Consider the following 108,383-nt stretch of genomic DNA (forward strand, 5'->3'; position numbering starts at 1 on the left):
TAATTACTGAAGTAATAAATTATTAGTGAGAAAAAGAGAGAGAGAAAGAGACGTAGGTAGAGGCTGAAGCAGTGGTAATGGAGAAGATCTTAACAGGTGATATAGAAATATTCTAGAAGCCTGTAACACATGACAGAAGCTACTATCAAGGAGAAGGCTCTTGCCTCAAGAGCAGGGAAACTTTGAATTAGGGCAGAGAGCACATTGTTGTTTGCAAGGCAGGAAGGACTGAGGTGTTTTTCACTGAGAGTGATTGTAGCCCCATGTATCAGGGGAAGAGTAACCTGTGGAGTGGGGAAATGAATTTCTTTCACTCCAGCTATTTTTTCCTTGCCAATAGCACATGACACATTGGTCAGAGGAAGACTTTTAGAACAGCAAGTAAAAAGCCACGGCCTGAACAATAAATGGAGTTTTAATGAGTCGGAGAGAAATAGGTAGTTAAGTGTTTGGGTCCAATAATGTTCAGCCTCAAGCCTTAAGGTGGGTTGTAGCTGAGCTTAGTTTAGAGAGAAAATTCTCTTAGACTTCAGGATCAAAGAGCTCTTTTTTTCCTTGGGTCTCTCTTTTTAGGTAAGGGTTCTAAGCCTGTCATATCAGCAAATACCCAGGAATATCTTTGGTGTCCATCTTAACCTGGTGTAGTGACATGGTGTCCAAAACACAGTTTGAGGGTTGATAATCGCCATACGTTAAAGGAGGCACAGGTGGTGTGTTTCTATAGTGTGCGTGTTTGGTGGGGGGGGGGCATGATACTGGAGAGAGGAGTAGAATTATATGTGTGGGGGAGGGAGGGGAGAGTCTGGAAGGGGGAGTAGGATTACGTGTGATGTTGGGTGTAAGGTTTCTAAAATTGTGGACCTGGCCATAAATCTAGGAAGATTTTTCAGTGTGGCAGGACAACATTCAGATTCCAGACAGATTCCTCTGAGATAGCTTAATTCTTCCTTTCACAGCCTGGCAACACCCATTCATGAATAAACATGTCGTTGGAGGAGCTTTCTGGCCCTTGGCAGCATTAGTGGGTTTTTGTATCTTGGTCTGGATTGGGCTTGTGTTTGTTCCTCTGTTTTATCCTGAAGGAGCATTCCTTTGTGCCTTCCTCCTGCTGAAAGAAACAAAATTAGGACTTGATTTGGCCCTAAATGCCAGAAGGTTTTAGCTGTTGAGACTGCTCTGGTGGTGATATCCTGTATCCTAGGGGTTTCTTTCAAGAAGACCTTCTGCAGCTAGCCATGTCCCTGGAAGGGTGAGGCTAACCATGCTATTTCCTGGTCCTTCCCCAAAGTTGAGCCTGTAGCTGCACCTCTTTCTTTCTTATGTCCAAGAAAAGTTACTTAGCCTCATTTTTCTGATCAGTAAATCCAGCAAATGATGAGTCTCCAGGTGGGAGTTTTACTTGCAGGGATCCTGCAACAATTGCTCACCATGGGAGCAGTAGAAAATTTGGTTAAAATCTACAAGGTCGTAAGGTCCTTATGGGTAAGTATTGGGTCTACCAATTCTATTGTAATTATTATAATAATTCAGGTATTTATTAATCATTTACTATGTGCCAAGCACTGTACTAAGCAAAATAACCAGTTTGGATGTAGTCCCTAGCACATGGAGCTCACGTTCTAAGTACGAGTGAGTAATATTCAATCCCCATTTTAGAGATGACGAAATTGAGGCAGAAAGAAGTTAAGGAACTTGCTTGTTATCACACAACAGGCCAGTGGCAGGGCTGGGAATAGAGCCCCGGTCCTCTGACACCCAGACACATTCTCTCTCCCAAGTGCTTAGCCCAGAGCTCTGCACACAGTAAGAGCTCAGTAAATACCATTGATTGATTAGTAGATTGATTGGGATGTGTGACTTTTCATGGTGTTTTTGGAAACTGGAAATTTCATTTTGAGGGTTTTTCCCATGAACCCTATCACCCCAGGGAAAATTCAATCATTCATTAATTCATTCAATCATGTTTATTGAGCGCTTACTGTGTGCAGAGCACTGTACTAAGCACTTGGGAGGTACAAGTTGGCAACATATAAAGACGGTCCCGACCCAACAACGGGGTCACAGTCTAGAAGGGGGAGACAGACAACAAAACAAAACATGTGGACAAGTGTCAAGTCATAAGAATAAATAGAAGTAAAGCTAGATGCACATCATTAACAAAATAAATAGAATAGTAAATATGTACAAGTAAAATAAATAGAGTAATAAATCTGTACAAACATATGCAGGTGCAGTGGGGAGGGGAAGGAGGTAGGGCGGGGGGATGGGGAGGAGGAGAGGGAAAAGGGGGCTCAGTCTGGGAAGGCCTCCTGTAGGAGGTGAGCTCTCGTAGGGCTTTGAAGGAAGGAAGAGCGCTAGCTTGGTGGATGTGGGGAGGGGGGCATTCCAGGCCAGGGGGAGGACATGGGCCGGGGGTCGACGGCGGGACAGGCGAGAACGAGGTACCGTGAGGAGGTTAGCGTTAGAGGAGCGGAGGGTGTGGGCTGGGCTGTAGAAGGAGAGAAGGGAGGTGAGGTAGGTGGGGGGCGAGGTGATGGAGAGCCTGAAGCCGAGAGTGAGGAGTTTTTGCTTGATCCCAAAGAAACAACTTTCCATTTACCAGTGCTAGTCCTTTTGCATGTTTAAGCCATCTTCTGAGTTTTGAGAAGTAAAAATGTTTTTAATCAGTTTAGAGTTATTTAAATTGCCAATGGCCTGTAAAGCAGCATGGCATAGTGGGCAGAGCACAGGCCTGAGAATCAGAAGGATTTGGGTTCTAATCCTGGCTCTGCCATTTGTCTGCTGTATGACCTTGGGCAAGTCACTTAACTTGTCTGTGCCTCAGATACCTCATTTGTCAAATGGGGATTAAGACTGTGAGCCGCATGTGGGATGTGGACTTTGCCTAACCTGATTTAATTGTATCCACTCCAGTGCTTAGTACAGTGCCTGACACATAGTAAGTGCTTAACAAATAACACACACTCCTTTCTGGAATTCATTAAATATGGTCTGTAAAACTTAGCTGGAAGTGAACCAACATCATTAGGGAACAGGAAACCAGAGACCTTTATTAAGACCTGGGTATTCTGTGGGGGAAGTCCAGTGGAAGAGTTGTCTTGCCTTCCCCTTGGAGCTATTGTTTACTGAGATGTTGGATAAAGAAGGATTATGGTCTTTTGGAGTTATGGGCAGGGAAAGTGTCTACCAACTCTGTTGTACTGTACTCTCCCAAGCACTTTTTTTTTATAATGGCATTTATTAAGTGCTTACTATGTGCAAAGCACTTCTAAGCACTGGGGAGGTTACAAGGTGATCAGGTTGTCCCACAGGGGGCTCACAGTCTTAATCCCCATTTTACAGATGTGGTAACTGAGGCACAGAGAATGAAGTGACTTGCCCAAATTCACACAACTGAAAATTGGTGGAGCTGGGATTTGAACCCACAACCTCTGCCTCCAAAGCCCGTGCTCGTTCCACTGAGCCACGCTGCTTCTCTAGTACACTTAGTACAGTGCTCTGGACATAGTACATACTTGATAAATATCACTGATTATTTCCCTGGATTCACCGTGGTTAGGCCTACCATATCATCGCGGTGTGGAAGAAAGAACATTTCCTTTTAACAGAAACAGAGTTCCCCCACCCCCACCCCAGCAGCTTCCGTCTCTGCTGGGGTCCAGCAGATAACACAACTTCCTCTTCATTTTTCCTCTCATGTCAAGAAAAACTCTTTCAAAGAGTTTAAAGAACAGACAAGGCATGAAGCTAATCCATGGTTTACATTTAAAAGACTATTGAAAACAAAAGGAGAAGTGTAATGGTTTTTTTTTTCCATTCCTGATCAGCATCTCAAACACTTGAGGATAGGACTGTGTATTTGATATGATCTCTCTGGGACCTGAGCCTGTCATGAGTGCAAAACCATTATTAATGGAAGGTGGTGATGCTTTCCCTTCATCCTAAGGGTTGGTTGCTACTTGCTATTGAAATCGTGACTCAGAAGAGTTGTTATTTAATATCAACAGTGGTAGGAACAAGAGGGAGATACAATGTATGGTATAAAACCGGTCTACTGGGCTCAAATCTAATTTAAATATACCAAACAGGGTGAAGAGAATGGAAGGACGGAACTGAGAATAAGAGTCTTGATGTTGGTGGTAAAATATCTGTCCAATTTCAGCACTCTATGAGAATGCCAAGGGAGTTTCAAAAGGCGTCCAAAAGTGTCTTGAAACAATAACACATTGATAATGCCAATTCCTCAGGGAAGTTGATGAGGGGAGGTAATAGATCCTTAATTTAAAGATGGAGAAACTTGCCCGGGGTCCCACATATTAAGGGTTTAGCTAGGAATAGTAGGACAATTTCTTGATTCCCAACCAGAACGCCTCAGTTGAGCCAAGCTTCTCCTTGCTTGTACACCATAGCAGCTGGCCAAAACTGAAATCACTGCCTTTCTACAAACCTTTGAATTTCTTCTTTAAAACCCAAGTCAAAACATCTGCAGCCTGTTTTCCTTAGCAACCCTGGGGAAATAGCCAATTGAGGGCAGCGTAGCAGTTTTCAGTACTCTGTAGTATGTTATAGAACTTCTATTGTCTGTCCAATCTGGTTTTGAAAAGTCACTGTGATGAGGGATCCGTGACTGTCAGAATAAATCTGGAAAGAGGCAACTATCAGAGATGGGTGGTGGGGAGGAACCATTTGCACATCCGTGCAGGGAACTTTCAGGCTTTGAATGGAGAGCCAATCACTTGTGCCCTCCATTTCCTCTGAGTTGACAGTGAAGTCCACTTTACCATTCTGGTGGGGGATATCGCATCTATCTCTCTGCCAACCTCTCGCTCATGTCCTGTCTCTGGCCTGGAACGTCCTGCCTCTTCTTATCTGACAGGCAATTACTGTCCCCAACTTCAAAGCCTTATTGAAGGCACATCTCCTCCAAGAGGCCTTCCCTAAGCCCTCATTTCCTCTTTTTCCACTCCCTTGTGCATTGTCCTGATTTGCCCCCTTTTTTCACCCCTCTCTCAGCTCTGCAGTACTTATGTACATATCCATAATTTATTTATATTACTGTGTCTCTCCCTCTAAACTGTGAGCTCACTGTGAGCAGGGAATGTGCCTACCAAGTCTATACTGTACTCTCCCAAGCACTTAGCATAGTGCTCTGCACACAGTAAGCACTCAATAAATATGATTAACTGATTGATTGGGAAGTTTCTGACATTGAACCAGGAAGTAGGTGGCATGACCTGGTGATATGGTCACTCCTACTCATGCCCTTTCCTTTCTTCCCTCCATGACCCCCATCCTCAACTGTTCACTCTCCACTTCTTCCCCATTTCCCCACTGCTTTCAAACATGCTCACTTCTCCCCATCCTAAAAAAAAAACCCAAAATAACCAAGCCTCCCTTGATCCCATGGCTTCCTCCAGTTATCACTAAATCTCCCTCCTACCATTCCTCTCCAACTCCTTGAGCCAGTTGTCTACACCCACTGCTTCCACTTTGTCTCCTCCAATTCTCTCCTTGACCTCTTCCAACCTGGTTTCTGCCCCTTTCACTCCACCAAAATTACCCTCTCTAAGGTCACCAATGATCTCCTTAATGCCAAATCCAATGGCCTTTACTTCATCCTTATCCTCCTCGACCTCTCAGCTACCTTAGACACTGTCGACTAACCTCGTCTCCTGGAAACGTTATCCAACTTTGGCGTCACTGACGCTGTCTTTTCCTCCTCTCTCTGGCCGTTCATTCTCAGTCTCTTTTGTGGGCTTCTCAAACTCTGCCTTCCTTCCCCTAACTGTGGGAGTCCCTCAAGGTTCAGTTCTGGGTCCCCTTCTATTCTTCACCTACACACACTCCTTTGGAGAACTCATTCACTCCCATGGCTTCAACTACCATCTCTGTGTGAATGATTCCTAAATTTACGTCTCCAGCCTTGAAATCTCTCCTCTGTGGTCTTATATTTCCTTCTGTCTTCAGGACAGCTCTACTTGGATGTCTTGCTGACACCTAAAATTTAGCATGCCCCAAACAGAACTCCTTATATTCCCACCAAAACCCTGTCTACCCCGACTTTCCCACCTGTCTACCCCGACTTTCCCATCCCTGTAGACAGCACCACCATCTTCTACAAGTCCATTACCTTGGTGTTGTCCTTGACTCACTGCAATGAACCCACATATGCAATCTGTAACCAAATCCTACTGTTTCAACCTTTATAACGTCACTATAATTTACTCTTTTCATCCAAACTGCCACCACATTAATCCAAACATTTATTTTCACTGATGTCTGTCTCCCACCATCTAGATTGTAAGCTTGTAGTGGACAGGGAATGTGACTGTTGTTATATTGTACTCTCCCAAGCCCTTAGTACAGTGCTCTGCACACTGTAAGCACTCAATAAATACAATTGAATGAATGAATGAATCCCAGCTTGATTACGGAATCGGCCTCCTTGCTGACCTCCCTGCCTCCTGTCTCTCCCTACTTCAGTCTATATTTCACTCTACTCCCTGGATCATTTTTCTACAAAACCACTGAGTCCATGTTTCCCCACTCATCAAGAGCCTCCAGTGGTTGCCCATCCACCTCCACATCAAACAGAAACTCCTTACCATAGGCTTTAAAGCATTCAATCACCTTGCTCCCTCCTACTTTACCTCCCTGATTTCCTACTGCAACCCAGCCTGCACACTTAATTCTCTAATGCCAAACTTACTTGCTGTACCTCAATTTATTTATACCTCTCTGCCAAACCTCATCTATATCCTGCCTCTGGCCTGTAACTCCCTCCCTTTTCATATCCAAAACACATTTACTCTCCCCAGCTTCAAAGCCTATTTAAAAGCTCATCTTCTCTAAGATGACTTCCCTGACTAAGCCCCCATTGCCTCTTCTCCCACTCCCTTCTTCATCACCCTTGCACTAGGATTCACACCCTTTATTTACCCCTTCTTTAGCCCCATAGCTCTTATGTACATATCCATGATTTAATTGATATTAATGTCTGTCTCCCCCACCCTGCTTCAAGCCACCCCAAGAACTCTAAGCTTATTGTGGGTAGGGATTGTGTCTACCGACTCTGTTATATTATATCCTTTCTAGTGCTAAGTCCAGTGCTCTGTGCACAGTAAATGTTCAATAAATGCTATTGCTTGATTACTCTGAGGTTTGCTGAAGCTTCCACAAAGGAATATCTACTCTAGCCCCAGTGCTGTGCTCAGATGTCTTCCACAGGTTAATCAATTCTCCCTCCTCGCTGCAGTCAGGGTTAATTTCGGGAGTTGGACTTTGTTTAATGAGCCCTAGAGGATCCAGCTCCCCGGCTGCTTTTTCACCCTCTGGATCTATATTTTCTGAAAGAAGTTGGAGCCTCAAAAATAAGCCTGCTCCCCTGATATTGATTCAGTTCTTATCTGTACCAGTCAGGGGACAGACTAGCTGCAAATCAGATTGTCAGATTGACCACATATACCTGAAGCAAAGGTTGGATAAGTGGACTGCATGGGAAGGAGACAGGAGTGGCTGGGTTATCTGCAAGAGGCAGGTGCATGGGGCTACTCTACCTACTTCCCATGTAGTTCCCTAGCACAGTAAAGGCAGCCTTAAAGAGTAAGACAGGACATACTTTGACCTGGAATCATCGAGCAGGTTTCTTAAGAACTCATCACATGACCCTCCCCTATCAGCTTTTCTTTCAGAGTTATTCTCAAAAATATTTTGTCACTGTCATGCTTTTCTCAACCTCACGTGCTTTTGTATCATCTCAAGGAGAATCTTGTGAAAGGATTCGGAACGTATCTGTTGGTTTGTTGGGATTCAGCTACCATATCTATTTGTGGAATGGTGGCAAATGGGAAGGAGAGGTCAAAGGTCAATGAACCTACACTTATTTCTTGCAGCAATTGTTTGCACAAATCATGCAATCATCCCATTTTTCAGATATCCGTATGCAAGTAGTATTTAAAGGCCCAAGCTGCAGGATCTCCAAAGCTGTGAACAAGGCTATAGTGCATTTGCCAACTATATATTGCTGAACTGTCCCTGAAACCACATTGAAAGCATAACAAGAAATTATTTTTAATACTCAGAGCTTCATAGTTGTTTTGAACAGATGAGATGCCAACCAACGATTGGGTTGTTCGTGTATGTGTGGCAGCTGTGGTCAATGGGAATAAAGCATGCATTTTACATAGAGGAACAAAGTGTTTGTCTTGTCTGTTTCTCTTCCTCTTCCCCTCTTTTTTCTTTCCTCTGTCTCCTACTCTGTCTCCCTCCTTCTCCTTCCTTCCTTCTCCTTGCATCCTTTTATCTTCCTCCCATTCTTTTTCTACTTCTCCCTCTCTCTGCCTCCCTCCCTCCCCCTCTTCCCCATATTTTCTCTTCCTCCCTTTTCCCCACTCTTTCTCTGCCACACCCTCCTCTGCTTTTTCTCTCCCTCTCCTCTTTCCCTTCCTCCCTCCTTTTATGATTCTAAATGCAGTGCTTATGGAAAGATGCTTCCTAGGCATTAAAACCTTTGCCATTTTAATACAGAAGAGAGATTAAATGCAGGATGCAATCAAAAGGGCCCTCCAATAGCACCACTCATGGGTTTCCTTAAATCTTGTTGAGACTATGCCAACTGAGCAGAGGCAGTATTCCTCTCTGTCTTTCAAAGCCCCAAGCTGAATGCTGGAGCTCAGTTATTTAAAATGTCTATTTCCATCTACAAAGCAAGGGAGCCTGCCTTTAGCAGTTCCTGTCATGCAAATTAGCTTTGGCCCATCATCCTAATGCCTAAAAGAAATTAAACCCAGCATAAAAGAAAATCATGTTACGGTTGACTGAAAATTTTAATAAAAATCAAAAGCATTTCACAGCACTAATACTAGAACTGTTTTTGTTTAGGCTACTGTTGCTCACATAAGCTATCCAGTGTCATACAAATGGGAGAGACTGGTGAAAGTTGTGTGGCACTAGCCTGAAAAATATTTGACAGTACAGTCATCTCTCAGTTATTCAAAATGACAGTCACCCTTTGAGAATGACAGATGAGTTTCTGCCCAGAGATTTCAGGTCTGAAAACCTGAGTAGGTTATTATGGTGATGATAATAATAATAATAATAATAGCATTTATTAAGTGCTTACTATGTGCAAAGCACTGTTCTAAGCGCTGGGGAGGTTACAAGGTGATCAGGTTGTCCCACGGGGGGCTCCCAGTCTTAATCCCCATTTTACAGATGAGGGAACTGAGGCCCAGAGAAGTTAAGTGACTTGCCCAAAGTCCCACAGCTGACAATTGGCGGAGCCAGGATATGAAGCCATGAACTCTGACTCTAAAGCCTATGCTCTTTCCATTGAACCATGCTGCTTCTCTAGTAGTGCTAGTAACTTGTGCTAGTAACTTGTGCAGTGACACTCACACTCTTTTATCTCAGCCCGCTGTTGGGTAGGGACTGTCTCTATATGGTGCCAACTTGTACTTCCCAAGCGCTTAGTACAGTGCTCTGCACACAGTAAGCGCTCAATAAATACAATTGAATGAATGAATGAATTCCTGCCTGGTTCCCTCTGGGCTATGGGGTGCAGTGAGTGAATAGATGAGCACAAGTGCAGCTCATTGCAAAGAACATGTGCAGTCACCACTCTCATTAGCTAGCTACAGGCAGATGGGGAAGCAGAGTGGTTTAGTGGAAAGAGCATGGGCTTGGGAGTCAGAGGACATGGGTTCTACTCCTGGCCCTGCCACTTGTCTGCTGTGTGACCTTGGGCAACCTGCTTAACTTTTCTGTGCCTTAGTTACCTCATCTGTAAAACGGGGCTTATGACTGTGAGCCCCACGTGGGACAACCTGATCACCTTGTATCTACCCCACTGCTTAGAACAGTGTTTGGCACATAGTAAGTGCTTAACAAATACCATCATTATTATTATTATTAGGGCAATGACTCATAATAGGATAATAGCTAAAGCAAGGATAAATGAAATTCACAAATATTATGTAAGTATCATGTTAGTGAATTGATTCAACCTCTTTTCCATCCTAGTTTTTATTTTTATTTTTTTAAACCAGATCTTCTACAAATAATCAGATCGATTCCCTGAAGTCCGAGTTCAGTAACAGGAAGTGAGGGAGTGCCTGCTGGGGCTATGCCCTCAGTGGTGAAGATTTGAGGTCATTTACAAGTTTGGACAGGCTTAGGGGGAATTCAGATAACACCAGGCGAAAGAGAGGGGCAATGGACAAAGTCAGAGCAGCTTTCCGTTTCAGAACACTGTAGCAGAGTAGCACTCTGCTGCAGTCACTTTGGCCGTAACTGGGGTCTGCATGTAAAACTCTGGTGTGCCCTATTGCTTGTTGCCCTCCACGCCCCAACAGAAACACGGCTGGTAGGGATGAGAGAGTGTGAATGGTGATGCACAAGCCATCTCACTATAATCAATTCCTCCTGTAGGTTTTCAATCCCGAAATCTTCTCCGGACTGAGGCTCATCGATTTTTGCTGGGAGACTCCATGATTGTGTCCACCATAGTCATTATCATGATGTCACAAGGACAGGTTTGGTTTCCACCTTTTCTCCACTCCCATTGTCTAAATGGGGAGGGTCTAAAGAGCAGTGAACTGGTCAAAAGATAGGTATCAGGAGGGAGGTGGGTGGGAGAATAGAGAATGCATTATTTATTTAGAGCATTTGCATACTTATACTTGCACTTGCATACTTGCACTCTGCTAAGGAAATTGGACAGGTAGAAAAAATCATTTGGCGTTTTAGGCAATCCATGGCAAGGAAGCAGCATGGCCCTGTGGAAGGAGCACAGGCTTGGGAGTCAAGGGACCTGGGTTTTAATCCTGGGCAATTGCTTGCTCTGTAACACTGGACAAGTCACATAACTTCTCTGTGCCTCAGTTCTCCTGTTCTCCCTCCTACTTACACCGGGAGCCCCATGCAGGACTGAGACTGTGTCCAACCTGATTAACCTATATCTACCCCAGTGCTTAGAACAGTGTTTGGTACCTAGTGGGCACTTAACAAATACCATAAAAAAGGAAGCATACAGTGGCAAATTAAGGATGTTGGAGAGAAAATATAGGGCTGTTAGCTCAGGAAGAGCTAAATAGATGCATACCAGGTGGGTTCATGATGGGTTATTAGAGAGTTAAGGGATGTTAGAGTGTAGATCCATAATCCTGATAATAGTAATAATAATAGTGATATTTAAGTGCTTACTGTGTGCCAAGCACTGTGCTAAGTGTTCAGGTAGATATAATACAATCAGGTCAAACACAGACCCTAGCCCACATAGAGCTAATAGCACAAAGGGGGGGAAACGAATATTTTAACTCCATTTTGCACATGAAGAAATTTAGGCACAGAGTAGTCAAATTCATTGTCATATTTATTGAGCGCTTACTGTGTGCAGAGCACTGTACTAAGCACTTGGAAAGTACAATTCAGCAACAGAGACAATCACTACCTGACAATGGGCTCACAGTCTAGAAATAACTTTTCCAAGGTCACCCAGCAGGCAATTGGCAGAGGCAAGATCAAGACCCAGGTCCTCTAACTCCCAGGCCAATGCTATTTCCATAAGGCCCCACGGCTTCTCCATCATTATGGAGGACAGCATTCCTAAACTGCTCCATCAAGCATCCTGGATGGCCTCTGTCTGAGACAGAATACTGGGCTGGGTGAACCAGCTTTTTGTGGGCAGGGAATGTGTCTGTTTATTGTTATATTGTACTCTCCCAAGCACTTAGTACAGTGCTCTGCATGCAGTAATTGCTCCATAGATACAACTGACTGAAATACGATTGCCTGAACCATTGGATTTGATCCAGCGTGGCATTTCCTTTATGTTCTTAAGCCAAGGACCTAGATATCCCCAAGCTGGATGAGAATGCACAGAATAATTTCTGAGGTGAAAATAAGCCTGCTGGTGGTTCTCACCATCGAGGCAAAACCGATTCAAAGAACCCATCTTGGTTCTCTACTTCCACCTGGAAGCTCTTAAACTTGTCTTGACCACCAGCTGAAATCTCAAATGCTCTTGACGCCGCCGCCTGTCCCAGGGAGAGCTGGCCCACCCCTCCATCAAGAATGCAGAGGAACAATCGACTAATTGGAAGCCCAGGAACCCAAGTCAGCCAGGAAATCTAAAGTGGACAATAATTAAGTCATAAAAACTCTGTGGCCTGTATGTAACTTCCTGGACCTTGTGGATGGTTCTATTTTCACATGTAGATGTGAAAACTGACACATTATTAAGTGTAATGAGCTTCAGTTTTCTCTTATATTCAAGGTGAAGATTCACACATAGCCTTCATTCCACATCCTCCAGCCAGCCTCAGGGCATGAGTTTCATTGGTCCTCTTTCTTTTGCCAGAAAGATGTGAATTTTCCTCGAGTGCTTTGTATACACATGGAAGTTCTATAGAGTACTTTTTGTTACACAGTCCATCAGACAATGGTATTTATTGAACACTTAATGTGTGCAAAGCACTGTACTGACAATAATAATGATGGTATTTGTTAAGTGCTTATGTGCAAAGCACTGTTCTAAGCACTGGGGGGATACAAGGTGATCAGGTTGTCCCTCGTGGGGCTCACAGTCTTAATCCCCATTTTACAGATGAGGTAACTGAGGCACAGAGAAGTGAAGTGACTTGCCCAAAGTCACACAGCTGACAAGTGGCGGAGCTGGGATTAGAACCCATGACCTCTGCCTCCCAAGCCCGGGCTCTTTTCACTGAGCCATTGCTGTACTAAGCGCTTGGGAGAGTAAAATACAACAGAATTATCAGACATCGTTTCCTGCCCATAGCAAGCTTACAGTTCCTAGGGGGAATGAATTGTAATCTAGTCAGCATTCCTAATTATGCACTGTTATTGAACTTCTTGGGAAGAACTAATTGAATTTCTCATAAAATACCCTGTTTTGCAACATCCCCCAAAATCAATTAATGGATGACCATTCTGCTGCCCATTCCATAGAGTAAATTCAAGTAAATGAACTGCCTAAATTCATATGTATTAAAATCAGGAGCTTGACCAATGACTGATAATGGCCGGAAACAGACCAGATCCTTTCTCTCTAAGAGCTTATGACTGTGGTATGTATTTTTAGGACTTTACAATCAATCAGTAGCATTTACTGAGCACCTACAATGATCCAAACATTGTTCTAAGCACTTGGAGAATAAAATAGAAATTAACATAAAATTTTACTCACTTTGTCATGATTTCCAAACTGTGAAATATTTTCTACAAGTAAGATTAAACCTGAAAAACCAAAAATATTTAATTAAGGTAAACTTAAAATTATTTTTTAGCAACTTCACTGCCAAACCAGAGATGTTAATTTACAAATCCGTCCCAATTTGCTTCAGTTGACTTAAGCTGATTGATCACCTTTCTGTGATAAACTGTCAGCATCCCCACTGTTATTAATAGACTTGACACTTTTTCAATGTGTAATCACCGGAATATTGGATTATTTTAAAATCTGTTGTTAATACTTTTCTCTGGGGGATTTCTATTTTTGTCCCACTGAAAAAAGCCTGGCATTACCCTGGGTAACAGACATCAGTGATCAGTTTTACTTATCTCTTATTAATTTATTCATTCAATCGTATTTATTAAGCACTTACTCTGTGCAGAGCACTGTACTAAGTGCCTGGGAAAGTATAGTACAACAATAAACAGTGCCATTCCCTACTCACAATATTCATCAGCACTTATTTGAATGACATCATTCACCTTGCCCAAATTTAGGGATCTCAAAATCAGACTTTGGATATTACTAACTTTTGGGTAGCCGATGCAATCTCATTTTTTAAAATAAATGAGATTGCTCTACGCTTTTCTTTGTTCCCCTCATAGATGTACAGTTTGTATCTGCCTGTCTCCCCCATTAACCCCATTAAATCATAAGATCTTTGAGGCAGGAGACCACATCATCTACTTTCAGTATTTGCTTCAAAGAACCTAGTTCAACGCCCTGCACACGAGTGCACTTTGTGAAGATGCAACCTCAGGCCTCGTGGCCTTGCAGGATCTGAGAAAACTTACCTGCTTTTAGACTGTGAGCCCACTGTTGGGTAGGGACTGTCTCTATATGTTGCCAATTTGTACTTCCCAAGCGCTTAGTACAGTGCTCTGCACATAGTGAGCGCTCAATAAATATGATTGATGATGATGATGATGATGATGTCAAAACTAGCTATTATGTTGAACTTTCATTTAGCCATTTGTGGCATTCACAAAAGCCAGAGAATATTACTACCAAAGAAACATGTCAATCAACTACAGTTGTATGTGTATCATAAAAATGAAACATGACATTTAAACCTGGTGTACCTGAATTTTATGTTTTCTAAATACGAAAAATCCATGCCCCATGTAAGGTGTGAAGCCAAGAGTACTGATGAAGACAAACAGCTGTACAAACAAACTGTACTACAGGAGTGATGTTGTTGCTGGTGTTTTGTTACACAAGTGTTGACACTTGGTGTTTTGTGGTGTTGCACCATTCACTCCCTTGTATCATGTAGCCCAGAACCACTTTAAGAGGGGTGGCAGGAAGAGTTAACCCTTTGTGCACTAAGATCTCTCTGGGCACTTGTTTCACTAAAGGAATGTGACTAGATAATGCTGTGGGAGTGGCAATCCTGGTCCAGTTGCCCAGAATGGCTCACCCTTGCCATGGCCACTCACCACCCCAGCTTTCCTCTCTCCGCTCCCTATCTCACAGGCTCTCCCCTGAAGAGGGTTTAGAGCAGCTTTATCCTCCTGAAGACCCAGGAGGAAGAGGCTGTGCGATGGGCCGGAGGAGGAAGTGTGAGTAGCCTGGCAGCATCCCAGAGATAGAGGGAGAGAGTGGATGGTTGGTGAAATTAGGGGGTCCACTGCTTTGTTGTCTGGGGCACATATCCGCCCTTGCCTCTCCATCCAAACTGCTACCCTGCTGGTTCAATCTCTCATCCTATCCCTACTGGATTACTGCATCAGCCTCCTCTCTGATCTCCCATCCTCCTGTCTCTCCCCACTTCAATCTATACTTCACGCTGCTGCCCAGATCATCTTTGTGCAGAAACGCTCTGGGCATGCTACTCCCCTCCTCAAAAATCTCCAGTGGCTACCAATCAACTTATGCATCAGGCAGAAACTCCTCACTCTCGGCTTCAAGGCTCTCCATCACCTTGCCCCCCCACCTCACCTCCCTTCTTTCCTTCTACAGCCCAACCTCCGCTCCTCTGCAGCTAACCTCCTCACTGTGCCTCGTTCTCGCCTGTCCCGCCGTCGACACCCGGTCCACGTCCTCCCCTTCGTCTGGAATGCTCTCCCTCTGCACATCCGCCAAGCTAGCTCTTTTCCTCCCTTCAAAGCCCTACTGAGAGCTCACCTCCTCCAGGAGGCCTTCCCAGACTGAGCTCTCTCCTTCCTCTCCCCCTCCTCCCCCTCCCCATGCCCCCCGCCTTACCTCCTTCCCCTCCCCACAGCGCCTGTATATATGTTTGTACATATTTATTACTCTATTTTATTTGTATATATTTACTATTCTATTTTATTTTGTTAATATGTTTTGTTTTGTTGTCTGTCTCCCCCTTCTAGACTGTGAGCCTGCTGTTGGGTAGGGACCGTCTCTATATGTTGCCAACTTGTACTTCCCAAACACTTAGTACAGTGCTCTGCACACAGTAAGCGCTCAATAAATACGATTGAATGAATGAATGAATATCTTTCTGGTCAAGGCCCTGGCTTGGCTCCAGCTCACTAGTAGGGAGTCAGTCAGTATTGTATTTATTGTGCGCTTACTATGCGAAGAGCACTGTACTAAGTGCTTGGGAGAATACAATATAACAATAAACAGACACATCCCCTACCCACAATAAGCCAACAGTCTAGAGGGGGAGATAGACATTAATATAAATAAATAAATTTCAGATATATACATAAGTGTTGTGGAGCTGGGGGCGGGGATGAATAAAGGGAGCAAGTCAGAGTGATGCAGAAGGGAGAGGAGAGCTTAGTCAGGGAGACCACAAGGATCAGAGACTTCTGAGCCTGAGAGGGGAAAGTCTGAGGAAAGCTTTGTTCAGACAAGTCACTTTTGCCTTGTCATTCCAAACTCCTCAAATCCCACATTCAGTGGGAAGCCTCCCCAGGATAGGTGGTTTGAATAAGAATTCCCACCTCCCCAAAAGATCTCTATCCACCTTTCCTCAAATTGTCCACAATAATTCTACCCTACCCACCTGTGAGATTTGCTGAGTGTTTACTGTGTGCAGAGCATTGTGCTTGGAAAATAGAGTTGGTAGACACAGTTCCTGCCCACAGGGAGCTTACAGTCTACAGGGGGAGACATATAAGATAGACTAAGGATGGGGGAAGTGAGTCCATGGAAAATATAAGATATCAAAGATTTGAAAGTGGGGGAGGGGCAGGGGGAAGAAAACCCATGGAATACTTTAGGTTTGTGTATTTGAGGCTTGCCATTTCAAAATTGAGAGTTTTAGAGGCCCCGGACTTTATGTGAATTTACACACTGCTTGGCCACTATCCACCCTCAGAATATTAAAAACAGGAACTTGGAAAGGCCCCAGAAGAGGAGAACCCCTCAAGAGAAGATAAGGTGGTGGTGTGCACAAAGTAAGTGCTCAATAAATATGATTGAATGATTATTTTTTATAAAATACTGAAATATTTAAAGGATTGAAAATATTGGGGGGGGGGGCGCTAATGAGGACAGGCTAACATCAGCAAGCCTTTATTCAGCGGCCATTAGATAGCCAATAGTGGACTGTTCAGGAAAAATAATTATGGTTATTTAACCTGGAGGAGGGAAGGTTAGGAATACCAAATTCCATATATAAGAGATTTTATAGGGAGAATGGTGGCCAGGCATTTTCTCTTCAAAGTGAAGTCAGTATCAGCGGAAATAAGGTACCCTAATTTCTCAAACCCTTAAATGACTTCATAAGCAGTTTTCCTTTAATGCGGTAGTCCCCTCTTGGGAAACCGGGGAGCCTGTAGCACACTACGCCAAGGACCAGAGAGAAAGTTTTAAACAGGTCAAAAAAAAGGCCACCTGAGCAGACACAGGTTTTTCTTAAATCTCTTCCAGAACTCTCTCCCACGCAACAAATTTCATCGTCCCCAATACTGTACCCCATCATACCAGGTAGTTAAGGATCAGGGAGCATGGCTACCTTCTTCAATTAGCAACGTCTCCATTGAGAATCCAATGAGAACACTACAGAACTGATTTAAATGTTGAAGGTGTTTTTTCAAAAGGTCTGTTTTCACGCAGTGCCTAGTGTTATATTTATTACATAATTATGGCTTGTTTATAACTAGGGCAGAGTTATCATGGGTGACAGCACTAGGTTTTATGACTAAGACTTAAAAGTCTTGAGAAAGAGTGTGGTCTAAACAGTGCCCCAAACTTGGAGACACTGTTCATATCTGTCTCACACTGCCTCAGGAAGGAGGCCTGAGGCAAGCCTCATCAGTTCTTTTGGGTTCGGATTTCTCCATCTGGAGGATGGAGATATAGTAGTGTGAATTGCCACCTTCCCTCAAAAGGCTGCCATGATGAGATAGGTTTTTCAAGTGCCTTTGACTTGGGCTGGGAGAGACTCCAAATTACAACTTATCAAAATAGATTGTAATTCATTGGCTCTCTATCTCTGAGGGCAGGATTCATTCATTCATTCAATCATATTTATTGAGCACTTAGTGTAGGGCTTGGGAGAGTACAATATAACAATAAACAGACACACTCCCCACCCACAGCGAGCTTACATTCCAGAGGATGAGCCAGGCCAGGAGCAATTCTGAATGAGGTCTTGAGCTCCAACTCTTTGGGTGATTATTCAGAAAGCAATATGTAGAGGGAGCACAGCTGTAAAACTTTCCTTGGGGGCAACGGATAACAGTTATTCTGCTGCTGAAGACAAAACTCCCCAGTCCTTAGGCCAAATCAATCAACCGATTTCTTCTATTTACCATCACCAAAATGGTGTTATTATATTAAAAACACTTCAATCCGGGCAGTTCCCATCAGGGCTTCAGCTGCTGCAGATGTGTTAGGACATAGTTATACATTCTGGTTCAGACTAATGTAATTGATGCCTCATGGGTTCTTAAAATGCTAATGTTTACTCATAATGGTACTGTTTGGAAAGTTACAGAGACTGAAAACAACAGTAAATAACCACCAACATTGGCAGTAAAAAAAAAGGCATTCTGCCTTTTTACAAATGTCACTGTGGTTTGTCATTATTTTTTTGGACTCGATCAAAGTGTGAGGGTGCAGTCTAAGCAGCAGTAGCATTTTTGAAGTGTTTCCTGCAAAATACAGGCTGAACAGAATATTGATACAAAGCTCACCAGTGACTTCTGCAGAAAAGAAACTAGTTCCAGTGACCCTTGGGGTTGGTCCGTGTTTTTCCCACAGTCTGCCGTTTCCCAGTTGAACAGTAAAGGTGAGTTGGAGTCGGCCTGGAAACCTGGAGGAGAAACTTCCCTCGATTTCATTCTTGCACTAACAATTTTTTTTCCTATTCAAGTGGTAGAGCCCTCCCCCTCCTCCCGCATTCCGTAAAGGACACGAGCTGGCTTTTCTTATCTTCCAGATAGCCTGATGAAATGTTTATTTTATAACCCACAGGCTGTTAGGTGAAATGAGTATAGGGCTTTTCTGTTAGCCCAACTGCAGGGAGGAGGAGGAGGAGAGACCCAGCCAGAGTGTCACCCCTGACTCCGAGACCTTTAGGGTGTCATTCATTCAATCGTATTTATTGAGCATTTACTGTGTGCGGAGCACTGTACTAAGCGCTGGGGAAGTACAATTCGGCAACAGAGACCATCCCTGCCCACAACGGGCTCACATTGTTGGGTGCATCCCGGGGCTCCCCCCCGCCCCCGGGCATCCCCCCCCCCCAACCCACTCCTGATTCTCCCCTCCGTGATCCCGGCTTTCGTCATCTCCCTTTTAAGATGGGGCTGCTCCTTGGTTTGGTGGGGGGCGGTCTTCATTTCATTTATTCATTCAATGGTATTTATTGAGCGCTTACTGTATGCAGAGCACTGTACTAAGCGCTTGGGAAGCACAAGTCGGCAACATATAGAGACGGTCCCTACCCAATAACGGGCTCACATTCTAAAAGAAGGAGACAGGCAACAAAACAAAACATGTAGACGGGTGTCAAAATCGTTAGAACAAATAGAATTAAAGCTCTATGCACATAATTAACAAAATGAATAGTAAATATGTACAAGTAAATAAATAGAGTAATAAATCTGTACAAATATATATACGGAGAAGAAGTGTGTCTCAGTGGAAAGAGCATGGCCTTTGGAGTCAGAGGTCATGGGTTCAAATCCCTGCTCCGCCAATTCAAGCGCTTAGTACAGTGCTCTGCACACAGTAAGTGCTCAATAAATACGATTGAATGAATGAATGAATTGTCAGTGGCTGTGTGACTTTGGGCAAGTCACTTCACTTCTCTGTGCCTCAATTCCCTCATCTGGAAAATGGGGATTAAGACTGTGAGCCCGCTGTGGGACAACCTGATCACCTTGTAACCCCCCCCCCCCCCCAACGCTTAGAACTGTGCTTTGCACATAGTAAGAGCTTAACAAATACCATCATTATTATTATTATTTTATACAAGTGCTGTGGGGAGGGGAAGGAGGTAGTGGGAGAATGGAGCCGCAGCATCCTCTGCGGCTTTGCGTGTCGGAGACCTTCAACTTCCTGAAATTGTCGAGTTGGATTTGAGTGCGTGACTGTGTATATGTGTGTGTGTGTGTGTTTTCCTCCCCTTAGGGGGGTTGAGGGTGAGAGGAGAGAGGCTGCGGGGAGAGGTCCTGCCGCGTTGCACACACAGCAGCAGCAGCAGGAGGAGGAGGAGGCAGCGAGGCTACAGAAGGGAAAACTGATCGGCAGCCGCGAGCCCCCGGGAACTTTTGCTTCCCAAGAGGAGGAGGAGGAGGAAGAGAAGCCTGGACGGCAGCCCTGCCCCGGGGTGGGGGGCGAGCTCGGAGCCGAGCGGAGGCGCACCCTCCTCTCTCTCTCTCTCTTTCTGTCTTCCCTCTTTCTCTCCCTCCCGGGAGGAGAAGCACCAAGCAGCTCGGGAACCCTGGCAACGGTGAGTGAGCCCCCGAAGGGGCAGCGACCCCACACCTGGGGGCTGCTTTGTGCGGGACGGAGGGAAGGAGCACGTGCGGGGGAGCCCGCGCCCGCCTGTTGATTCCCCGCAGAGATGTCTCCGGCACGGGGGACGGGGGCGGATTTGGGGACGGTTTCCATCGGGAAGACCCCCTCCTTGGGGAGAGGAGAGGGGGCAGATCGCGGACTGGGGGTGGGGGGCGTGTGGGTCTGTCTGTGTCCGTGGGTGGGAGGGAGGGTCGGGGTGGAGGTCCACCGGGGGGGCTGGGACCCACAGGTCCAAAGGGGCGCGCCTCTTTCTTCGTCTAAGGGATAAATACGAGCCCCCCCCCACCTCCTTCGGGAGGGGACAGGGGCTGTTCCAGGGGAGAGGCAGCGCCCCACGGCGTCCATCCCTCTGCCTGTTCACACAGAAGGGATGGGTGTGTGTGTGTGTGTGTGTGTGTGTGTGTGTGTGTGTCTTGGGGGGGGGCTGCCCATTGTCTTCCCCCCGCCCGCTCGCAGTCCTCCTCCAGTTTTCTCTCGACCCCCGGCCCACGTCCTCCCCCGGGCCTGGAATGCCCTCCCTCTGTCCATCCACCAAGCTAGCTCCCTTCCTCCCTTCAAGGCCCTACTGAGAGCTCACCTCCTCCAGGAGCCCTTCCCAGACTGAGCACATTCCTTCCTCTCCCCCCGTCCCCCTCTCCATCCCCCCATCTTACCTCCTTCCCTTCCCCACAGCACCTGTATATATGTTTGTACATATTTATTGCTCTATTTATTTATTTTACTTGTACCTATCTATTCATTTTATTTTGTTAGTATGTTTGGTTTTGTTCTCCGTCTCCCCCTTTTAGACTGTAGAGCCCACTGTTGGGTAGGGACTGTATATGTTGCCAACTTGTACTTCCCAAGCGCTCAATAAGTACGATTGATTGATTGTGCATATTTATTACTCTATATATTTATTTATTTTACTTGCACCTATCTATTCTATTTATTTTATTTTGTTAGTATGTTTGGTTTTGTTCTCTGTCTCCCCCTTCTAGACTGTGAGCCCACTGTTGGGTAGGGACTGTCTCTATAGGTTGCCAGCTTGTACTTCCCAAGCGCTTAGTACAGTGCTCTGCACACAGTAAGCGCTCAATAAATACGATTGATTGATTTTTGCGCAAAGCTGGTGTCCCTGGCGGGGGCTGCTGAGCAAAACCCGGACCCCCAACGTCCCCCGAGACCCCCTATGAGAGGGGCGAGGGAAAACCCCCAACCAAGCGCTTAGTGCAGTGCTCCGAACACCGTAAGCGCTCAATAAATATGATTGAATGAATGAACTAACGGATGGCCCCTCCCTGGCCTTCGCTCCCACTCAGCCCCATCCCGCCCCCCCCCCCCAGTCCAACCGTCCCTGCCCCCCATCCCCGCCCCAGGCCCCCGGAGTCTCCCGACGCTCCCGAGTGTCTCTACACTCCCCCAAGACCCTCCCACCAAGAGCTTTTCGAGTCCCCAGCCTCCCCCAGTCCAGATCTCGCCGGAAAAGAAAACATCATCTCTGCAGCAAACTGGACTTGGGGCGGGAGTTTGGACGATCCGTGTTTCGTCTAGGCGAGTTCCGTGCAGGAACGTTATAAAACCGGGATAACGATGGGATGGCTCCCCCACCTCCCTCCTCCCAGCTCCCAATCATATGACCCCCTCCGTTAGTGGCTCTGCCCTTAGTCTCCTTTTTGTTTGTCAGCATAAATCCCGAGCTTATTTATAGACTACGTTGCAATTCTGCGGTGTGGAAGGTTTCAATTACATTGAGTGCCCCCCCCCCCCACCCATCCCCACCATATGACTAAACACACAGTATCTGTCTTGCTAAATGCCTTGTGTGCTGCAGGGTGAGATTCCCATGGAAAGTCCTGCATTAACAGAGCAGGATCTGGAATTCATCCCGGGCTGCGTAATAGCCCATGGGTCAAAGTTATGGAGCCTGGATGTTGCCCATTCCGAGCCTCACACTGGGGTCAGGGGTCAGGGAGAGCCCTACCTGACTTCCTGGAGTAAGAGTGTTAAGTAGGGTAGTGAGTAATGGTATTTGCATAAGTGCTATAGTGTCCTTTCATGCAAGGAGCATGGGCTGGGAGTCAGGAGACTTGGGTTCCAGTGCCAACTTTGCCACTGGTTTAATATGTGAATTGGGCGAATCATTAAACCTCCCTTGGTCTTAGTTTCTTTGTCCGTGAAATGGGGATAAGATTGGCACAGCGCACCCTCCGCTCCTCTGCCGCTAATCACCTCACCGTGCCTCGTTCTCGCCTGTCCCGCCGTCGACCCCTGGCCCACATCATCCCCCTGGACTGGAATGCCCTCCCTCCGCACATCCACCAAGCTAGATCTCTTCCTCCCTTCAAGGCCCTACTGAGAGCTCACCTCCTCCAGGAGGCCGTCCTAGACTGAGCCCCCCCTTTCCTCTTCCCCTCCTCCCCCTCCTCCCCCTCCCCACCTTACCTCCTTCCCCTCCCCACAGCACCTGTATATATGTATATATGTTTGTACGTATTTATTACTTTATTTATTTATTTTATTTGTACATATTTATTCTATTTATTTTTTTTGTTAATATGTTTTGTTTTGTTCTCTGTCTCCCCCTTCTAGACTGTGAGCCCATTGTTGGGTAGGGACCGTTTCTATGTCTTGGCAACTTGTATTTCCCAAGCACTTAGTACAGTGCTCTGCATGTGGTAAGCGCTCAATAAATACAATTGAATGAATGAATGAATGAAGGGACTGTTTGATCTGCTTATCTCGTATCCACCCCAGTGCTTGGCACAGAGCTGCAATGATAATGGTGGTACTTGAGCACTTACTATGTGCTCAGCACTGCGGTAAATATAATGCAGTCCTTGTCCCACACTGGTTGGCGTAAGGTGTAAGAGGAAGGGAGAACAGGTATTGAATCCCCATTTTACAGATGAGGAAACTGAGGTACAGAGAAGTCAAGTGACTTGTCCAAAGATACACAGCAGTCAGGTGGGAAAGCCAGAAGTAGAACTCAGGTCTCCTGACTTCCAGGCCTATGGTCTTTCCACTTCATAAATGCTATTTTATCATCAGTTACACATGTATAGTGTCTCTTGTGGGCTACCGGGATAGAGTACGGGCTTTGGAATCAGAGGTCATGGGTTCGATTCCCAGCTCTGCCAGGTGACTGCTGTGTGACCTTGGGTAGGTCACTTAACGTCTCTGAGCCTCAGTTACCTCATCTGTAAAATGGGGATTAAGACTGTGAGCCCCACATGGGACAACTTGATCACCTTGTACCCCCCCCCCCAGCGCTTAGAACAGTGCCCTGCACAGAGTAAGCACTTAACAAATGCTATCATCATCATCATCATCATTGTAGCCCCAGAAAGGGGGGAATATGGATCTAAGAGCTTGAACTGAGAGTTACAGTCACCATGCATGCTGGGCCTGCAGTTCCTCACTCCCCAGCCTGAGGATGCCCAAAATGGTACGAAGATGGATGCTGTGGGTCTTTATATTTCAGCGTGATCCTTCGCGGCCTGTCAGAGGCTAAGTTGTGGCAAGGCCAAAGGCAGATTGAAAAGCCATTAGTGAATAGGAATGGGGGAGAAGGAAGGAGGCTACTTATGGGTCTACCAACTGCACTCGTCCTCCGTTTTTGTTTTTCCTCTTTTGATGCCCAACTGCACACCTCTTTCCTTGCCAGTATTCCACATAGTTAATGGGAACAGGGCCAGCTTTTGAGGAATGGATAGAGGATTAACCAGGTCAAGAGGGTCACTTGAGGTAGTAAGACCACCGACAGACCATCACTCTCCCAATCTTCAAAGCCTGACTGTAATCCTATCTCTACAGGAAGCCTGCCCTGACTAATCTCTTATCTCTCCATCCTAGTCTCACTCCTTCTGGGTCATCTGTGCATTTAAATCCATACCCCCGAAGATCTTTGATACCCCCCCCCCCCCCAAGCTTCCCCCTACATACTATTTTAATGTCTGGGGCAGAGTCATCTATTCCTTTATACCATCCCAAATGCTTAATGCAATGCTTCACACATGGTAAGTGCTGAATAAATACTAAGTGGCTAAAACCAACTAATAGCCATTCTGGTCAGGGAGAATCAAAGCCTGTGTACTTAGAGCTGGACTTTCACTTAAAAAGATCCTCAAATTACTTGAGCAACAGTTTTTTTTTCCTTTTTCTATTCTTGGTTTATGGCTGGGTCTCTGCAAGGAAAGGAAAGAATTGAGGCAATTATCTCCATAATCCAGGCCAAGAGCAAATACCTAGAATAGGTTAGTGCATGAATTCTATCTTTGAGCTCTTGTAAAAGAAAAGTGTGTGCTTAAGTAAGTATTCCTTGACCTCCTTTACTTTTCGGTAGTGACAGGAACTGCTCTTCTTTAGACTACTCATCTTTTTTTTTTTAATGGTGTTTAAGTGCTACATGCCAAGCACTGTACTAAGCACTGAGGTAGATATATGATAATTTGGTTGAACACAGTCCTTGTCCCAATGGAGCCTCACAGTATCAATCCCCATTTTCCAGATGAGGTAACTGAGGCATAGAGAAATTAACTGACTTGCCCAAGGTCGCACAGCAGAAAAGTGGCAGAGCTGGGATTAGAACCCAGGTCCTTCCGACTCCCAGGTCCGTGCTCTGTCCACTAGGTTATGCTACTTCCATACTTATATCTCTTTAGGCATAAAAGCATTTCCCGCCAAGGATCTTCCAGAAACTGCAGAAATACATTCGGCCACTCTGGTAAGTTAGGTTCACTAACTAAAATGCAACCCACTCTAGGTGAAGAGCCATCAGTTTTTAGCAGCACAAAGCAACAGGAAAGAGCAAGACCTTAGAAACAACATGAGGACTGTAATTATTTTATTATAAGTGGGCTAAGGGAAACTGCCTATCACCAATTTTGTGAACGTCCCTTACTGTGGCTTTTCAAAGACTTTCTTTCCCTGACCTCATCTAGCGTCCCTGAATTTATTTTTCTCATTTCACCTTTGTTACCTTTTAACCTTCATTTAGGTTGGTGTTGGGTATCCTTTAAGGATGATATTTCTGGTGAGTGGACTTTTCCAGTAGTAATAATAATAATAACAATGGTATTTTTAAATGCTTACTATGTGCCAAGCACTGTGTTTAAGTTAAGTACATACTTAGGCAGATCTGAAAGGCCAGTAAAGTGATAGACAGCCTTATAAGTAATAATAATGATAATAATAATAGCAATAAATGCAATAAATACACCAATAAAAACAATAAGACCTTTAATTTCTAGGTAACTTATTGTTCCAGTATGCTTTCCCATTAGCTCATGTCATTTTCACAATGATCCTATGAGGTGAAAAAGGGCAGATATTATTATCCCCATTTTTCAGATCAGAAAATGGGTCCAAGAGAGATTAAATGAATTGCCCATGGACCCAAGGAAGACAAGTGGCAGAGCTGGGCCTGGAACCTGGGACCCCCAGACCCTACTCTTTGGCCTGTGCCTTTTTCATTGTTACACTCCCTCCTCAAACCAACTCTAACCACAAAGGTTTCACCTGCTCTTTCACACTTACCAGCATCAAAGACATGAGGGCAAAACCTGTCTCGAGCCTAAAGTACAGTAAGGCTTATTTTATATTTTCAGTATTTTTTGCAGTGGTTCAAAATTGAATGATTCCCATTTTTATTCCAGTTTTTACTTGTTCAGTGAAAAAATAACGACAAAAACCCCCCATCCTAGATTCATTTCTAGGGGTCTGTGCTGCTTTGGTGGCTCAGAATACCAAAAGAAACAAGATGGGGGAGACAGGTGGGTTTTTCAAGGTGGGTTCTTTCTGTCTCAATCAATTGATAATACTATTTATTAGGATCCTCTAATGTGAAAATCCATGAACTGAGTGCTGGGGAGAGCCCAGGGACATTAATTAAGTCATCTTCCATGGCCAATAAGAGCCTCACAGCCTAATGGGAGGTTGTAGGCATATGGAACAAAAACAACAGGTCATATCAAATCAGAAACAACAACCGTCAAAAGTTCATTATGGCCTGGAGTAAATGAGCATTGTCGTGCAGATACTTTATCACTTCAGTTAGGCCAGCCTACCACAGGTTTGCAGCATTCAAAATGTTGAGACTGCCAAATTTGGTTCCGCCTCCCACAAAATGATCATGTGGGACATAGATTTGAAATAATGGATTTTTTTTTCTCATCAAAGCCACCAATTTCAGAGTCTTTCATAATCATCTCCTTTTGGGGGCTTGGGAAAAGCCCATTTCTTGTTACTCGGTGCAAGTGGATGTGGAACGAATGCATGAGTATGTTTAAGACAAGTCTTAAAATACTCTCTTACTACATCTGTAAACCTAACTCTAATGAGCTAGGGGTGTAAACACCTTAATATTTTGATTCTTCCTCTCTTCCCAATTGAGTATTCCATTCCTTTTAATACCAAGGGGAGTTATGCAAACTTTTTGGTAGACAATTTAGTTAAAGGTTTGTGGGAGTCTTTAATAACTTATCCCAGCTATGCAACTTGACTTTTTAAGGTATGTGAGTTTCTCTTTGCTCTTGTTCAGTTTACCTTCTTTATGTGGGTAATATTTGTTTTGTGAAGAGGACAGAAAGAATTCACACTGATTTTTCCCAGTGCTGTGTCCTTTTCATAATGCAGACCTCCAGTTCACGAACATCCAGTTTGCAGTCCTTGTGGATAGAAGTCCGTTCTTCCAAATTCTTAGATGTGGGAAAGTGGCAAAATACTTTGAAGAAATGTTTCCCACAGTGTGGTCCTGGGCCCCTCCATGGTTCCCCTAGGGTTTGTAAAGCTGCTGGAGAACGGGAGAAATCAAGGACTGTGTTGGAGGGACAAGCAGAGACTGGAGATGTTCCTCTGGAGAGTTCTGACAATTGGTCCTTAGGGGAAAGGAAGGAGAGTGGGTCACGAAGTGATGTGGGCTGGCAGGGGAAGAAACAACAGTGTCAAACTCCTGAATTTTTTGAAACGAAAGAATTTCAAAGTGCCTAAACAATATCAGTTTAGTGAATGGGATCCTTCTCCTTTATTCATTCATTTACTGGGATAGTAAGCAACAGTAGGTTGGGAATGTATGGCTCTAGCTTCGGTGTGCTTAAATTCATATAAATGAACAGCTGGCATAATCTTTTTCATTTTAATTGGACATGGTCTATTGAGATAACAAGGCACCTAATCTGTATTTTTATCTCCTTTCCACATACTCTGTCAGTATATGGTCCATGGAGCTCAATCCTTGAATTTCTAAGGTTCATTTAAGAAAAAAAATTCAAAGGTTAGTGATGATCTAAATTGGATTAAGTCCTGCCTAACAGTGTTTAAAGAAATCTTGCTTGCTCTCTAATTGCCATCAACTTGGATTTAAATGGTCCATTAAATTTAAGTTGACTCTTTTCCCCCATTGATGCAAGTGGTATGTGTATATTAATCAAATGAGGGCCCCCTCCCCCCGCCCCGCCACTTCAAATCCTGACTTTGCGTAGTCGGATAATGAATGGTATCATTATAAACTTGTCTCATTTAAAAAATAACTTCACCTAATTTGCCTGTCCCTGCCTGTTCTAGGAAACTAAATCTCAATGTAATTCTATCTGACAAACTCAAAGGCAACTTTGAATTTGGAGCGGATGGTGCGTATTTCCGTGATAGGGTTCATGATTCACTGTGTCTCAAAAGGGGGAGCACTTAAGGTGAGTGGTTACCTTTGCTGGTTTTTGAGGTCTGAGACTGGATCTTGTTGTTCTCAATGATAGGCAATGCCTTTCTCCTTTGAAATAAATCAGAGAGGATAGCATATACAGGCCTGACACAGGCCTCTTTTTTTGTTTAAGGAATAGCAGCAGTGAAGCCCACCTAGGAAGCCTGGTCTAGAGGTCAACTTTTCAACCAAGGATCTGATTGAATTTAATTGTTACCTTTAATTTGTTTGCTCTATTATTATCCTTCATATCCTACCACCAAAACTGTTGCAAGCTTCCTCTCCCGTAGCCCTCTCTTTCATTCACATTAATGGCACTCAGATATTGGGAAGCAGCATGGCCTAAGAAACAATATAGGCTTTTTAAAAATGGCATTAATTAAGTGTTTACTATGTGCCAGGCACTGTATTAAGTACTGGGATAGATACAAGTTAAATCAGGTTGGATACAGTCCATGTCCCACATGGGGCTCACAATCTTAATCCCCATTTTACAGATGAGGTAATTGAGGAACAGAGAAGGCAAGTGGTTTGCCTGAGGTCACACAGAAGACAAGGGCAGGGCCAGGATTAGAACCTAGGTCCTTCTGACTCCCGGGCCCAAGCTCCATCCTTTAGGCCAGGCTGCTTCTTCTTGTGGGCAGGGAACGGTTCTACCAACTCTGTTATATTATACTCTCCCAAGTACTTAGTACAGTGCTCTGCACACAGTAAATTCATGGTATGTAGTATTGATTCTAATTCTGGGCTTGCCACTTGCCGGCCAAATGACTTGAGTAAATTACTTAACTCCTCTGTGCCTCAGGTACCTCATCTGTAATATGAGGATTAAATATCTGTTAATCCATCAATTAGTGGTATTTGTATGGTGTGTGAGTTTACACAGCTAAGACCCCAAAATCCGAAGGGTGGGTAGGGAAGAGAGCAATTATACTTCAACTTTGAAGATCACTTTGAGAAGCAGCATGGCCTAGTGGATAGAACATGGGGTTGGGAGTCAGAAGGGAAACTGAGCCCCACTTGAGATAGGGACTGTGTCCATTTTGATTTGCTTCTATACACCCCAGTGCTTAGTACATTGCCTGGCACCTAGTAAGCACTTAACAAGAACCATAATTATTATTATTATTATCACACCGTACACACTAGGTGTAACTATTTCCAGCAACCCAATGGAAGCAAAAGAGAAACAACTTAGTCTAGTGGATAGAGTCTGGGCTTGGGAGTCAGAAGATGTGGGTTCTAATTCTGCCTCCAGCCCTTATTTGCTGTGTAACTTTGGGCAAGTCACTTAACTTCTCTGTGCCTCAGTTACCTCATCTGTAAAATGGGAATGAAGACTGTGAACCCCACGTGGGACAACATGATCACCTTGTATCCCCCCAGTGCTTAGAACAGTGCTTCGCACATAGTAAGTGCTTAACAAATGCCATTATTATTATTACTTATAAGTGCTGTGGGGCTGAGGGTGGGGTGCTTAAAGCTACACATCCAAGTGAATAGGTGACAAAAGGGAGAGGGAGTAGGAGAAAAAAGGGTTTAGTCAGGGAAGGCCTCTCGGAGGAAATATAATTTTGATAGGCTTTGAAGGTGGTGAGAGTGGAGTTCCAGGCCAGAGGCAGAATGTGGGCAAGGGGTTGACGGCGAAATACATGTTATCGAGGTACACTGAGTAGGTTGGTGTTGGAGTGAAGTGTGTGGGCAGGGTTGTAGTGAGAAGTCAGAGAGCTAAGCTAGGAGGAGACAAGCTGATTCAGTGCTTTAAAGCCAATGGTGAGAAGTTTCTGTTCGATGTTGAGGTAGGTAGGTAACTATTGGAGGTTTTTGAGGAGAAGGGAGATCAATCAATCAGTCAGTGGTATTTACTGAGCACTTACTATGTGCAGAGCACTAGACTTAAGTTCTTGAGAGAGTCTGATATAACAGAGTTGGTAGAAATGTTCCCTGTCCACAGGGAGCTTACAGTGTAGAGATGTGAACTGAGTTTTTTGGGGTTTTTTTGTTTTTTGGGTTTTTTTTAGAAAAATGATCTGGACAGCAGAGTGAAATATGGACTAGAGTGGAGAGAGACAGGAGGCAGGGAGGTCAGCGAGGAGTCTGATAGAATAGTCAAAGTGGAATAGACAAATGCTTGGATCAATGTAGTAGAAGTTTGTGGGGAGAGGAAAGGGTGGATTTTAGTGCTGTTGTGAAGGTAGAATCATCAGGATTTTGTGACAGATTGACTTTGTGGAAGTCGAGGTCAATGCCAAGGTTATTGACTTGTGAGACACAGAAGATAGTGGTGTTGTTTACAGTGAAGGGAAAGACAGGGAGACATGGTTTGGGTGGGAAGATAAAGTGTTCTGATTTGGACACGTTTAGTTTGAGGTGTCGGCGGAACATCTAATTAGAGATGTCCTGAAGGCAGGAGGAAATGTGAGAGTTAAGAGAAGGGGAGAGGTTAGCACTGGAGATGTAGATTTGGAAATCATCCACGTAGAAATGGTAGTTGAAGATATGGGAGCAAATGAGTTCTCTGAGGGAGTGGTTGTAGGTGAAGAACAGATGGGGACCCAGAATGAGCCTTAAGGGACTCCCACCATTAGAGGCTGGGGGTAACAGAGGAGGCCACGAAAGAGACTGAGAAGGAGCAGTCAGAAAGACAAGAGGAGAACCAGGGGAGGACGGTGTCAGTAAAGCCAAAGTTAGGTAATGTTTCCAGGATAAGGGGGTGACCCACAGGGTCAAAGACAGCTGAGTGGTGGATTGGATGGAGTAGAGGCTGTTGGATTTGGCAAGCAGAGGTCATTGGTGACCTTAGGGCAGTTTCCATGAAGTGAAGCCAGATTGGAGGTGGTCGAGAGAATTGGAGGAGAGGAAGTAGAGGCATCAGGTGCAGACAACTTGCTCAAGGAATTTGGAGAGGAATGGTAGAAAGGAGATGGAACAGTAACTGGAGGGAGCTATGGCGTCAAGAGGTTTTTTGTTGGGTTTTTTTTCGGTTAAGATCTATATGAGCGTGTTTGAAAGCAGTGAGAAAGAAGCCATTAGAAAGTGAACTGTTGATGATTGTAGTTGGGGAGAGGAAGAGGGAGGAAACCAGTGTTTTGATGAGGTGCGAAGGGTTGGGATCAGAGGCACAGTGGAGGGGGTAGATTTTGAGAGGAAATGTCCGTCTCCCCTGTAGACTGTAAGCTCATTATGGGCTGGGCATGTGGCTGCTAATTCTGTTGTATTATACTCTCCCAAGTCTGGCTCAGTGGAAAAGAGCACGGACTTTGGAGTCAGAGGTCATGGGTTAAAATCCCGGCTCCGCCAATTATCAGCTGTGTGACTTTGGGCAAGTCACTTGACTTCTCTGTGCCTCAGTTCCCTCATCTGTAAAATGGGGATTAAAACTGTGAGCCCCCCATGGGACAACCTGATCACCTTGCAACCTCCACAGCACTTAGAACAGTGCTTGGCACATAGTAAGTGCTTAATAAATGCCATCATTATTATTATAGTAAGTGCTTAATAAATATGATTGATATGTTCTCTTGAGATATAATAATAATCGTGGTACTTGTTAAGCTCTTACCAAGCACTGTTCTAAGTACTGTGGTAGGTATGAGTTAATCAGGTTGGACGCAGTCCCTGTCCCACATGGGGCTCACGATTATAATCGCCCATACAGATGTGGTAACCGAGGCCTAGAAAAGTGAAGTGATTTGCCCAAGGTCACACAACAGACAAGTGGCAGAGCTGGGATTAGAACCCAGGTCCTTCTGACTCCAAGGCCTGTACTCTGTCCAGTAAGCCACATTGCATCTCTGTGCTGGGGAAGATGGGAAAGTTGAAGAAGTGTCAGGAGGAAGGAGGGGCTAGAGAGTGAGCTCCAAGTGGGACAGAGACTGTGTTCAATTTAGGTATCTTGTATCTACCCCAACATTTAGTACAATGCTTGCCACATCATAGAGCTTAGCAAATAATGGTAGTAATAATTATGGAATTTGTTACGGCGATTACTATGCGCCAAGCACCGTTCTAAACACTGGGGTAGATATAAGGTAATCAGGTTGTCCCATGGGGGGGAGGGGGGCTCACATTTTAATCCCCATTTTACAGATGAGGCAGCTGAGGCACAGAGAAGTTAAGTGGCTTGCCCAAGGTCACACCGCAGACAAGTGGCAGAGCCAGGATTAGAACCCATATCTTCTGACTCCCAAGCCCTTTCCACTAAGCCATGCTGCTTTCCCATGCAGCTCCATAAATACCACCATTATGATCATTATTATGATTATTATTATTGTATCTTTCCATCATCATCAATAAATATGAGTGTCCATTTTATACTTGGGCCTGTGATGATGGTTTTGGACATTCCCCAATGAGACCAACTAATGAGCCTGAGTCTTCTGACCCAAGAACCTACATGGAGGAATTGAGTGTAGTGCTGGTGGCTTGCTCAGTGTGACTCAAACTCTCTTGTTCCTGCCAATCGTATTCTCACAGAGGTGTGGAGTGCAATGAATAAGAAGGTGGGCAGGGTTGCAGCTCATGGCCAAAATGGTCATAGCAGAGGGCTGATGCAGTGCCGTAGTTCCGTAACCTATCAGGCACTTGAGTGGGTGGCTGCTGCTGGAAACTACTGGTGATTTTCCAGTCAGAAAACATCACCACTGGTGAGATAAGCCCCTGCAACTATTCTTCTATTTAAAAGCTAGGACAAAAGCTTGATTCCTAAAGATGCCATTTCTCCACCAGATCTCGACCAGGGCTTTTAGAGCCTGTTCAAGGTGAACAATGACCAAGTTCCTAATTCACACTGCTCTGCACACAGTCTGTGTTCAGTAAGTACCACTGATTGATCAATAACTCGTTTTGGGCAGGGAACATGCATGCAGCTAGAGTTCTGCAGTCTAAGAGTTGTGATTTGGCAATTCCATCGAGCCCCTAATCACCCTGTTTCTCTGTAACCAGTCCTCCCTCTCCCAACCCATTCCCTCCAACTAACAAAGGATTTCCAGTAGTCCACGTGCTGCAATTGGAATAATCACTAGGATCACTGGGGATTCCTAAACTAGGAATGTGATGGCCAACATATTTTGACCAACCCCACCATATATTTACCATGTATCTTTGTGCAATATATTTTGCCCCTTCCCTCCTTAATTACCATCTTCAACCGCTCACTCTCCAATGGCTTCTTCCTCACTGCCTTCAAACATGCCCACATCTCCCCCATCCTAAAAAAACCCTCTCTTAACCCCCCAGCCCCCTCCAGTTATCACCCCATCTCCCTCCTATCTTTTCTCTCCAAACTCCTTAAGGGAGTTGTCTACACTCGCTGCCTCAAATTCCTCTCCTCCACTCTCTCCTGGATCCCCTCCAATCTGGCTTCTGTCCCCTTCACTCCACTGAAACCTCCCTCTCAAAGGTCACCAATGATCTCCTTCTTGACAAATCCAGCTGCTCTTACTCCATCCTAATCCTCCTTGACCTCTCAGCTGCCTTTGGCACTGTGGACCATCCCCATCTGGTTACGTTTTCCAACCTTGGCTTCACTGACTCTGTCCTCTCCTGGTTTTCCTCTTATCTCTCTGTCCATTCTCTCTGTCTTCTTCATGGGTTCCTCCTCCCATCCCTTAACTGTAGGGGTTCCTCAAGGTTCAGTTCTTGGTCCCCATCTATTCTCTGTTGACACTCACTCCCTTGGAGAACCCATTCACTTCCACAGCTTCAACTACCATCTCTATGTGGATGACACCCAAATCTACATCTCCTCCCCTGTTCTCTCTCCATCTCTCCAGGCTCGCATCTCCTTCTGCCTCCAGGACATCTCTACTTGGATGTTCTTTCCTCCTAAACCCTGTCCTCTCCTGAACTTTCCAGTCACTATAAATGGCACAACCATCCTACCCATATCACAAGCCTGTAACCTTGGTATCATCCTTGACTCCACTCTCTCATTCAACCCACATATCCAATCCGTCACCAGACCCTGTCGGTCTCACCTTCGCAGCATTGCCAAGGTCTGCACTTTCCTCTCCTTCCAAACCCCTACCATGTTAGTACAATCAGTCATCCTATCCCACCTAGATTACTGCATCAACCTCTCTTTTCTGACCTTCCAACCTCCTGCTTCTCCTCACTTCAGTCCATACTTCACTCTGCTGCCCAGATTATCTTTCTTCAGAAATGTTCAGGTTATGTCTCCCCCGTGCTCAAAAATCTCCAGTGGTTGCCTATCCACCTCCATATCAAGGAAAAACTCCTCACTATTGGCCTTAAAGCTATCACCTTGCCCCCTCTGACCTCATCTCCCTTCTCTCCTTCTACATCCCAGCCCAAACACTCCGCTGCTCTGGTGCTAACCTTCTCACTGTGCCTCAATCTCACCTGTCTCGCCGCCGACCCCTGGACCATGTCCTTCCTCTGGTCTGGAATGCCCTCCCTCCTCAAATCTGCCAGACAATCACTCTCCCCCCTCCTTCAAGGCCCTACTGAAGGTGCACCTCCTCCAGGAGGCCTTCCCAGACTAAGCCCCACTTTTCCTCAGCTTCTGTGTCACCCTGACTCGCTCCCTTTGCTCTCCCCCCCGCCCCACAGATTTATGTATATATGCATATCTGTAATTATTTATATTAATGCCTGTTTACTTGTATTAATGTCTGTCTCCCCCTGTCTAGACTGTGAGCCTGTTATGGGCAGGGATTGTCTCTTTATTTGCTGTATTGTACTTTCCAAGCGCTTAATACAATGCTCTGCACACAGTAAGCACTCAATAAAACTGATTGAATGAATAAATGAATATTTCATCTCTGTCTTAGCCTTCCTGTCTGCATAGATGGGACTAATGGAATCCTTCAATTCCTCTCCTGTCAGTTCTGTATATACCCTGCCCTGGTAGAGATTTCATTGTCCTTCATCTCCTTTTTATCTCTTGCCTCCCAGCTCTAAATGAAAAAAAAATCTGCTTGTTTTTGGAGTGGGTGAGGGTGACTCATTTTTAATATAAATATTCATCATATATTTTTCCACATTAATTGGTGACTTTTCAGAAAAAATTACCTTCGGTTTTTCTCCTACACAGATCGGAAATGCTGTAATTTGTCATGTAAAACTTTCTTATACTTGACTGCCATATGCTTCCCTGTTGCTCAGTTTCCTCATTTGTAAAATGGGGATTAATACCTTTTCTCCCTCCCCCTTAGACTATGAAAGTCAGGAACTTTGCCTGATATGATTGTATTGTATTTACCCCATTGCTTAGCGCACAGTATTCCTTATCTTTAAATTGTATATTATACATTATTTATTTATACGAATGTCTTTCTCCCCCTCTAGACTGTAAACTCGTGGGTAGGGAATGTGCCTGCCAACTCTTTTATATTGTACTCTCCCGGCTGCACATAGTAAACGTTCAATAAATAATAATAATTATGGTACTTGTTAAGGGCTTATTATGTGTTACATACTGTCCTAAGTGCTAGGGAAGATACAGTTATTCAGGTTGGACACAGTTCCTGTTCCATTTGGGGCTCAGGCTCTTAATCTCCATTTTACAGATGAGGGAACTGAGGCCCAGAGAAGTTGTGACTTGCCCAGGATCACATAGCGGGCAAGTGGCAGAGCTGGGATTAGAACCCAGGTCCTTCTGATTCCCAGGCCCATGCTATAGCCACTAAACCATGCTGCTTCTCTTGAATGCCGCTGATTGATTGATTGGTGTGCTTAACAATAACCAAGATTATTATTATTATCTAGTCTTTAGGTTTTCTGCCTGTTTGGCAGGACAGCATTACTGGGCATTGTATTTTCCTCCAGACAGACTAACCTCTGATTTTCACCTAAACACCCATTGTTTGAACTGTGTTCAAAAGTAAAACTTAAAGCATATTTTCTCATAAGAAACAAATGACTCCAAAGAAATGGGATGCTGTATTAATGCTGTATTAAGAATGCATAACTTTGCTTAGGCACTTTGATACCGGGGAAGGAGGAAGGGGATAATCTTAATCCCAAGCTTCGGTTTGTGTGCTTTTTTTTCTTTAATAAAAAAAAAAGCAAAATAAAGGACTCCCCCATTCCACTAGAAACAAATATCTGGGAAGAGTGATTCGGGCTGGGAGTCAGATATCAAGGACTCCATTTATTTGGAATTTACTGTTTACTCGCCTTAGTTCCCCTTCCAGTGAAGAAGTGTAAAGTGAAGCCTACCTTCTGGTGTGGCTTACAAGAATTCTGAGCTGCATGAGGAACTGTGCTGAGCAAATCTGATTGGGATGGTTTAAGTGAAGTCCTGCCTGGAGGAAGGGGGATACACTAGGTGACCTCTCCCTCTGCTAGTCAATCATATTTATTGAGCACTTTCTGTGTGCAGAACACTGTACTAAGCACTTGGGAGAATATAATATAAAAACATAACAGTCACATTACCTGCCCAGAATGAGCTCACAGTCTAGTAGGGGAGGCTGTTTTTTTGATTCCGTGCTGTAGTATTATTTGGAAGGCCTTTATGCATATATATAAATGGGGTCCCTTGTGTTGCCAATTCTACAGCAAAGGAATTTGGACTTCAATCAATTAGTGGTATTTATTGAGCACTTATTGTATGTCAAGTCGAGCACTGTACTAAGTGCTTGGGAGAGAACAATACAGAAGAAGTGCCCTGCCCATAAGAAGCTTACTGTCTCGAGAGACTTCAGGTCTGAGTTCTTTTCCTTCTTCCTCCTATTTGCTGCTTTGTTAGTAGTTGGAAGAGCTGTATCTCTCTTGCCTATGAGCTCTTGGCTTCCCACAATTGGAACCTACCCCTATAGTTTTCTTGCTCATTGACAAAGGCTCCTGTTATCCACCACTACACATTGGATCAATCAACCAATCATTCAATTGAATTTATTGAGCACTTACAGTGTGAAAAGCAGTGGACCAAGTGATTGGGAGAGTAGAGAAACAGTGTGGCTCAGTGGAAAGAACATGGGCTTTGGAGTCAGAGGTCATGGGTTTGAATTCAAGCTCCACCAATTATCAGCTGTGTGACTTCAGGCAAGTCACTTAACTTCTCTGTGCCTCAGTTTCCCATCTGTAAAGTGGAGATTAAGACTGTGAGCCCCCCGTGGGACAACCTGATCACCTTGTAACCTCCCCAGCACTTAGAACAGTGCCTTGCACATAGTAAGTGCTTAATAAATGCCATCATAATTATTATTATTACAATATAACTGAGTGGGTAAGCACTTTCCCTGCCCACAAAGAGCTTACGCTCTAGAGGATGTTTCCTTAATGTGTGCAACAGAGTACGTGCAGCTGTCTCCTTTGAAATTCCTTATTCTGATACTTCTCTCCCTGGTGGAGAGAGAGCGGAGCTGGGGGCTGTTCCTTAGGCTCAGAGTGGGTATCTGAGGTTTTACTTTTGCAGACATAGCTCAGATGGGGCTACCCCTGTATCAGCTGATCAGTGGTATTTGTCGAGTGCTTATTGTGTGCGGGTCACTTGGGAGAGTACAGTACATTAGAGTTAGTAGACATGATCCCTGCCCATGAGGAACTTACCATGTGGATGAGTATTATTTTAATATTGGGTTCTGGGGCCTACTGTCTTAAAAGTCAGTGTTCATGTCAGCTAAATGTGAGTCTTAGTTAAGCACTTAATAAAAAAGCTATATATGGTTAAAGCTCTCTGGAAACAGCCATAGTAGAAAAGTGACTTAAAAACGAAGTAAACCAGGGTCTTCCAAAGGACTGTCTGCTAAACCTTCTCCCTCCCTGCCCTCTAGACCTGTGGTTTACTTAGTTTCCTTCCAGTAAGAACTAGCAATGTAATATTTCCAACACTTTGGGTAATCACATTCAGATTTACTTATGATGGCTGGGGGGTTTATGTGTTATTTAGCTTCGACATTGTAATGTGATCTGATTTGTTTGTGCTTTTCTCCGAAGACGATGAGAGGGTGTAATACTAATTCACAACTGTGATATTTGCTAAGTGCTTATTATGTGCCAAGCACAGTGCTAACTATTGGGGAAGACACAAGATAATAAGATCGGACACAGTCCCTATCCCACATGAGGCTCACAGTCTAGAGCTTGAGGGAGAACAGGTATTTAATCTCTGTTTGCAGATGAGGAAACTGTTGCACAGAGAAATTCATTCATTCTTTCATTCAATCGTATTTATTGAGCGCTTACTGTGTGCAGAGCACTGTACTAAGCGCTTGGGAAGCACAAGTTAGCAACAAATAGAGACAGACGGTCTCTACCCAACAGTGGGCTCACAAAATGACTTGCCCACAGCAGATATATGTAGAAATAACAGTGCTAAGATAACTACAAATAATTAAGCAGCAAGTTGTTAGGAGGTGTAGCACAAGAGAGCTGGTTTTCTAGGTATATTTGAAAGATGAAGGTGGATTAAACTGTTGGAGGTGGCAGAATTTTGTGGAGGTCCAGTGAAGGTTGTATGTGCACCTGAAAGAAGGGATTCAACTTCTTTCACTGTCTTTTTTTTAAATGGTATTTGTTAAGTGCTTCCTATGTGCCAGGCACTGTTATAAGCACTGAGGAAGATACAAGGTAATCAGGTTGCACACAGTCCATGACCCATATGGGGCTCATAGTCTTAATCCCCATTTAACAGAGATAACTGAGGCACCGAGAAGTTAAGTGACTTGCTCAAGTTGACACAGAAGACCAGTGGCGGAGCTGGAAGTAGAATTCAGGTCCTTCTAACTCCCAGGCCCATGCTCTATCCACTAGACCACACTGCTTCTCACTGACAGTTTTGCCTGTCACTGTACAATTCTGGAGAAAATGTGCAGAGGTGCCTAATTGTCCTGATTCTGAGACGCATTGGCTCTTCCTCTCTTTATGACCTGCTGATTCTCAGTAATAATGATAATAATAATAATAATAATGATATTTGTTAAGCCTTACTATATGCCAGACACTATTCTAAGCATTGGGGTAGATACAACATAATCGGGTTGGACACAGTCCCGGTCCCACATAGGGTTCACAATTTTAATCCCCATTTTGTAGATGAGGTAACTGAGGTATAATGAAATTAAGTGACTTGCCTAAGGTCACACAGTAGGCAAGTGGCAGAGTCGGGGTTAGAACCCAGCTCTTTCTAACTCCCAGGCTCATGCTGTCTCCACTAGGCCACACCACTTCTCAGTAGTGCCTGAGTATTTGTCCAATGTCTATTCCTGCCTTTTTGCTTCCAGTCCCCACTCTGGCAGTCTCCTACAGTCGTTAGAATGAAGAGCCTTCTTTGTTAGAGGAATCAGGACCAGGTGACACAGTTGGTGAAATAGTTTTTGCAAACCATTGTCAAGAGCCTAATTCAGTGCTCTGCATTAACAGCACATCATTCACTGAATGTTGGTGATTGGCAAATCGAGCAACTTGAAACTTTGTTGCAAGCACCAGATTGTTCACAAGTCCAGTAACACCAATCTAGGCTACACCAGAAGTCCTTCTGACCAAAGCACTGAGTGGCAAAGAGAGAAGCAGCGTGGCTCAGTGGAAAAGAGCACAGGCTTTGGAGTCAGAGGTCATGGGTTCAAATACCACTCTGCCAATTGTCAGCTGTGTGACTTTGGGCAAGTCACTTAACTTCTCTATGCCTCAGTTTCCTCATCTGTAAAATGGGGATTAAGACTGTGAGCCCCTTGTGGGACAACTTGATCACCTTGTAACCTCCCCAGCGCTTAGAACAGTGCTTTGCACATAGTAAGCGCTTAATAAATGCCATTATTATTATTATTATTAAGTCATCGTTCTGAGAGAATGATGTAATCTGTAGCTCATGGGCCATCGGGTTGATTTCACAGTACCCTTATGGAGAAGCCTTTCCTCACCAGAGACCAGTGGCTATTTTGAGGGTGATTTCTCCGTCAGTCAGGAAAGGTCCTTTCAAATCTGCCCAGAGGCATAGGTGATTCTTTTAAATGCTTACTGTGTGTCAAGAACTGTTCTAAGCTCTGGGGTAGATCCAAGTCAGTGAGGTTGGACACAGTCCTTGTCCTGCCTGGGGCTTCAGAGTCTAAGTAGAAGGGAGAACATGTATTTAATCCCAGTTTTACAGTTTAGGAAACCGAGGCATAGAGAAATTAAATGACTTGCCCAAGGTCACATAGAAGTAATTGGCAGAGCTGGGCTTAGAACCCAGGTCCTTTGACTCCCAGGCTCCACTCTCTTTTCACTAGGCAATACTGCTTCTCATTGCTTGGTGATGCAGCACTACCCTGTGAAACAATAGCCTATTCCTGCCATTTTCTGGCTTTGGCCTAGTTGAGAGAAGGGCAACTTAATACATTTTGGTGGTGGTTAGTTCCTTGTTTTGTTTTTCATTTCTTGCTTCGCAAAAAAAAAAAAATACTTCCTTGATCCTTACTAAGCCATTCTGAGTAGCATGCTCAGATAACTTATGAAGTGTGCAAGGGCACAGTCGTGTCTGTTTCTGTTGAGGTCTCAGAGATGATCTGTTTGTGGCTACAGACTGCACTCTTCCTCCCTTCCAGCTGTCTTGCAATGTACCAAGTGGAGCTAGATGATTCTAAGATTCAGAAATAGGTTTCTAGTTGATCCCTAATAACTGTCCTGCCTTTAAGGGCCAAATCTCACTGAAGCTAAGTTAAATCAACCAGTTTTTTTTTATGGTATTTAAGTGCTTACCATGTGCCAGACACTGTACTGAGCACTGGAGTAGATACAAGATAGACTCCCTGGCCCATGCAGTATCCATTAGGCTATGCTGTTTTTCCTTTTCTCTGTCTATCCATCTGTAAAGTGGGCATAAAGCACCTATCCTTCACAGGGAATAAAACAGCGGCAGTGTGATCTGGTAGAAAAGTGTTTGTATCTGGGATTCAGGAGACCGGGGTTCTAACCCCAGCTCTGCCACAAGGCCACCATGCAATCTTGGGCATGTTCCTTAATTTCTTGGGTCTTCAGTTCTCTGTGCTACAAAAATGAGAATAACAATACCTTCCATTACTTACCTTTCAAGGATATTGTGAGGGCAAAATAAAGTTATTTATAGGAAAACTCTGGGAAATAAAAGGTACTATATCTCTTTAAAGTATTATAAATAAAAACATTCTTCTGTAATTAGATTAGGCGTTTTTATAATGATTTCCGAAACAAGAGGTCTGTAAATGGATAATAATGGGTCAAATTTAGGACAAGTTGGAAATGAAATAGTGACTTTATGCCATACTCAAATGTGCTGGCGTTATTAAAAAATGCAGAAGTGGTAGGCAGAGGGGTGTTGAGATAGGATGTCAACAAAACAGAAACCAACAGCTAAGCTGAAGATAGCACATAAAGGCAGAGGCAAAGAGCAATTTTCTTTTGCTGTCGAGTTGTCTCAGACCCATAGTAACACCATGGGCACATCTCTCCCAGAACACCCCAACTCCATCTGCAATCATTCTGGTAGTGTATCCATAGAGTTTTCTTGGTAAACTCCAGAAGTGGTTTACCATGCAGAAATGGTTTACCTACAGACGTGGTATACCATTGCTTCCTTCCATGCAGAATATTTTAGTATCCACCCTTGACTCTCCCATGCCGCTCCTGCCCAGCACAGGTGGGTTTTGACTTGTAGCAGATTGCTTTCCACTCACTAGCCACTGCCCAAGCTAGAAATGGAAATAAGTAGGCCTCTGCTTGACTCTCCCTCCCACAGTTGAGACTGATAGAGTACTATCAGTAGGAAGCTCTCAAGGTTCAACCCTGAGAGGGGTAAAGAGCAATTTCTAGTTGTAATTTTATTTGATGGACTAAGCCGGCACTGAGCACAGAGTGTAGTATGTGTGTGTATGTGTGTAGATGTATATGTACATATGTATACTATAAGCATACATGTACTCTTTAATAAATTTAAAAGTACATATTTGTGTGTATGTATGTATATGGTATGTATATGCATTTAAAATACATTTAAAAATACATATAAATATATTAAAAAGGCAATATTAGGATTCTGATCTGTGTTTTTTTCCCCAGCATTTAGTACAGTCCTTTGCACACAGTAGGAACTTGTTAAATTATTCTACTACCACTCATTCATTCATTCATTCATTCAATCATATTTGTTGAGCACTTACTGTGTGCAGAGCACTGTACTAGTGCTTGGGAGAGTACAGTACAACAATAAACAGACACATTCCCTGCCCAAACGAGCTTACAGTCTAGGGGCAGGGAAGAAAGGCATCAATACAAATGAATAAATACAATACAAATGAATAAAACTGCAGATTTATACTTGGGAGGAGGGAAGAGCAAAGGGAACAAATCAGGACGATACAGAAGGGAGTGGGAATTGAGGAAAGGTGAGGTTTAGTCTGGGAAGGGTTTTTGGAGAAGATGTGCCTTCAGTAAGTCTTTGAAAATTGGGGAGAGTAATTGTCGGATTTGAGGAAGGAGGGCATTCTAGGCCAGAGGCAGGATGTGGGCTGGGGTCAGCGGCAAGATAGGCAAGATCCGTGCACAGTGAGAAGGTTAGCATTAGAGAAGTGAAATGTGCAGGTTGGGAAGTAGAAGGAGAGAAGCAAGGTGAGGTAGGATGGGGAAAGATGTTGGAGTGCTTTAAAGCCAATGGTGAGGAGTTTTTGTTTGATGCAGTGGTGAATGGGCAACCACTGGAGTTTTATTGAGGAGTGGGGTGACATGTCCTAAATGTTTTTGTAGAAAAGTGATCTGGGCAACAGAGTGAAGTATGGACTGGAGTGGGGAGAGACAGGAGGCTGGGAGGTCAGCAAGGTGGCTGATGCAGTAATCCAGGCAGGATAGGATGAGTGATTGTATTAATGTGGTAGCAGTTTGGATGGAGAGGAAAGGACAGATTTTAGCTACGATGTGAAGGTGGGACCTACAGGATTTAGTGATGGATTGAATATGTGGGTTGAATGAGAGAGAATAGTCAAGGGTAGCACCAAAGTTATGGGCTTGTGAGACAGGAAGGATGGTGGTATTGTCTACAATGATGGGAAAGTCAGGGGGAGGACAAGGTTCGGATGGGAAGATAAGGAGGTCTGTTTTGGACATGTTACGTTTGAGGTGACAGGAGGACATCCAAGTAGAGATGTCTTGAAGGCAGGAGGAGATGTGAGACTGGAGAGAGAGACATCAGGGCTGTAGTTGTAGATTTGGATATCATTCTCATAGAGGTGGTAGTTGAAGCCAGCTACTGCTTCTAGTAACCAATTACAACTACTACTATTATTTGTAAAAAAGCACAGGAAAAATCTATATTAAAAATCTGTGAAGAGAAAATTTAGTAAACGGCAAAGCCCTTGTTCATAGGAAGAAAAATGCAATAGAAACTCAATATAGTATTTTTATTTTAATCATCTCTCCTCTCGAAAAAATGTGGCAAGTCTGAATTAAAGTGTATCCATTCAATATAAAGATCCCATCAATTAGTGGAATTTATTGAGCACTTACTGTGTGCAGAGCACTGAACTAAATGTTTGGAGGAGTCCAAAACAACAGAGTCGGTAGACATGTTCGCTGCTCACAGTGAACTTACAGTCTTTACTCAGAGAAAAATGTTCACTTGACTGATAAATTATGCAGGTTGCTGAATTGTTGTGTTAAATGAAATTTTCCTGTATCTCACTTTCAGTGTTCTTCCCTTTACTGGCATGAGTCCGTCTCTACTTATTAGAACTCGATTTCTCCAGAACCTCTGCGTAAAGTGTTCAGTTCCCTTTGGCTCTTTTCTTGTGTGGGTTATAGTTTACACTTACTAGCTTTTTTTATTCCGGGAAGCCCAGACCAATTACAGAAGTGGGTTGCTTCTAAATCTCTCTTTTGAACTTCTTCTTCTGCTTTCAGAGCTAAAAGTTGTGGATTTAGTGGGATTCATTCACAGTGTACTACTTCGAGCATTAATATCCACCTGACTCATTTACAACTAGTGCCTGCATAGATAACCTTTGTGTGGATGTATGGCAAGCAGGATGGCATAATGAATAGATCACGGGCCTAGGAGTCAAGAGGTCATAGGTTCTAATCCCAACTCTGCCACTTGGCAGCTGTGTGGCCATGGTTAAGTCACTTAACTTCTCTGTGCCTCATTTACCTCATCTGTAAAATGGGGTTTAAGACTGTGAACCCTATGCAGGACAGGGACTGTATCCAACCTGATTTGCTTGTATCTAAGCCAGCGCTTAATACAGTGCCTGGAACATTGTAAGTGCTTAACAAATACCACAATTATTATTATCATTATTATTTGTAAATTTACCAATCAAGGGTCCCAGGATCTGAAAGGTGGGGAGGGAAGGAAACAACACTATTCACTATTACCAGCAAGGCCAGTGGAAAGAAACTAAAGGTATCTCCTTGGGCCTGATATGTATCAGTCAATGGTATTTATTGAGTGCTTACTGTGTTCAGAGAACTGTACTAAGCACTAAGCTTAAAATCTAGAGGAGGAGACGGAGGAGACAGAAATGAAAATAAATTGTGGATATGTATGTAAGTGCTGTGGAGCTGAGGCTGGTGTGAATATCAAGTGCTAGTAAAAGTACAGGTCTAAGTTCATATTTGACACAGAAAGGAGTAGGAGGAATGAGGGCTTAGTCAGAGAAGGCCTCTTGGAGGAAATGTGATTTTAATAAGGTTTTGAAGGTGGGGAGAGTGGTGACCTGCCATATGTAAAAGGGGTGGGAATTCCAGGCTAGAGGAAGGAAGTGGGTAAGGGGTTGATGATGAGATAGACCTGTGAATAGGCTGGTGCTCGAGGAGCAAAGGTTATAGTAGAAAATCAGCAAGATAAGATATGAGGGGGTGAGCTGATTGAGTGACTTAAAGCCAATGGTAAGGGGGTTCCTCTCTGTGGAGGTGGATGGACAACTATTGGAGGTTTTTTTGAGGAGTGGGGAGATGTGGACTGAATGATTTTTTAATAAAATGATCTGGCCAACAGAGTGAAGAATGGACTGAGTGGGGAAAAACAGGAGACAGAGAGGTCAGTAAGGAGGCTGATGCAGTAGTTAAGTGGGACACCAGAAGGGGTGGAGAGTGCTGGATGCTGTGGATTAATTATGTTGCTGGTTTGTTTAGCTGATGGGATATTTCCTGCGTGCTGTCAATTCCACTTGCCTCTCCTCTGGGTAACTCTGAGTGCTGGATTTCTTCCAAGACTGTACTGTCAACCTCAGCACAGCAGTTGGAGAAGTGATCCTTCCCATGTTGGGAGGCCCAGCCTTTCTCCCTTCAGTTGACCACTTTAGGCCTCCTGAAAAGGCAGAGAGTTTCTACCTGGTTCATTATGATAATTTGTCCCAAGAGGAAAGAGAAGCAGAGGGAAGTAAAATACAAAGGAAGCTTGCAGCCTCCAAATTTGACAGTGTCACTAGTTGTTTTGGTGCCAGATGGGATTGACAAGTAAATCCTAATTCTTTGTTCTATTAGGCAGGATTCCAGGATTGCTTGGGTCAGTTCTATTGCTGAAGGTTTTGCTGTTCTTGAAAGAGGTTACATTCCAGTTAGCCTGCCAACACTTTTCTTCATTTATCTGGACTGACTTGAGTGGAAAACCTGGATCTTAAGTGAGACACTTACAGAGAAAGCACCAAGATATCTAAAATAAGAGTGTTTAACAAGTTCCGTGGAAGGAGATTTTAGATTTTTCTGAAACATCCCTGAAACTGTGGATTCCTGGGCTTTCTCTCAGAATGAAATATATGAACTTTCTTGACACATGTCACTCTCATAACCCCTCAAGTTTAAGATCCTAGTAAAAATTATTCATATCCTGTAATTATATGTATAAATTGTACTTATGGTACATTTGGAAAAGGGAAATTAAAAGTACCTCAAGTGACTGGAGCCTTAGTTAGAAATAAGACTTGATTTTTATCTCTCCATGCTGTCAGGATTCACAAATGGTTACCATAAGGTGTGAGTTAAGAAATACCAGATTCCACTTTTTCTTAGGCTAAAGGCATGATTCTTTTCTTTGGTAGGTGGAATTGTATTAATTATGGGCTTTTTCAGGCAAACTTTGCTCCCAGTTCAACTAGTTTAATATTAATTGTGGTATATGTTAAACACTTACTGTGTGCCGAACACTGTATGTATCAAGTGCTGGGGAAGGTACAAGATAATCTGGCTGGACATAGTCCCTGTTCTACATGGGGTTCACTGCCCAAGGGGGACGGAGAAGAGGTATTGAATTCCCATTTTATAGATGAGGAAACTGAGACACAGAGAAGTTAAGTGACATGCCTAAGGTCACACTGCAGGCAAGTGGCAAAGCTGGGATTGGAACCTAGATCTTTTAACTCCAGGGACCATGACCTTTTCATTCTGCTTCTGTTTACAGTCTTTGAGGGGGTTCAGGTTAGGTGTATTTCAACAAACCCATGAAATACCAGTGATGCTGTCAAGAACGGCCTGACTTTTCTCAGTCCCTTTACTTGTTCTAGGCCCCTACTAAATATCATTCATTCAATCAAATGTATTTATTGAGCACTTACTGTGTGCAGAGCACTGTACTAAGCACTTGAGAGAGTACCACACAACAATAAACAGACATATTCCTTGCCCACAATTCATTCATTCATTCATTCATTCAATCGTATTTATTGAGCGCTTACTGTGTGCAGAGCACTGTACTAAGTGCTTGGGAAGTACAAGTTGGCAACACATAGAGATGGTCCCTACCCAACAGTGGGCTCACAGTCTAGAAGGGGGAGACAGAGAACAAAACAAAACATATTAACAAAATAAAATAAATAGAATAAATATGTACAAATAAAATAGAGTAATAAATACATACAAACATATATACATATATGCAGGTGCTGTGGGGAGGGGAAGGAGGTAAGGTGGGGGGATGGGGAGGGGGAGAGGGGGCTCAGTCTGGGAAGGCCTCCTGGAGGAGGTGAGCTCTCAGTAGGGCCTTGAAGGGAGGAAGAGAGCTAGCTTGGCAGATGTGCGGAGGGAGGGCATTCCAGGCCACAGGGATGATGTGGGCCGGGGATCAATGGCGGGACCAGCAAGAATGAGGCACAGTGAGGAGATTAGCAGCAGAGGAGCGGAGGGTGTGGGCTGGGCTGTAGAAGGAGCTACAATGAGCTTATAGTCTAGAGTGTCAGTCTCAGTGGCCCCTGTGAAGCATCTGGGAGAAAAACTCAAAGGAAATATGAACTGAGGTTTTATTTTCCTTATGTAGAAATAAACCTCTGTTCACGTCACTGTTCCTAATGCTGCTACCCATCCTGGGTGAGTTGAAAGAAACACCCCATTCCTCCTGGAATGCTTGCAGTGCTGAAACCACAGCTTTTAACTACTTTGCTCTTCTTCAGAGTGGATAGATGTGTTTTAGTTGGGTAAGGAATGCAAGCCTGTCCTTTTCAAAATGCTGCAATTGGGTTCTCTAGCCTCTTGTCCCCTCTAATAAACTGTTGGAATAACTGGCATCTGACATTAATACAAACTTTGCACTCAGAGTCCATTTTGGGAGATGGAGTTACGGGAAAGGTGTGGGGCACCTGGCAAATAGAGCAGGAGGAAATACTGTAAATTCATAGTGTGTGTGTGTGTTTGTGTGTGTAGTATTTTTTTTTATGGTTTTTGTTAAGTGCTTACTATGTGCCAGGCACTGTACTACGTGCTGGGGTAGCTATAAGCTAACCAGGTTGGACACAGTCCATGATCCATTTGGGGCTCATACTCTTTATCCCCACTTTGCAGGTGAGGTAAGTAGGGCCTAGAGAAGTTAAGTGACTTACTCAAGGTCAGACAGCAGACATGTGGCGGAGCTGGAATTAGAACCCAAACCCTCTGATTCCCAGGCCCATGCTCATTCCACAAGACCACTCTTGTTCTCTTAGGGTCTTCAGGAACCCCAGGTAGTGATCCGTTGCTGCATGATGGATATTTAGAGGTGAGAGGGCAATTTGAGGCTGCTGATTCCCACCAGATTAGCCTCTTTCTGTCCTCCACCCATCCCACTGTTAATACTTTGGGTTGCTATCTGTTTGAAAATGAAAGCCAAACAGTTTCTGCTTAAGGAGAAGCCCAGGTTATATGTGTGCACCTCATTCTGTCTCTGGGAGGGTGACTGTGCCTTGGATAGGTGGCCTGGGAAATCAACATAAGTCTCTGTAAGAGGTACTGCTATATTATAAATACAAACTACCTTTTACTTTTCAGGTCTTGATCAAACCTGTGGCTGTGAAGGAGAGTGGACCAGGGAGACGTGGTTCTGGCTTGCAGAAAGGTCAGCCACTTGGGAGACCAGCCTTCGAGCAGAGAAGAGGCCCTTCCTCACTACCTGAACCTATGACCAGAGGCTCCATTCCAGCCCTGAACTTTCCCACTGAATTTCACAAAATGGGCTCATTCCGTAAGCCCAGACCCCGTTTTATGAGTTCTCCTGTCCTGAGCGATCTTCCTCGATTCCAGGCTGCCAGACAGGCTCTTCAGCTGAGCTCCAACTCGGCCTGGAACAGGTGAGGGAGGTGGGACTGTGGGGAGAGAGGGAGTCGGGAGGAGAGATTGCATATGATCTTGGGAGTGCTTTCTAGCACTTGACATTCTCTGAGGAACCCAGTGGCTGCAAGAAGATTAATACTAGTATTCACATACAGCATGACTAAAACACATGATATTTGCACAGAGACCTAAGTTTTTTTCATTAGTTCTCCTTCTGAACAATTCCGGGAAAGTGTTGGTGGCATTCCCCATTCCTGGGTGCCAGAACTTGAGTTTCAGGGAGGTCCAACAGTGTGTCTGAAGGTTGTCAGCATGTCAGAGGCCCATTTCAAACACTTTTACTGGCAACTTATTCCCCTAATGACAAGCAGAAGCTCCTTATCATTGCCTTCAATCGTGCATATTGATTCTCTTCACTATCTCATACACTCTTCCTTCCAAGTAGACCTGCCAATTGTATTTGGCTTATGACTCTTCCACCTCCGACTTGCTCATGTCATTCTCTTTGTCTGGAATTCCCTTCCCCTTCAAGACAGGCAGACCCCAGTTCCACATCTTCAGAGTCCTCCTGAAAACCCAACTCCTCCTGGAAGCCTTCTGCGATTGATTTACATTACCCCAAGGAACATGAAGCCAGCCACCCCTTTAGAATTTATGTAATTACAATCATTCTTAGTGCTTGTATAAATACCAATATTTAGGTTAGTGATATACACATAAGGATCTATGTAAACTCTTCATTTATCCACATATTTATTTTTCTGTATCGTCCCACTATGGTCATGCTATTGCCAGTGGTATCCTTATTCATCCTTCTGTGTCCACTATTTGTAAATCCTTCTTTTACAAATTTCTACCCTTTTAGATTCCTTGAGGCAGAAAACTTTTTTGCCTCTATTGTACTCTCCCAACTGTTTAGATCAGTGCTCTGAGATAGTAATGGCTCAATAAAATGATTGATGATGATGATGTGAAGAGGCAGATTTGGATAAATCTCAAGTTTGCCATTTAGTGAGTTGAAAGAATCCAGTGATGGAATGCCAGTCTTCACTTGTCACAGACTAACTCAGTGCAGGGGGAGGTGACAATTTCTTTGGGCCTCAATTTCCCCATCTGTTAAAAGGGGGAATAATATTACTTATCCCTACCCATATGACACAAATTTAGGAAGGAAAAGAAAATGGGTGATAAATATGAGAAAACTATGAGCACTATGGGAGAAAGGCACTATAGAAATACAGGGTAGTATTAATTTTTATCTTGACTTGATCTAAATTTCCTGAAGGTCCATTAGTATGTCTTCCTCTTCCTCTTCTCATATTTTCTGTTTGAAGCAGTCCTCAAGCTCATCGTAGACAGGAAATGTATCTACCTACTCTCTTTTATTGGACTCTTCCAAGGACTTAATACAGTGCTCTGCACACAGTAAGCATTCAGTACCCATCATATTTATTGAGCATTCTCTCTGTGCAGAATACTGTAGTGCTGGCAGAATACAATTGATTGTAGACTACAAGTGTTCTACACTTGGTAGAATACAATTGATTGATTGATCGATTACCCTAGCTTAATCTCGGTCGGTGTTCTGGGAGAAATGGGCACTGTTGCCCATACTACTTCTTCCCAGGGCAACTAATTGCTTTATTAGTTAATCACTGACAGTGTTATTTTTGAGCTTTACTGGTTAAAGGGTACTGTGCTAAGTGCTTGAGCAAGTACAGCAGAGGTTGAAAGTAATCAAACAAAGGATTTATTGACCAGTTAATGTATATGTGTAGAGAACTGAGCTTAAACCCTTGGGAAAACACAATAAAGCATAATCCCTGTGCTCAAAGAATTTACAATCTAGAGGGGGTAAACAAACATAAAATAAATTACAGATAGGAGGAAGAAGAGATTAGAGAGATTGATATTCATTCATTCATTCAACTGTATTGAGTGCTTACTGTGTGCAGAGCACTGTACTAAGCGCTTGGGAAGTACAAGTTGGCGACATGTAAAAACGGTCCCTACCCAACAATGGGCTCACAGTCTAGAAATGTGAATGAACAATAGCTTCTTTAAATCACTATGCATCCTGGGGTCCAGGAGGAGGGGGTGTGTATTTATTTGACCACTCTTTTGTTTTTCCAGTCAGTAGTATTTGAGTGCTGAGCAGAGGTATACCTAAGCACTTGAAGGCATGATCCTTGCCCTCAAGGATCCTACAATGTTACACCATTATTATTGTTATTAATTAGTATTATTCCCTGATCCACAGTTCAAACTGGAACAACAAAATCCTGAAGGAAACTCAGGCCCTAAGCTGTGTCTGGGTGACATGTATGAGCTTTGGAATTTCTCCAGGTCTGTTACTGAAAGGCAAGATGTCTTCTTACAGCATGTAACTCTACTTGCCTATTAATCATTCCTACCACACTATTATTGGCTCTGGCAGTGAAAAATATTTGCTCAGCTCTGAGATTGAAGGCTGCTCTAGAGTTTATTCTGCTCTTGTCTTCCTTCCTCCCAAGGACTCTGGGAAGGAAGGGTGATGAATTCCAGGGCAGGAAAATTGGAAGTGCTTGTGTCACTAAAGTGCTCCTTACCCACCCACTCAGAGCTTTGAGTTACTAACACGACGACTCCATGCTTTGGATCATTGAGATTGGGTTATTTATGATGGACTCTCCATTTTCTCTTTTCTGACAGTGTCCAAACTGCAGTGATAAATGTGTTCAAAGGAGGAGGCTTACAAAACAACGAACTGTTCGTGCTGAATGAAAACATCAGGTATGTTGCAAACCATGACGGGGATTTCCTCATGGAACGAGTTTATGGGTGGAGATTTTCCCATCAGGACAGTGTGCCTGGTGCATTTTCAGACTTATGTCCCAAGGAGAGGATCAAGGAATATGACCAAAGTTGAATGGACAATTGAAACTATTGAGCGTAGAAACCCATCTAGACTATTGATTTCACAAAATGAGGGGATTGCAGGAGAGCTGGGTGAGGGCTAAGAGGCTGAAAGATCAGTTCTTCCCAAATTTTGGTTTTAGAGTATATTTTGGGTGTCACATACATTAGCATATATTATAGCTACATATATGATATATATACACTTATTTGTATGTAAAATATATGCTAGGAAAGGCTACCATTTCCTTCTGTCTTTTCAGCCACATTTATCTCCATTTTTTTTGTCATCTTTAAAGACAAGAGACTGCATATCTGTTCATCAGGGTTCACTAAAGTACAGTAATTATCCAAGAGAATGTATCATTTTTACCCTTTTATTCCACAGCAAAAGGGAAAACTTTGGGCTAAGGGAAGAGTGCCATGTATTTGTGTTCACCAGCTTGAGTGCACATTTTATGCTTATCCCCTTTGGGAAAGATTTGGGACTGGGTAGGTGGGGTGTATATCAAAGGAGCAGTAGGGAGGGATTAGACTATAATGCTAAATCACCCTTGTCTGTTTCTTAGTTCTAGGTCCGAGTTAGGAGGAGGATATCCAAACTGCTACCAAATTAATCCAATAAATTATCCTATCCCACCTTGAGTGTAGTGGATAGAGCAAGGGCCTGGGAGTCAGAAGGTCATGGATTCTAATCCCCGCTCTGCTATTTGTCTGCTGTGTGGCCTTGGGCAAGTCACTTCACCTCTCTATGCCTCAGTTACCTCATCTGTAAAATGGGGATGAAGACTGTGAGCCCTATGTGGGTCAGGGACTGTGTCCAACCTGATTTGCTTGTATCCACCCCAGCACTTAGTAAAGTGCCTGGCACATAGTAAGTGCTTAACAAATACCATATTTATTATTATCATTATATTACTGTATCAGCCTCCTTAAAGACCTCCCTGCCTCCTGTCTCTCCCCACTCCAGTTCATACTTCACTGTGCTGCCCTGATCATTTTTCTACAAAAATATTCAGGCCATGTTACCCCACCCTTCAAGAAACTGCAGTGGTCACCCTTCCACCTTCACATCAAACTAAAACTCCTCACCATTGGCTTCAGAGCACTTAATCACCTTACTCCCTCCTCCCTCACCTCGCTACTCTCCTACTCCAGCTGTGCCCACATACGTCAGTCTTCTGATGCCAACCTTCTCACTGTACTTCAGTCTTGTCTATCTTACCACCTGGCCACTCGCCTCTGTCCTGCATCTGGCATAGAACACCCTCCCTCCTCATATCTGACCTACAATTACTTTCCCCCCTTCAAAGCCTTATTGAAGGCACATCTCTTCCAAGAGGCCTTTTCTGACTAATTGCTCATTTCCTCTTCCCCCATTCCCTTCTTGCATCGCACTGACTTGCTCCCTTTATTCATCCCCCCCACCAGCCCCACAACATTTATGGACAGATCTGTAATTTATTTATTCCATTAATGTCTGTCTCCCCCTATAGACTGTAAGCTCCTATGGGTAGGGAATGTGTCTGTTTATTGTTATATTGTACTCTCCCAAACACTTAATACAGCACCAATTTGTACTTCCCAAGTGCTTAGTACAGTGCTCTGCACACAGTAAGCACTCAATAAATACGATTGAATGAATGAGTGAATGAATGAATGCTCTGCACACAGTGAACTCTCATGATTGACTGACTGAGTGAAAGGGAAATAGCCTGAGGCGCTAAGCATTCTTTCAGTGGTGTTTGTGCTCGGAAAATAAATGTTTTTCAAAGAAATTGAAACTTTTACTGCACTTGCTCCCTTATGATGCAAGCCACATCTGAAAGAGGTGAAGACTTTAGTTACTGAAATGACCAATTCTTAAGAGTTTGAAACTAGGCTCATGCACATTTGCAGAGAGGTTACCTCCAAGCTAAATAAAGTGTGCTGGCTTGCTGCACGTGTGCCCATGTCTGGAAGGGCCTACCCTGAAATAAACACAGCTGCCTTCATTCTGGAGTTGAAAACAAGGGAACAAGCACCCTACCATCTAAATTATATTTGTAGGCACAATTAGTCATGTTTTGCTTTTGCTTTTTGAAGACCAATTTTACCCAGTAGGATGGTCAATAAATACGATTGATTGATTGATTGATTGACTGATGGTCAAGTAAGTACCAGTGAACACCAGCAAGTGAGGGAGAATATGAGATCAAAGGAGAGATGTGATCAAGCCAAAAAACAATGAGGTGGAAAGGGCTGGAAGGATTGCTGGCTCTTGGTTGCCTGGGAAGCAGGGATGATTCTCCACCTTCTTCTTGTGGGGTAAGAACCAATCTATTCTGAGAATAAGTCCATCACCCAGTGGACTTGGTGAGGATGTTTGTGTTCATTTCAAACCTTGCCGTTCATGGGTTTTTCCCCCCTGAATTCCTGTCTCACTTCTGTTTCTTTACATCTGTCTTATTGTAGGGCATCCATAGGTCTTCTGAAAGACCCTTGTCTTTCTTCTGAGGTGGCTATATTTTGGTACTGGAGAAGGAAGTGGGTCCTGCCTTTCCAGGAGTATGGGGGCATCAGTGCACATTTGTGGAATGCTTAGGGTTCTTCCAGGAAGGAAAGGAAAGCCGCAGTCAGAAGAGGGTTGTTATTCTTAATGACTTTTGCAGAGGGTTGTTCTTTTTTAAAACCTGTTTTTTCAGCTTTCTGTTTGACTGCTTTTATGTGACCAAGGAAAGTAGAAGGGAAATGAGAAATGCTTGGCTTGTGTTTGTAAAAAAAAAAAAAAAAAAAAAGAAAAAAATAAGTGCAGACGCGCGCACACACTCTCTCTTTCTCTCTCCCTCTCTCTCTCTCTTTCCCTCTCTCTCTCTCTCTCTCTCTCTCTCTCTCTCTCTCTCTCTCTCTCTCTCTCTCGCGCTCAGCAGGGTGGAGGCAGATGCTGTCAGTACTTACCTCAGAACTTAGCTTGGCCTTTCTTCCACATTCCAACCCTGAAGACTGGTAGTCCTTTTACTGCCAGAATGTTGGAGATGAAGGTTCAGGAAACCAGAGATGAGTTATTTACAGCCAGGCCGAGGGAGGAAACAGACAATTTCCCTCTTACTCCAGAGTCCTTCCGTAACTCACCATTCCTCCTTCTGTAGGGGTGAAAGAGGGAAATCCCAGATGAGTTTTCCAAGAAAGAGAAAATTCTAAGAACTGGGCTCTGTTCTTCAAACTAAGAACTGAAATTCACACTCTTTCTGAGGTAGCCAACGGAATAAAACCATAGGGGAACCCACCTAATATTTTCCATCTCATTAGTGAAGAATCTTGACAAGAGCAGGAATGACAGACTGGAAAGTACTGGAGTAGGAGAGATTAGTGGAGTGACTCTTCTGGCTGCAGGGGATATTCAGTTGGCCAATTTCCAAACATTTCTGCCGAAAAGAAGGTTGCTGGGAAAGCTGATTCTGCAGTCTGTAGTGTAGGGGGCTATATGTGAATTTACACTGGGAAAAGAATCAGGTGTCATAGAGAGTGTGGTACTCTCTGGTTGTTAAATAATTTTCATTTATGGGAGCTAGAATTTTGCTCCTTTATTGGGGAGAATGTGGCCAAGAGGCAGTTAAACTCTTTCTCTTTCCTCTGTTTTCCTGTTCCCCCTCCCCTCCCACCTCCAACCGGGCTTTGCTGTTTTTCACCTCTCCATCTATTTCTTATTCTCAAGACAGAGTGGGATCTTGACATTTAGTATTACCTCATACTCTGTGCTCTCTGAGCCAGGAGTGAGTGAGCTATATTATTTATTAAGCCTTATGTGCCAGCATAGCCTTGTGGAAAGGGCATGCAGTTGGGAGTCAGGAGACCCAGATTCTAGTCTCGACTCTGCCACTTGCCTGCTGTGTGACCTTGGACAAGTCACTTAACCTCACTGGGCCTCAGTTTCTTCATCTGTAAAATAAGGACCTTATCTCCCTACCTCTTAGATTTTGAGCCTTGTTCAGGGTGGGGTCTGTGACTGATCTGATGATCTTGTATCCGTTCCAACACTTATCATATTGCTTCACACAAAGGAAGTGCTTAATAAATATTGTTACCATGCTAACCATTGGGGATAACATATTCCCATTCTACAGATGAGGAAACTGAGATGCAGAGAAGTTGTGACTCGCCCAGTGGCAGAGCCAGAAATAGAATGGTAGAGTTGGCTCTCTGGACTTCCAGCCCATACTCTCCATGGGGCCATGAGTGGCGAGAGACAAATTTGAAAAAGCTCAGGGGGGTGAGAGAGCTGGTTTGTGACACAACAGGAAATCCGTTCCTGGGTGGCCTTCTGCTTTCTTTGGGTGGGGGGGTGCCTTAACAGGGCAACATGGGACTCGTGAAGATGGTCAGTGAGATAGTTAATCTAGATCATTGCCCTAGTTATTTCCATTATGGTCCTTCCTGGAATTTGACTGAGGCTGTGCCACTCTCTTGCCACTTCTCTCTTCGTGACAGCAACTTGTCCTGGCATCAGCTGACTCTACACAAGTTCCAAATGGTTCTCTGAACCAGTCTGAAAAACACTGTTTGGATGCTCGTTAGGAGAGAATGGTGATCACTGTTCCAGAAGAACACTGGCCATTCTCTCTGCCTTGAGCAATTTATAATATTTTCCCCCAGAGGGAGAAGGAGGGGGCTAGAGGAAAGGCCAATCAGACTGAAGCTCAGAGTTTAGTGAGAATATATGTCATAGGTACTGGGTGCCTGAGTCTTCAACTCTTATGTGTCCTGGGAGCTGCCTTTTTCTCATTTCTCTCTCTCTCTCTCTCTCTCTCTCTCTCTCTCTCTCTCTCTCTCTCCCCCCTCCCTCTCTCTCTCTCTCTCTCTCTCTCTCCCCCTCCCCCTCTCCCTCTCCCTCTCCCTCTCCCTCTCCCTCTCCCTCCCCCTCTCCCTCTCCCTCTCCCTCTCCCTCTCCCTCTCTCTCTCCCTCTCCCTCTCTCTCTCCCTCTCTCTCTCTCTCTCTCTCTCTCTCTCCCTCTCTCTCTCTCTCTCTCTCTCTCTTTAAAGTTTTCATAATTGTAATCTGAGAGGGGAGAACTGGGCAGGCAAAGATAATCTTGTTGGTTCTTCCTTCCTACAGCTAAAATCCACCCTTTCCTCTCCCTCCAAACTGCAACCTCGCTGATCCAAGCATTTATCGTATCCAACTTTACTACTGCATCTGCCTCCTTGCTGACCTCCCTGCCTCCTATCTGACCTCACTCCAGCCCATACTTCACTCTGCTGTATGGATCATTTTTCTACAAAACCATTCAGTCCATGTCTCCCCACTTCCCAAAACTTCCAATAGCTGCCCATCCACCTCCACATCAAAAAAGAAACTCCTTACCGTTGGCTTTAAAGCACTCAGTCAGCTCACCCCCTTCTACCTTATGTCACTTATCTCCTTTTACAGTCTAACCTACACGCTTCACTCATCTTGCACCAGCTTGTTCACTGTGTCCTGATCTCATTTGTCACACCGCCGACTCCTTTTCCACATCCGCCCTCTGGCCTGGATCTCCCTCTCTCTCCATTTGTCAGACCACAGCTCTCTTCACCTTCAAAGCCTTGTTAAGATCACAACTCCTCCAAGAGGTCTTCTCCTTCTTCTCCCCTCTCCCTTCTCGTCTATGCACTTGACTCTGCAACATTTGGGCATTTGATATTTGCCTCACCTCAACCTCACAGCACTTACGTACAGATCTATAAATTACATATTATGAATTATTTATTTATATTAATATTGACTGTAAGCTCGTTGTGCGCAGGGAACATATCTACCAACTCTGTTGTATTGAACTCTCCCAAGTGCTTAGTACAGTGCTTTGCACACAGTAAGTGCTCAGCAAATGCCATTGATGATAATGATAAAACTTAGCAAGGAAGGCTGATGCTGGACTTACTATCCTCCCCTAAACTTGGCTTTAGAAATTCTGCGGTGCCTCAGTGCCTTGTCATCTTAATTTTTAAATCTGAGTCCTCAGGGCCCAACGGCATGAAAAATGGTGGGTGTATTTCTAAATGTTGATATCTAGAGAAGATATCCAGATGGTTGCAGCCATCTGAGGTCGTTGTGTTGAAATTTGTAATGAAAGTTAGTCTCCACTTTTCACTCCTCTGTTGCTGTCTTTCTCATGGACTGTTTCCTGGTTATTCCTTGTAATAGGTTTGAAAAATATTTTCAGGTACAATATCCCTATAGAAAGCATTCTCTAGAGAGACAGACAAAGACTAAGGAGAGTTAGCTCCTTATCTCTTACTGGGGTGGGCCATGGGATCTCCCAGGATCTTCCAGGTATTACTGCCCCTCCCCAAGGATCTTATAGGATTTCAGAACCTAATAATATTTGTATCTGTTAAGCAATTGCAATGTGTCAATGTGCCTGTACTAGGCACTGTGATAATCAGGTCGGACACAGTTACTAGTCTTAAATTGGAGAGAGAACATGTATCGAAATAACATTTTACACAGCAGTAAAGTGACCAAGTGGGTATTATTCATTCATTCAATCGTATTTATTGAGCACTTACTGTGTGCAGAGCACTGTACTAAGCACTTGGGAAGTACAAGTTGGCAACATATAGAGACAGTCCCTACGCAACAGTGGGCTCACAGTCTAGAAGGTATTAGAACCCAGGTCATCTGATTCATAGGCCCATGCTTTTTATACTAGGCCATGCTACTTCTCTTCCTCTTAGGATCTATTCTTCTTCTTAGACCCAACATATTTGGATGCAAGGAAGGAATATTTTGTTTACATCATTGAAAATCTCTCCAACTCAGCATCTGGCTGACTGATGTGGGCAGGATGGTTGCATTCTACCTACTAGGTAGAGATTGAGATGGAAATTATTACAGAGGGATGGTGACCAGAGGGATGGTGACCAGGGGAATGAAGCAGAATTAGCTCAGACAGGATTGTATTTCTCCTCATTGCACACCTGGCTTCGATGGGGCTGTATTTCTCCCTATTCACTGGTCTCTATTTTCCAATACTGATAGTATTTATTCATTCATTCATTGCTGTATTTGTTGAGCTCTTACTTTGTGCAGAGCACTGTACTAAGTACAATTTATTAAATGCTTTCTGTGTGCAGACACTAAACCAAGCACTGGGAGAGAATACATAGGTCGGAATTAGGCACAGTCTCTGTCCCCCATGGGGCTCACAATCTAAGACTTTAAGTGGGGAGAAGAAATTGGAGATAAACACATCAGAAATGATGAAACATTAAAACCCATGACATACAAATGCAGAGTAGAAACAAAATCAGTAGGGTGCTATGGCTACAGAGCAGAATTTCTGGCTCCTCATGGCTCAGTTCAAGGCATACCATTAGCCACAGTAACTGCTACAGCAGCCACAAGTCTTCCTGGGGTTTAGTGGAGGCCTCATGCCATGGATGTTTTGCTCATTCCCTCTGGGATGGTTGAAGACAGGATGTAGTGGAGTCTCCTAGATGGCACACAGGAGGGCTGGTGCCTGTTCCCAGGGAGGCAGCCTGGCTGGCTGTTTGTTAGGGAGGGTGTTAAGAGTGTACGGCAGCAGCTTTTATCCCTGATGTGGCGAGCTTGGAGCATTCTGGGAGCAGGGACCCTCGGTGGCAGGAGGAAAGACGGCAGTTACCATGGATGCTGTTCTTGTCGGTTATGGAGGGATCTGGCCTGGCAGGGAAGGAGCAAACTGGGAGGAAGGACCTTTGGTAGTGGGAGGGAAAATGGTAGTTACCACAGATGCTTTTCTCAGACTTTTTCTCCTGTATAACCATTAAAAAAAAACCAGGCTCAGTCTTCTTCTGTGGTTGTCCCAAACTCTGCCAAAGCTAAAATTGGGCCAAAATGCTAGCCCAGTAACCTCAAAAAAACTTCTGCCATTATTATTAATAGTAATAATAATAATCATAATATTTAAGTGCTCACTACATATTAAGCTTTGTTCTAAGCATTGGGGCATATACAAATTAATCAGCTTGAATATAGTCCCTGTGCCACATGGGACTCATAGTCTAAGTAGGTGGGAGAACAGGAATCGAATCCTCATTTTGCACATGAGGAAACTGAGGCCAGAGAAGTTCAGTGACTTTCCTAAGGTCACTCAACAGACACATGGTGGAGTCAGGATTAGAACCTAGTTCCTCTGACTCCCAGGCTCGTGCTTAGTCCACTAGGTCATGATGCTGCCTACCATTCTTTCCTTTATGTAACCCTAAGAATGAAAGAAGAAAGAGATCTCTTTTTACCTTAGATCTGCCCCCATCTTAGTGTAGCTAGGTGAAACCATGATTTGGCAAGAGTTTTCATTTTGAGTTCAACCCAGTGGTTGCTAGCAATCAATCAATCACATTTGTTGAGCACTTACTGTGTGCAGAGCACTGTACTAAAAACTTAGGAGAACAGAATATAACAGGCACATTTCCTGTCCACAAAGAGCTGAGAGTCTCAGTTTGGAATTTTGATCAGACATATTCTGTACCAGTCTAAATGGACTGATCTACTATGAGGTAGTTTGACCTATGAACAATAACTATGTTTTTTCTCTTTGTAGGCGGCTGTTAAAGAGTGAACTTGGATCTTTCATCACAGACTATTTCCAGGTAAAATAAATGTGTGTGTGTGTGTGTGTGTGTGTGTGTGTGTGTGTGTGAGTGAGTGAAAATATGTTTCTATACATGTATATGCAGTATATATATATTTCAGTTAGGGATAAGACATTAATCATGTTATTCATAGGATTAGAGAGCTTGAAGGGGCCTCAAGAACTTAATTCGTTTTCCACTCAGGATTCCAGGTGATCTCACATCCAAGTATTAATCTGGTCAAGCCAAAATCATGTGAGATTGAATTTATTCAAGCCAGTGTTAGATCTTCTTTACAAAACAACTTAAAAGGCAGTTTGAATTTCCATGTTTGCTTCCTGGACATGCTAGAAAAAAATAGTCACTTCCAGTTCTGGAAAGAAAAACCACAGCCCCACAGAAGCCAAGAATTCAATCAGTCACACATCTTGGTGGTATGAAATAAAGCTTCCGTCCACAGAGAAACAAACATAAAGATTGGGGAAGAGATAATGAGTCACAAATGTGAATCATTTTAACTACAGGGCCTTTTCTTTCTCCTCTCTCCTCTCTCCTCTTTCTTTCCTCACTCACCTCTCTTCTCCTTTCCTCCTTTCTCCCCACCTCCTGCTTTCCCTTCTAGTCTGTGGTCCCGAATAAAACTGCAAAGAGGTGGTTTGTCAGTCCATTCAGGAGAAGGTGGAAGGTCTGCTAGGCTGCCCTCCTGACCAGCATTTTAAGTGAAACGGGCTTGCCATGTGCATCAGGTATTTGAATGTCACTTTTCTCTGATGGCAGGGAAGATTCCTTCAGATATGAAACTGAAAGCTTCCCTGAATTGAAGCAGCCAGCAGTTTTAAAAATAACTAAATGGTGTTATTTCCTATTGTTATCATAATACCTGATAAAGTAATACTCATACTTCTTGAGTGAAAATTACACTCTTATTCTGAGGGCAGCTGGTTTTCACATCATCTTGGATAAATTATTCTGTGAGTCTTACTCCACTGTTTCCCCTATCTTTAATTTATTTTAATGTCTGTTTTCTCCTATAGACTGCAAAGAATTTTTGGCTGGGAATCACATCTACCAACTCTATTATGTTTTACTTTTCCAAATGCTTAGTACAATGCCCTGCACACAATAAGCATTCAATAAATACCACTGATTGATAGGGATGAGAAGAGGGTTCTATTAGAGTAATATACCAAATCAATTATTTAAATTTGAGGAGTTGGGTCTGAAGAAAAACCAGGATTTTTTTTTTTTATTTAAAAGTAGGAATCAATTTCACCCAGAAGGACTGTCTTTCTGGATAATACTCTAGCAGGAAAAAGCATCTGATGAAGGAGCTAAAATCACAAAAAATAGCTGGGATGAAACCCATTAAAATGGTCAGGGAAAGTGAACCAGCATGGGAGGTGTAAACCAGTTATTATGGACCTTGAGCTCATCTATAGTGAGATGCTGTGACAGACCAACAGTGGACTTCTACCTCCCCTTGAGATTCAAATAGAAGAGGTCTGGCTCCCCTCACACAGAGCCTACAGTGGAATGCTCCTTTAGATCCAGACCACCCTTGGTCCTTTCTCCCTATCCTGATCCAGACCACTTTTGGTCCTATCTCCCCTTCTGGGTCCAGGCCACCTTCAGACTCATCTCCCCATTCTGGTATATAGGGGGAGGTAGAGGGGCTGTGTGCAGTGCTTTACACACAGTAAGCGTGGCTCAGTGGAAAGAGCATGGGCTTTGGAGTCAGAGGTCATGGGTTCAAATTCCGGCTCCACCAATTGCCAACTGCGTGACTTTGGGCAAGTCATTTCACTTCTCTGTGCCTCAGTTACCTCATCTGTAAAATGGGGATTAAGACTGTGAGCGCCCTGTGGGACCTCCTGATCACCTTGTAACCTCCCCAGCGCTTAGAACAGTGCTTTGCACATAGTAAGTGCTTAATAAATGCTATTAGTAGTAGTAGTAGTAGTAGTAGTAGTAGTAGTAGTAGTAGTAAGCGCTTAATATGTACAATTGAATGAATGGTATAGACCACCTTCATTCATTCAGTCATATTTATTGAGCACTTACTGTGTGCAGAGCATTGTACTAAGCGCTTGGGAAGTACAAATTGTCAACATATAGAGATGGTCCATACCCAACAACGGGCTCACAGTCTAGAAGGGGGAGACAGACAACAGAACAAAACAAGTAGACAGGCGATGGGTCCTAATTGCCCCTTCTGGTCTAGACCCCTTCAGTCCTATCTTCCCGTCCTGATCTATACCACTTTCAGCCCTATTTTTCCTTCCTGGTCCAAACCATCCTCAGTCCTGTCTCCCCTTCCTGGTCCAAACTACCTTCAGTCCTATCTCCTCTCACCTGGTCCAGACCAACTTCAGTCCTGTCTCCTCCTCCTGTCCAAACCACCCGTGGACCTATCCCCCCCTCCTGGCCCAGTCCACCATCAGTACTGTTTCTCCCTCCTGGTCCAGACCACCTTCAGTTCTATCTTTCCCTCGTGGTCTAGACCACCTGTGATCCTATCTCCTCAGCCTGGTAAACACCACCAGTGGCCTTATCTCCCCATCTTGGTCCAGACCACCTGCGGTCCTATTTCCCTCTCCTTGTCCAGATGACCCTTGGTCCTATCTCCCCTTCCCAGTCCAAATCACTCTTGTCCTATCTTCCCAATCCCAGTCCAAACCACCCTCGGCCCTATCTCCCCCATCCTGGTCCAGACCACCCTTGGTCCTCTCTCCCAGCTATATGATTGGCTTTTTCTGAATGCTGTGAAGTTTAAATATGCAGAAAAGGAGATAAGCCAGGACAATGCCAATCACTAGCAAATTAGGAAGATGGGCAACAGAAGAAGGGGGAAGGCAAGAGTTTAAACAAGACTCATTAGATTCATTGGGCCTGCTAGACCATAAGCTTCTTGAGGGCAGGGATCATGTCTACTTTATTGCACTCCCTCAAATGCATCATACAGTACTCTGAACACATTAGCAGTATAACATTCATTCATTCATTCAATTGCATTTATTGAGCGCTTACTATGTGCAGAGCACTGTACTAAGCGCTTGACTGATTTACACTCATATCCTAAGCTCAGAGAGTAGAAGTTGTTAATATCTATTTATGCAAAAGGGGATCCCTGCAAATGAGTCTCCCAGCTAATGATGACCAGACACTGTGCCTTTTGGGTGGCAGTGAACTCTGGTGGTGGTTGCGTTGGGAGTGCAGGAGAGACTACATTCTCCACCCTTCTGTTATCAGTCCAAATTGCTTTTCTGGGCTTTCCCCATGTAACCGCTGCCTCCAAGGGAAATGCATGAAGAAAATCCTTGAGGGCAGACAAAGTGGAAGGCTGGGATGCTCATTCAATGGTGTTTATTGAGTGCTGACTGTGTACAGTGCACAGTAATTGTGATATTTGTTTAGCGTTTACTGTTTACCAAGCTTGTACTAAGCACTGGGGTAGATACAAGATAATCATGTTGGGCCCCTTCCCTTTCCCATTTGGGGCTCTCTCTAATTTGCTCTCCAAAATGCCAGGGCCCAGAGGCAAGTTCAGATAATTGCTCTCTAGGCAAAAAATTGTCTGTGCTCCCAACGAAGGAAGGCAATTTCAAAGTGTGGGTGTGTTCTGTAACAGGCAACTATCCCTCCATTTTATATAGGGAGAAAACTAACGTTTCTTATGTCTCTGTTTTAAATTCAGCCTCAAAGGGGAGTTGAGTTTTTCCAAGGTTCTTGTGTGCTGGAGAGTAACTCAATATCCCAGCCACAGCTACAAGAAGTAATTGGTTCCTTATATCCCTTGAAACTGATAATGTGAAATGCTCAACGTTTTCCATCTCCTAACTAATGGGTGGCTTGGGGGTGTAGGACAAGGTTTTTTCAAATCGCTCTTCTATTGTATTGGGTATGCTGATTGCTTAATTTTTTATTAAAAGAAGTTTTCTCCGACTGCAGGATGTTGAAATGCGTTTCCATGGAACACAATTTTGAAAAGAACAAAAGGAGTGAGTGGCTCAAGGGAAGTCCTAGCTCTCTAGCCGGTCCTTCTCCTGGTGGGAGATGATGGATTCAGGAGTAACTGGTAGCTTCCCCTTCCTGTTTACATTTTGAAAGGGTCACAGGGAGCCAGCTACACTTCTCTTTCACCTGAGAGGGAACTTGGACTTGTCACTACCTTCTGAGGACCTTGGAGAACTGATCTTTTTGGGAGTCCCCCTGAGGGTGAGTGAGGACTAATCTGTGAAGCAGTGAGGGAAAGAAGAGCCACCCTTGTCCTCGAAGCATTAAAGGTGCCTGGTTTCCCAAATGGCATGGTAGCCTCCATCCATTAAACACATGTGCACTAGCCAGGCAGCTCCTTCCACTACATCCACACCTATGGAGTGTTAACTGGAGAGTTCAAATGCTTGAGGCATTGGACCAACTCTGAGAGGAGGCTTATAATGTATTCTGAGGGAGAGAGGGGGAAGCAGCTTGGCCTAGTGGAAAGAGCAGGGTCCTGGCAGTCAGTGGACCTGGGCTCTAAACCCGGCTCTGCCATTTGCCTGTTATGTGACCTGGAGCGTGTCATTTAACTTCCCTATGCCTTGGTTTCCTCATCTGTAAAGTGGGGATTTCTATTCTCCCTCCTATTTAGACTGTGGGACAGGTACTGTACTGAATTAATTTAACTATTTTCTACTCCAGTGTTTGACATCATAGCACTTAACAAATACCACAATTACTATCATTGTGTACAGGGAATGTGTCTGTCACCTTAGTTGTATTGTACTCTCCCAAGTGCTTAGTACAGTGCTCTGCAATCAATCAATCAATTGTATTGAGTGTTTACTATGTACAGAGCACTGTACTAAGCACTTGGGAGAGTACAGTACAATAGAATTAGCAGACATGTTCCCTGCCCAGTGAGTTTACAGTCTAGAGGACTGCACTCTGTAAGTGCTCAATAAATACCACTGATTGATTATTACTAATGATTCTGCCTTGAAGCTTCATCTGGGACGAAGTCTAAGCAATTTCATCTCCAAAAGCCTAAATTCCTCTCTCTGTCCGTTACCCCTCAGTTGCTCCCTTTTAGATTCCGTGTATTTCTCCATCACGTACCTCATCTCAGAAGATTGAGTTCCTCTATCTTTTGCTTGCAAATCCTTGATCCCAGTATTACTTTTGGTTATTTTTATAGCATTTCTCTCTGAACTCTTCCAGTCTGTCTTGCTCTATCAGGAATGGAGGCACCCCTGACTGATATTCTAGTAGTATTACAGGGAGGGCAAGAGAAGAGGAGCTACTTTCGCCCTTCTAAGACTTGCTGGTGGTATTGTCTTGCACATACTTCAAATGGCTCTCTTGGCTATCTGCTCTCCCCAAACTCCCCTGTGGATCAATTTCAGTGTTTTTGAGTAGATTTTAGGTTTCTCCTGCCCAATGAATGATTAATGCCTGTGTGTTTTGGGTTATATTTCCCTAGACAAATTACAGCAGTTTGCATTTTTCCTAGCTGAGTCTCATTTCTCTGTTTGCAGTTCATATTTCCAATTACTTTTGTAGCTCTGTATTTATTTTTATATAATCTCTATCCTGCAATATGTCCCAGTCCACTCTTTGCAAATTTCATTACAGTGCTGTTTATTTCTGCTTTCAATTCATTACTAAGAGCATTAAATAAGAATGGGCCTAACTCCAGATTCTAAAGCCTTTATTTCCGTAACAGACGAGGCTGCTGTTTACTGATACTATTTGGTTTTTAGTCTTGCTACCCTAGAGACAGGGATGCCTTGTGAACAGAGCAGTCTACTGAGGAAAGAAGTGTCCCTTCTGCTCACCCCCCCCCCCCCACCCCATCTTTTCCCCTCTTTGCCCAGCTATTAACCAAGACTAATTCCGCCTTTGTTTTGGGATGATTGTGAGGATTTCACTGCTTAATTGTCCTTTACCGTCTTGGAAGACTAGTGCTGAATAAAAACAGTGTAACAGATTAAGATCAAATTTTCTCCCTCTAGATATCAATATGATTCTCAAAGGAAATGTTTTCTCCATTTCTCTGAAGTACAGAAATTACCTTTGCTACTAGATTGGCTTCATAACAATACTAAGGCCTAGAAGTAAAATTATCTAAGCTATCTACTGGCAGTGCCACTAGTGCACTCCTGAAACTTGTCTCTAGAAATTTATGGAGACCAATTTTTAGCAAATGAGGAATGTGTGATAAATACTAGGAAGTTTTTGTTGGTAGCCGGGAAAAGAGGATCTTTTTTTCACTCTCCTCTCTTGAAAGAAAAAGATATTTTCCCTTAACATTTCAGCTTTTCAAATTTTTATGGAGCAAATGGGAATTTCTTCAGCATGTCCCATCAGATTATAGCCATTAGAAACCTGTCCCTTCATTGGCCACAAATTCCAGGGTATGTATTGGCAGCGTGTTTCCTATAGTTGCATCAGAGGGCCAGCAGGCAATTTGGGAATTGTCAGAGTATTTAGGAGTTTCTCTCTGGACCCACAAGCTTTCCCACAAAGCTCAGGAAATCCAAGTGCCTTCCCAGGCCACACCCAAAGCCTTAACATGTGGAAACCTCTAAGGGCTCAGTTTTCACCATCAACTGCATCATTCCATAGACTTAAAAGACATCGCCTTCGTCCTCAAGGGGCTTACAGTGAAATAAGGGGAAAGAGTGGGCAGTGATCGCCAAATATACAAAAGGTAAAAGAGAAAGAGCATAGAGTAACAAAGGATAAAAACAAGTTAAGTGTTGAAAGAGAGAACCAACGAGCAGATCTCCATGGGTCTGTGAAGGGGTGCCCTGACCAGGGAGGTGAAGGTTAGTCAGGGGTGTAGCTCCTAAAGGAAGAGCCGGGCTGTGTGACTTTGGACAAGTCACTTAACATATTCTTCAGTTAACTCATCTATACAATGGAGATGCCCAACCTTTTTTTTTCCCCTACGGTATTTGTTAAATGCCTACTATGTGCCAGGCACTGTACTAAACGCTAGGGTAGATATAAGATACTCAAGTTGCACACAGTCCATGTCCCACATGGGGATCACAATCTAAATCTCTAATTTACAGATGAGAGAACTGAGGCACAGAGAAGTTAAGTGACTTGCCCAAAGACACACAGCAGACCAAGTGGTGGATCTGGGATTAGAACCCAGATTCTTCTGACTTCCAGGCCCATGCTCTATCCACTAAACCATGCTGCTTCTCAACCTGATTAGCTCTTATCTACACCAGTGCTCAATACAGTGCCTGGAACATAATAAACACCATAAATACCATAAAAAAGGGCAGGACATGGTTTGGGTTTGGTGAAATTGAGTGAAGAAGGAGCTACTCTAAAGCATCAGTGCCTGGAGGTAGCTGTGCCACCGACTCTCCATGCTGCACCTGCTGTTCTAGGGTTGTATTTCTCAAAATGTGGTTCTCATATCACTGGAGTCCTTGGGAAAACCTGAGGGCAATATTTCCCCCCAGCTGCCGACTGCAGGTGGTTTCCCTACCCTCCAAATGGATTTCCCCTCACAGATTCTCATCATGCTAACCCCTGGCCCTCTTCCTGACTGCACATGTATCCACATGCAGCTGCAGTTGTGCCCACCATCTAAATTTGGCGTGCTTAGGGAAGCAACTGGGACCAGCATGATGGGAGCCGAAGAGAGTTTCCTCTTGTCTGTTTCCTCCTCCAAGATGGACTGTGGGGTCTTTTACTTGCCACCAGAAGTATTTGAGTGAAGCAAAAGATATTGAGACTGCGGAAAGGGGCATGGAAAGAGTGCAATACAGGTTTTACTCTTCCTTTTGAAAGGCTTACAGTTTTTGTGGCAAGGCAGCTTATCTCCCTCTTGGCCACTTAAATTTGTATCTCTGAGCAGAACCCCAGGTTGAGTAGGTGCCCTGGGCCTGTTCTCTCATTTAGTGGTTGATGTAATGGCTACTCACTCACAGTTGCCCAGTTTATAAACCCCTGGCAGTGCTGCAAGGTCCAGACAAGTCTCTCTCACCCTAGAAACCTTCCCATCTAGATGGGAAAATGTCTTATCTAGAAATAGACCTGTGCTTGAGAAGAGACCATTGTCTGTTGCTTAGCATGGAGGACTCATCATTAGAAGTCCTAGGTTCTAATTTCATCTTTGAACTATTTCGTCTTGCCACCCTATGGTTCCACTCTCATTTCTCAAAAATAGGTAGAGGTCTTTGAGGTTCTCTGAACTCTAATGTGGGTATTTTGAAAAATCCAGGAGCCAAGGTCTAGAGAATGAGTGGTTTTGGAATTTCCTTTGTATGATGGGTACCACGTTAGGAAGGACTCAGCAATCTGAGGTCTTGAACTGTTCCCATTCTCCCCTTGATAAATTGACTGTAGAAGGCAGACAACTTGTATGACTGGGTTTGTGTTAGAACACAAAACTCTGGGATGGCTCTCTATCTGACTCTTCTACTGTCACCTGCATTGCAAACTGAAAGCTCTTTGCATTGATGTATTTCGGAAACAAGCAATCCTTGTTGTTGTGGTGGTGGTTAGTACTTTGAAATGCATTTTTTTTCCCTCTTTTGGCAGAACCAGCTTCTTGCAAAAGGGTTGCTGTTTATAGAAGAGAAGGTTAAACTGTGCGAAGGCAAGTACACGGCGACCGTTCGGACCAGGTTCAGATAGGCCCCCGTGAGTCAGCCTTTGATGTTTGGACAGCTGAAATGTATCTGTTGAAAATGTCCACCTCTCAGTGATTCATCCCATGGAAATTGAATTGAGCTCTCTGCTCCAGCAAGGACTCTGACTCAGGCCTGTTGCCACTCCCAGCGAAAGCCCAATAGAATGACTGAAAGTTTTAAAAAGGAAAAGAAATTTGGTCTCTGGTCATTTCTCCAAAATCCGTTGCACTATATTCCATGAGATGCCCAGGGGTTCTGCTTGGGGTATAGACCCAGGTGGAGGTATGACTCTAACTGCAAAAGTCTCCTACTTTTTTCAGTTCTAAACCAAGTTGCTTATCTGCCAGCCCTTGATCTTAATCACCAGCAAGGTTGACAGGGCTGAAGTAGGCAGTGTGTCCTGTCTATTTGGAGTCCAAAGTTTTGATCATTCAGTTTTTCCTGATCCTTTTTTTGTGTGTCTGTTGATGACTGAGCTAAAGAGAAAAAGAAAGTCACAGATGATTCACAAATCTTGTTTTAGCTGAGAGTTTATTATCATTATTACTTATTAAGCTCCAAATTTGTTAAGTACTTACTGTGTGCCAGGCACGGTACTAAGTTGGGGTGGATGAAAGCAAATTGGTCTGGACACAGTCCCTGACCCACGTGGGGCTCACAGTCTTAATCCCCATTTTACAAATAAGATAATTGAGGCACTGAGAAGTTATTTGCCCAAGGTCACACAGGATCTAAGTGGTAGAGCCGAGATTATAACCCAGGTTCTCTGAATGAATCAGTCAGTGAATGGTATTTATTGAGTGCTTACTATGTGTGGAGCATACTTGGGAGAGTACAATACAAAAGAATTAATAGACACATTCACTGTCCATGACCCAGGCTGGTTTTCCACTAGGCCACGCTGCTTCTCACAGAGATTCTTAAAGATTTTCAGAAGAAGAGATCTGACCAGCTCTCTTTGTAACTTGTCCAGATGCTTTCTCAGTGCTAGTCCTTCCTGCTATACTTTAATTTTATCCATTCTTGAAGAATGAAATGAATTCTCACCTTGACTTGTTAAATTGAAAACTGTTAAGTTGTTGAAATCCTCCCTTCAGTGTTTCTTAATAGATTTTATTTAGGAATCTCCATCTTTTCTGAACTCTCTCCCAAATTTTCTATGGCCCCTTAAATTGCAAAACATCAAACTAGACTCAGTGATCTGAAGCAGCATGAAATAGTGGATAGAGCATGGGCCCAGAAGTCAGAAGTTCATGGTTTCTAATCCCTGCTCTGCCACTTGTCTGCTATTTGACCTTGGGCCAGTCATTTCCCCTCTCTGTGCCTCAGTTACTTCATATGTAAAATGGGATTGAGACTGTGAGCCCCACATGGGATACGGATGACATAGGGACTGTGTCCAATCTGGTTTGCTTGTATCCATCCCAGCGATCAGTACAGTGCCTGGCATATAATAAGTGCTTAACAAATACCCACAATGATTATTATTATCTACAAAGGCATGGTTGGGAGCAGGTACTGGTAAACAATTGCTGCTCCAAACAACAGGTTGTCATCCTTTTCCCAGGAAAACCCTGGAGGCTGCTTCTAGTGAACCACTGAATGCCTGTGCCTGAAATCCTTGTTCCTGCCCTGCTACTCATTGCTCCTGTTAGAAGTCTTGGGATAATGTCGTAGACAATGGAGTGACCCCCTCCTTGTCTAAGAGGCCAAAGCCTATTATTTAGGGCCAGGCTTGTTTCTTCAATGACTTGGTACACCTCTCACAGGCCCATTGACCTTCCTGTGGGTTTTTTCATGTCAGCATATGAAAGCCTTTTAAAGTCAGGTAATTAGTTGGTTTCTCCTGGGCTACACTGCAGGTTCCTCTGGCCCTCACCTGCGGGCCCAACCCTCTCTCTCCCAGCTAGAACCCACTTATATCTACATTTCTTGTAAGTTCACCTTAATTTACTATATTTATTTTCCTGCTCTTTGGAGATTCTTCTGGCGCTTGCATTGTAAGGACTCCAGTTTTCTTCCCTATCTCCCTCAGCTTTTAATTCCAGTTGAAGTAACACCATTCACTGAAAGACACTAAGTGAATCTTTAAAGATTTTTTTTCCATTAGATCCGTTGCTTTTGCCAGACACACATCTTTTGGAGCCTAATCTAAACTGACCTAGTTTCATGGCCTCTGATGAGCTAATGCAGCTCCCAATCAACCCTATTATCTAGGTCATTAAATAGCAATAGCTCTACACAGTCTTCCCTCCTGCTAATGCCAGACTTCACTGCATTTGTGCTCAGCAAGTGTCCAAGCCCACAAGCAATGCAAGCTTTACAAGCAATGCGTGGGCCTCTGCTGAGATACAGTGTCAGGTTTTAAGAGGCCACCGATTCCAAGGAGCGAGAAGCTTTGGGGATTTTGCAGTTGCCGCTGCTGGGAGAGAACTGCCTGCCCTTTTGCTGATAAAACTGGAGTAGTGGTGGCGACTTTCTGAGAACAGGTCTTCCTTTTTACTCAGCCATAAACCAGTGGCTTAAAATAACAACCAAGAGACATTTTGGATGGTGATAAAAATGAAAACTAGTCTTACAAAGTGTTACCGGTTGTGGTTGGGTGTGGTATGACATCTGAGTTATTTCAGCCAAACATCTGATTTGTGGAGGCTAAAAGGGAAGTAAAAATTGGAGTGGCAATGATGGCCAGGGCGGGGGGGTTGGGGGGGGTGTCTTCATACATCTTTCCGCCTCTCTGATCAGGCAATTCTTATCCTCTAGCTCTTTCTGTAACCCTTCCTGCCTTCTTAGAGCTTTTCAGTCATTTAGTAATACACTTTGGAAATCAGTGAGTTATGAAAGATAACAATCCTATTATAAAACTTCATAGATTGTGAGCATTCCAATTGTAGAAGCTTTCAGGCTGTGGGACAGGAATTGAGTCTGCTGTAATTATCCTCTCTCTACTACAGCTCTTAGCACAGAACTTAGTCTGTAGAAAGCACTCAAGTAATTTAAGTACCATAACTATCTAAAACAATGGGAACATTGGGTCCAATGGTCTAAGCTCTTTCCTGTATCAAGACAGCCTTATTCTAAACCATTCCAGAGAGTTGAGATGATACCTACTTCTTAAAAAGCACAGTAAAGAGAATCCCAGAAATCTGGGCTGTATCAAGCCCCACATGACGCCCGGGCTACTCAATTTTATGGGGCCCCTGATATGTGCATGAAATCATCATATCACTCAGCATTGGACAACACTGGACAGCAGCAGAAAGGAAGAGACAAAAAGAAAGCCCTCCCCCACCTCCCCTAATCTCCTATCTTCACTGCCCAACAGGGACCTGGGGTGGGGAGACATAGCTGATGACCCAGCGAGATCCAGGCACCTCTAGTCCCCACCCCCACCCCGTGCCCCAGAATCCCCAGCAACATTCTCCTCTGCCTCCATGGTCAAGTGGCTGAGTCCTGTGGAAGATGGGTATGCTGGCTGGTGGGTCAAGTGAGCATTTGCCCAGGAGCCTCTTAGTAGGGCAGACTACATCTGTCCAGCTGAGGAGCTCAAAGGGAGGGTGGCCACATGCTTGTCCATCCAGCAGGTGAAGGTGGAGAATCACTAAGGCACCTCTTGGCCTCTGTGAGACTCAGCTTTTTCCCTGGATGAGGAAGTTGGAGGTGCTAGGGAGTGGCCACTTGGGTAGAGGGCGTGAAAATGAGTGCAGAAGCAGGAAGACCCATGCACCTGACCCAGGCTGGGCGTGACGGCAGGATCCAGGTCACACAGATGGGTGTACCGGTCACCCTGGGCTGGACAGCAGCAGCTGACCCATAGACTCTGTTGTTGGCTTCCCCAAAATGTGCCCTCTCCTTCTCTTCCCACTGTCCTCACCTGCCTGCTTCCTGTGCTCTCACCTCCTAATTGCCCCACCCACCCTTCCCAGCCCCATCTCCTCCCCCCTGAGCACAGGCCATTCCATCTGCCAGTTACATGCTGAGACTGGCCCCAGCAACTATCACCAGGGAGGGAAAGGAGTTGTGCCACAGAGAGAGAAGTTATTCCAGGGGGGGAACTGTGCTTCCTCTGACTTCATGAACTGGTGGCTTTTGATGACAGCAGGAATTACAGTGGCTGCGGCAGCTCGTGACCCTGCTTCAGCCCATGAGCCCCTGCTTTACTCTGACCCTGCTGGGAACCCATTCTGGGGCCTTATTCTAGGAATTTCTTCTTTCAGAGCTGACTGATTGGGAAGGAGGCTGAAACAGAGAGAATTAGTCACTCAGTAGAAATGGAGTTGAAACTTTTAAGTTCCTCACCCTGAGACTTGTACTGATGCATAAAGCTTAAGAAAGCCCCTGAAGAATGAATAGAATTCACCTCTGAGCATACCCTGTGGTATCACACAAACATTACACCTGGGGGTTTGGTACAGGTACTTTTTTGTATCAATTTAGTCAAGTTGGACTGGCACACACACAGCCCAGTGATGATAGTGCATGCAAGTGTCTAAGTGGCCCAGCAGTAGACCTGATTGACAGCTGTTACCCAGGAGTTCTAGCTGCTCTGTATCCCCTCCCTGCCTCCTAGTTGCTGCTCTCAGGTTCATCCCCATACCCAGGCAATACTTTGATGTGGCAGGGGGCAAGGGTGGAAGGAGAGACAAAGTTGGTGAATGGAAACTATTAAACTGTGAACCCTATGTGGGTCAGGAACTATGTCCAACCCTGTTAACTTGTATCTACTCCAGCAGTTAGTTCAATGCCTGATAAGTGCTTAACAAGTACCATAATTATTAATGGAAAGTTCATAATGCAGTGTGTATGGTAGGTCTGCTGATACCGACAGGCTAGAGGTAGGGCTAGTGGTATCTGGCTCCAAAATGGTTCTCTCTACACTTCCCACAATAGATTGGCAACTGCTCTTGGGTTTACTCCAAGCAGAATCAGCAAAAGCTGGGATTTTCTAGAGGAAAATTTCTTTCACAAAATATCCCTGCACCATGCAGACATGGTCAGTGAATTTTGTGGTTCAGCAGGATAGAAACCACAGTGACATAGGTAGGAATGGAAAGTATGAATTTAGGAAAATGAGGAGTAACTTAAATACTCTTTAAATGGACAGAAGGATTTGAATTAAATATTAGGAAGAATTTTCTCATTTTAAGTCTGGTTAAATACTCCTTCCTTAGTGTTCTTTACAAAGAAGATAAATTTTTGATTTTCTGTGATGATTTAAGGATTTGGACTAGATAAATTCTTAAGGACTCTTCCAGCCCTGAGCCTATCAGTTTTCTACATTCATCTTTGGTTACTAATTGTATTTAGTCCTAGAAGAGAGAGTTTGGCTTGAACTCAAGAAAGAGAACCGGGAATCAAAACCCTTCTAAGCTGTTCACTTTGAGAGGATTAAACAAATTCATGCCTAATGTGGTTTTTATAGTGGTATTTATTAAACATAGTGGTACTTATTAAACACGACCTGTGTGCCAGAGCAGTGTGTAGTAAGCTGTGGAATAGATATGGAGTAATCAGATGAGACACAGTTTCTATCTCACATGGATCTTACAATCTAAGCGGTGGGGTTTTGAGGGCTGGAATGTGTCCCCCTTGCCCTCAGCTTTCAGAAATTCTTTATAATATCTCCATGCGAGTGCCCCATCTGAGTTCCAGATGGGGGTTTTAAGCGGTCTCTCTAATTTTACATTTCACAACCAGTCTCACACTCACTGCAATACCTGCACTGCGGTCCGAGAGGTAGAAAGGGGCAAGGCAATAAATACTTGCCATGATAATGTCAAAATATGCATCAACTATTGATCTTGTGTGAGTGTTGATTAGTTTTAGATATACAAATATTTGTGAGATTTTGGAATCAAACATTGCAGTTTTGAGGGGGTTTTTATGCCTTAACTTTTCATTTTAAATGAAATCAATTTTTTCCCCGACACAAATAATAGTAAAAGGTCTTTTGTTTGTTCCTCATCTCCATCTAACCACTGTATTAGGTGAAAATCGCATTGATCTACTGTCTGAAGTCTGGGATCACTTCTTCACTGAGACTCTTCCCACCCTTCAGGCGATATTTTACCCTGTTCAGGTTAGTCTAATTTATCTAAAGAGTTCTGGGAGGTGGGGAAGTGTGTTGCGGGGGTGGAAATACAATCATGTCATGTCATGGAGCACACAGTTCTCCCCCCGCCTGCTCTCTGCCCCCATTAAAAACCTTCCAATGCGTATCTGTTTCTCCTCCACATCGAACAAAACCTCCATGGCGTCAAAACTCTCCACCAAGATTCTCCATCTGACATATCTGCTCTTTTCATATGCTACTCCCCAGTTTCCTTTCAATCTCAACCTTTCATTTCCTTCACCCTCTCCTTAGCCTCCTTTAATCCCTTGCTCATGCCCTTCCCCATGCGTGGAATTTTTTCTTCTTCAGACCTGTCAGACCTTAATTCCCCCCAGGTTCAAACCCCTCCTGCAGTCTCACCTTCAGTAGGAAGCACTAGTGTCCTCCACCCTAAGCCCTGACATCCCAACAGCCTCTTCAATACTCATGGATTTAGACGGTCCAATAGCACTTATGTATACATTGATTACTACTTTCGCTATAACCAGTTGAGTGGTCTATTTGTAACTTGTGTCTGTCTATCATCCCCAGTAGATTAAAAATTACTTTAGGCCAAGGATCGTATCTTTTAATCTTCATTTTACTGTCCCATGTTCTTTGTGCAGGGGTGTGAACACATTAGGCAGTCAATAAATATTGTTGATTGAAAGTAACCAAGGATTCTCCAGGATAGTCACTTTTCTCTGATCTTTCAGTGGCAGAGTTGTTTGCTGAATCAAAAGAAAACCAGGTGGTCATGACTTCTAATCCCAGTTAATGGTAGTAGTAATAATAATGACACTTCTTAAGCGCTTAATGTATGGCAAGCACTAAACTAAGCACTGAGTTAGATACAAGATAATCAGGCTGGTTTCAGTCCCAGTCCCACATGGGACTCACAATCTGCTAAAGTCCTGCCAGTTCTGCTAAAGACTCCAGCCAGACCTTGTAAACTGCCTTAATTCTGTTGAAACTCTAAAGTACCATGAAGGTGCAGTTTCAGTGGACGTGCATTATGACTTGGACCGTACTGTCTATGGTGTCATTTTGAAAGTACAGGTTTCTGGGTGTGAGTTTGCATACATGTTTACATCCACACTAAATTGTACCCTGGAGATTTGGTAGAATCACTGCTGTTTTCAAGCAGAGTGAAATTCCCGACAGAGAATAAAGTACATATTTTTAGATGTTTTTGGAGTCTGGCTCTTCTTGGCACATGCATCTGGAGTTGTTTCCACGTAACTACTGAATTTCCTTGTTTCATCAGCATGGCTCAATGGAAAGAGCATGGGCTTTTGGAGTCAGAGGTCATGGGTTCAAATCCTGCCTCCACCAACTGTCAGCTATGTGACTTTGGGCAAGTCACTTAACTTCTCTGTGCCTCAGTTCCCTCATCTGTAAAATGAGGATTAAGACTGTGAGCCCCACATGGGACAACCTGATCACCTTGTATCCCCCCAGGGCTTAGAACAGTGCTTTGCACATAGTAAGCACTTAACAAATACCATTATTATTATTATTATTATAATTATTATTACTCTTACTCCTTTCTCCACTGCACTGGTGAAGGCAGTAGTTTTGTTGCATCTTCAAGATCCTATACTTGCTCTGTCCTTCCAGTATTTTTATTGGTCTTGCCTTCTTCATGTGCAAATAATAATGTGTACATATATATTTATGCAACTGAGTCCTCTTTGCTTTTTATCTTTCCTTACGCATAACCTGGAGGTACCCAACTGTCCTTGGTCATAAGGGTAAGATGGCAGAATCTATTCTTAATCAGGAAGGAGGCTTTTAATTACTTTTTGGGGGAGGAAGTACCTGGGTGCTGTGGGATCTCCTTGGCTGAAGACGAGGACTGAACACTTGATGCTGGATCACGGTGGAATTTTCCACTGGGGGCTTGGATGTCGTACTGTTATGAGTTTTTTTAAAGGTTTATTTCAAATTCTTTTCATATAGTGGAACTTTCATAAATAGCACCAATAATTCTGCAGCAAAGAAATGATTAACTCTGCAAGCCAAGTTGGCAGGTTCTGGGCTTTGCCCATATCACCCGCCTTGCTGTAAAACAATTCCATGATTGGAATGGAGAACTAGAATTTGCTTGTGAATTCGGTCAAAGTTAAAACCTTATTGCCTTCGTGGGGAACACAGGGGGCATTTGCAGTAAAATGACTTGCTCCAGCAGTTTAATGATGCAGTAGATTGCAGAGTAAATTTGATGTATGTGATTGCACCATAGAGATAAGTGGTGTACCAAGCCTGGGACCTAGTTCAACTTCTATTTTAAAACTATTTCGACAGCCATCTCTGGTCATTTATAAACCCTAATCTTTTTCACACATGCAGAATATTTCATGTTAAGCCTGCAAACCCTGTAAGCAAAAATCATTATCTTTTTCTGTACTAGTCCTAGAACCACATATCTTGACTTCCAAGTAGATAGTATTGAGTAAGATGACCCTTGTTGTCTTGTGGCATGATAGCAGCCCAATCACTGGTATCCCCCTGCGAATGTCTGGCTGGGTCAAACAAGCCGTGATCAGTGGATCACTCTGAGAGCACTGCCTGTTCCGTAAATTCCATGGGAAACTCGTGACTCACCTGTTAAGCTTTGGAATGATTTGCCAAGGGGTTTGAATTGATCAATCAATCAATTGGAAGTCCCTAGTAGCCTGTTGTCTTGTCTTCCCTTCACTACAGTCCTCTCCAGACTGTACGCTCAATGTAGGCAAGAAATGTGCCTACATCCCAGGTGCTTAATACAGTACTCTGCACCCAGTGAGGCTCAATAAATACCATTTATTGGTTGATAGAGTAGATCACCATTTCCACCTCCAATCTTGGCTCCTTAGAAGAGTTTGACATTGTTGTCTGCTCAGACAGTCCCCTTCCTCTCTGCTCCCTTTGCCGCTTTCCCTCCATTTCTTCTTGGTTTAAATCAAACCACTCTCTGTGAATCCAGCCACATGGGAAAAGGAGTAAAACTGGAAATGTGAAATCCACTTCTAAACCTCTTGAGATTGCTTCATTTGCTGGAGTGTCCTCATGTCAGCAGCAAACTGAGCCCCAAGGGCCAGAATCATGTGGTTTGGAGAATTAAGGTTGCCCTATGATATCACCTAGATGTGGGAGTGGTTCACAGAGAAGCTACTTGCAGCTTCTTTTTCCAGAACCAGGATAAAAAGGGCAGAAGAACATCACCTGACTAAAGCCTTCAATAACCCAGAAATTTAGCCTTGGATAGATCTACCCTAAGGGTAGCGGGTTAATTGGTCCAAAAGAACAGAAGCTAGAGCTCTTCTCTGGCAATGATTTCACCAGAGCGCTGTGTTGGAAAGAGTTGACTGAGGTCAAATCCTTTGCCCCATTATAACGACATGGAGTGGGCATAGTTGTGTATTTGTGTATCGGTTTCTGGACCCTATAGGAGAAGGGAGCCACCAAACCTGGCAGTGTTTCAGGAACAGATACAGGAAATATATTGATGGCAGGGATCATGTGTGCTGATCCTGTTGTACTCTCCCACGCATTTAGTACAGTGCTCCGCACATAGTAAACATTCAGTACATGCTATTGACTGATTGGTTAAAATTCCCAACAACAGGAGGATGCGACTCTTCTTGACTTCTGGGGATCATCAGTGATCAGGTAATTGTGGTATTTGTTCAGTGCTTACTGTGTGTCAAGCACTGTGCTAAGCGTTGGAGAAGATACAATTCATTTAAATCAGACAATCCCTGACCCATGTGGGTTTCACAGTCTAAGAGGGAGGGACAGCAGGCATTTAATTCTTGTTGTACAGATGAGGAAAATGAGGCACAGAGGCATTAAATGATGTGCCCAAGGTTGCACAGCCAGGAAGTGGAATTGCTGGGTTGAGAATCCCCCAGTAAGAGAAGATTAGAGAAGGCTATGGACTAGAGACGCAGCCGGGCCTAGTGGAAAGAGCATGGGCCCGGGAATCAGAAAACCTAAGTTCTGTTCTCAGCTCAACCACTTGTCCTCTGTGTCACCCTATTGGGCAAATCATTTAAGTTCTTTGTGCCTCAGTAACCTCATCTATAAAATGAAGATTAGACCCTGAGCCCTATATGGGACACAAACTGTGTCCAACCTAATTAACTTACATCTACCTCAGCGCTTAGTGCAGTGCTTGGCACACAGTAAGTGCTTACCTAATATCATTTTTATTAAGAAAGATAAAAAATTATCTTGTATCTATCCCAGTGCTTATACAATGCCTGGCACCAAGTAAGCACTTAACAGATATAATAAAAAAAAAAATCCAGGCCTCCCAATTCCCCAGCTCTTTACTCTTTCCATTAGGCCTTGCTTAATGGGAAAGACTAGCGTTTCATCTTGCTTCCTTCTCTTCTTTCTCCTCGTCTGAGAAACAGAGCCCATTGGCAGCCAAGCCATCCTGGAATCATGTGAATCTTTCAGATGAAGGATCCCTGGCCCAATAGGAAGCAGTTGTTGACTCTTGAATGGAATGGGGAGGAGGTGACCATTTCAGCCTATTTCCCGCCTCCCTTGGTTCTTACCCAGAATACAAAGTCAGTTTCCTCTCCATGGGAGGGGTGGGGAAGAAATCTCTCTGTGGTCTTACTGTTTAAGACTGGAGAGAATGTGACAGGGAAATGGAACACCTCTTTAGAATTATAGATGAGAAAATAAGCATCTCTCTGCCTTGCTTCTTTCTTTCTTTTCCGCCCCCAGGGCCAAGAGCTGACAATCCGACAGATTGCGCTGCTCGGCTTTCGAGACCTCGTCCTGTTAAAAATCAAGTTGGAAGAGCTACTCCCTCTAGTCCAAACGAAGCTCCCAGCATCCATCGTCCAGATGCTGCTGATCTTGCAGGTGGGATGGTTTCTGGGATGTCTGCTTGGTCCCACCTCTCATAGTTAGTGAAAGGAGACCCAGGGGCTGGTGGAGTGCTGGGGGATGGAAGAGGCTCAGCTCAGCGGGGAGACCTTGTGGTAGTCACTCTGACTGTGGCTAAGAGCTTGGCTGATTTGTGAATCAGGAGCCACTTCTGTTTTCAGTATGGCCACAGGGCTAGATTGTTTTTCGTTTTTTCCCTTTCTAAGATCCTCTCCCATCTAGAGCTACTTAAGTTTCTTCTAATCTTGTATTGATCTTATCTTCCCCACCTCATTTCCCCCAACTCCATCTTAAATATGGAGTTTGGCCCTAGAGCAGCGGGCTGCCTCCGACTCTGGGCCCACTGCTCTGCTCTCATCCTCAGCAGGCTGCTCTCCTCCCATTTCCTGTGCTGTGTTTCTCATCATGTGACTAAAAGGCAATGGTGGGGAGAAAGCAGAATTGGTTAAAAAGATGAGTTGAGATCTGGCCAAAATGATCATCAGCTTTGTATTCTGAACTCTAACAGGGTGGATATAGGTCAAGGAGGCTAGGAGGCCTGCATCTGATAGAAGAGTTTAGAGTGCTTTTCCCCATTAAAGCATACGGGGGTGGGGTGATTCCCCTTCCCCTGCCTGTTCTGAAGAAATGAAAATAACCCAGATCAGTCTGTGATTTCCCCGGTGATTCCCCTGGTTAACAGAAGGAGAAAGGTTCTCAGCCTGTCCGGAATAGAGCAGTCTGATTTACTGTAGACTTGCAAGAATTCTGAAGGGTTTGTTGTTTGGTGCCAGGCTGGCCATCTTCTTGTGGAGCCGGAAGTCCCTCAAGAGTCTGGCTTTTCCACCACCGTGGTGGATGAGCCTGGCCCACTGGTCTGGCAGCGGAGACTCGATCAATCTCATCCTAGGCAACTTCAGCCCTGACTAGGTAACTTCAGCCCTGGTTAGTAGGTTTGACTTTTCTTTCAGTGGTTGTGCTAGGCCTCTTTGTGGGTAACCAGTAGCTCTGGGTTTCCTGCATCCTCCCTAGGTGGCCCAGGTTCCCACCCTGGGGGAAGCTTAGAGAGGACATGACCCCTGCAGACTTGGTACCATGGAGCAACATCATTAAGTTCACCACCTCAGCTTTCTGGGCTAACTCGCACCCCTTGGAGCTGGAAAGGGGCTGGAGGTGGAGCCAATATGGTAGCTCTGTTCCTTGCTCTCTGCTGGCTTCCTTGCCCTCTGCTGGCCGGACATAGCCCCCAGCCTAGGAGTCCATGGGGGTGAGCCATCCCATTGCTGCTCCTCCACGGACCCACTCTTCCAGCAGCAAGGAATATAGGGGCCAAAAGCAGGCTGGCTAAACCAGAGCTACAGTGAATGGCCAACACAGCAGGAAGGGCACGTGGCCCTGGCCTGGCTTGGGTGATTAGGTGGGGATGGTGGCAGCAGTCCTGCTGGTTCTTGCTGGGCGTGGACATGGACCATTTCTGCTATCCCTGTAATAGTGCCCTTTGAGAAGAAACCATCTGCCCACCTTGGCCCTCCCCCAGGCTGGCAGGGAGTCCAGTGGGGATCCAGCATTCCTGGGGAGGACCACTGTGGTGTTGCTGGGTCATTTCCTCAGCAGCCATGGTGTTTGCTACAGAGCAGTGACATCTGCTCCTAGATGGGTCAAGGGCTCTGTGGTGGCCCCCACTGGTTCCCCAGGGCAGGTGGTCCCTCCCAGTGGGAATTTGGAGTAGGAGAATTTTTTCTCGGGTGTGCCCAGGTAGCCCCAGAATGCAGTTCTCTGGCACAGACTCAAAAGTAGTAGAGAAAAAGGAGACGCTCTCGTGAGTGCCTTCTCCTTCCTCTTCCTTTCTTCTCCCCTTTCTCTCTCTCCCTCTCTCCCTCTCTCTCCTCCCTTTTGCTGCTGCATTTTTCTCTCTCACAAACCTGGCCCCGCTTGCACACTCCCCAACTTTTCCCCCAGATCCAAATGGAAAGTGGGTACTCCTGCTCGGGGGGGCTGTCCAGAGGCCACACCAGTTGGAAGAAATGATATCAAGCAGTGAGAGATTTCACTGCTCCGCACCTATACGGGCGACTCCAATCTTGCTCCCTCATTGGCTTTGCTTTGCTTTGCTCTTACAAAGGTGATATTTTAGTGGTTTAGTGCAAAGCAAAGTCACCAGCTCCTTTTCTTTCCACCCTATGCCCACTAAGGCCAAGTATACCCATCCCCTTTTCTCCAAGATCTCTAAAAATGTATCTAATTTAAAGCTGAGGAGCTCTTATCTACTTTCAACTGGTTCTAGAACCAGTAGGTATTTATTTGCTTCAGTCCCTCCTGGAGGGGATCATAGAGGAGGCTTAGCCTGGGTTGACTTGAGGTGTGGATAAAGGGCTGAGTCAAAAGTCCTCCCTGGGCTTTTAGAAGTGAGAGGAGCAAACTTCTGGCAACCAGGAGAGAGGACCCCTGTCCCCAGCCAGGCTTTAAAGCAAGACAAAGCTTTCCAAAGGTGATTGGTGGGACCAAGTCATTTCATAAGTCTCATTCTCATGAAGAGAAGAACGAGGGCAAGTCATGGATGGGTACTAACTTCCTTCCCTTCCTCTTCTTAGGTCTCATTCTCTCTTTCCCTTTGCCTCCTCCACCCTTCTCCACCCTCTCCCTGTCCCTCCTCTACCCTCTCTGTCTCCATGCTTCCCTCTTTCTGTTCCTCTGCCTCCTCTTCTTTTGACTCTTTTCCTTTCCTTTCTATATTTAGCTTTCATGGGATTTTCAGGAGAGAAGAACCCAGATGAGAAATGATGAGGGGAATAAACCTGATATAAAATGGAATCTCATGCTGCGAACCAGTCATGGTGGTTTTGTGGCTGAAACTGTTCTCTGCTGAGAGGGACTCATAAGCCCCTCTCCAGGAGGGGACAACCCCTGCTTCAGTCCCAAGATTTGGGATACGAGGAAAGGGAATCCTCATATGTCTACTCCCAATGGGAGTATTAGGAATCCCTTTTATACTTGATAATTTGTGGATACAATTTCCATCATTCCAATTGGTTTCTATCATTAAATTTAGAGAAACAGAGTGGCCTAGTGGAAAGAGGACCTGGGTTCCAATCCTGACTCTGCCACTGTGCCTTCTGGGTGACCTTGGACAAGTCACTCAACTTCTCTGCACCTCATTTATAAATTGGGGATTGAGCACCTGTCATCTCTTCTTTGACTGTGAGCCCCGTGTGGCACAGGGACTGTGTCCAACCCGATTAACTTGTATCTACCCTGGTGTTTAGTTGGTTAGTAGTGCTTAACAGGTACTATTATTATTTTTATTATTGTTATTATTATTTCTGTCTAAGAAAAGCCATGGCTACTGGGTATCACCTGTTATGCCCCTGAGGAAGCCTGCTGGAAAGTGTGGTCTCACCAGCCTTATAGATGGGTAAAAGCCCATTACAGATTTCACCAAACTCTTCCAGTTCAACCAATACCACACCCCTTGTTCTCTTGCCCCTCTATCACTTAGCCAGGAGAACACAAGTGTCTGTCCACAGCTAAATCGCCTCATAGGTCTCTTCCTTCTGATACAAATAACCAGGAAATAAAAAGGAAAGAAGCTAATTCAATGTCTCTTAAATCCACTACCTGATTTCTCCAAGGGCAGTGTGCTCACATTCTACTTTGCTCAGCTGCTTCAAGCAACCATAATTTCTGGAGATCCATAGAGGAAAGAAGGCAGGACTTTGGAAGGCAAAGGCAGGAATGAGTGAACCTGAGAGAAGATGGGAAACAGAAACAGGTCAGGGGAGACAGAGTCAGAGAGACAGGCTCAGATATAAGTAGGCAAGGGTGACCCATCCTCACTCCCTCACTCGGAAACACTCCAGATCCGCACCTGTTCAGTGACACACCTAAAGGGCCACATTCTCAACTAGGCAGGTTTGTGCAACACAGAATCAAGCAACAGCAGCAGGAGGAGTTAAGTAAACAACATATCATACAGACAGCTTGTATCTGGATCCTGAGAAAGCAACACCCCGGAGAGTTGGCAGTGGTGCTAGCTGTTGATGCTATTTTCCTCTTCCTGCTACTGTTGCTCCCTGACACATTACCCCCACCACCCCGAGTACCCCCATCCCCAACCCTACAAAATGATCTGGGCTCTTGCTGGACCTGATGACTTCCAGGAGAGGAGGAAATTAAGGTGCAGAATTTGTCCCATCCCCAACTCACAGCTCTCTCCACTTTACAGTGCAGCTGGGAAAATGACACCTGAAAGTCAGAAACTTGACTTCAAAGAGAAAAATCCTGGAGTGTGTGTAGTTTAACTCTCATTTTGCTTGTTTTTCAGAAAACAGTGGTTAGCATTTCCTTTTGGGTTCTAACTGAAGTGGTTGTTTTCTGCAATTGAGGGGTACCAGGTTTAAGTTTATGGTGTTAGGTCTTTTAGGTCTACTCCCTCCTATTTAGACTTTGAGCTCCATGTGAACAGGGAATGTACCCAACCAGATAATCTTGCTTATATCCGAGCTCTTAGTACAGTGTTTGGCACATAGTAAGCACATTATAATAGTAATAGTAGTAATAATAATAATATTAATGTTTTAGTCTCAGCTTTAGTACAGCTTGTTGGTCCTCAAAGGGTCTGCACTTTGAGTAATCCTGTTTTCTGGAACTTACCTCTCCACTGGTAGTGATTTCAGTGATTCTCTTTGTGCCTCCTCACCCTTCCCTTTGATCTCTCTCTCCCTCCTTCCCTTTTCTGCTTCCAACAAATCCTCCCTTTCATCCATTCTTGAGCCCTTTTGCCTCTCATTTTTCCCCTCTTCCCATTGAAAACTTCCAGTGGCTGCCACCAATAGCTTTGTAACTCTGTCAGTGTGGGGCAATGAAAAGGTCCTTAGCTGAGAGTCCTGATTTCTGGTCACAAATCTACTAGAGACTTTCTGGGTGAACTCAGACAAGTTGCTCCACCTCTCTGGTCCTCGATGTCCTCATCTGTCCTCAAGGCCAAACCACCTGCCAAGATTTGTCTGACCTACTCTTGTTTCTGATATTGGTTTCCAGAGTGTTCATGAGCCAACCGGCCCAAGTGAGGGCTACCTGCAGCTGGAAGAGTTGGTCAAGCGGGTCATCTCTCCCTACCTGGGCACAAATGGGGACCGTAGCTTCCCAAGCAGTACCTGCAGTCTGGGTAAGAGGGATGCTTCTCCACAGCTGACGGGACCTTTCTCACTTGTTCAGTTCTGCTCTGTGGGAAACGTAATGTCAAACCTTACCAGAAGTTGAGGCAGAAACCAAAGGTCTAATTGATTTATGGAGCGAAGAGAAATAGAGAAGGAGGGGATAAGTATCTCCCTTATCAAAGTTTAAGGATTGTTCCCAAGTGGCCAAATATCAATAGGAGAATGGAATAGTTTCATGTGCATCTAATAACTTATATTTTCCCTAGTCATACCATTAAGAGGCCCAAATCTCTGTCGACTCTTCTCAAAGGCCAAATAGTGAATCTGTGTGCTTGCACTTTTTTTTGGCAGGATCATCAGTAGCTTTGATGTTTTTAATTTTCCATATAGCATGAATTTTTCTTGCATCTATCACGATTGCTCTACCTTTAATACCATACCCTATATAATACTGTATAAATCAGCTTTAACTCAGCTTAAAATGTAGCTCTAGCCTCCCCATGTAGCAAAGAGGTGTGGCATTGGTTAAAGTGGGTGAGTTTGGTGAAATCTGTGATAGTGTTTTTATGCACACAAAACCTAAAAGACATCAGCCTCTGACTGCATTAACTGCATTAACATTTACCCTTTCACATATGTGACCTGAAGGACTTTAAATGCCCTTCTCCCTTTCCTGTGCAATACCTGTATTATAAGAGTGAAGTCGTGGTCATTGCATTTTAAACAAGCAGTGGTGGATTCTAGTCGGGAAAATTGGCACCTTGGGCTGAAAGTGAGGGCAGGAGATCTGAGGGCATGAGTAAATAGACCAAGCCACAACCACTGTTGCCTCCTTTTCTCCCTCAGAGTCAGTTGGATAACCAGCTCAGAGCTTCAGTGGAGGCCAAGAGGTTTTTTTTTTCTCTCTCTCTCTCTCTCTCTCTCTCTCTCTCTCTCTCTCTCTCACTCTCTCTCTCTCTCTCTCTCTCTCAATCAATCAATCATATTTATTGAGCGCTTACTGTGTGCAGAGCACTGTACTAAGCGTTTGGGAAATACAAGTTGGCAACATATAGAGACAGTCCCTACCCAAGAGTGGGCTCACAGTCTAGAAGGGGGAGACAGAGAACAAAACCAAACATATTAACAAAATAAAATAAATAGAATAGATATGTACAAGTAAAATGAATAAATAGAGTAATAAATATGTACAAACATATATACAGGTGCTGTGGGGAAGGGAAGGAGGTAAGACGGGGGGTTGGAGAGGGGGACGAGGGCGAGAGGCAGGAGGGGGCTCAGTCTGGCAAGGCCTCCTGGAGGAGGTGAGCTCTCAGTAGGGCCTTGAAGGGTGGAAGAGAGCTAGCTTGGTGGATGTTGGGAGGGAGGGCATTCCAGGCCAGGGGGATGACGTGGGCCGGGGGTCGACGGCGGGACAGGCAAGAACGAGGCACAGTGAGGAGAGTAGCAGTGGAGGGTGCGGGCTGGGCTGTAGACGGAGAGAAGGGAGGTGAGGTAGGAGGGGGCGAGGTAATGGAGAGCCTTGAAGCCGAGGGTGAGGAGTTTCTGCCTGATGTGCAGATTGATTGGTAGCCACTGGAGACTTTTGAGGAGGGGAGTAACATGCCCAGAACGTTTCTGGACAAAGACAATCTGGGCAGCGGCATGAAGTCAGTCTCTCTCTCTCTCTCTCTCTCTCTTTCTCTCTCTCTCTCTCTCTCTCTCTCCTCTGTCTTTCTCTCCCTCTTCCCTCCACTGGGTCCATATAATAATAATAGTATTTATTAAGTGCTTACTATGTGCAAAGCACTGTTCTAAGCACTGGGGAGGTTACAAGGTGATCAGGATGTCCCTTGGGGGGCTCACAGTCTTAATCCCCATTTTACAGATGAGGTAACTGAGGCACAGAGAAGTGAAGTGACTTGCCCAAAGTCACACAGCTGACAATTGGCGGAGCCGGGATTTGAACCCATGACCTCTGACTCCAAAGCCCGTGCTCTTTCCTGAGCCACGCTGCTCCTGTGGGGAGGGCGGAAAGTAATGGCATTTCTCCCAGTCCCTTTTATGTTGTCTGGAGACACTAAGACGTGGGCCACTAGACCTCAGCAACCACAAATAAGAGGGAGCCTGACCCCAGCTTGCTGACTCCCAGATTATTCCCTGCTCAATTGCTGTGAGTTTGATGGGAATGCAATCTTGGTGGTGGAATGAATCCGAGGTAAAAGATGCTTTCGAAAATTGTCTGTGTTTTCCAAGCCATGCAGTGGCCATTTCCTTGCCAGAGCAAACCTCCCCGCTGTTCGTTCCCGTTGGCTTCTGTCAAGAGACCCAGGAACATAGGTTTTGGAGCAAGACATAGGTGACGGTACTTGGCTGCTCTGAAGTAGAAGTTGGGCTCCAGAGGGGGAGTCTGTTTTGGGGGGTGAAATCATGCCCCGCCTCATCCGGCAATGTGGGAGTTCTGGACTGACTTCCTTTGGCTGAAAGTGGGGTTGGCTCTGAGAGCAGGGCCAGGCAGCCGAACCTCTGAAGAGAAGCCATTCAGGAGCTGGCTAGCCCAGCTAGCCCAGCCAAAATTGGGACACACCTATGCCTGCTGTAGCCCAAATATATAAATATATATACTTATATACATATACATATTTATATATATTTTGGATGGTATTTTTTAATTGCTTACTATGTGTCAAATGCTGTCCTCAGCCCTGGGATAAATACAAGTTAATGAGGTTGGATATAGTTCCTGTCCTACATGGGGCTCACAGTCTAAGTGGGACTTAATCCCCATTTTACAGGTGAGGAAACTGAAGCACTGAGTGCGACTTGCCCCAGGTCACACAGTAGGCATATGGATTCAAACCCAGGTCCTCCGACTCCCAGGCCTGTTCTTCATAATTATGATTCCCACTAGGTCATTCTGCTTCTCAAAAGGTTTCGAAAAGAACTGACATGAGTGTAAGACTCAACTCGTTCTCAGGTTTTCTGATTCTCTGTCTCTAACAGAAATGCTGCATCCCCATTCACAATGGGCAAAATTGGGCTTCGGAACTTCTGGTGAGCCTAACATTGTGTCTGGTTGATTGTCCCTAGCCCAGGGCCAGGCATATTACTGGGTTCATTAAGTGGCATTTTGATTCTTGCATGGCTCATGTATCTGTGGAATCAGACTTGAGGACACTGGGTTTCTCAAAGATAGCTGCTCTAACTGCTGTGACTTCAGAAGCTCAGTGTTTCCCTGTTCATCAACTATTATCCCAGTCTCCCTTTCCAGCCATAAGCCCTACACCCTACTTGGGAGGGGGAAGCAGTTGTACAACTTTGGCCCCAGGACTCAGGGCAGCCGATGACTAGTAACATCTTTCCTCTAGGGAATTGAAATGATGTGAACCACATTTCTTTGGTCCTCATTGAGATTCTGGGCAGTCTGTCTGTCCACCAACCTAAAGAGATTATGGTGCTAAAACCTACTTCTTAGCCCCGGCGTTCAGAAAGATAACACAAAACAACCCTGACCTGTTGCTTTGATTATGTTGCCCCTATGCCCTCTACCCCCAACCATGTAAGAAATGTGTCTCCAGGATGCATTTTTGCCAACCTTCCTGTGGGAGAAGCACTTTTCTTCATGTTCTTCACTCTCTTAGTGCAGGGAGCAAGAAGGGGGTTGACCTGGGTAAATAGAAGGAAATGAGCATTTCTCCAAATAACATAGAAATTTACGAAAATTGTCCAATACCATTGCTCTTTTGCCCTTAGACATTCTAAAAGTTGCCCTCACTTGCCAAGGCACAGTACAAAACAGAAATAAAATGCAACTGGTTTCTTTGCAGTTGTGAAAGCAAGAGAGATTTTCCACTCAAAAGGGCACCGTTTGGATACCCTGGCCACTTCTGCATTACAAGTAGCCATTCATCTTTACCTATATAAATCATGAATGGAAAGGAATGTTCCACAATTGGATTGTTGTGCAGCGATTTATAATAGCAGCATTGTCACAGTTTGGGCCCACCACTAGGAACAAACAGGACCGAGAGATCAAAGCCCTGGGAACCCAACAAAGAGAATAAGGAACGTGTCATCCAGGCATTAAGCTCTTCTTTGAGATTTCAAAAGAGCTGGAATGTTGGCTCTGGGGCAGTGTAATTAATTCTGAAACCCAGCAGGATCCCGGCTGTTGTGAGATGGCTGAATGGAGGGGAGAAAGGGGGAGGGGGACATGACCTCGAGGCAGGTGTATGTTAAGGTGACACAGAATGGACCTGCCCAGACTCTGGAAGGTGGTGTCCCCTTTCAGGCCTCAGGGAGATTGAAGGGAGAAGGTTGAGTGGAGCTGTCCTGAGGAAAAGGACTGGCCTCTAGAGGGTAGATTTCAGGGCCCAACACCAGGGCCAGACCAGCCCCTTTTATGAAACACCCCAAGGCCAAAGAAGCAATGAGTGGGAAGAGAGAAAGAGAAAGAAGGGACAAGGGGCAGCTGCAGGATCCCTAACTTCTCCTGAGAGCCCAGATTTGGCTCAACGGCCAGCATATGCAATGTATTTTTCTTTCAACTTTTCAGATATGCACCAGTCAGCACAATCAATCAATGATATTTACTGTGCAGTTACTGTGTGTGGAGCAATATACTAAGCACTCGGATGAGACTGCTACGATAGAGTTGGTGGAAATGGTCCCTGCCCTCAAGGTGTTTACTCAACAAGTGGGGGAAACAAGACATTACTGATAGGGGAATTGTTGGAGTGTAAGGGTAAGTCCCTAAGTGCTGTGGGGCTCAGGGTGTTTAAAAAGAGGTAGAGACCTTCCCTTGAGCAGATTGGTGGAGTGAAGATCCCAATCTAGATTATTGACTAAACCATAAGCCCCTTGTGGGCAGGAAATGTGTCTACCAACTCTGTTAGAGTGTACTCTCCCAAGTGTTTAATGCAATGCTCTGAACATAGCAAACATTCAGTAAATGCAATTGATAGACTGATACCTGATCAAAGCTGTGTCTTTGCCTCATTCTGAAAATGAGATCCATATCCACAGGACATATTTTGACTGCCTGGAGAATATTTATACACACACGCACACACACAAGCACACACACGTACTTATCCTTTGTCCTCAATGAATACACCCCGATGGTGAAATTCACCCATGAATGGATGGATGAATTTTGGCGTGTGTGTGTGTGCGCGCGCGCGTGCGCGTGTGTGTCTGAGAAGACCAATGCAAGGCCCCCATTCCCAGCCTTGTTCATATAAAAAGTGTCCCTTTGCATGGTGCCACGTTTGTTGTAGTGCCTGTTCTCCCCCTTCTAGACTGTGAACCCACTGTTGGGTAGGGACTGTCTCTATATGTTGCCAACTTGTACTTCCCAAGGGCTTAGTACAGTGCTCTGCACACAGTAAGCGCTCAATAAATATGATTGATTGATTGATTGGTGCTGTTTTCCCTTTGGCCTCCTCTTCTCATGGTCCTTATAGAGCCTCTGCTCCCACAGAGGCTCCCCTTTCCTGGCTACAGTGAGTCCCTACCAAAATGTCACAACTTCGAGCAAAGACCGGGAAATGAATTCCTGTGCCCCACCTTAGGTGCAAAACTCACTAGCTATCCAAGACAACAACTGCGCTGAGGGCGTCACTGTCTGAATTGGGGAAATAAAATAGCAGACATAACCAATCCCAATTACCTTAAAGACTGCCCTCAACGATATTTGTAAAGACTGAAGGATCAGCATCATACAGACTGGCCTTAGAGAACAAAGGCATTTACAAGGGTGAGAGGACAAGCTGGCTGCTCCTGACTCTGTTCTAGATTGCTGTGGAGAAGTCCCTGAGGATTCAGTGAAGCTCCTCTTTGGGATTCCGGGCCTGGCTCCTTCTTTAGGTGCTGCCACTGCCAGCTAGTGGGCAGCCTTGTTACCAGGAGTCCATGGTCATCCTAAACCTCTTCCGGGTACCTGCTATCACCTCTGCAGCTGTATGTATACAGCTTGTGCTCCTACCCCCGTGGCAAGCCCCTTTCTTGTCATTTTTCTGTTGAACTGATACCAGGTTGTGGGGGTAAAACTTTCCGAGCTCAGAGTCCAGATCCTTGCAGGCGTAGAGAAAACAGCTGACTCCCCTGGTTTCCGACAAAGCCCCTTCTACCCCAGAAGAGTTCCTAGAATGGGGCCGTCCCCTGGCCTTAGCAGTCCCCAGCACTACTTAATTTTCCTTTTGCTTGTCTTCACAATGGAAGCAGCATGGCTTAGTGGAAAGAGTATGGGCCTGAGAGTCAGAGGACCTTGGTTCTAATCCTGGCTCTGCCAATTGCTTGCTGGGTGACATTGGGCAAATCATGGAGAAGCCGCGTGGTTTAGTGGAAAGAGCATGGGCTTGGGAGTCAGAGGTTGTGGGTTCTAATCCCGACTCCACACTTGTCAGCTGTGTGAACTTGGGCAAGTCACTCAACTTCTCTGTGTCTCAGTTACCTCATCTGTAAAATTGGGATTAAGACTGTGAGCCCCAAATGGGACAACCTGATTACCATATATCTATTGCAGTGCTTAGAACAGTGCTTGGCACATAGTAAACACTTAACAAATACCAACATTATTATTATTATTATTTCACTTCTATGCCTGTTTCCTCAACTGTAAAATGGGGATTAAATCCTACTCCCACCTACTTAGACCCTGAGCTCCATGTGGGACAGGAACTGTGTCCAACCTGATAATCGTGTATCTACCTCAGCGCTTAGAACAGTGCTTGACACATTGTAAGTGCTTAACAAATACCATAGAAAAAGCTCTAAGAAGAATTGGTTTTGTCTCCTGAGATTTCTTCTCCTTTGTCTACATCTCAGTGGAGCTGTTTTCTTACAGCTCCTCTTAAACACCATGAGGGGCCTCTGAGAGGTTTTGAGTTCTTTCCTAACAATTCAGCTCATCTCTTTAGGGCTGTGATGAGTCAAGAGCTCCACAAACAGCCCCGGGAAGGGTTGACGTAGTGGCTATCTCGGGATGGTTGGGGGGGAGCCCCGTGGAGAGGCTGGGGAGGAGGAAGGGCACCTTGATTGGGGAAAGGGATGGAAATTACTTGTCATGTCGGGCCAGGTTTGATCGAGCACAGACAGCAGCTGGGCTGGACAGGAAGCTTCATTATTTCCCCACTTCGGGATTGTCAGAGGGAAGATGCCTTTCTCTCTCCCTTCCTGCTCCATGGCAGTTTGAAACTCGGACACATTGAAAATAAGAGGAAACTTAAAGGGGAACCCCAGAAGTCGGCATGAATATGTCTGTTAGCAGCAGAAACCACCCCTTGGCTCAGCATTGACTCAATTCCTGGCCGAAACCAGGAATCAAATGGGATTTTTTTTGGAAAAACCCTTGGCTCAAAACTCCTGTGGCTTCTTTTATTTGTTTCTGGGTAGATTCTGGAGTTGCAGATTGCTGGCAAGGTTGCAAAATTGAGAGGTGAAGTAATGTGGGGTGGCTCATGGAACCCTCGTCCCCTAGAACAGAGTCCCTCAGAGTTCCTTTCTACTTGGGGTGTGCAGGTTGAACCCTGTAAAAACTTTCACAGAGTCCACTCCGTACGCCCCAAGCAGAAAGTGAACTGGCTGTTCATTTGAAGGAGGTACAGCGAGCACAGGAGCAGTTACCCCTAAGGGCGTAATACACACGTGGGAGGGACGGAGAGCTCACCATTAGTAACGTTTATCTTTGAGGACACCGTGCAGCACCGGACCTCTGGCTCTCCAATAGGGAACCCAGTCTTCCCAGACATACTGGCGTGGAGATAAGGCTCTGGCTGAACCCTGGGAGAGCAGGTATGCACGGCTGAAGGAGGACACCCTCTGTGAGGCCAGGTGGAAGAGGATCAGATTCTCCCTATCCTTGGCACCCCAAGATGGAAAGCCCCTTACTAAAGTGTGGGGCTGGAGGTGGTCAGGTGCCATGCTGCAGGGATACAACAGTGCCCTGGTTGTGAGGCGCCCTAGGTTAGGTCAAGGAGCGGGGTTGTCTTGAGACCTTCACTTCAAGCTCCCTGGAACAGGAACTGGTCAGGGCTAGATCCCATCAGATGGAAGCAACATAGTGTAGCAGATAGAGCAAGGGCCTGGGAGTCAGAAGGTCATGAGTTCAAATCCCAGCTCCGCCACTTGTCTGCTGTGTCACCTTGGACAAGTCACTTCACTTCTCTGGGCCTCAGTTACCTCATCTGTAAAATGGGGATTGAGACCATGAGCCCCACTTGGGACAGGGACCGTGTCTTATCCGATTTGCTTGTATCCACCCCAGCGCTTAATACAGTGTCTGGCACATAGTAAGCACTTAACAAATACTGCAATTATTATTATTATTATCAGAGACTTTTGCAGCCTGGAGATGTTCTTCCCGAGCCGCTCCCCTTTCCAAATTCCTTGGACAGCTTGGGAAATCCCAAGCAACCATAACCAACCAGTGGCCACAGGCCTCCCCCAGGGGAACCCCGGGGTGCAGAGTTCTTCCCCTTGGGAGCCTCTGCAGGGGAATTGGGGCTGCCATAATGATTATAATGATGGCATTTGTTTAGCACTTATTATGTGCCAGGCACTGTACTAGGCACTGGGATGGATACAAGAAAATCGAGTTGGCCACAGTCTCTGTCCCATTTGGGGCACATGGTCTCAATTCCCATTTTACAGGTGAGGTAACTGAACCACAGAGAAGTGAAGCGACTTGCCCAAGGTCGCACAGCAGCAAGTGGCAGAGCTGGGATTAGAACTCATGACCTTCTGACTGGCAGGCCTGTGCTCTACCCGCTAAGCCAGGCTGCTTCTCATGCCATGGGTACTCGTCACCAACACCATTTAGGGTCAGCTCCCATCATGCTTCCAGTCTGGCAGACCAAGTGGTGGGCGTCAGTGGTGTCTCCCCAAGAGTCAATGATTAAGTCCTGCTATCCCTTGCTTCCATTCCTCCAGTACCATTGCTCTACCAGACAGCTGAAAACCAGTCCCATTTAGAAAGAGAATTCCAAGAGAGTGATCCAACTACTTTTTTGTGGCAGCCGAGCTCTTAACCGACTTCCTGTTTTTCTCTCGCAGCACGACGGCATCCAAGAACTCGACCCAAGGTGACTGTCCTGAACTATTCCCAAGCAGCGGTGGCGGCGGTGGTGGCAGCTCCCCGTGCCCCCAATGAGATGGTCCTGACCCCCCTAACAGAACAGGAGGGTGAGGCATACCTGGAGAAGTGCGGCAGCATCCGCCGCCACACGGTAGCCAATGCTCACTCTGACATCCAGCTGCTTGCCATGGCTTCCATGATGCACTCGGGGGGCATGGCGGAAGAGCCAGATGGCACAGATAAGTGCCTGCTCCTCCCACCCACTTTCACCCACCACCGACAGTGCTCCAGCGAGCCCAACATCCTGGACAGCCCCGGCGACCTGGAGGGAGTGTCCCCAGATATCCCGGAGCACCGAGAGCTGAACTGTACCTCCCTTAGCTGAGCTGCCCGGCTCAGGCAACCCTGGGAGGGGACGACACCAGCACTAAACCGAGGCAACGAGGACCCGGTTGCTAAGGGAAACATTGGACAACCAAAGCGCTTTTCTTTCTTGTTTGGAAACACTCCTGTCTTTCACTTTGGGGATCACCTTGGCTTCACATCTAGTTTGGGCTGTCTGGACTGGAAGAAACACCCAGTTTCAAGCAACTTCAGTTTTCTTTAAAGCAACCGTCTCTCTGCTTGTAGTATTCATTAGGTGACACCTGGAAGTCATTTTCATTCTGTAGCCTCCTTTTTACGGGATCTGAGGTGACTCACCAGGTGTGGGGACTCTGTCCGGGGGAAGGATAGGGGTTAGTGTGGAATCTCTCCATCCTCTTCCCCTTTGGCCCCTCACCACAGTCACTTTCCGTCTCCCTGCCCCTTCTACCAGGACCCCAGGCAGGGCCTATACTTTATGGGTGTCACCCAGCCCAGCCAGACTGTGACTCGAGTGGTCCTACCTTAGGGACAGACAGCCCGGCCTGTCTATCTCTCTTGATGCCCTCTCCATAAGGAGGGATCCCTCTAACTTGTGCTTTGAGCAGAAATACCCACCCTCTGTGTGCTTCCTACCTCCTCTTGGCTCCCAGTTATGTCTGACAACATTTCTGATGTTGCAACTACAGTGGATGCTACCTGGGCCTCATTTTTGGGTTCTGACCCATATCTTTCTTGGAGGTAGTTGTCTAGTTCCCCACAACTTCCTGTGAGATGCAGTTTTGGTGGGAAATGGGGGTGTGGGGTTGTGCCTCTTCCTGTACTGGGTAGAATAAAAGGGTAGGAAACTCTCCCTTTGAAGGACCAAATGAAGCAAGTGACCCCAGGAATGGAATGTAAATCTCTTTAGGGTTTCTTTTTTGGCCTTTCAGAGTTAAAGGGAAAGCAACACCCAAATTGTGCATTAAGTTTATTACCTGGGCTGTGTACCAAGCTACCTTTACACAGAATCCCAGTAAGAGAGAGGCTGTATATCGGAAAGGCCCATAAGGTAGACTACCACTGGTTAAATTCTTTCACTGGGTTTCTCGCCAAACATCAGGAACTCATCTTGTGTTGTGTATGGGTATGTTTCTTTCTTCTGGGAACGAAGGAGAAATGCGCCTCTTTCTTTAAGGCACTGATGTCTAGGTCTGCATGGGAATGATTTCCTGCTGTTGATTAGTCTGTTTCTGGGTTTGACTTGAATTTTTAAAATGTATATTGTTTTTGTATTTTTCTGCAAAGATTTGCACATAGGATTTTGCACACTGTGCTTGCAACATTGGCTTGGGTCTTGGAATAGGCAGCAAACTCTTTTCCTCCAAAGTAGATGGTTAGAAGATAATGAGAAGCTCAGTGGGACTTGGTTGGTCCTCAGCTGCAGAAATGGCTGGCATCAAAACATTTTAATGAACTGTGGTTGGGATTTCTAGAGGTTGATTCTGGGGAATGGAAGTCTCTTGACCTGTGAGTCGAGATTCACCCTGACCAGATGGGGCTTGGCAGTGAAGGGAAGAGGTGGGATAATTTCATTCTGAGGGAGCGAGGCAGTAATTCTCATTCTGTCAGTCAACAAGCGTAAAAACACTAGCTCTCCACTGAAGAGGGAAGTGGCCGGAGGAGGCTATTAATAGGGCCAAAAGCTGGAAGGTAGGCCTACACAGCCTCCATACCCCTTCCATCTCTGTCTCACTCTCGAGGTCCCCATAAAATGGAGGTTTCCTCATTGCTCCTGTGGCATCTGCTCTATATTCAGCCTTTATATAGAAACCTCCTTATAAATCTCTGTGAAACCAGCCAACCTGGCTCCACATAGTTAACTGGGGGATTTGCCAGAAAGAGATGAAAAGGTCTTTTGCTCCTAAGAATGTCTATCTTCAGCTAATAAATAAATGAGAGCATCTCCCCCCAGACTTCCTCTTTATCCTCAGTCCGTGGGCCTTTGAATGATTTCTCTATGAAAAGAGAGAAGCGGTTTCTATTAGTCAGCTTGGAAGGCTGGTTGCTTCATTCTGGAATTTGGAAATCCTATTATTTATAAAAAGGGCTCAGTTTAAAGTTGCAGTTTTTCCAGTTGGTCAGTTCCCTCCTCCTCTCCAAGAGCAAAGGGAAGAAAATGGGAATAAATGTGTATTAGCACAGTCTACATTAAATTTTTTAACCTAGACACATAGGAGTCTTGATTTTGGCTCAAAATAATTTTAACCTTCAGCAGGAACTGATAAGCTGATTCCCCTTTATTCCCTGGTGGGGTAAAGGTCCACTCTGGGTTATGGGCTGGGATTATTTTAAAATTGCATTTTTATTATGGGAAACTTTGAACCCCCAAACCAGATCCCTTGTACATTGTCTATGTGCCTGTTCTGAAAACCTAACTCAATAAACACCATTTTGTATGACTTATCATTTCCCCTTGACATTTGATTGCAGATCAGCACTGGGTTTCCTGGACATTTGTGTGAACCTCCAGGGCCTTTTAAAGCCCCCCAAGATCATAGCTCTTCTCAATGAGGCTCTTTTCCCTGCTGTCCTCTTGACTGAGTTAGGTAGTAGTTCCAAGATCTGTGAGAATTCCTATTGGATTACTTTGTGCGTTTTCCTGGAATGAGGAGGAATGAATAACTGTTTCCTGGGGAAACACATCCTGTTAGTAAAACTCAAGAAATACAGGAAAAAAGGACATGAGAAAACCAAGGACTCTGCCTATTTGACTAGAGGAAAAGAGACGGAGAATATATCTGTCTCTCTACCTGAGCCCTCACATCCCACCTTTACTGTATCAGCCTCCTTGCTGACCTCCCTGCCTCCTGTCTGTTTGCACTCCAGTCCATGCTTCACACTGTCTCCTGGCTCATTCTTCTAAAAAAAAAAGGTTCAGTTCACGTATCCCAACTCTTCAAAAATCTCCAGTGGTTTTCCGTCCACGTCCACATCTAACAGAAACTCCTTACCAATGGCTTTAAAACACTCAATCGGCTCTCCCTTTCCTTTCTTACCTCATTGTTTCTTACTACAACCCAGCTCCTTCAGTGCCTAACTACTCACTATATCTTGATCTCGTCTACCTTGCCACTGACCCCTTGCCCAAATCCTTCCTCTGTTCTGGAATTCCCTCCCCATTCATATATGACAGAGCTCGACTTTCCCCACCTTCAAAGTCTTATGAAAATCCCATCGCCTCCAAGAGGCCTTCCTTGACTGAGCCCTCAGTTCCCCTACTCCCTCTCGCTTCTGCATCACCCTTGCACTTGGATCTGTATGCTTTCAGCACTTGACATTCACCTTACCCATAGCCTCACAGCACTTAAATACATATCCATAATTTATTTTAATATATTTCTACCCCTCTAGACATAAGCTCCTGGTGAGCAGAAACTATATTTACCCACTCTGTTGTGTTGTACTCTCCCAAGTGCTTAATACTGTGCTCTGCATACAATAAGCTCTCAACAACTATGATTGATTGATTGACTGGGGGTGAGAAGGCAGGCCAATTCTGATTTTTTTCCCCCAGTTCTCATTGTTAGCATCTTCTTCTGGTTGGGTTTTATTGTTGGAAAGCACCTGACCCCTCATCTTGACTGGTAGCAAAGTTCCTAGCCAAACCTGCTGCCTGTCTTTAGAGTCTCATTTCAGCAAGTAATTAAGCCAGAGGGGAGAAGTGGGTGATGGGGTGTGAGAGGAAAAACAGAGCAGAGGCATAAGTTCTCCTTAGTGTTTCTGGCAGTTAGTCCGGTCTTTCATTAGTGGTAGATTGGCAGGAGCAGTTGGTTCCTTGATTCTGTTTGCTCCTTGGAAAATAATTGAACACATTATTCAACCTGGCCCCAAACCTTCTGGTGCTGGCTGTGGATTTGTGCTGGTGGTGTTGTGGTAGAGCAGAAGTGAGTGAACGGGCAGCAGTGTTTCTCCTCACTGTTGCTTTCTACAGTCTGCAGAATTTTTTGCTAGATCTTCTCTCTGTCAGAGAGCTTTCCTTTGTTGCCTGGGAGCCAGGACCCAGCCAATATGGTAGGTGTCACTGGCCTTCTCCAAACGGGGCAGGGGAAGGTGGAGATGCCTTTGCGGATCTCTGCTCTCCTCTTGTGAAAATATGGGTAGACATGTTACCTACTTTTCCGGTGATGTGGTCCGTGAATTCATTGATTGAAAAGTGCTTTGCAAACCTAAACCACTGTAGAAATGTTGCTGCTGCTATTAGCCTCCAGAGGCCTTGTGGTATGGCAGAGATGAGTGAGACTGGGAGCCGGCAGCTTGGATGTCCTCATCGTGGAGTGGATGCTCACTCACTGGGGGCCACTGGGAAAGTCTTTTTATATGTCCTTATCTCTTTTTTCTCCATAAAGTGGGATTGCTACTCTCATCAATGATATTCATTGAGTGCTTACATGTGGAGCACTGTACTAATCGCTTGGGAGAATACAGTACATTAAAATTGGCAGACGTTCCCTACCCACAAGGAGCTTACAGTCAAGAAGGAAAGACAGAGATTAATACAAATAAATTACAGATATATACATAACTTCAGTGAGGTTGAGGGTGGGGTGAACATCAAATGCCAAAGGTCAGATTCAAGTGCACAGATGACACAGAAGAGAGAGGGAGCCAAGGAAAAGAGGTCTTAATCCGGGGAGGTCTCTGGGAAGAGATGTGATCTTAATAATGCTTAGAGAGTAGTGGTCTGATGTATTTGGAGGGGGAGGGAGTTCCAGGCAATGGAGAGGGTGTGGGAAAGGGGTCAGTGGAGAGAAAGATGAGATTGGGGCACGATGAGTAAACTAGCACTGGAGGAACAAAATGTGCATGAAGGTTGGGCTGTAGTAGGGGAATCAGTGAGGTAAGATAGGAGGGGGTGAGATGATTGAGTGCTTTAAAGCTAATGATAAGGAGTTTCTGTTTGTGAACAGAGAAGCAGCTTGGCTTAGTGGAAAGAGCACAGTCTTGGGAGTCAGAGGTTGTGGGTTTTAATCCCGGCTCCGCCAAATCAGCTCTGTGACTTTGGGCAAGTCACAACTTCTCTGTGCCTCAGTTATCTCATCTGTAAAATGGGGATTAAGTCTGTGAACCCCACATGGGACAACCTGATTACCTTGTATCTACCCCAGCACTTAAAACAGTCCTTGGCACATAGTAAGGGCCTAAAAAATACCATCATCATCATCATCATCATGATGTGAAGGTGGATGGACAACCATTGGAGGTTATGAGGAGTGGGGAGATGGGGACTGAATGTTCTTTTAGAAAAAAGATCCATGCAGCAGAGAGAAGTATGGGCTGGAGTGGGGAGAGACAGGAGGCAGAGAGGAGGCAGATGCAGTAGTTGAGGCGTGACAGGGTAAGCATGTGAATCAGTGTGGTAGCAGTTTGGATGGAGAGGAAAAGGCAGATTTAACAAAGTTGTGAAGATAGAACCCACAGGATTTGGTGACAGATTGAATATGTGGGTTGAATGAGAGAGAGGAATCGAAGACAATGTCAAGGATATGGGCTTGTGAAATAGGGAAGGTAGTGGTATTTTCTACGGTGATGGGAAACACCAAAGATGTGAAGCAGCATGGCTTAGTGGAAGGAGCATGGGCTTGGGAGTCAGAGGCTATGGGTTCTAATCCTAGCTCCACCACTTTTCTGCTGTGTGACCTTGAGCAAGTCACTTAAGTCCCCAGTGCCTCAGTTACCTCATCTGTAAAATGGGGATGAAGACTATGAGCTCCACATGGGACAACCTGAGTACCTTATATCTACCCCAGTGTTTAGAACAGTGTTTGGCACATATTAAGTGCTTAACAAATACTATTATTATTATTACTATTATTATTATTAAAGACCTGAGGGGACAGGGTTAGGGAGGGAAGATAAGGAGTTCTGTTTGGACATGCTAAGTTTGAGGTGTTGGTTGGGACATCCAGTCATAGAGATCATACAGACCTACTGCTTGAGCGTGAGAAATAGTGAAACCCTAACATTATGCATAGCAAGAATACCAGCTACTCTACAGGTTCTCCAAATGCTGACCAAATTGTGTTTCTTGTTGGGGATTCCTTCGGGCTATTTTCCTGTGTGTCTCCTCAGATGTGGGTTGGATCAGCGTTGCCATCTTTTGAGTTGCTGCCTTCTTGGGCAAACCCACAGTGGTTACTCTTTCATGTCTGTGGTGGGGGAATTCCTCATGAGATTGGAATGTCACTGCCACATGATGAGGAGCAAGAGAGGGCCTTCTGATTGATGGCTTTACACTAGCACTGGCCCTTCTAGCTAGCCCTGTGTTCCCAGGACCTTCCCTCATCAATTGGAATGTGTTGCCATACACAGCAAGCAAAACATCTTTCCTCTTTCCCTCAGCCTCCCCAAGCGCCCCCTCCCTCCCCACCCCACTTCACATGCCCAATTTCCACTGTGGTGTGCAAGTTTCAAGCTAAACTATTTTCCTTGAAGCTGTACATTACCCTTGGGGCAGGAATGAACAGGTAGATACCACATGCGCATCAACCTAGACCTTACAGTAAAATGCCCCTCACCTCTCTTAAAAGAAACTATAGCATGACCTTGTGGGAAAAGGATCAATCAATCAATCAATTGTATTTATTGAGCGCTTACTATGTGCAGAGCACTGTGCTAAGCGCTTGGGAAGTACAAGTTGGCAACATATAGAGACAGTCCCTACCCAACAGTGGGCTCACAGTCTAAAAAGGATGGGCCTGGGAGTCCTAGCTTTGCTATTTGCCTACTTTGTTACCTTGAGCAAGTTGCCTCACTTCTCTGTACCTCAGTTTCCTAATCAGTAAAATGGGGATTCATTTCCTATTCACCTTCTTCCTTAAACTGTAAACCCCATATGGGAAAAGAACTATGTCTGACCTGATTATCTCGTATCTAATAATAATTGTGGTATTTGTTAAGTGTTTACTACACGCCAGGCACTGTACTAAGCACTGAGGTGGATACAAGCAAATCAGGTTGGACACAGTCCCACATGGGATTCACAATCTCAATCCCCATTTTACATATGAGGTAACTGAGGCACAGAGAATTGAAGTGACTTGCCCACGGTAACACAGCAGACAAGTGGCGGAGCTGGGATTAGAACCCAGGTCCTTCTGGCTCCCAGTCCCATATTCTAGCCACTACGCCACACTGCTTCTCTACCCCAGAACTTAGTACAGTGCTTGGCACATAATAAGCACTTAACAAATATTATGATGATGATCAATAACTACTAGATTTAGCTGAAAATCAATATTGTATCCCCCAGATTCTGGTCCATATATTCAAGTATTTCTCTGGCATTTATCTAGGTTCACAGAGGTAGAAGAGCCTGCCGAGAGAATGGAGAGGGGAGGCTTGAGCAGCATTGTTAAGATGAGTTGGTTGATGAGGGTAACCCATTGTGCAGAGTTTATGCAGGTGGAGGGGCTGGTGGTATAGGAGCATTGTAGAGGCAAACATAGCAGATTGGGGAGGTTTCTAGATGGGGGGGATTCCTACAATGTAGATGCCAAATGGGACCTTGGGAAGAGATAGCTGGAGAACTCCTAGCTTGGGATCTTGATTACAGAGAGATCCTTTGCACTTGGATTAGCCCTCGCACTTGGATTTGTTCTCTTTATTCACCCTTCCCTCAGACCCATGGCACCTATGTACATTTATTTATTTATCTATCTATCTATCTATCTATCTATTTATTTATTTATTTGTTTCTATCTCCCTCTAGACTGTAAGCTCACTGTGAGCAGGGAACAGGCCTACCAACTCTGTTATATTGTACTGTCCCAAGTGTTTAGTACAGCACTCTGCACACATAATATTATTGATTGATTGATAGAAAGAGAGCAGAGCAATGGACTCCCCACAGACCTTGGCCTTGGACAAGCCTGATTCCTATTCTGGATTCTGGGAAAATAATAGTAATAATAATAATGGCATTTATTAAGCGCCTACTATGTGCAAAGCACTGTTCTAAGTGCTGGGGAGGATACAAGTTGATCAGGTTGTCCCACAAGGGGCTCACAGTCTTAATCCCCATTTTACAGATGAGGTAACTGAGGCACAGAGAAGTTAAGTGACTTGCTTAAGAGTCACACAGCTAACAAGTGGCAGAGCAGGGATTTGAACCATGACCTCTGACTACCAAGCCCGTGCTCTTTCCACTGAGCCACACTGCTTCTCTAGTCCTCCTAGACTTCCTCGGCTATTGCCATGTCTCTGGCCCACATCAGGACCAGTCTGTGAAGACTTTTGTTCCCTCAAGGAACTCCAGAGAGAAGCTGCTGTGCATTTTACCACTGTCACCACTGCAGCTTGAAGAAAAAATTAGAAACTCTGGCTATGCTGTTCAGTTTAATCATTCCTTTGGGGTAAGACCCTTCCTGTAAAGGTGTGTATGTACACAGGAGAAAGAAGGGTGTTTACAAAGGGTCTCATTCCCTGGCAACAACTGGGGCCCTAGCAAAGGTGCTACCCTTTCAATTGACTGTTCTATAGGGGAGGCTTTTTCTGGGCCTTTTTCTCTGTAGGAAACAGGAAACTTCTGGTATTATGAAGGTGAAAAGCACACAATAGGTGCTCAGTAACCGTCAAAGGTCTAGCCAGAGAGGAAATAGCCATGTTAGGGGAAGCTAAGTGGAGGAAGGGCCCCAAGGTTGTTTAGGAAGCTCTCTTCTCCCCTCCCACCATAGCTAGACTCTAGACTGGTTTCAGAGGTTTCTGGGAAATAGCCTGGCCTCCTGGAAAGGGCACAGAGCTGGGAGAGAAAAGACCTGGGTTCTAATGCTGGTTCTGCCATTAGCCTGCTGTGTAACCTTTGTCAAGTCACTGAACTTCTCTGTGCCTCAACTTCCCCATCTGTAAAATGGGGATTAAATACCTGTTCTCCCTCCTCCTTAGTCTGTGAGCCCTATGTGGGAAAGTGATTGTATCCAACCCAATTATATTTTACCTACTCCAGAGCATAGTACACTGCCTGACACATAGTAAGTGCTTAAAAAATACCACCAAAAAAAATCATCTTAGAATAGGGAGATAGGAGGACAGGGAATTGGGGAGGGGGATGTGGTGACAGACACATAAGGAAAGACAAACAAAAGTTCAAAGGAAAAAGATGACAAAAATAGAATACTTTGGCAGAGATGGTGGTTTTGTTTTATTTTTATTGCCCTACATGCCTCCTGGTTTGGTTTACACACATTCTCAATGCACCTTGGCACTTTGTTGTGGACTGAGAGCACAAAATTATGAGGATGCTAAATGGATAATCTCTTTTGATGCTCCCATGGACATATGGTACATGCTGAATAGCACAACATCCATCATAGAGCTACTGGGCTGGCACAGGAGCAAACCATACTGTGGAATTCAGGCCATTTTAGGCCATGACCTGCCATTATTACTGGACGTTCTTTGGCCCTTGTTTCCACCTGCCAGGTGAGTCCTGCCAGTCTTCCACTTTCTCCTATCCTTCACCCCATTTTCCTCTCCTCTTCTTCGCTCCTATTTCCCTTTCCTCTCCCTCCCATTTGTCTCTCCTTTCCCTTAATCTCATTTTCCCCTCCTCTCCTTTACTCCCATTTTCCTCTCCTCTCTCTCATAGACTCTGTATTTGGCTACTCCTATCTTTTGTTTTGAGTCCCAGGATCTGAGTGATGTCACCTCCCTATAGACTGGTCCACATTTCCCTCACATCATTTAAGTAGCTCCTGAAATACTACCTCCTCCCCAAATCATGGGCTAAGTAAACAGTATAGTGCTCTGCACACAGTAAGTGCTTAATAAATACGATTGAATGAATGAATGAAATAAAAGAGAACTCGTAAAGTCTCCTGACCCATGCTGGCTATATGTACAACTCACCCAACTCTCTCTTCACTCAGGACTCCACAAAATGCCCCATTGTTCAAAGATGATGGACCTGAAATATACTGAGAGGTCTTATGGTCCAACAGGTGAGAAGAAAGCAATCAATGGTATTATTTGAACACTTATAGTGTGAACAGCACTGCACTAATTACTTGGGAGAGTATACTGCAACAAAGTTAGCAGACATGTTCCCTCCTTACAGTGAGCTTGCAGTCTAGAGAGGGAGACAGACATTAATATAAATATATAAAAATTACAGCTATGTGCATAAGTGCTGTGGGGCTGTGCAGTGTAGGGCAGGTGGGTATCTATTCTTATCCTAAAGTATCTCCAGGGATATTAACATCATAACCTCTCCAGATAGCCCATTCCAATGACTCACCACTCAAATGGGACAGCTGACAATAATAATTGTGGCATTTGTTAAGTGCTTACTATGTGCCAGGCACTGTACTAAGCACTGGGGTGGACACCAGTAAATCGGGTTGGATACAGTCCCTGTCCCACATGGGGCTCACAGTCTCAATCCCCATTTTACAGATGAGGTAACTGAGGCCCAGAGAAGTGTAGTGACTTGCCCAAGGTCACACAGCAGACCTAATACCTAATAGTATTCCTATACCTATACCTAATAGTATCTCCTGCTCTAAGTCCATGTTTGTTACTTGGAAACCTGCAGTCATGGAGAGTTGTCCTTTGGTTTGAAGATATGGGAGTATGAGTGCCTTTGGGAGGGAATCTCTTGCACATCGGCCCACTTGGTCCACGGCAATACAGTAGTGCACTTTTCTGGTCCCTGGTCTTTCAAGCTAGCATTGCTCAGACCCCAGTGGTTAAAAAGAGAAAAGTGTCCCACAACTAGTAGGTGCTTGATTTGTTCTTGCCATAGAAGGGATGGGTCACACTGAGCCATCCATATTCTTGCCTAAGTCCTCCATTCCTAGCTGCATTTAGTCAATTTTTATCATCCCTTGTTTTTCTCTTCCTTTTCTAAACAATCACAGTTCTCTCAACCTTTCCTCTTAGGACCCATTCCCCATCTTTTCAGGTTTTCTTTGTACCCCAGCATCCTCCTGGGTGCCCTGGGACATGGTGAGTGGTCCTGGTGGGCTGATCCCATAGCGCCTGGGGTAGAGATGGGGATGCTTATGTGTTCTATCAATGGAGTCCCAGTCCCCACTGGACTTGCCTTCTGAATATTCAAGCTCTCCTGCCTCTCCCGCTCTCTTCTGTCTTGTCTTACTCTCCACTCATCCTGTCCTTCTTAGAAATCTCTGGTTTCCTGCATTATAACGTAACCCAAACGTGGATGCTGTTGAGGAAAGATTCAACCCTGTTTTGACTGTTAGCTGATTCTTCCAGATCAAGGTCACAGGAATTAGCACAGACTGGAAAGGTATCATATGGTAGCCATTGAAAAGTCTGAGGAAAAACTGAAAATATGATCCCTGGCACTTGATTCCCTTACTGACATTCCCTGCCTTCAGGTACGATAGGATTACGATGCCGAGGATGGGCTCAGGACTTGATGAATTTTGCAGGTTGGTGAGAGTTTCTCTTGAATCTGGAAGACTTCACCCTGGGGCTGGAGCTTTACTCCCCCCTGCTGGCGAATTGTTTGCAGATGACGGTCGATGCTTAATGGTGACAGAACCTTCAGAGAACGGCAGAGACTCAGTTCTAAAATGACAGGAGCAAAAATACGCACAGAAGAATTGCTCAGAGTAGCCAGGCAAATTTTCCTTCTATGCCTTGCTGTTTTGTCTTGTATGAAACGACCAAAATATCATGGTGTCAAACTAACTGGTGGTGGGTAAAAGAGGACATGAGCAGCAAGGTCAAGATCCTAGGATATGTGGTCTAACGGAATGTGGCTTTGAATTTTGAGTCAGGAACCAGAATTTATTTCCAGCTTTCCTGCCTCTTAATTCTTGGGCAGACCACGCATGCACTCTGAGCCAACAGAGACTTTTATTAAGGTGTGTTGAGATCGTTGGATGCAAGGAAAATCCCTCACAAATTTTTCCGCATCCACTATTATTATTATTGTTAATAATACTATTGTTATAATAATAAAAATAATCGTGGTATTTGTTAAGCCAAGCATTGTACTAAGCACTGTGATAGACCTCAGCGCTTAGAACAGTGCTTGGCAGATAGTAAGTGCTTAACAAATGCCATCATTATTATATAAGATAATCAAGTCCCACATGAAGCTCTCAGTCTAAGTAGGAGGGAGAACAGTTACTGAATCCTCCTTTTGCTGATAAGGGAACTGAAGACCAGTGAAGTTAAATGACTTGCCCAAGGTCACACAAAAGGTAAATGGCAGAAACAGGAATAGAACCCAGGTCCTCGGACTCCCAGGCCCGGTTTCTTTCCACTCGGCCATGTGTCTTCACCATTGTTTCCCAACTTATTACTTTATGCATCTTATCCCTTTTCTTTCTTTGCCAAGCCTAGAATGTACCAAGCCCAGAATGTACCAAGCCCAAGAGAATGAGTTAAGCAATAGTATTTTCTAAGCTGGTGCTCTGTTCAAAATATTGTAATATGCATTTGGGAGAGTATAGTAGAGAAGATAGAGAAGCATCATGGCCTAGTGGATACAGCACAGGCCTGGGAGTCAAAAGGACCTGGGTTCTAATCTTGGTTCTGCCACTTGCCTGCTTTGTGACCTTCGGCAACTCTCTTGACTTCTCTGGGCCTCAGTTACCTCTTCTGTAAAATAGGGATTGTCTGTGAGCCCCAGGTGGGACAGAGACTGTGTCTAACCCAATAAGTTCTTAACTAATACTATTAAAAATAAAAGAGATCCTTGCCCTCAAGAAGCTTACAATCTAGTGGTCTTATACTTTGCTGCTGAGATGAATGCCTAGCAGCAGGTTAAGAAACTGGAAAAGTGAGCAGGTGCCTGATGAAGCCTGAGTGGAAATCAGCAGATTCCAATTATTGATCTGCACTGGATACAGAAGATTCCATTAGGTGTTGGACTTGTTTTAGTGGCCCAACTGTGTCTTGGTGACATTGTGCAGCTTGGCTATAGTTTGGATGGCATGGTGGGAACATGTACGGTGGCCACCCACCATGCCCCATTGGAACGGGCCCCATTATGGGGCCTGGCAATGGGATGCAGGAGCTGAACAGTGACTTCTTGTTCTAAGTATAAGCAGCTGCTTGAGTACATCCAGAAAACTGAGAATCCATCCTGTCTTCATCAGTCTCAAAAGTCTGGGAGGAGGGGGAAATGGTGAGAGGAACAGCCTGGGTAGGAGGGAATGTCCCTGGGAGTTGGTGGATGTGGGATAATTGGTGACAGGAATTGCGTAGGGGCTTCTTGAGCATCTTCAAACCTAATTCAATATCAGCTGCTAAGGGAGGAACAGAAACCACAAGGTAGAGCTCATGGCATCGAGGTATTGCTCATTGCAATGCAGCTTCTTTGGATGGAATGGGTGAGTAGTTGGATGGCAGCAGGATAGTCAAGTTGCTGCTGTAGGGTAAACCAATCTGTAGAATACAGAATAGGGAGGGCAGAACACTTTAAAAATGCAGGAAGCACAATCTCAAACTATTTGGATTAACAGCATTATGTTAGGAGACAACTGCCTTAGAAACACCAGCTTTTTGTGTGGCAAACAGGGATGCCACTCAATTGCTAACTCAAGTTCTATCATTATGTGCTCCCAGTGGGGAATGAAGTATGGGTCTCACCAGGGTCTTTTCACAGGCTGGACAGCATCTCCCCAACTAGACTGTAACCTCCTTGTAGGCAGGGAATGCATCCACCAACTCTGTTGTATTGCACTCTTCCAAGCACTTATAGTGCTCTGCAAGTAGGAAGCATTTGCTAAATACCACTGATTGATTGATGCACATCAGTAGCATCATTTAATGTGGACAATAATTATGGTATGTGTTAAGGGCTTACTATGCGCCAAGCACTGTTCTAAGGCTGGAGTAGAAACAAGTTCATCAGGTTGGACACAGTCCCCATCCCACATGGACCTCACAGTCTTAAAACCCATTTTACAGATGAGGTTACTGAGGCCCAGAGAAGTAAAGTGACTTGCCCAAGGTCACACAGCAGATACGTGGCAGAGCCAGGATTAGAACTCATGATCTTCTGATTCCCAGCCTCTTGCTCTAAGCAAACTGCTACTGGGTGCAGCCCCAAATTACTTTTTAACCCCATAAAGGAACCAGATATGCACAGGAATTTGTGAAGGTGTCAGACAGCCAGGTTTAGTAAAATCTCAGTGCTTGAGCCAGCACCACTGAGTGTTTTGGAGACCCTCAGAGAAAACACCTACTCATCATATCCCAAACAGCCAAGGGTCAGCAACCTCACTCTGGCTGGAAGGCCATGGTGGTTTAAGGAGCTGGGTTTGATTCTGTACTTGGCATACAACTTAGGACCTCAGTAGCATTAAGGAATGCCACAACCCTGGTGAGAGGATAGCTGGAAGCCTTGCATTGTTAAGGAGACTGATTCCCCCAATTTAGCATGCTCATTCTGCCAGCCTAGACCTGTTACCAATGATTGTGCTCTTC

The 108,383-nt window shown here is 44.7% G+C and overlaps 1 protein-coding gene across 1 annotated transcript; it reads left to right on the top strand.

Annotated features, from left to right (window-relative positions):
* Positions 1-20,052: 20,052 nt before the first annotated feature.
* PRR5L (proline rich 5 like) lies at positions 20,053-96,381 on the top strand. Its single transcript, XM_038765091.1, is given in 10 exon segments — positions 20,053-20,129; positions 48,018-48,316; positions 50,991-51,071; positions 59,735-59,783; positions 68,313-68,388; positions 68,391-68,414; positions 74,392-74,483; positions 79,221-79,361; positions 84,402-84,528; positions 93,554-96,381. Coding segments are annotated over 9 exon segments (1,167 nt in total). The 5' UTR covers positions 20,053-20,129; positions 48,018-48,146; the 3' UTR covers positions 93,961-96,381.
* The last annotated feature ends 12,002 nt before the right edge of the window (positions 96,382-108,383 follow it).

This window comes from Tachyglossus aculeatus, chromosome 22 (genome assembly GCF_015852505.1).
Source record: "Tachyglossus aculeatus isolate mTacAcu1 chromosome 22, mTacAcu1.pri, whole genome shotgun sequence".
Lineage (NCBI taxonomy): Eukaryota > Metazoa > Chordata > Mammalia > Monotremata > Tachyglossidae > Tachyglossus > Tachyglossus aculeatus.